Here is a 140967-nt window from a genome sequence, read left to right on the forward strand (position 1 = left end):
CAGAAATATTACTGGTTCTCTGAGGTTCCGTTGAATTATCTAAAAGTCCCAAATCTGCAAATTTTGTAAGTTATTGTGCACAGTTGTACTGCTTTCTCACACGCTGACTTGGAGGTGTTTCAGACAGGGCTGAAGAATCGCCCTTGAGGCCTTCATAGGATCATAACATCATTATGGTTGGAAAAGACCTTGGAGATCATCGAGCCCAACCGTAAACCCTTCAACACCATCCTGCTAAACCGTGTCCTTGGGCGCCTCCTCTACACATTTCTTGAGCACTGCCAGGGACGGTGACTCCACCACTTCCCCAGGCAGCCTGTTCCAATGCTTGACCGCTCTTTCTGTGTTGAAATTTTTCCTAATATCTAACCTGAACTTCCCCTGGTGCAACTTGAGGCCATTTCCTCTTGTCCTGTCAGTAGTTATTTTGGAGGAGAGATCCTGCCTCCTCCCTGCTGGGTGAGGGGCAGCAGACCACGCTGGTACTGTGGGTGCATAGACATGGTTCACAGCTACCGCCTCATCTTGAGGCCATCTCCCTCCCCAGCCCTTCCTTGTGCAGACAGCTGGGTGGTCACAAACATGGAGAAATTCCGCATCTCAAGAGCACGAGAGGATAGATTGGCAATAAGACACAGAAGACCAGATCCATTTGCTCTCTCTTAATTTTATTTTGGAGTAGGAAGAACATCCAGAAGAAGCTCTGAACACTTCCAAGCAGCAGCCCGTTGCTCTAGGCAAAGTGAGTGCTCTCCTAAGAAGACACTTAGCAAAGAGGGAGGGCTACACTGGTGGAAGCAGAAGTGAAGAGCAGTGCTGTGCTGGGGACCAGTGACCTGGCAGAGGTTGATGGCGCTGGAGGACCTAGCCAGGACAAAACCTCCGCTCGGGACACAAGGCCAAGGCACCCAAACGAGCGCACGGCGGCGTGAGGAGAGACGTGCAGAGGAGTGATGGAGCGGGAAGACCCATCCTGCAGGTGTCCCAGCTACGGCAGGTCTCAGCACAGCGCAGAGAGCAGCAGCACCGCGGCGCTCGCAGCCAGAACGGGCAGGAGCAGCGAGGTCTGGCTGAGGCGAAGGACACAGGGCTGCGCAGCTCAGTGTAAAACTGGTTCATCTCCTCCCGAGAAGGAGACGCCTGCCAGTGTTTGCTGCTCTTTCTGGAGATGGGGCTGAAAAGAACGACCACGAAACGGTTAAACGGGCACGGAGCACTCCTGCGTACGGCTGAATATGAGATCTGTTATGCAAGCTGTTTCTTCAGTTTTAATCTGATTTCCTCCCTCTGCTCTTAATAAATCTTATTTTTATTAGATCTTTTGAGTCCTAGGCAGCTTGGGAATCTCATATAGATTTTCCAGGAAAGAAAAACTTCTAAAATAAGGCAGGGAGATTAAAAAAAGAAAAAAGAAAAAAAAAAAGAATCAGGGTCCAGAGACTTTCAGGCAGCAAGTCTCAGCTGAAAGAGCAGTGGGGACAAGTCCCTTCTTTCAGCGCACCCTTGGCCAGGCAAAGGGCTGCTGGAAACACCTATAACACCTATTGGTGCCTCTGGCTGAGAACTTCACGGGATGAGAAGTAGCTGCTTTGCAGAAGAGCAGTGTTCGGGTTGGTAAAGAGGGGCGGCTGATGTGATGGGGGATTGCACCGGGTGGCTGAGCCCCGTGTGAGGCAGCAGGCTCGTTCCTGCTGCCCTAAGGAGCCCGCTTGGTCCCTCAGGAGCGATTCCCCTCGCATCGCCTTTGGGAGCGCTCATCCCTGCTCGTTTTGCTGCTCACCTCCCATCACCACTTCTTCCACCTCTTCTGAAGTCATCTGCAAATCTGATGGCAGCTGAATTAACACCGGCCGCTCAGCAAGGCTCTGTCTGAGCAGAGGCGGAAGGTTTTTCGCTCACACTTAGCAATTAGAGATTGCAGCCCATTGCTACCCGCGCGCTAAGAACGGCCAGGGCCCGGCTGATCCCAAGGCCGGCTCCGACAGCCGGGGGGCACGGCAGCTTCCAGCGCCTGCTAATTCCCAAAGGTATATTTGAATTCTGCTTTGGGAAAGAAAATCAGCCTGGCAGAGCACTTTGAAAAGGCTACTGAGCCCTAATCTACTTAATCTACTAGGATTATTCTTTCATTATTATCTTGGAAACTGCAGTTACTGCAAAACACTGGCTTCGGGGGGAGATTTTTTGGTTTTCTTTTTTTTTTCTTTTTTTTTTCCTAACCTGCTATGCTCCACTTCTAATTATTTCCTGAGGGCAAGTCTTTAACAGTGTGGAATTGCAATGTTTCAGACTCTCAGCAGGTATCAGTAGACTTGGCTAATGGATGTGGGCTTTCCTTATTTAAGACCAAAACACATCTATTCTTCAGTCTTGCATTGATGGGAAACGTTGGCATTACAAATCCCCATTTGTAGAAAAGGCCATAATCCCCCAAATCCATACTCTTAGGAGCGACGCAAGGAATGACATAAACGGCCACCAGGTTCACTGGGAGCTCCTCAGCCACCGCTGCTGGGTCAGGTCCAGCTCAAGGAGCTCTTCCTTAGCAGGGCTGTAACCGTAGAGTTCAGCAGAGACCTTCACAGAATCATCATGGTTGGAAAAGACCCTCAGGACCGTGCAGTCCAGCCGGGAGCCCCTCCACACCACCCTGCTCGGCCGTGTCCCCGAGCGCCTCCTCTGCTCGTTCCTCGAGCACCGCCGGGGACGGGGACTCCGCCACGTCTCCGCCACGTTCCAAGGCTTGGCTGCCCTTCCCGTGTAGAAGTTCTTCTTAATGTCTAGCCTGAACCTCCCCTGGTGCAGCTTGAGGCCATTTCCTCTTGTTCTGTCTGTAGGTGTCTTGGAGAGGGGATCGATCCCCGCCTCACTGCAGCCTCCTGTCAGGTCGCTGTGGAGAGCGATCAGGTCTCCCCGGAGCCTCCTCCTCTCCACACTGAATAACCCCGGCTCCCTCAGCCGCCCCTCCTAAGGTCTCTGCTCCAGCCCCTTCCCCAGCTTCGCTGCCCTTCTCTGGACACGCTCCAGCACCTCAATGTCCTTCTGTACTTAGGGGCCCAAACCTGAACACAGTGTTGGAGGGGTGGCCTCGGCAGCACCGAGCACAGGGGGACGGTCACTTCCCTCTCCTGCTGGCTGCACTATCTTCCCTTCAGCTTAGATGCCTTAGGGAGTCACTCAGCTTTCACCACAGTTTCGTTTGTGCTTTCATGTTGTCTTCATTCCTCTCATCCTCTATTTCTGTGTGCCTGTGCTGTTCACTTTGGATACGATTCCTCCTGTTGCACGGTGTATTTGGGTCCCAAAGCAGCAGCTATACTTGCACTTAAGTAACCTGGGATAAAACTGCACTGGAATTGCACTAAGCTCCGGCTTCCCACGTGGTATGTTACTAAACTACACACCAGTTGCCGTTCTGAAATGATCTGTAAAGGTTACCACAACAACAGCAGGATGCCATCGTGTTTATTTTGCACGTGGCTTTTCAAGTTCCCTATCTGGGAGCACATCAAGTCTCTGCGGAGCTCCAGCATCAATGCCACATTCTACCAAGCAAGGAAAATATAATATTTTTACAGTGGGTCTTTAAATCACTTTCTGACAACAAATCAATCTTACAAGAAGCCTTGTGGTGTTACAAGGAAGAGAAGGAGAGATTTTTGAGATTAAGGTATAATAGCTGCATGCAGCCGCCGTGAATTTGCCCTTTCCTGTACGAAACTGCCGTGTGCTGCTGCTGCGATCTAATTAAGCCCCCCCAATCAGATTTATGATGGTGCTAATAGGAAAAAGGATCGTATAACGCTGTTAATATGTGCTGCGTAATTAACATTAATGGGAGTCGCGTGGTTACACGAGCCCTAGCCTCACCCTGAAAACCTACCTCTCGATGCAGTGTTTATTTTATAACAGCGGAGAAGCAGCAACAAAGCAGTTGCCCCATTGTAGCAATTAGCAAAAAGGAGTTATCGGCTCCTCAGAAATCGCTCCGGCGCGGAACGATGACTGACCTCGGGCAGGACAGGACTGCGCTCCCGCAGCCCTCCATGGGCCAGGGCTATCCGGGTTTCTGTGCACGCTGGATGGAGGATTGCAGTGAGGAGGTACTGAAGGCTGCCTGGAAGCGCCGTGTGTCGCTTTCCACATCCCCAGTAGCACTCGGTGCTTCCAGGAGGGCTCAGCGGGGAGCCAGGGTCTGCGCTCTGCAAACCCAAGCCCTGGGTAACAAGACCCAAAGCCCCTACAGGCATTTTAAGCTGTGTTGCTCTGACATTTGTGTGTTTGCATCCTCTGAAAATCCCTAGATATTTTCTTCTCCAGGAGTAGCTGCAGTGGTTAAACCCAGACGGGAATATGACATTCCTTAAATCACCATTATCGTTTCCTAAGGAAGTGTTTCTCCGTCTTGAGGCCTGCGGATAACATTCTCCTTAATTAGAAAAGTGGTGTTTTACCTCCCTCTCTGCAGGGGTGCAATTTATTGCACAAGTGAGCGGCAGGGAAAGCCAGGCCTTAAATCTCAGCCCTGTCACCCAACACTCGGTTACCTCAACCTTCTCCTCCGGGAGCCCAACTGCCCTAAAACCAGCCCGCCAGGCATTCCCCTGGGAAGCTGTTGTGCATTTGCTACGTGATGTGCAGTTTATTTTTGTAGGTGTAAATCTAACTCGAGAACAAATCCGTGGAAGTTATAAAAACCAGAGATGCAAACAGGGACCGCGAGCTGACAGATGCCGAGCGACGAGAACTCAGAGTAAAACAGGATATTAATTGCAAGACATGTTAAGTCCTAATTTCTCCCCAGATCCCCAAATAGAAAGAGAGTGCAAATAAATGCTTCCAAGTAGGATATTCTTGGTGAATTAGTGTGAGCATTTTCATTTTATCTTCCTAACGATGATTTATGGTGACTTCGGCATGAGTTTAAGTGCTGTAACGATAGGAAAGCTTGGAAGGAAAATGGTTCAAAGGTCTCCACGGTGAAGTATCGAGCAGGATTTTCAGAATTAGGTTTTCTTATCGAGCAGGGTCCTCCGAAGCCCTCAGGCGACCACAGCCCCCAGCTCCTCGACCTAAACCCTTAAGAGAAAACGTTTCAGAGGCGCCCGTGGGTGCGATTGCCCTCTGCAGCCTGGGCAGCCCTCAGCCTCCTGCTCCCCTTCGTCCCTGCCCGTTTTCGGCCCTTTTCTCCGGACTCTGCATCCCCAGTTATCCCGGCAAGGGACATTGCAAGGGACATTTCCCTTGGAGCGGGACCAGCCCGGGGGGTTCCGGTGAGCAGGGGGCGGCTATGGGGGAAGCGGCTGGGGCCCGGCCAGCGGCCGCTCCGCTCCGCGCGGATCCGCTCCGGGTCGTCCCGCCGCCCCGGGCAGCGCCCGCTCCGCTCCGCGCGGATCCGCTCCGGGTCCTCCCGCCGCCCCGGGCCTGAGGGAGCCGGCGCGGGCCGCGGCGGCCCCGGAAGCGCTGCCCCGGAAGGCGTTTGGAGGTCACGGCGGGCAGCATGGCGGCGCCCGTGCGGTGAGGGCCCGCGGCCATGGGCGCCGCCCGTCCGTACGGCCCGCGGGCGCTGGCAGGTACCGGCGCGGCGGGGCCGGCGCTCGCGGGGCCCCCGGCGGGCCCGGCGCGGCCTCACGGCGCTTCTCTCCCCGCAGGTCTCCTCGCGTGGCCCCTGAGCGCGGCGGCGCTGCGGCGGCGCGGGCTGCCCCGCAGAGCGGTACGGAGCGCGGCGGGAGCCGGGCGGGACGGGAGCCCCACGGGAGCCCCAACGGCCCGGGAGCCCCAACGGCCCGGGAGCCCCAACGGCCGGGGGGCCCCAACGGCCGGGGAGCCCCAACGGCCGGGGAGCCCCAGCGGCCCGGGAGCCCCCACGGCCCGGGAGCCCCATGGGAGCCCCCACGGCCCGGGAGCCCCAGTGCGGCCACCCCGTTGCATCCAAAACCTGCCAATTTCAGTCCAAAGCGCCCAGCTCGCCGGGCACCTTCTGCGGCCTGGCCTGACCTTTTGGTCCTACACGACCTGTGTTGTCATTCACGCCCCGAGGAGCAGCAGGTCTCACCGAGCACCCGTGCGCGGGACGCGGCAGTGGCAGCGCAGATGCTCCGGGCTGCTCTGACCATCAGGGCCTCTTCCCTTCCAGGCCTCGTGTCTTGGGGTTGGGTAGGGAGGATGGAGGGGACCAAGTCTCACCGCTGACGCTCGCTTTGGTCACGGGGAGCGGGACATTTTGGTGATATTTCTCTGAGCACGGGATGGGTTTGAGCGAGGAGGTTGTGGGATCTTCTGCGTGGGGGTCACTGTGTCTCAAACCTTCATTTTGCTGCTTATTTGGGCTGTGCTTGCATCAGTCATTATGATCTGAAAGGCTTCAAATCCTTCTTCCTCCTTTTAGGAATTAATTTGTACACACCTCAAGTCATCATTAGGCAACAGCAGCAGTTCTTTACGTTTGTTTGTTGTGTGTTATATATATATGTGTGTGTATACGTACATATACGAACTATTTAGGGAAGAAAGATGAAAGATAGAAAAAGCTAACTGCTCTTTTTCTTCTTCCCTACTTTATTCTCTAAGAGATGCAAAAGAGCAGGAAAAAAAAAAGGCCTCATAACTTTCCATACAATATTTGCTTTTTGTAACCATTGCCCCCCCCCAAAAAAAGTCAAGTCTAGTAAACTAACGTGGAGTTTGGGGTAGGTGGTGACTCATGTGAGATGATTTTGCATCGTAGAAAGTGGATTCTATTTTCTGGCTGTTGTTTTTCTCCATGTGTTACAAGGGTACAAAAAACAGACTGTTCTGAAGCCTGAATCTTTATGGGTGTGGGAGTGAATGTGCAGTAATAGGTTGTAGACTAAATGGCATTACATGGTAGTTCTGAATATGAAAAACGTGGTGTTTGCACCTGAAGCTACAAGGGAAGGAATAATTGTTCTAGAAATATTTCTTCAGTTATGGTCATAACTGTGAAATAGAAAGCAGCCTTTGCTGTATCTCATGCCATTTCAGAAGCTTTTTTGGCAAAGGAGGTGTTTGAAATTCACATTAAATAAACATATCATCATAGAAAAAAGTCATTTTAGAATAATATAGCCATAATGTTTAGTGTTAATAATAATCAGAAATGTGCAGAAACAGCTTCTCACCTCTTTGTTTTCATATTTCTCCTCCTGTCTAGTATGTGACGCAGCACAACAAGGAGCTCAGCCAGCGGGTGAAACCGAAGGCAGATCCAGTGGCGCCTCCTCTCCAGGAGAGCCGACAACTGGGTCGGGACAAAACGGTTCCGCGCAGGATTCGCCCCGTTTGCCCCGTTCCTGCGCCCGTGGCTGACACCCTGGCCAGGAATGAGCCGGCAGGAGCTGCGGACACGGGAGGCTCGGCCTCCTCGCCAGCCGCGGGCTCCAAGGAGGAGCGGCAGTGGAAGGAGATGAAGCTGCAGCCGGGCGACTTGCCGGGAATTCTGGCACGTTTGTCCAAAATCAAGCTCACAGGTACTGCTGGTATTTTTTTTCATTTCTGGGCATCTTTTATTATTTCTGAGTGTTCTAACGTGTTAATAGTATTGTGTATGTTTTTATGTAGTAGTCCATGTCGCTAAAGTGGGAGTTATCTTGTTAATTTCAATCAAATGTGTTCAAGGAAAAAAAATAGGTTTATGAAAGTCTTTAATAGTTTGCTATTATCTATTTATTTATTTATTTTAAACAGTGAGGAGAACTTGCATCATAAAACCAAGCAGCTTTTGGGAATCATAGCAAGTGCTTTTACAAATCTGTGCTCAAAAAAAAGCAAAACTTGATGCTGCCTCTGTTAGTTGTCAATAGTGTTCTTATTGTTTCTGCTTATCAATAGAATAATTTCTCATTATTAATTAAAAATGGCTTGAGGGAAGACGAGGTTAGGAAGTAATTTTAAAATGTTGCATTAAGTATTTGAAATCTCTTTGCTTAAGCTTACCAGTCTTCTGCCTGATTTCCTTGCCTTTTATTTTGGTGGTGCTTCTTCTGAAATTCATATTAGAATAGAAAATACAACAGCAGGAAATAATGTGAATTTTTTTTGATTTGCAGAGAAAAAACTTGAGTGTGACTAATTCAATTTTCTGAAACAAGGTACTTCAGTAACGGAGCTGTCTCTTGAAACCAGTTACCTGTTAAATTTATATTTGTAATTTTTTTTTTAAATAACTTACTCCTTCACCATTAAACAGTGCTATATATACTTTAAGCCTCTAAAAGATGGAATATTAAGAAATTTGTAACACTTTCCCAAAGACTTGCCTCTGTCCTGTATCAGGGCAAGGACTAGAAAACTAGTTTCCAAAGTCCCAGGTCTGGTGCTCTCTTCAGTGGGCGAATGAGATTCATGATAATAAAACTGTTCTTTGCCATAACTATGTGTTATATTCATCAAATAAAAATCCTGAATTCTCTTTTCTTTTGGAAGCTTCTTGCAGCATTTATGTTGTCGTAGAAAAAAATTGTTTTGAACACATTCAGTGGGTGATGGTGCTTTTATTCTCTCTAAGAAAGCCCTATAGTTTTCGGTGCAGATGAGAAATCCCATGTTTCAGGTTTGGCAGAGCTGAGCTTGTCTAGATGTCCGAATATTCCTCCTTATTGTTTTAGAGAAGCTCAGATTTCACAGTATAAAACTTTTATTCCTGGCATTTTCAGCGGTGATCCGAGTTTTTGAACTCAAACTCCAAATTGACAACAATATTTTGTTTCTCTAGTGCCCATCGTGCATAAACTTAGCGCTATGTGAACAGTCCTGCTGGATTGTTCATCTCTGGCATCTTTTCAACGAGGTGATTTTATTTAAGTGGCTCTTTTATGTGAACTTGAAGCCTGTGATAGTTATTGAAGTAGAATTAAATTAAAAAACTCAATTGGTTCGGATATAAAAATGCCATGATTAAATGGCCTCTTAAAAAAAGCGAATGAACTGATGTTTAAAGAGCTTAAAACACATAGTCTTAAATGTTCTGCTATTACTTATGGGTAAAGTTGTTGTTAGTGTGTGGGAAGGGGGTTTCAAAACTGCACTAATGTGGAGAACACTTCTGTTTTTTGAGGGGAGGGGAAAAAAAGTGAAAATCTCTCTTCTAACTGTGTCCTGTAGATAGGTGGAGGGGAGAATGTTCTAAGGTGAGGAGACTTTCCTGGGATTATCAAGTATAAAGGAGTAAGTTGAGCCTTGCTTGAAGAGAGGTTTGCAGGATGGGAGCTCTGATAGGGGCATTTTTGGTCCCAGGAGCAGCAGAAACACTGGGGCACAGTGTGCAGAGCAAGGAAGTAGAAATAGCTTCTTTGCAAGGAGTGTAACTGTGTGCAAAAGATACATAAATCTGTTCTCTGAGGAATACGCTAGTGTGGCTGGTTTTTAAGCAGTTTCTCTCAAGTCAGTTTTTATAAATGGCACGCAGGCTCAATTCATGTCACCCGTGACGCTCTGATGGCTCTCATATCCTGTGTGGGTTTTTTGGCTGACACTTTATTTATACTTTTTTAGAGCATAGAATAACAGAAAAATAAACTGTGCATTATGCTAAAGCGGGGCGTCGTGCGCCCTGCTCCTTCCTGCTGCTGCAGCCAAGTGGATGTTTGTTTGTGTGCTGAACTGCACTTCACCTTGGGACGGAAATGAGTTCAGTCATTAGGGTACCCTCCTGCCTCGTGGAAACTGCAGCTCTTCTGCCACTGCCATTAGGAACTGCTTCACAACAGGAAAGGGGTTTTGTTTATATTCTCCTGCCATAAAAAATGATTAGGGAACCTTTAATTCCTTGCTGCCTAATCTACCTTTTCGGTTTTGATTTCCATCTTTGCCCTGTGCTGGTCTCTCTCGGCTGCTCTCGGACAGCTGCATCTTAACATCCCGACGCTTGGGAAGCTAATGCATCTGCCCGAGGAGTGTTCAGAATTATAAATGTCATCGTTTTCAGCCCTCTCCTAAAGATCATGCGTTGCTGGAAATGGGAAAAAGATGGGATGATCTGGCAGTAGGAGTACATCTAATAACTTACGATGCAAAAACATCATTGAGAGTCTCACTTTGTTCTTGAATTTAACTTTTGGTTTATGTTTAAGTAATGTCTCTGCTGATCACAGATGCAAACTGAGATGAGCTGTGTGCACGTAAACGCTGCAAAACTCACCTCAAGGTGGGCAGGCGGCGCGCAGTCTCCTCGGGTGTCTCCTCGGTGCGTGATCGTGGTCTCGCTCCCTGCCCAGGGCTGTCCTGCACGGTGCTCTTGGGTGAGGAAGAGCAGCCAAACGTGTATCCGAGGAGCGGGACCGTAAGCACCGCTCGGATGGGAACGTCATGAGGAAGTTCTGAAGCCCACGGTGTTTTTAATGCCCGTTGCGAGGTCGCTGAGGAGGAGGCTGTGTCTGTAGCACGTCTCCACCGTGGCTGTGAGAATCGAGGCCGACCCGGGTCCTGGCGCCCTGCGCTGTGATACAGATCTCACATTGCTCCATGAAAGGCACGCCAAAGCCCATACGCTTCAAACATTTATTTTTCCCTTATCTTGCATTTTAATACACCACAGTTAATGTTTCCATTTGTCTTCACAAACGTATTAATTTGTGCCTATAAAAGTACCTTTTTTAAACATCATTATTCATTATCCGATTGCTGTTTACACAGAGCCTGTATGTAAAATCATAGGCCTTTTCCCAAAGATTTTATGGCCTTTTTTTACAGCATCTTGTTGCAAAGCACTTTGATCTTCCTATTCTTCCCAAGCCACTTTAGAGTTTTATTTTATTTTTTTCCAAAACTCCTTGTAATAATGGATCCAGTTGAGCACAATTAGCCCTGCTGTAATTACTGAACACAGCAGCTTCCGCACGGAGGCACTTGGTGGGGATCGACGTGTGCCATAGCCCTGCAGTGACCGCAGCACCTGCGGGTGACGCTTCGGGTGGACACCGAGACCTTTCCTGTTGCCGAGCAGAGCCAGACCAAGCCTGGGCTTGTCCCTCCTAGCTGCTGATTTCCCACGTTGTCCCGTGGCTGTGCCTGAAGCCGTGCGAGCGTGGCAGGTCTCCGGGTTCCCCGGGCAGTCTGCTGCCGCGTCCCCGAGCCTCCTGCTGAAGGACTTCCCTGCAAGCCTGACCCAAACCCTCCTGGGCTGTGGCTTAGGCACCTGCTGCTTTCCCTGTGCATTATCTGGCCACGTCCTCGAAGGAGGCCCACCTCTCACTGTGTTTCTCTTGTTCAGGATGTGAGATGTTGTTTGGTTGTATCTATTTCTCAGCGTTCAACCCGGTATCCTGTGAGCTTCGTGTAATAAAAGCCGTTATCATGGTTTGCCATGGTCTGTACCTTAGGAGAGAGTTCGGGTAGGCAAACCTGAGATACGGCCCTCACCTCTGCAAGTCGGAAGTAGCTCATCATCCCTCATAGTCATCCCAGTTCTTGGTGGGCAGCACGGGATAAACCCCCGCGCTTGTTCTCGTCCGGGTGTTACGTGCGCACTGTGGGGCACGTCACAAGACTGTGTGCGACTGTATAAGGAATTGCAGTACTTTGAGGAGGTCTGTGGATTCATCTGATGTTTGCTTTTAAACAAGTCTCGTGTCCACTTGAGCAGGGCCGCTTGGATGCAGTCTGAGCAGTAGCAGCTTTGCCACTGGAAGGGAAGTTTGGATGTTCTCCAGAACCTACCAAGATTTTTCTTAAGAAGAGAATAGGAAGGAACCTACACTATGATTCTCAGATCTTTATTTTAAATATGTCTGTCTAGGCCAGCCCAGAGAAATGTGTTTCATGGGTTGAAACAGAGCTGATTCGGGCTTGATGTAAGGGGAAAGGTTTCGCTATGAGGACAGTCGCGCTCTTTGGAACACGTTGCCAGAGAGGTTATGAAGCCTTCATCCTTGGAGATGGCCAAACCTTGAGGAAAGCGGCCTCGGGTCAGCGCTGACCCCATGCAGAGCTGGAGGTTGGGTTAGGTGCCTGCCAGAGTCCCTCCAGCTCAAGGGTTCTATAGACCACGTGAGAGGAGCAAACCATCGTCCGTGCGTGTGTAAACCTGGTAAATTATGAATATTTTCAGGTTTGGAGACTAGAATTAGTGCATTTTTTGGTCCCGTTTTAGGGAAATAATCCTGTCTTCTTCATGAGCATGTGTTTGCAACCGGAGTTCATCGAGTGTGACATAAGAGTTTGTGTCTGTGCACTTGGGTCATGGTTGTGAGCATCCTGCTCCATCTCTGTGCTCATCCCTGGGACACAGGACCTGTTTGTAAAGTGAAGGTGATAACGATTAATATCGTTAATGTATCCAGGAACTTGAGCAAAGATTAATCCGTATTTATGGTTCAGGTTATTGCTAGGCCACATGTATTCTCTCTTATAAGTGTATTTTATATGCCTGTCAGAAAATAGTTCTCAATATGAAATTATTAAAATAGTAACTGTGTTCCTATCAAAGATATAAAGCCTAATAATGGTAGCCTTTGTGCAATTTCTTTTTCATGCTATTGGGAAAACAAATGAATTAAAAAAGTAAACTATTATTACAGTTTATTTCTTGCAAACATTTACATTTAAAATGTAATAGATGAAAACTAACAGATGGTCATGATCTGCTCTCTTCATACTTTTTCATTTTAAGTTTAAAATTCAACATATTTTAAAATATGTTTCCAAATTCCTGTTCCGAACTGAAGTTTTGCTTGGAGCGGTTCGGCCGCCTTCCGTGCTCAGGCTGCAACGTGCAGCCACCCCCGGCTGCTGCTGCCCCTCGGACTCCAGGGAGGGCAGCGGTCAGACCCGTGGAGCTGTGGTTTGGATCCCTGCACCCAGCTCTGCAGAAAGCCGAGGGTGCAAACTCAGAGGGAAAATCCCTCTAATGCATCTTTGCATAATGCAGCAAAGCTGCTTTGCTTTGAGGAGGGCGTAGACCTTTGCAGTAGACCAATGAACTTGAATCCAAAATTAAAGCAGAAAGCCTCTGCTTTTCTCCTGCCTCCTTATTTAAGGAGCTTGGTGATGGGGCTGCAGAGTATTTGATCTGAAACGTGAGTGTGTGTCTGTAACGTGGTCAGCAGCTCTGTTTGCTTTGGGTTTCCACCGTTTTATTTTGGCTTGACTACTTTTAATGGGAGGTAAACAGCCTAGCAATTTGAGTGCTATAAATATAGATGAAGTTTTACAATTGCCCTGGTGCTAGAAAGGAATGTAAAGAATGATAAGGACTGTAGAAGTTTTGAGCATGTTCTTACGTTGGAAGGTCTGTAATCCCCTCTTTTCTTCCCCTCCACCAGTCCATTAGTATTTTCATTTCATTTATACTGACATTGTAGACAAATGTCCTCTGTTTAATTTCTGTTAAAGGTAAATATCTCCTAAAGACATACAATTAGGCTTAGATGGGGATCATAAGTTTAAATCCTGACGTCTTTTTGAAGAGCGTCTATAATGTCAACTCTCTTTAACAAACCTTGACAGGATCCATCCACTCTGCAGTAAGGTGAAGTTAATTTTGTCCCTAAAGCACTAAACTAACAGGGTTTAAAAAACAAACAGAGTCAATGACCTCATTCCCTTGATGTCATCTCAATTAAATAGACTTCTTCTCCAAGAGGAAAACAGAAGAGTAAATAATTGCTTCCATAGTAAAAGAAAATAAACTTCCCAGTCCAAGGGGGAATTTCTCTTATTTACTCCCGCACATTGTGTGAAACTGGGGGGGATCCCTTGTGCTCAAACACGGCGCCAAAAATGGCCATTTCAGGTGCTTGCAAGATAGGATGTCCCGCAACCTTCTTTAATGAAATCCTGAGAAATCGCCCAGAAATGGCTGAAATTAATCTGGAGAAATCAATGGGAACTTTAATTAGGGCTCTAGTTCTACGGCATTAGAATTTCTTGGGAGGTCAGTGTTAGGCTGCCTGTGTGCCAGTCCGCTCCACCTTTCTCCTTCAGTAAATGAGTTGGTGTTTTCCCATCATAAATTAGTGTAAAGTGCTCTCTGAGATAAGTTTTAATTAAATTCTTGTCCAGAGATGAAGGTGTGATTTATGAGGTCAAAAAATGAATGCAATCACTCTTAGAAATGCAAGCGCCACTGCTTCACAATCATCTTTTGAGTCTCTCTGTGTGTATATATATTTTTTAACTCTATCAACTGAAAACCAGTGAATTTCGCAGGACTTCGTTTTCTCTTGTGTCCCTGACCAAGAAGGTCCAAAGACTTTTCTGACTCAGCTTTTGCCTCCTGAACAAATGTGGCTCAGCCTCAGTGCCTGCATCCCTGTTGTTTCCTGGAGGCCCCAGCACTGATTCGCCTCATTTTAAGATCTGCTGAAGGGGAGCCACGGTGTAAACCACGTGGATCCACAGCAAGGCAAAGTAATTAATATTTATTAAAATATTCCACTGACAAGGGTTTTTTAATACTTAGAGGAAAGTTTTGACAAGCGGCAAGTTTTGATTGCTGCCTCTTTAGGATTAAATCCTAAGGTTCTTAGTCAAGCCCAGCTTTTGAAATTAGTCCTTTGCATGTACATCCTTGCTGACAGGTCTCTGCCTTGACATTATAATTCTTCATCTTCAGTAACGTTGCTTACTAAGTAATCCAGATATCTTCAGGCAGCAATGGTTATTTATTTGTCGTTTCACTTCAGACAAATAAGAGCCTTTGGAGGAAGGAGGAAGATAAGAATATCTTGATTCTGAGGAAAAGATATAGCTTTACTGCATATTTTTCATTTGGGCTAGACAAAGTCTGGAGTGTAAAATTATGCATGGGAAGTATTGTTTAAATTTCTTTCTGATTAATAATTGGATTAATTTTTAGATTGCAATTTTTAGGCCACGAGTAAGATACTGTGTAAATGGGTTGATTTTCACAGTGGAAGAATGATTTCTTTCATAGTGTTCTTTTTGCCTAAAGTTAGATTCACAGGAGCTATCAACTGGGTAGTTAAAATACTTGGATTGTGGCACTGGAGTAACTTCCACTTTAGGGATATAATCTGCCACCCTTCGATAACATCACAGTCTTTGATGACAAAACTGAAATGGATTTTTGTTAACCCTCTCACATTTGGAAACCTTTAAAATGTGTGTGTTTTGTTGAGCCTGGAATAGCTATCTGTAAAGGGAAGAGGACGTTACTTGCTCTGCCTGGTGCAGTTTGCCTGTTTTTGTGCTCTTTTTGGCTTTCCTGACTGCTTCTCTCAGTTTCATTACGCTATGTTTTAATGACTAACTCGGGATTCAGGATTTTTATTATTGCTGCTTTTCTTCCATGCTACGGACTTCCCTCACTGGTATGAATTACTGGAGCAGGAGCACTCTGTGAGGCTGCACATTCACTGGGGCGGATCTGTAACACCGGGAACACAGAGACAACAGTTTAACTCTTATCTTTTCCACTGATGTGGGAAACTGATGCTTCTGGACTCCCCATTCCTCTCTGTCTGTCCCCCTTCCCATCCTCGTCTTCCGTGTAGAGCGTTGGCATTACCTGGGGCTGCTCTCGGTGCGGCGAGGAGCCGCTCGTCCGGGGACGTCCGTGGCTGCCCTGCGCTGTTCTCGTGGCGGCTTCGGGCGCGCGTCGCCCCGGGGTGCGCAGAGGAGGCGGTGACGGTGCCGCGGGGTGACCTGTGCCCGTCTTGTCTTGCAGCGCTCGTCGTGAGCACCACGTCCGCCGGCTTTGCCATGGCCCCCGTCCCCTTCGACGTGACCTGTTTCCTCCTGGCCTCCCTCGGCACCGGCCTGGCTTCCTGCGCTGCCAACTCCATCAACCAGGTGAGTGCAGCCGCGTGGCGTCCCCCGAGCCGGGGCCGTCCCCGTCCCCGTCCCCGAGACGCTGCCAGAGAGCGAGGGGCATTGGGAGCGCCGGGTCTCCCGTGGGAGCGTGTCCTGATCCGTTAGAGCTGGCGCCGCGCGAGGAATCGATGCCTCCGAGCGGCAGTCGCGTGCCTAGGCACAGTGTGGTTATTCCGAGCTGAGCTGGTGGAGTTTTAAGCCTCCCAATAATTACGTTTATCTTGAAAATACCAAGTGTGGGTCACTGGGAATGACACAGGCTGAACGCTGTGATTATATCCCGCGAGTAGCTAGCAGGGCTGCAGCGTAACGGGCTCGGTTCTGCGGCTGCCCTGCACTCTGAGCGGGTCCAACAGGTCCAAGAAAAGCCTCCGAGCGGCTCACGGAAGGTCTCTGCTGGGATCTAGGTGAGGATCGTGTCCTTGCACTTGAATTTGAGTAGAGAAATGTGAATCACGCATCAAGGATCGCACAACATCTCCAGAACATAGTGAAAACCTCCGTCCTGGCAGTCGCCTTGAGATGGGAGCCCTGGATCCTGGGTTCCTTTGGGCAAAAGGCATCGAGGTTCCCTGGAGGCTGCGTCCAGGGACCAGCCTGCTTGGGTCGGGCCCTTCGGTGCCTGGGCCTCAGCGCACGGGAGCTGCAGCTGGTGGGCTCGTCTGGACTGATGGCCTTGTCTGGGCTTCTCCCCCAAGCACGCGTCTTGCTCGCACTGAAGGAGGTGCCACATTTACTGTTTGTCCTCATGGAGCTAAAAATTGGGGTCTGCAGCTGAATTTTGTGTCTGTTTCCTCTGTAGGAAGGATGCGGCGTGGTTTGCTTGGAAATCTTTAGGTGAAAACACTTGGCCTTTAAAAATAATCTGAGTGAAGTCGTATGATTTTGGGAAGTGTAACTTTGGTTTTCATGTGCGTATTTATCACAACATAGGAACTCCTGTGCAGAAAAGCTACCATATCTAAGGAGAAACTTTCTTGTTTTTGTTATGCTTTTTCCCTGCTTTTTACCCTCATACTATGATACTATGGTAGGGTTTTTATGTGTGTGTGTTTTTTTTTTTTTTTAACATAAATCACTTGGAGAACCCACAATACTTGGAAATAATTTACTGTCATATTTAGTTTGCATTTCGAACTGGATACTCTAGGACCAAAAAGAATTATTTCTTGTTTAGTGACTCTGTGCAACTCTTCTTTCCTGAGCTTCTGATACAGCCTTCTAGAGATGATATTAATGCACAAGGAGCTGTTTTCCTTTGTTTCACTTGTATGTATTCTCCGTTGTTGTATTTTTGTCTCAAAAGTAACTACTTTACAAATATTTTAAAAACTCTAGGAGTGCTTAGGTGTGCCGGGAGCCTGTGGCGTAATTTGGAGTTTGACACTACCGAGGTTTGCTGGGATGGGAAGGTCAGGAGTGCAATGGGGAACTGTCCCGTTGAGGAAAGGGAAGCAGAGCTGGTGTCCAAGCAGAGGAGAGCAGCTGTAGTTCAGCAGCTCGTTTGTCAGTAGAGCATTTTAGTCGACGACTGTCCTTTACTGGTGTTGCTCATGGTTTGGCTTGCACCAGAGGTGGGAATTGGAGTCAAGATGGGAATTTGGCTGGAAATTTGAGGTTTGATAAATACCGAAAGCTCCAGCACGCAGCTCGGCCTCAGGAAAGCAGCCGGCCCGGCTTGGAACTTCCCTCCGTTGCCCCTCTGCTCCGTCCCTTGCTCCCAACTCACATCCCCTTCCCTGGCAGCTCATGACTCACGTTCCCCTTGTTGTTCCTCGCTGTCCCTTAAGGACCTTTTTATGTGATAACCATCTTTCCGCTTCCTCCGTTCCTATAAATCTGTGCATCTTCAAGGGCTGCGGGTCTTTCCCAGCCCTCGTTTCCCTGATAAATGTGTGCCACAGCTCGCAGTCCTCGCCGTGCCGTGGGAAGGCAAAGTGGCGAGGGTGCAAGATTCCTGCCCGTGATTTACAACAGGATGTGAAAAACTTGTGTTTTGTGAAAATTATATAGAGGCTGCCTAGTATTCATGGAGGTATTAATACCAACTTGTAACTATTTAGATACTGTGTTTTGAGTTTCCTTTTTTTCCTCCTCCTCATAATAACTGTCTGGTAGGAACTAAAGCCAGCTTGAGCCTGTCAAATTGAGTCAGAAAGAGCTAACTTGTTCAAAACTATTGGGGAGGGAGCCAGGAATATACTAAGTAACCCATGCAGAAGGGATATATTTTGTTTCCATAGAAAAACGGTTTAAAATAATCTCTTAATTATTACTTGCCCTGTTGATTCTAGACTGCCTTATGTCATACTTGAAATGTTTATTTTTTTCCTAAATGCAAGGGTTAGAAATGCTATGAAAATTTACCAACGGGGAGATTTTCACCCCACTCTCACTTAAGGGGAAAAAAAAGCAATAGTAAAAAGTGGTGGGACTTGGCGACACTGTGTTTTTCCATTGTTTATAGAAGGGCAATTTGGATATCAATTGACCAGTGTCATGTATCTTCCCCCTCACAACCCATAAATTCTAGTTGTATTTTCTAGTGCAAGAAGAAATAATATATTATTATGACAATTCAATGGAATTGGATAACAGTTTTATTAATAAGCTAGTAAGTTCTTTTTGAAGAAATGAAGAGGAAGACATCGAAGAAGTGGTGTGTGAAAATAAGCTGAAAAATACAGGCTAAGCTGCCCCAGTTCAGGATGGCTTTTGGGCAGCGGGCAGCGCAACGGAGTCATCCCAGAAACGTTTGGGTGGGAGGTGGCAGTGAAGTGTTTTGGAACAGCCTGTGTTAGGCAGGTGTGTGGTGGGTGCAGAATTGCGTGGACTTGTGGAAAGCGTTAGGAACTCCGTTCCTCCGGAGCAGCCGGGGGGTTTCTGTCACACACACGTGTGTCTCGCGCACCGCGCGCTGTGCTGGACACCAGGGAACAGCGGGAAGGTGCCGAAGGAAACGTGGTCGTTTGTTCCGTCCTGCCCCACAGCGCTGCCTCCTGTCGCTCCCCCTGTCACTGCAGAGCTGTCCCCGTCCCCCCGCGGCAGCGTTCCCATGGGACCTGCTCCCTTCCCGCCGCGGCGCCGCGTCCGCAGCCCGGCACCGTCACAACTGTCACCACGGCTCAGTCCCCCCTGCTGTCTCCCTTCCTCCTCCTCTGTGTTTTATTTCTTTTTTCTTTAAGAGCTCTTTCATTTTTCCAGCATTGAAATCACTTTCAAGTATTTTACACAGGTGTTTTCTGTGCCCGGTGTTTCTTTGTTTTTTTTTTTTTGCAAAATGATCCAAATTTTACAGTGTTTTTGCTTTTAAAAAAATCACTTTATGCGTTTGCTGAGGAATAGACTGAGCTATTTTGTTTTCACTGTGACACAACTAAGGCAGCCAGACACATTGGAAAACCTCAGTGTAAGATCAGTCTGACTAACTGCAGTTATGGTAAGAAAAAGGAAATAAGTTTTGGGGTTTGGCTTGTAAACACTGCATGTTAACCATGAGAAAAACAAGAATTATTCCTAGTCAAGCGCTTTCTTACAAGGTCTACTTCCCTGACTCTCTCAGTGCTCTGTGGCAGTATGAACACGAAATAAGGTATTTAGCCTCATTGTTATTCCCTAGAAATTACAGAAAAAAAAAACGAATAAGCAAAATATTGGTTTTCTGAAAGCCTCATGAAGACCTAATTTTCCTAATGTTTTTGCTCCCATACTATGCACATGCTCTCAGTAAAATGGAGTGTGAGAAAGATAGCTGGTAATGTTCTGCTATTTTACAGGTCTGGTTTATGATTATTTCTGAAAGATGACTCAAGTTTCAAGTGGTGGAGTCTTACATTTATATTACAGAGAAAACATGTCATTTTTGAGACTTCTGAGATATGGCCTCTGATTTATGGGGAAGAAGATAAAACATGAAGAAGTGTTTACACCACAATACACAGCATTAAGACGTTGAAAGAATCACATGCACGTTTTATATGTCAAGGACATTCTTCTGCAGCTGTAGAGCGGTTAACAAGTGGGAGAGGGCCATGAAGATGAAAGCAGGATGTTTAAAGTGGCTTGAATTTAGTAACTGGGAGATAAAATGATGTGGTTGGATTTAACTGATAGCCCCTTGGAAAGGAAGCGGGCAGGACTGAGTATCTTCACTCGAGTTAGCCTAGAGTAAGAGATATAGGAAATATGGTAACTGGGGCACAAGAACAGCCCCAGGCACGCTTAATATCCCTGTGGGTTTGATCTTACGGGTAGGAGCAGGAGGGCTGGCACCTCTAAAGGACTCGCTGAATTTTTCTCTTGACGTCAACTCTTAGAGCGATGGTCACTTCCAGTGTGGCTTTAGTGGGCAGGAGGGGCGGTCTGGGTGTTAAAACAGTGGAGAGAAGTTTGGGACCCAAGTCTTGTTGCCAGTGTGCTGTTCAGACCCATGTGTGGCTTTACAGGGTCAGGGCAAACTCAGGGAGTCATGCGGGTCCTATAGTGATGAGCACCAGGCCAAAAAGGAAGCACAACGGCCTCCCTTGCCTCCTCTAATCCACCTGCTGTAGCAGCACTGTCAGAAAGACATTTGGAGTCTTCACCTTTTACCATATTGTGACGTTCTAGAGTGACTAGATTGGCTGTTACTCTCAAAGCAGCTAAAAATCTAATAAACCTCCTTGGATAAACAAACACTTCCCTGCCTTCCAGAGGAAGAGACACTGGGGTTACAAATACGGCAGCGTTTAACACCCCCGAGGTGCCTGCAGCACCGGCGGGGGCTGCCGGGTCGCGTTGCAGGGACTCTCCGAGACGGGCGTTTTAGTGGTTGTGCCCGCGGGTGAAGTGTGGGTTATTTGGTGGTAAAACATGCACAGTGATGCACATCGGACAAACATTTGAAACCAGGACAACCAAAACCCAGCCTGATGAGCTGGAGTTTTCCTGCCAACGCACTTGTACTCCTGTATTCAATCATTGCAAATTAATGGCTGTTGTGTATTTGTAATTTTGGGGACTGCCTCATTTCTGAAATTTCTGAAAATTTCTTTTGCAGCTTCTGAGATGTTTAGTGTAAGGCTTTTGTCTTTAGGACACAAACCATTTTAAGTTGGACTATTAGTGAGTAAAGTGTGTGTTTTCCATGAGTATCTGACTATGACAGGTAAGTTGAAATAACACGACATTAGTTGTTGCTACCCTTTCAGAGCTGATGTGATTTCTGGACAAACCTGCAAAAAGAACTGTTACAAGGGTTGCAGCAATAGGAATCAAAAACTGAAATGAAAGTAATGTGCTGAAAAGGCTGATCAGTGTATGTTAAGTACCTCAAGGGAGGCTGTGAGGAGGATGGTGCTGGCCTCTTTTCAGTGGTGGACACCAGTAGGGCTAGAGGAAACGGCCACAAACTAAAGCATCGAAAGCTCCACAGGAACTTAAGGAAAAATTTCTTGACAGTGAGGGTGCCAGAGCACTGGAGCAGGCTGCCCAGAGAGGTTGTGGAGTCTCCTTCTCTGGAGATCTTCAAACCCGCTTGGACACAGTCCTGTGCCACGTGCTCCAGGTGACCCTGCGTGTGCAGGGGGGTTGGACTCCATGATCTCTAAAGGTCCCTTCCAACCTTGAGCATTCTGTGATTCCCGCACACGTTTTGGAGGAGGCCTCTTGCAGGGGCTTCCGTTGCCCCGCGCGAGGGGAGCGAGCCCATCAGGCCGCACTCCTCCGGGCGCTGGCCATGGTGCCCGATGTATCTCCGTCCCGCTCCGTTGTTTTGACTGAACCCATCACCCACAGCAGTGGCCGGGCCTTTCATGTGCCCCTCGCCGTGATCCAAAGCTCCTCGGGAGCGTTATTAAACCCCAGTGTTTCACTCCGGAGCGCGTTGCAGGCCGTCGTTCACGGCGCGCAGTCAATACGAGCGGAGGGCTGACAGGAGGAGCAAGTACAAGGAGGGGGTTGGTCTGTGGCGTGGCGGTGTCGTCGCCACGAGGCGCCTGGGTCAGCGGCCGGGAGCAGCGCGACTCGCGGCCCCCATGGGCGGCTCCCAAGCGCAGGGACAGGTCTGGTTAGCACGGGGCGACGCTCAGCGCCGAGCAGCGGCTCCTTCACCAGCTCGGGAGCCCTGGGAGCGCTAGCGACAACCGACCTCTACAGGGCCGGCAAACTTTCAACACAGAGATCGTCAAATTATGAGTGAAACTTGATAATGGAGCTTGGAAAAATGTTATAATTAGTGCATACCGTCGTTAGAAGAAATGATCTCTCCCCGTGCGAGTCTGGTGTGAGTCTGGGGCAGGAAGAGTCTTTGAAAGCTGTTGGAGGCCTTCCCATAGCCCCAGGTAGAGGGGCACTGACACCTCAGGCAGCAGAGCAGTGAAAGTAAGTGGGAGTTAAATAGATCGGCTTCACTTTCTCCCTGCTTTGCTTCCCTTAGTGGCATTCACGTATTAGCAGAAAACTTCAGATTATAGAGAGGTTGACATGCAAATGTTCCAAGTCTCTTTTTTTCTTTTTGTGTTGCATTTCATTTATATCAAAAACTCTCAAAAGAGCGTGCTCCAAGTTATTCTTAATGCTTTCTGTGCCGTTATTTTTAATGCTTTAATCCCTTTTGCCCGGATGAGTGTGCATCTTCATCTAATAACTTCTCTGTGGACACATGAAACGAGCGCACCCTGTGATTTGCTACCCGTGGTGGAAGCACCTTTCCCTCCGCCCGCCTTTCCTGGTGGCCAGGCCGTGTCCTGGGAATGTCAGCGCTGGGAGAAGTGGATCCTCGAGGCAGCCGGCGCTTCGGGACACAGGAAGTTTTGTCTCGTTAGCACCTTGCAGGATGGTTCGATGAAAATACCCGGGCATGGGAGGTAGGGGGAAAGCAACAGTTTAGCAAATGATTAATTGTCAGGGAAGCGGCCGTGGCGGGGCGTTCCCTTTAGATCCCATGCCAGATTTCCCCTGGAAACCCTGATCACAGCCGCAACAAAGGAATTTCAAAGACCTGAAATGATGGAATGCGGAGGGAGCACTAGACAAAAGGGAAAACACGGCACTTAATAAGATTTATCTGGCCTTTTGATCTGTAGGGGTATTACCTTTCTAAGCTTAGGAAAGGAAAAGCGAAAAGTAGTTAATATATTTTTTTGTCTGTGTTTAAATATGCATTGACATTTTCCAAATCGCTAAGAATTTTGTCGGCGATGCAAGTATTAAATTCTAGCGTTAACTGCTAATTAGTGAAACGTCATCTTCTTTTAGTAATTTAAAGGGTGGCATGTTTATCCTCTTTATGCCTTCAGTCAGACTTGCACCATTACAAAAAGGCAATGCGGTACCGTGGGTTGTATGAAAATAATGCACAATGTGCAGGGCCGGGCTGTACGCAAAGCCCCGGGCACGCGGTGAAGGACGATGCGTGAGGGCTAAGGAGAGCGTTTCCTGCTTCCCTGAAACCATCTCTTCGGGGAGTATTTCACGGAAAAACAAACCCAAAGCATTATAGCAGTCCCCTTCTACATTATTTTAAGGCTTTTCTCTCTCATTTATTGCTTTTATAAAATGTTTTGCAAATACAGGTGCTCCAAGGGAACCAGCTTTATCTGCTGTAGTTGAGAAAGAGGAAAGCCTGTAGATCAAGAAGAAAGAGATGAGGAGGATCTGGCTGTACCCTCTCGTGGCAAAGAGCAGAGGTGCAGTTGCTATGCATGTTCCCCACTGGAACATTCCCACCTCTCCCACACGGCTCCTGTGCCTGCTGCATCCGCAAGGTTGAAGAGATGCCATTTTATTGGCAGTGGAACTCCATTTTCTGCGACTTTTGCTGGAGATGTGGGGAATCTCACTATAGCTGTACCCCAGTTCACTGGGGTCTCGTGGAAACGTAGACGTAATCAGCGTGTTTGGTTGGTTGAATGTCCCTGCATGAAGCCAGTGCAGTAACTCGTTTTGGAAAGTCTGGTGGCAGTGTAGTCCAAAGCGTTTGGTGATTTTCCCTCTTCTTTCCTTGCTCACACGTAATCCTTTTTCCTTACATTTATAGCACGCTTCGCTGTCCCGGTAGTTTGCCTCAGACATTGCAGTGACATAATTCTTTTGATTTTTCCTTCAAACTCCATGAGCGGTTTGTTGGGAGAGGCTGGCGAGGGTTGTCAGGATGGCAGCTCGGGAAGGGCGGGCAGAGCTCTCTGACACAGGCGATGCCCCGGTAGCTGCAGTCACCTCCGCTCCGGAGAACTCCCCTCTCGTGGGACCCGCTCCGTCCCCGGGCCGGTTCCTTGGGCTGCTGCCGGCGCCGCAGCCGTTGGCGGAGGAGCCTGCGGGGGGCCCTGCGCTCGCTCTGCTTTTCCTACCCCTCCTACCTATTTGCCAACTTCTTGGTAGCAGCAAGGGATTTTTATTCTTTACTTTCCACATTTTGTTAAAAACTTGCAGTACTGTCTTGCTGTTCCAGGTTATGAAGGCATTAATGTGTGTCCTGCAGAGTGTGCAGTCTGGGAAGCTGTGGTTTATGGAATTCTACAGATCTGCCTTGAAAAAAATCCCCAAACTGAAACCGCTTCTCATCTGCTTTCGTGTTTCAGGGGAGCTTGAAAAGCAAGTAAATCATTCTCCAGGAATCAAAGAAGGTGGTTATTGTCTTATGGGTTGCATTCTTGAGTGGAATCAAGCCAAACTGAGAGCATAAAAACTCCAGGATCATCCATCTTCTCCCTGTGTGACTTAGCAGAACCTCGAAAGTGGTAGAGGAAGTATGAGGATTTATCAAAGCTTCTGTTAAGTGATTAGGCTACTTACAGCAGTAAGCCTTGAACTTGCTAGAAAACAGGACTTGTTACGTCCTAGAAGAAACAAGCAGGTTGTTGCGAGCTGATTCCTGCTGGTCAAAATCCTTAATTATGAAAAGATTTCCCATGCTTCAAATAGATGGGAGTTCAGATCCCCTCCTTGTGAGGGTATAGAACATACGTTGCTTCATGGTGCCTTGGGAAATGGCCATCCCTATTGCACCAAAAGTAAGCAAGAAGCCTGGCAGGATTATACTGCTCAGAGGAGTAGAAAGTTACAGCAAATTCTTTTTTTAAAAAAATTTATTTGTCGTATCGAATATCCATGTACCACTAAGTGACTTTTTAAGAGGATTCGAAGCATAAGCTGTTTAATGAATGTGTAAACCACAGGTCTGGGCAGTAATCCATTTCTGCTGCCTTGGTTTTTTTTTTTTTTTTTATGACATCTGTATGGAAACTGGAGTGCGAGGTTAGTTTTCAACACCAAAATCCTCAGATGCAGCAGGCAGGTTGAAAAGCACAGAGCATCCCGAAAGTACATGGAACTGGGACAAGAAATAAAATGTGCCCGGAAATATAAAGGTGGTACCAGCTTAACAACAAAAGCTTTGACTTTAAACCAAACACATGCAAATCTCCGAGGTTTGATATTCTCAAGTCACTCTGAAGTCCAACTCTATCTGTATACAAATTATGTAAATTTTGAAGTAAACCAGATCTCTGGCAGATGAAAATCTGTTTCTGTAATCCTCCTTTTAAGACTTGTTTCTTATTACAGTCAAGATTTATGTTGATGCTGCTAACAGAGACATGACAATCTGTTTTAACTTCAGAGGGTATCATAAAGGTGGTGGCATTTGGAAGTAAGCTGAAAGATTCTGCTTCAGACCGATTTTTATGTTCTGGAATTAGATGCTTTTTTAAATAATCATCTTTTACAAGGTGCATTAAGCCTTAAGAACAAGGCTGGTGTTTATTAAAAGGCAGTAAAACGCAGATACTGTCTTTGAAGAGCATCCTTCATAAAAATGTTTATGGGCAGCGGTCTGGGTCTCTCTGCGTTTGCGCCGCGTTTTCCGCAGCTTCCCGGCGGCAGCAGCAGCAGCAGCGTGTGGGGCGGGGGACGCCCGCCTAATCCCGCCTGTCTCCACTCGGTGACAGTTCAGTTTTTCTCACTCCGAGGAATGTCCGCGTTCGCTTGCGGATAAGTAGCAGAGCCGTGTCTGGAAGGGACAAATGCACAATCTCCTCTGGCAGGATTTCAGCCGTGAGAGGAGCGTCGGGAGCAGTGGCCTGTGTGTCGGATTCGCATTCTTCATCCTCAATTAAAGTGTTCAGGGTGAGGAGCGTTCCTGGTGGAAATCATCTGTGCCTCCTTTCCGGGACGACGATTGACTTTCGCTCCCTCCTCATGTGGACGGCTCTAGAGTTGCTTTTGAAGTGGGGCCAAGGGCTGAGGCAGATGCTTGTAAGAGGGGCAACTTTTGGAGGCAGGGCTCAAATATGTTATTTAGAAGTAGAGAGAGAACGGATAGCCTCTCAAACGCAGACTTTCTGGAGGGTGTCGTGCAAACGTGACGCACCTGAGCCCTGGTGGTACCTAGCAGCTCTTCACCTCTGACATCCAGAGCTGGTTTTATGCCAGGGTTGGGCAGGGATATGTCGGTGCCATTGATACAATGCCAGAATCTGTTTCTGAATATCATGAAGCAGGTGGCAACGAGGCAGAGTGTGATGAAGTAAAAGCACAGCTGGCCCTGAGAAGATGTCCAGGAAACAGTTTCTGTCTCTCACCATACAAGAAGGAGGGGTCTGAGCAAAAGGCAAATTTAAAAACTAGCAAAAGGAGCTTGTTTGCCACCCGATGTGCGATTAAACCATGGGCTTCCTTGCTGCACGAGCCTTGGGATGCTTAATCAATTGCTTTCTTATCCCAAAATCCTCCCTCGCATTTCGCTTGACCCCACAAAGTTGCTTTTGCTTCCACCTCTGCTAGTGCTGACTTTTTGGGCCTCGAGAGATGTGATCTTTCCTTTTAAGTCTGGGTTTCCCTGCAGGTGAAGGGCCCTTTTCTTGGGAGCATGGAACTTTTCTTACCTCTTATGCTGCAGATCGTGTGACCTCCATTTTTTTCTGTGGTTAACCAAACAAAGACAGGGAAGGCTGATTTTGAAGATTTGCCCCAAAGAGAGAAATAAAAGGAATGACAAAGTGTTTGACTGTTTTGGAATGAAAGAAATTTATCACAACTGGCTCTTTGCTCTGCCAGACTATGTGCAGAAGTAGCGCTCGGGGATGCTCTTGGAAGGTCTGCCCCTGTTTCAGGGGGATCTGGAGCAGAACTATGAGGATAAATGGTTGGTTGCATCTGAAAATAGCCTTTCTCCTCATTTTCTATTTAGTTCTCTGTTAGGGGTAAGAGTGTCGGATTTAAACTGTGCTTCAGGCAGTCACAGTGGAACTTTCCATCTCGTTTCTTCTCTACCATGTTTCTAAGAAGGTTCGTCTGTAGAGGTGAAAATCACAGAATTTTCTCTGGGTCGCTGTCTCCGAGGCTCCAGCTCTGTGTTTGCTGCAGGTATTTCCACAAGTGGTTGTGGCAACCAGAACCTTTCAAAGAAAACCTCCAAAAAGCCACCCCTGGGCTTAGTCCCTGCAGACTTTTTCCGTCTCCAAATGTGACAGTCCTGAAGCAGAAGATGTTTTCTGTGTCCCTAGAGCTGCTTTAGATGGTGCATATATGTGTGTGTGTGTGTATGTATATATATTTAATGCCTCCTCATTTTACACGAGTGCCCTTCTATATGTGACAGTCGTCGTATTTCAGAAAGTGCCTTTAATTGCGATAACGTGGCATGGAGCGCTTCTTTGTGAAATTCAAGGCTTTTTAACAGCATCTCCTTCAAAGACAATAAAAATTCCAGCCCACATTTATCTATTCCCATGCGAGGAGTTACTGCAGTGTATATTGTATCATTCCATGTGAAATTCTTCTGCTTAATAGTCTCATTTATACACAGTTGTCGGAGGTCAGTTTTCCATTTTGCAGTTGTCAAACAGCTGTCAAATTAAGAGACCAGATCCCCAAGTTCATTTACATTTTGTGCCATTCTTTGGGTGCCTGTTTCATATCTTAATATAACTAATGATTTATCTGTGTATCTTAGTCTTCTTTCGGCACTTGTTTTTCACAGACGTTCACATCCTCTTACTCTTCAAGAGCAGTCCTTAAAATAAAACTTCTGTAACTTGTGCTTTTTTTTCTGAAACTTTTCATTATGAAGCTGAAGAAAGACAGTGCCATATCAACCGTACGGGGAGCGTGCATGAAACTGGTTTAAAATCTGCCTCATGTTATATCGTAATTTGAATTCTGAACTGCAAAACAAAATAGGGAAGAATGTTGGGAAATGTGCTGCTAGAAATTACAGAAGAGCATCTCAATTTCATTCATTTATCATTGGGTTTGTTTAATAATTGGCCTCACTATTGGCTTCTCCCTTTAATGTTTCATCTTTTTGTTGTTGTTCTTCAGTGGAAAACCAAAATTAAAAAAAGGGCTTTGTTCACCAAACATCTTTGTAGTAAAAATGTATTCATTTTTCATCCTCCGCAATATCAAAGGATATCGTATTAGCAAGAACACAGGGAATAAATTGAATGCTATTTGTGGTTTTGTAGTATGATGATTCTTGCGTAGTTGAGTTCCAAGTGTAAATTTATATGGTGAAGATTTAGGGTTTATTTTTTTCTTCTTTTTTTTTTTTCCTCCAGTGGTGTAATGATCAAAGGAATATCTCTATACATGCCATTGATGTCTTACTACAAAGTACTTAAATAGCCCGAGGTAACTGTCTACTTTATAAAAATTCCTTAAAGACAGGTAGGACCCTTGGGTGTTGAATGTATACTTTTGAGTTGGGTATATTTTCAGGGGAGGAAGGCAGGGGAGATACGGTTACAGCCTCTGCAGTTCTCTGTAACGCGGAGCTTTAAAAGGCCCTTTAAAAAGTAGCCTTAAATTATGGTCACTGGGGGAAGTTTGTCTAGGGTACACCAGGCCAGAAAATGTTTCTGTGCCATTTCAATGTCATTCACTAACCAGTTCAAGAAGTGTAATTTAATTAACCCTTTCCAGGGTTTGGAGAGAAATCCTGGTTAAATACTACATATTCGGAGCCTCTTTTACATTCTGGAAAGAGGACGTTTATTGATGTTGTCTTTTGCGAGTCACTTGAATGCTCTTACGTTTTTGCTAATTAAAAGGAAACAATATCCTTGCTATTTACTGCATTTCCTAGGCATTTCTTAAGCAATTATTAGTGTTTTCAGTTGATGGGATCCGCATTGGGATTGTAATAAAACACGAGTCAATGTGAAATTGGATGCAGACTGGGAGAGCAGATAAAACCAAGTGAAAATTAATGACAGATGTAAAAGTTATTGGTAATAGCGTAGTCATCTTTTTACAGTATTTTCCTAAACTATATTTTTATTTCAGCAGATGTCATTTGAAATCCTCCGAGTAAATCATCTGTTTGATTTTGATTATGATCCTGAATGCTGAAAGTAGCTTAATTGTGATGGGTTTTGACTTATTTATGAATACACTGTGCTGGCTGAGGCCAGGCAGTCTTAGGCAGCGTATATGGATTCCAGACTGCTGAATTGTTCAAAATGGCTTGCGATAGCAGGGTGCAGAGAGCTCGGGTGTGTGTCCGTAAGTCTATTTTTATGACTTGAGATGTCACTAGCATTAACTCAGGGGCCCGCAGCGCATCCCTGCAGCCGAGGATGAGTCGTCTGCCCATGTGGGAAGTGGGATGCGGCGAGACTGACCCGCTCAACCTCCCTGAGGAAACTGGTGGGGAGCTCAAGGGCAACTTCTGAGTTCTTGTTTAAAATCGTAAACAAACGGCATTTTTACAAGAAACTGAAAACATCCTTTTCCACCTGCTTAGAATCACGGCTCGCTTGATTTTCTTAGGCTCCTGACATGGAAAAAGGGTCCACCTGGGTGAAGCCCAGGGGCCCTGTGCCAGGGATCCCTGCGCGGCAGCGGTCACCGCTGCCGCTCCCAGGGGGCCTCCTCGCTCCTCTCGCGGCCTGGGCGCAGCGTGAGGCAGCGGCCGCCTCACGGGGCAGGTCCCGCTCGCTGACACCTCCTTTCTCTCCCCGTCCCATCCATCCATGGGCAGAGCTCCCCGGGCAGCCCCGAGCTCCGGGGTTGCCTTCAGCAGCGCGCTCATGGAGGAGGCTGGGGTCAGTGCCGCCCACCAAGCCTTCCCCATCTTCTTGTTTTGATTTTCCTTTCTCCGTTTCATTGTCCCCTTGAGCATTCTCTGGGCCTGTCTCTCCTCACCAGCACTTTTTGGTGTGCAGGAGGAAAAAGGTGTTTTGCTTTGGTTGGTGAAAATCAATAGCAAAAAATAACTAGGGTTAAGGCCTGCACATGCGTGAAGGGGTAGGTCCACAAAACACTCTTTCAGCCTCTAGCAAGTTTTATTTCTGGGACTCCTCAAGTCAGACACAATATTTTTATATTTATCAAATGTTTCCTCCATGAATTTATCTTCCAATAACTGTTGAAACCATGAACATCTCTGAAAGCTACAGAATTCCGTGGCAAGGGCCTTTGTTTAAGCGTTGTAAGAGCAGCTCTTCCTTATATCTGTTCTGAACCTGATGTTTTCATAAAAACTTCCAGTTCGTGTTTCTTTGCAAAGTTTACTGTCCCCTCTTTGAGAAGAAGGGACCTCACTACATTCTGTGTTGAGGTATGGCCACAGCAGGAATTTATTTATATGGTGACACAGGATGTGTAGGTCCCGGTCCCTCCCTCAACACCCATGTGTCCGCACACAGAAAGGGAGCAGCACTGAGAACAGCAAATTTGATTAATCAAGCCTTAATGTAATTAAAATCAGACAGGAGCTCTGGGGACAGGAATCAATCACGGCAGTCCTTATCTCTGGTGCACTGCCTTGAGCTTTTGCGGTTTTCTCCCCAAATAATTTCTGAATTCAAACTGACTTGTTCAAAGAGCTGGCACTGCCCTGTGATAGCATCTCTGAGGGAAATAACCCTCATTGGTTTCTTTTCCAAGGGTAAGGCTTAACACATTTACCCATACGTGTTGACTTTCACCTGCCAGTTGATATCTAGTCACATATTTTTTTAGGGTACTTTTGCAAATCTTCAATCTTCTTCCACTCTTAATGCTTTGAGGGACCTCCCCATCTGACTGTGTCCTCTTGGGTGAAAACGCTTATTCGTCTTGCATGAAGTGAGACACGTTGAGAGAAAAGGGGCCATGGGGCCAGCAGGGAGTAGGAGGACACATAGTTCTGCTGTCCACAGGCTGGGGACCTGCCCGAGAGGGAGGGTTGTTTAGTCTGAAGCACCTCAACCATCTTGCAACCACTGAGACCCTTCAGACCCTGTGAGGAAAATGATCTCGGAAAAACCCCTTTCCTATTTATTAGTGTGCTTATGTGGGTCCCCGCTCGACAAGTCCCTTTTTTTCCCACCTATAGCAAGGAAATGAAAGATGATTATGCACGTTTAAGGGGTTTTGCAATAGGAAAAAGGTACTTTAAAGATAAAACAGCTTTACTAGAAGTTGCACTCTTATGTCCTGTGTGCAGAAACATCTGCAAAAGGCCTGATTTATGGCGAAGAAGGGCCTGCAGTTTGTGCCAGGCTCTTAGGAGTGAGCCTGGGTCTGCTGCAGGAGATGCAGAGGGCCCAGTGCAGCCAGAGCCTGGGGAGGGAGGCTGCCCAAATCAGACACTGTCCTGAGCCAGCCACTCCTTGTCATCGGTGCCCATTGAGGGATATTTATTTAATTATTTATTGAGGTGGAAAATGCATAGAAATGCATTTATACTTTAGCAGGGCTTCCTTTTGGCATCCCTTACATTTCTCATTAGGCTCAAAAGAGAAAGTGGCTCCTCCCCTGCCCCAGCGCAGCTTAACGGTGGCATCTGTTTCAGATCCAGAGGATCTCTGGTGTGCACAAAAGCTGCTATTTTTTTTCTTTTTTTTTTTCCCCTCCAAACTCTATCATTTGCTTCAATAAAATGTGTTTTGCCTCCCACCAAATCTTGTCTGGAAAACTTGAGGAACAGGAATGTAAGTACCCGGCTCCTGTGCTTAGATGTCCCCCATGCATCCTTAAACACATTTATGTTCACAACGCTCCTTTATTTCCCTGTTTTACAGAGGGAGAGCAGTCGTGGGCTGAGATTAAATGCTAGTGACGAGTTCTTTTGATAGGCTCCAAAGCTGGAGCTGAATCTCTCAGGTTTCAGGCAAGGTCCTGAACCAAAGGAACAGCCTTTTTCTCGGGAAAAAACACATACACATACACGGTGGAGAGCAGCTGAGGTCTGTCAAAGCAAAAATAATTAATGCATCAAAAAGTTTAGACATGCTAGATATACTGGCTTTGGCTGTTATGGTTAATTACTGAAATTACAGCGATTAACAGGGCACCAAGGTTTTCTCTCATGACTTGTACAGTCTGGCCCTGTGAAAGAGAGTACAAAATACATGAGACAAATTGGAGACCCATAAGTTATTTTTACACAGATCATAAAATAAATTGTATAGTTTATATTTTTAAAAGGTATAAATTAGAGTATTTAGCTGTTATTTTAAGGCATATTAGGTGGGGTTGTTTTAATGCAAATGGTTTATTTCAAGGAAACTGTGAAATCGGTAAATAAATGGACTCTGTTCCAGGGCTAAGCGTTTGAAATACAATCTTGTTGACTCCTGCATCCCCGGGCCGGCGTCCCTGGCTTCCCAAAAGCTGTAGGTGCTACTAATACGTGTGCAGCAGGTGCGCAATCTCCCCGTCCCGCTAGTCCAAACACCTTTAATCTGTCTCGTACTAAGTCGAACCATATGGGCGCGTGACTCCCCTCCCAGCGCGAGCCGGGCGCTCGGGCGGCCCCGGTGGTGCCGGGCAGCGGGACCGACCCGAGGTTGAAATTTCAGCCTTTGGGCTGCGCAGGAACAGCTGCAGGTAGCGGGGACGCGCGAGGGCCCGGCGCTTCGTCTTGGGGGCTGGAGCGTGGCCCGTGCGCCGGGAATCGCGCGGGGAATCGCCTGTTTTCCGGAGCGAAGCGCCTTTGCGGACACGGCAGCGCGTGTTAGAGAAGGAGCCCCAGCGGGACAGGGCGCTCGCCTGGGTCTAGCTTTCAGCTCTTAAGTCTTCTGTGATTTTTTAAAAACAGATGCAGCGCAAGCAAAGTAAAAATGCCAGGTCTGGATAGAAGGGCTTGTTGTGCCTTGCGTTGCTGCATGTGCTCGTGCAAAAATGTTTGGAAGCTTTTAGCAGCTAGAAAGCAACCTTTTACCTGAGGAACCGAAAATGTTTTATCCCTGTAACTTGCAAGTTCCTTTCTTGTTCTGGGATAATAATTTTCTCAAAGAGCGTATGAGCTGGTGCAAAAATAAACACTGGTTGGATGGACTGGAGCAGCAGAGGCATTGTGGGCTCGGACAGCGTCGCTGCGATGCTCTCCCATGCAGTAAGTACGTTTTTCCTCATTGTCTGTTAATACATGACTTTCTACAGCAAACTGTTGACAAGTGTTTCGATATTCAGCCTTCGTGTCCAGCTAATGTATCCCTGTAGCCGATGCTGCTGGAGGAGAGCTATTCCATGGGGCTGTCCTCCTGGGTGGTCCTTGGAAAGCTGCGGTCGCGCCGTGGAGCTCGGCAGCGCGGGGCTCTGCACGGAGCTGGGAGAGCGCTGGCCCTGTCAGCGAGGAGTTTTGCAAGGATCCTGCCTACAGTTAAGATCACTGTTTTTTGTGAGCATTTTCTTCCATAGTTTTAAAGCGATTCCGAGCTCTGTGTTTTCCCCGCCAGCTGTGGCTCTGACACACGTTTCTGCAGCTCGTAGCTTCCAGACCCAGAGGATGAGTTGGTCGTGGAGGGCTGGGTAGGATTCACCAGTGACGCTTAACGTGCAGCTTCATCCTCAGTGCCTTCTCAGCAATCCATTGCAAGCAAAACACACATGCATAAAAAGTGCTTTTGGCAGACTTTTATTGGCAAGTATACCATAGATCCCCCAAATACCCTCTGAATAATTTTCACGTCTAATTTTGTGTCTTTTTTTTCCACAAAGCAAATGTTTTCCAGCCATTCACTGAATAATCTTTTTTTTTTTCCTCCTGTTGCTGCATTGCAGCAATCAAACGTTGACTGCTCCTTAAGAACGTTTTAAGCGAAGTGAATTGGAAGCTAGAGAAGCACTGAGGTAGCCTGACACTCTCCTGGCCGTAAAACGCTTTGGAGCTGAGCGGGCAGCGTCTGCGGCGCGGAGCCGCGCGGGGAGCAGCGCGGCCGGCCTGGCCACAAATACCGACCCAGCGACCATGAGGAGAACACACCGAGGAAAGCAGGAATCCCTTGGGGTGATTCCGTGCTGCTGTTTTGTTTCTTCCCCTGCTCCTCATATTTCGTTCATCCCCACTTTTATTATTTTATATTATCCACTGTTTGTTATTTTAATCAACTTGGAAGCATTTTGCTGTTTCTTCTTCCTTTTTGAGCTTGTTGCAAAGTTTACTTCTGTGCCCATGCCGGCAGCTTGAGGAAACCCTGCATTTTTGCATTTAAGGGGATGCCGACTGGTTTGTGAATTCAGCCCTGCAAATTTTCCCCTCCAGATTTTCATATTGTAGGACTGCGGGTTAGAAAAGTGAGACAGACGCCGATAAACAACGCGAGTTCATATGGACAGATCGGATGCAATCAAAAGTGAATCCTGCCTTAAGCCTTTGTTGCCTCTTAACTTTTGTAGTGAATGAAACATATATCAGGGGCCGCATAGCCTGGCTTTTTGGTGTGTTTTTCTTTCTTTTTTTTTTTCCTGCATTCCTGGGAAAACACTGTTTCTCCAAGTCAGCCATGTGCTAACCTCAGACCCGTTAGTTTTATGGGTAGCGTTGCCCTCATAAAGCAAAACCAAGCGGCTCGTGCTTTAAAGAGGCCTGCGGAGGAAAAGGAGTTAGAAATAACATTCTGCTCTGCCTTTCTTGGCTAATTTAAACTACTGTTATGTGTTTGGCTCGGGGTTAATGTCCCTTCAGTTGGCCTTTTAGTCGCGCATCTGCGCTGGGTTGCTTGGGGCCCTGCCCAGCAGCGGGTTTTGCCAGGGATCTCGGGGGATTTTCCCTATTTTTTTGCAGTGTCCCCTGAGCTAATTCCCTCCGTGCCTTTAACAGCTCTGTTATATTTTAAAAACGGGGTTGATTTGCCTGAAGATGAGCAGCAGTGCTGGCCATTTGAGCAGCAGCTTCTGTGGCGCTTTCCAAAGCCCTTTGCCATGGAAAATGGAGGAAAACACAGGCCTGACTTTGATTAGCAAAATAGGATTTAAATAACAAAATTCGCTGTTGTATCTAATGGTATCAGGTAACAGAATTCTTAGAAAATGATTAATTTCTGGATGTTTAAGGATTAATTACGCCTAATGCAGTACCTTGCTGTCTTGCTTAGGACAACATTTCGATTCCTTGTTGCATTTTCTTTACCAAAATCTGTTTGGACTGAAATCAGTGGTAGTTTTTCTGCTGTCTTTAGCAGGGGCAGCATTTACCCTGCAGCACAGAAGCTACGGACATTGCTGTGTCCTGTTGGAAAACAGGGAGCGACCCTCAAGCAAAGACCCCGTAGATTGAAAGCGAATTTACCCCACCTGCTCATGGGCATCCCTGCTTACGTGGGAATGTCTTTCCTTTTATATTTGGAGTTATAAAAAGTGCTAGGAGCCAATCAGCTTAAATTGATTTTTAAAAAGATCTCTGAATAGGGCTGTGCTTGGTGGGTAGCCAGTTTTGGTTTCCCATCAAGAAACTCGTAGCTGTATTTTCCATTTGCCTGTGGTAGGAAAAGGGGAGACATTGGGAAAGGACGGGACCACGTTAGCGGGGAGTTGTGACAACGTTATAACTCTGAGCTAGAACTTGTAACTGCCTCAATGCTGTTTATCTGTTACAGCACAATAACCTCCCTGCAGCATAATAAATATGTGAATTAAATCACTTTCTGGCCATGCTAGAAAGCTGGTGAGAACTTCGATTCTCAGAGTTCAGTCTGCCGAGCACTGCTGGAGTGAGCAACGCTCCGGGAGGCTTCCTGCCCTTGAGCCGCTCGTGTCCTGGAGGTCACTTGGCGCCAAGTGGACCTCAGCCCCCCTGCAGCTCCACAGAGCATCTCAACAACTGCTCTAGCGTCCTTTCAGTTATATTTTTTTCAAGACGTTTCTTAAAAGAAAAGTGTTTTGACAAATTGCTTCTTGAAGTCGGCAGTTGCCCTTTTGCCACCATCCGCTTTTCTGGCCTTAGCTTTGAGGCCTGAACTACTGGACAGGGCCACTAACTTCATTCCTCCAGCCAGGAGGACTTAAAGGTGATTCCTGAGCAGAAGTCCTGAAACACATAGGACATAACAGCTCTTCAGAAAACTGGCTGCTATTAAATTAGCCCTTATTAGGAAGCTCATTTTAAGAGCCTCTTTCTTTTTCGTGTAGGCAGTAACTTGGCAAGGTGACTTTATTTTCAATATTGCAATGGTTGTGCCCCATTTGCACTTCTCAACAGGTGGGATTTTCCCTGGTTTCTCTGGTCATTACTGCTGACCCTGGTATCTTCCACACCTCTGTGTGTGCAGGCACATTTGTGGGTAGTTATATTTGGTGTCTGTTGGTGCCAGCTGCTCCTTTGGGTTAAGTGTCACCGTGTGGCACTCCCAACACTGTGTTTAGACCTTACAGGCAGGTTCTCCTTGGAGGCACGTTCGGAGAGTTGTTTTTATTTTGTTCTGATTTTAAGTGTTTGGAAGTGCCCATCTTCACATAAGGCAACATCTTCTCGTTCCCCTGAGCTTTGGCTGTTATCTCATACAAAGCTGCCTGTAGCTTTCATAAGAGCCAGCTATTCAGACTCTTGCTGTGTTACACTCCTGGATTTTTTTGCATGGGCAACTTTGCACGATCCCACAGGTACTTTTGAACGTGCTTGGAGGAACCATAGCCTCAAGGTCAGTGCTAACACTGCGGAACGAGGTGCGTAACTGCCCTTTTCCCTGAGGGACAGGGGCCTTTGGAGCTCACACAAACGCTGGAATCGCAGCTGATCGGCACTCGAGTTTCAATTCCTCTCCATTGAAGCTAGTGCTGTTGGTCTAGACGGACGCAGGTTTTCTTGTTTCCGTTCCCAATCCCAAACAGAGCATCGAGAGCCTAAAACGGAGCCATTCGGGTCCGCTGGCCGGTCAACACCGCCCGCGTTCTCCCGTTCCACACGGCGGCCTCGCGCCCAGGCCATGTGGGGAGCCGCGGCACCGCCGCGCCTGCGGGGCTGACAGGCCGTGGCTTTAGCACCAGGCCTTAAAACATTTGCCTTTTTGCTTTAAAGTGACCTGAATCTTTGCAAACACCTTAGGCACCTCAGAAGTTACCATTTGTTTTTTTTTTTAGGCAGCTTTCTCAGCAGGGATGTAGCTCCGGCAAAGAAGTAGTTCAACTTTCATCACAGGGAAGGGGGAATTAAAGAACGGCGGGAAATGGAGGGCGGCTGCCGTGATCCCGGCTCCCGCTCACGGGCTCGGCACCTTCCCAACGTCCGCCCGCCTCTGGCCGTTGTTTAAAAAGGTGACACACAAAAATCCGGGCTATAAATAAAAACGGCCTTTCCCCCAGTGTTTTAAAAGCTATTTAAAAGGCAAATATAAATAGAAAGCAAGCCGGTGTTTATTCAGCAACCTCGGCCTCCTCAGAGCACCAGGGTCTGTCCGGACAGCAGTGAGCCCGTGGCGGTGACATGGAGGTGACTCACCCCAAAATACCTGCCTGGGTGAGGATCTGGGTGCAGCGGGGAAAAGCAGGGTTTGGAGCAAGAGGATCCTCCATATGTGCTGCATTTGACGGCCCATAACATCTTTAATATATTTTGGGAATAAATGAGAATTAGCAGAAGGGAAAGCTTCCCTCTATTCTCCCTCTTCTTCGTTTGCCTTTTATTAGTCTCTCTGCAATGGCTGTTAGTGTCCTTTATATCCCCCTGCTTTCTTGACCTGGGAAATCACATAAGAGGGTGGCTCTAAGAACCAGTATTTGTAGCCCCGCGCGCTGCCCTTGATCCACTTATCGGGATAACTCAGCCTGATGATGTTTTTGCTACTTGGCTTTTCACAAATACCCAACCATGTTAGGAAAAGATGGAGTAGTCACTTTTAAGTTTTCTTCTTTTTGCAAGCTGCGAGAAGCGTTTTCTAGAGCTTAATTTTAGGAGAATTGAGTTAATAGGATGAAAGGGAAAATAAAGCAATAAAATGTTTGACGGCGCTAGCTGGTACCCGGAGAGGCAGCACGGACGTTTTGTGGAGCGGCTTGGTGCAAAGCATGGACATCGAGCGGCAGGATCCACGGCAGGGCAGCACTTCTGCCGTGGATCTTTGCATCTCAAACAGGGGAGATTTCCTGGCGTGAGTGAGTGCTGAAAAACCCGTGCGGTTCCGCTGAGCAAAAATTCCCAAACTGTGCGCAAAGTAATTCCAGTGCGGGAAAATCACAGCCGCTGTCTCCTTGAGAGAGTGATAGAAGGAAAATCTGGGAGCAAAGTTTCCTGGTAAGACCTGGGGGCCCACAGCACCTGAAGCCTCTGGAGATCAGGGTTGGAGGTTGTGTCCTGCGGTCGACTCGTCCGTCCCGCAGCTTTACCCGAGTTAAATCAATACCCTGAAATCCTGCATTACAGTGATTTTAATTAGACTTGTAAATAATTCCCTCTAAATTATGACTTATTTTCAGTGCATTGAAGCATATACAATTTATTTTTTCCTTTCTTTTTCTTATTTTGAAGTTACATGTAAAATGCTGGACACATTTTTAACCCAACCAAAGCCTTTCTGGTTAGCAGAAGCTCTGGGAATTCAATCAGACGAGAGGTTAAATTTGTTCTGCGTCTTCTCAGCCAGCAGCTTGCAGCATTTTTCAGAAAATAAGTGAAAAAATCCCCTGCTCCCGTTAACAGCTGCCGCTTAACATTTCATATGTTCTGTGATGTTAATAGATAGTTTATTATATCTGTATATTCTGATCTCACTCTGCCAGTTACAGGGAGCGGGATATATTAGTTTCTATGTAGAGCAGAGCTGGGTGGCATTTTTTTATTTTGTTTTTTTTTTCAGTAGTGTTGTAGTGCATGAAGCCAAAGTGAGTCTGTAGTGATCTTTTGATCAACTCCTATAGCTTTAAATCCCTCTATAAAAGAGCAAATATTATTTTTTGGATTTTTTTTATGTCATCCCATGGGCAGCCTGTAGCAGTTGCCTAGTTCACTAGGAGAAAGGTTCTCGCAGTGGAAGTTGCTGCTCTTTTTGGATGTATTTTTGTGGGTGTCAGGTTTTGCTTTGAGATAAACGAATTGCTTTTTGGTTTGAAAACCACGCTTTAAAATTAATCCGCACTGTATAAATGGAAAAACTTCATTCATCCTGTTCCCTCGGCTCTTAGAAATATTTAGGAAACCACAAAGTGACGTCCAAGAACTCCCCGATGATAAAATTCATTGCGAGATTAGCGAATTTATCCAAATCTACATGTTGATTTTATTTTTTTTAATTTTTTTAAGGCCTCAAAATTAAATCCATCTTTCTGTGTTTGCAGAGAGAAACCTTTTTGCCCCCTAAACCCGTCGCTGTAAATCAGCGTCCGCGCGGCGTCTGGCTGCCACCTGACTGCTCAGCCTGTCGCCGCTAAGATTTCAGCACCGCTCTTTATTATTTAATGATGGAAATGTGCTGTTTAAAAAAAAAAACTATTTTTTTAAACCTGCTCCTGAGGGCTGAAAGATTTATACCCCCGCTGGGGCCTGCGGTGCTGCAGTATTTCCTTTCCTGGTTGCTCTGATTGCAGAAGTTACTTGCAGGACAGCTAATGTTGCTTCCTCTTCTTCCTTCTCCTCCTCCTCCTCTGCATTCCTTTTCCCAAAGCCATCAGATAACTGGCAGTTCACATGTATCCCGTTCTGGGAAATACATGTTTTCTCCTCAAATCTTTATTTTCCAGGGACTTTCTCTTCTGTGAATGCACGTTGGAGAAGACTGGCCACTGGATCCTTAAAAACTTACTGTAATTAAAGAAAAAAAATGCTACGAAATGCATTAAGAAATCTCCTTTCAGAGGCATCTGTCCTGTGGTATCTCCAGCTGGAAGGAGACTTGCCCAGGAATTGGGAAACGGGAGTCTGAGCAGCACCCCAAACAGTTGCATTTTGTTATTGACTCCAATGCCACACGTGCAGAGCTCTGCTTTAGGGGAATCTTCAAGGTTTGAACCAAATAGTGGTGAGTTTTGGCGTAAACCTCACCCCTCGGTACTGCTCTAACTCCAGGTACTTTCAGCAGATAATGTGCAAGAAATGTTCATGGCAGTGGGATCATCCCCCGTTACTGAACTGCTGGACACGATCAGCAAATATTCCTGCAATCCCCTGCAGACTCCTGCTGCTTACAGCCACGGGCTCGTTGCGTTTTATAAAGTGTCTCAAAATGAGAAAGAGACAAAAGGAAAATGCAAAAAATAGGAAGCGAAGTAGCATAAACCTTGATGCTCAACTCTGCAGTTACCTCTGGGAATGGAGTGTCATCTCCAGGAAAACCTCACAAAATCAGTAAAATTAGGCAGTCTTGAACATCTTGGATGAAGCATTTTGGAAAAAGAAAAAAAAAAGTGCAGAAGAAACCTTGGAATCTATGAGACTGTCCTTAATATATCTTTAAATATAATTTAAATAGTTGAATACAAAAATACATTATTCTTGAAATTGAGCTCGCTTGTACTTGAGTGCAAGCATGACTATTTTAGAACCACATTTCAGAAGGTAAGATATTTTTCTTCTTTAATTAAAAAAATCAGCATCATTTGGCATGTGTTTTTGCAGAGGCGTAGTATTTCACAAAAAAGCAAATAGTAAATTCATTCAGGTCTTTCAGTTCCGTCATAAACTACCCAAACCGTCCTAGTGCACAATCCCACGCCGTTCAGCGCCTGCTGTTTCCTGTTCTTTCTGCTCAGTCCCAGACCCGGGCGCTGCAGCCCGTTAACCCCAGTTCCTCCTGTGTTTTTATTACACCAACATCTCACACCCTCGTCCCGTCTCCTGCTTCCTCGCGGCTCTCCCGCCTTCCCCGTCGCGACGCCGACCCCGGCAAAGGCTCCGTCCCACCGGCAAAGGCTCCGTCCCACCGCTCGCCGAGGGGCACCCAAAGCCATTACTGCTTTTGGTGCTTGCAGGAGATAAAAGGTGTAACTTATTAACGAGACTATTTGCTGTGTTACACTTGTCTAGGGAATTAAATGTGGATTTTTTTCCCCCTACTGTTTATAAATTTATTAAGCGTTGGTGTGTGATTGAGACTCCATTTCCTCAGTGCTTTTATGGATTTAATTACGTCGAGGCTTAATTTAGTTACAAAAATCCTGGTTTCCACAGTTGAGGAAACTGAAGAAAATCGATTTTTTGCAGTTTCTGCAGCGTTGTCCGAACCGCCGCGACGTGCGAAGAGACTGCTAAAAATCCTACCGAGGCTTTGTACCCTCTTCCTCATATCAGAGGGCATAGCTGCAAATTTGTATGTAAAAGCCTCATTTTGCAATTACATACAAGTGGAACTTGATGCTTTTTTTTGAAGCAACTTTGCCTGTAAAACCCGGTGCCCTAATTTTTCAGATCTTCATTTGCTGTAGTTTGTGCCTGGCAGAAAACACAGCCCGTCTGCAGCTTTTGCTTAAGGCTCTTGGGCTGTGCAAAACTGAGACGTAAACACAAGTGTTACCGCCCTGCGGAGCTGAGCTGAGGCCTTCCCTACCCTTCCCCATCCATTGTGCGGCTGGGAAAGTTTATTTCACCTTGCAGAATTCCTAAAATTTTGAAGGAAACAAAGAAGTTTGTGATTCGGGTGAAACCTGGTTGCTGTGAAAACCTCCTGTTTTTTTTTTGTAATCTCCTTTCGAGTATTGGCTTGGCAGGTTGTCCCAAGCTCCCGCGGTCCATGCGACTCGTCCTGCCAGGATGAAGATCTCCATCATCGTCTTCCTCCCAGAGGAGGAAGGCATTGGGGGCTCCTGGGGTTGCAGACGGAGCAGAGTTTCTTACAGGGGGGATTTTTGCCCCTTCCAGGGATGCCGTGAGCGGCGGACACGTCCCCGGGCCCCAGTGGGTAACGCGCCCCCACGTCGCTTTGCGGCCCCGTGTTGGCCGTTTCTTTGCGTTCTCCATCGCTTGATGATTTTTTTGGTGTGCGGCTGTTCCCTCCTGCTCCTGCCGCACATTTGGCCCTGCTGTGAGCAGCAGCCTCTGCACCTCGCTGCGTCAGCCCATTTTATTGCTCGACGTATGGTAGAGCCTTTTTATTTTGGTCTAGTACAGCATTCCCTGGCTCGGAAGTCCCGTCAGTGCACGCTTCCCTCTTCTTCCTCTCTGTGGTTTCTTGCTCCTCCCTGCACTCAGCCCCGTTTTTGGGGAGTGACAGGGGGCTGCGGAGCCTCTATCGTATGAGGAAAGATGGAGCAAGCAAGGCCGGTTTAGCCTGGAGAAGAGAAGACTGAGAGGAGATTTGATCAACATGTGAGGGGTGAATGTAGGGAGGATGGGGCCAAACTCTTCTCAGGGGTGGCCAGTGACAGGACAAGGGGTAACGGGTACAAGTTGAACCCCAGGCAGTTCCATCTCCACGTGAGGAAGAACTTCCTTGCTGTGAGGGTGCCAGAGCCCTGGCACAGGCTGCCCAGAGAGGTTGTGGAGGCTCCTGCTCTGGAGATCTTCAAACCTGCCTGGCTGCCACCCTGTGCCATGTGCTCTGGGTGTCCCTGCTGGAGCACAGGCTGGACTGGATGGTCTCTTCTAACCTCAACCATTCTGGGATTCTGTGACAAGGTGCCGAGGAGCCAACTGGAGCCAGAAGGGCCTTGTGGGGAGACTGGAGGTGTCAAGCAGAGCTCGCCTTGTGTAGCCCTGCTGAGCAGAAGGGCGAAAAGGAACTGTTCAAAACCGAGTAACAAAGGGTGGCAGGTCGAGACTAGCTCGGAGCGAAGCTAAGCTGGGAACCAGGGGAAGGTTTTGGACCTTTCTGCTGATTTTCTTCCTCGTGCCGCCTCGTCCGTAGCCGCTGCTGGTGCTCGGTGTTCTGCTCCGCTGGGTTCTCTGCTCACGCTGCAGCTGGACAGGCTGCTCCCGCCGCCACGGGAGGAGCTTCGGGACTTTACCCTCCTCCCTGCAGAAATCTGAGACTGTTTCCTAGGCATTTCCATGAATATTAAAGCACCTGCTGATACTTAAAATTGTAATTCTGAAAGGATGAGCTGGGAGGCACCAAGCGGGGCAGACGCATCCTGCGCATCCTGCCGGTGTCTCGGTGCCAGGCTCCGTGGTCCGGGTCCATCTAATCCAAGGTTCTCGAGCTGAAGGTTTCTCCTACATGAAACCAGGAGGTTTGTGTCCTCCTGCCGCCAATCAGCGCCTCTTTGGTTGGGTCCTGGGGAAGGTGCTGGCCCTGGAGGCAGCTTCAGCCCTCCTTTAATCCAGGTGAATCCAGCCCCTTAGTGCTGGGGTGTTCCTCCCGATCCGCCTCCTCCGGAGACCTCCAACAAGGAAAGAGGTGGAAAAACGGATCCATTTGCTTGAACATAGGTTTCCAGACAGGTTGCTTTCATATGTGCTTTGTCCCATTCACCTCCCCAAATAATATTTTCCATAAAAGATAACTATTTGGGAGGTTGGAGGCAGGAGAATATAGCAAAGTAAAATAACATTTTTTTAATCTGTCTGTATCATATTTTAGACAATTAAATGGGTTAAATATCCTGGAGATGCCGGGATCCTCCTTCCTGGAGATATATCTATAGTTGAATCCTTTAAGAGACCAGAGGTGTATTTAAGAGCAATGTCCTCTTTCTCCAAAGCAGCTCTCTGCTTTAAAAAATGACCAATGCTGGTTAGCAAAACAGTTGAATAAATCCATTTTTTTCCCTTGACTGAACCTGAGTCCTGTGGACTGCGATGGGAAACACCCAAGGGGAGATCTTGGGGCTTGCCCAGGTTTTCTTCTCTCTTTTCCGTGTTAGGGAGGCCACCGTGTCTCTTCTCTTTCAATTTATCAGGTCCCGGTGCCAGTCGGCGGCTCCGCCAGCTCTTGGAAGCCGCACGTGGTTGTCCACAGCTTCTCTGCTAACAGGTACGACTGTTCCCGGCGCGGCGGCGAGCGGAGCGGAGCGTCTGGAACGGGGACGCCGCAGGAAGCAGCGCCGGAGCCGGCGCAGGGGCCACCGGGCAGCTCTGGAGAATGAGCTGCCAAACTATAAATATTTATAGAGCAAATGCATGTGCTTGTGTGCAGATGAAGTGCGTGGAAGCCAGAGGAACCGTCCCCCAAAACCTGTTTTTCGTAGGGAAAACGCGGTGCGAGTGTTCTGCTAGAAACAGCCGAAGTGCAGCGAGGAGTTGGATGCCCACTGCGCTTTGGTGGAAACCAGGCACTTGCACTCAAAGAGTTGGCCGGATTGCAGTTGTTCTGGTCTGTCTTTTCTTCTTATTCTCTCTTTCTCTTTTCGTGCTGGGAACACAGTACTATTGCTCTTGTCATTTCTGCAGCCATGAACAGATAATTCCTATGTGCAAATGCACTTTTTCCCCTGCTTTCAAATAGTGAAACTGTGAGATCTGCCTGAACTTTCCACCCTGCTACTAGGCCTGTAAGGTGCTAGACTTGGGTGTATTCAACAGCACAATTCTGCAGTTATTTTCATGACGTGTTCAACGTGTAAATGGCTTGTAATTAGATTTCATTCTATTTTTAGTACTGCTACTGCATGCAGTTAAGTAGGTGGGCTGAGTGTTTGGCTTCCATAGAAGTTTGGATGAGAGTGCCTGCCTATTCATAATTTTCCATGGCTATTTTCATATCCATCCATTTTTACTTAGTACAACATGCAGACCTGGTAACCACTTGCTGTTTTTGTTTTATGTTGTGTTTCCTCAGTAAATCTCATTTCTTATGCAGTATTGCTAAACACCGCAATTAATTTCACCACTTCGTATTTAATGGTGATCATGTAAGTACAGCCTGGGCCTTGTCTACACAGGAACTGAAGCATATTTAGAAGGGTACATTTAAGGACTTGGCTAACTAGAGAAACTCGTTCGTATTTAATAGAATATGAGTTTTAAAGCCGAATTGACGTTTCTCAAGAATGTCTTGCATGTTTTTTTTTATTTTGAATGAGAGCTTTCTGTTGCAAACTCCCTTTTGGAACAGAGAAGTGTTTCTCAAATCCTGCTTCTTCTCAGAGTTTGGAATTTGCTACCAAAGTAGATATTGCAGGAGAATCCCTAGTGATGGAAACGCGGCAGTGTCCGTTTCAGCTGCAGCTTCATCTCAGGCTCTTGGTGGCCTCTGCAACTGAGGGTCTGTCCCGAGAGACCCAGTGCCCTCTGGCCGGCGGGTTAATGTTGTGTGCGTTCAGGGGTGGCTCGTTGGCATGGCCCTCGCTGCCGAGCTCCTCTAGCCACTGCGGAGGCCGTGGAGCTGCGCGGGGCTCGGGGGTGGTCGGCCCCGGAGCCAGGTGTCCTGCAGGAGCGGTGACAGCAGCAGCAGCGGTGGCGGCGGCAGCAGCGCGAAGCTCTGGCGCGTGGTGTGTGAGGAAAGAGGCAGCACTTCGGCCAACATCCCTGATTCTCTCGAGGAAGGACAACTCCTGTCAGCAAAGATGCCCTTTGCCGGTGCCGGTGCCGGTGCCGTGGTGGGAGCTGCAGGGCTGGCCGCAGCGCAGCCGCCCGCTGCCCCTCTGCGCACGGCAGCGACGGCGCCCGCGGCCTCCAGAGCCTCCGCAGTGTCTGCAGGGGCAGCCGCGGAGGCCGTGGAGCGTCAGGTCTCCTCAAGGGGACCCGGTGGCCTCTTATTTAGTGAGTTATTTAATGTCTGTTCTTAGATAAGGTGCAGTGAGGGGGTGAAATCGCTTTCTAACCTGGGCTCAGAGAGAAGCAGTTTAATTTATTGGATTTAACTCCCCGTTTCCACACTGAGGAACCAGCCTGTACAGCAGGAGCTCGGGGCTGGGCTCCGAGCCCTCCTCCTCCTCACACAGACATCCTGGCTTCCCCGGGCAAAGGCAGCCAGCCCTCGATCCAAGGTTAGGTACCGAGGGCAAGTCCGTTGTCGCCTAAAGACTTCCAGAGTTTCCGGTTTCGGTGTCACAGAAGATGAAAACGGTGCTGAAATTCCCACAAAGCAGCGTGGGGCTTGTCTGCTCGTGTACTGCCCTTCGGTCAGTTCTTCCACAGATTCCAGACCGTTTTGTCTTTTTCCTCCTCGCTGCCGTGGAATAAAAAGCTGGTCCCAGCGGTGCAGCCTGGCGGAGACCTTTAGCCTTCCTGGGCGTTGGGGAGCTGGATCTTGCATGTGGTTAAGTCAGAGCTGTCAGACGGCAGCACACACAGCAAAGCGTTTGAAATCAACTCCCCAAGAGGCTCAGATAGCACTAGGAGAAACTGGGGTGCAGAAATAGCCTTTTATCTTCCTTTTTTTTTTTTTTCCTTTCATAGATACTCAGGAAACTTCATATTGGACAAGCACTTAGCAAACACGTGTGACATTTGAGGCACCTGGAAGACAAAGCCGCCAAGAGTGGCATTTCCATGTCAATATTAAAAAGATCTCGCGAGTTCATTTCTGTTTTGAGATAATATCTGTGTGTGGCACGAGCTCCAGGAATCAGGGAAAAAAGGGGGAGTGGGAGGAAACGGCCTCAAGTTGCTCCAGGGGAGCTTCAGGTTGGATAGTAGGAAGAATTTCTACACAGGAAGGGTAGCCAAGGCTTGGGACAGGCTCCCAGGGACGTGGTGGGGTCCCCGTCCCCGGCGGCGCTCGAGGAACGAGCAGAGGAGGCGCCTGGGGACACGGCCGAGCAGGGTGGTGTGGAGGGGCTCCCGACCGCGCTCTACCTGCTCTGGGTGCCCTGTGCGCGTGGGGCTGCACGAGGTGGTCTCCAAAAATGATTCTGTGGCTCGGTGATCTCAAAGGTCTTCTCCAACCGTAACGATTCTGCCGTTCTGTGCGGAGAGAAGATCACAGAGAGGCTGAGGCTGGACGGGCATCTGGAGATGGCCGAGTCCAGCCTGCCCGAGCAGGGCCACGCTCTGCTCTGAGCCAGCACTGCAGATTGGGAATGGCATCAGATCCATGCAAGACAGTGTAATCTGGAAATACAAGCTGCCTGACTTAGATTGGGTCCATTCATGTTCTGCTTTTGAAGGCAAATTGCTCCTTGCTAGATTTTGAATGGAAAGTGGTAGTTTCTTCTTCATACTGGTGCTTACACCAAATTTTTTCATTATTATTGCCCTCTTTATTCCTTTTTTTTTTTTTTAAGACCGACCTAATGAAATAGGAAGAACTGTCTTCTTTAAATCTTTGACTGCCTTTTTGGTAAAAAAAAAAAAAAAAAAAAAAGAAAGAAAGAAAAAAGAATCCTGTTCTCAAAAAGCCAGGACCACAACTACCGTTGTTTAAAGTTCTAAAGCATTTGAAAGGATCGCTGCCATAAAATAAATAAATTTACACAGGTGGAGGTCATCACACCTTAAAAGCAGGGGGAGATATTGCCAAATTGGTGTCTTAATTGGTTTCCAAGCTAGGATTAATAGTGTGTGGAATCTCTCTTAGCAATACAGCTCCGAATTATTTATTTTTCAGCTCCTCTTTCAGCTCTAGCGAGATTGATGGGCACGTTATCGGGGTGCCGGGGACTCCTGGGGCACTCCTGGAATGACAAACATTGTCACCAGCGTTACGGATGCCGCGAGGCCCCTGCAGCGTGTTGGGGGGTTCATGCTTTTTACTGAGGCTCTGTGGGGCTGGTGCTTCGCTCGCAGCCTTGGCGAAGGGGCAGAAGAAGCTGCGAGCGCCCCGGAGGAGCGCGGCACCCGTGGGAGCGCGGGGTGGTCGGCCAGCCTCGGAGCAGAGGTGCTGAACCTCGGGTAATGTTCCGGGTTTGACACCAAGTTACCCATGAGTTGGGTAACCCACCAAGTTACCCACAGGTTACCAGCAACGTGCCCTCGTGGCCAGGAAGGCCGGTGGGTTCCTGGCTGCACCAGGAGCGTTGCCAGCAGGGCCGGGGAGGGGATCCTGCCCCTCTGATCAGCTCTGGGGAGGCACCTGGAGCATCGGGGGCAGCTCTGGGCTCCCCAGGACAAGAGAGACGTGGAGCTTCTAGAGAGGGGCCAGCGGAGAGCAACAAAGATGATGAAGGGACTGGAGCATCTGTCATATGAGGAAAGACTAAGCAAGCTGGGCCTGTTTAGTCTGGAGAAGAGAAGACTGAGAGGAGATTTGATCAATATGTACAAGTATCTGAGGGGTGAATGTAGGGAGGATGGGGCCAGGCTCTTCTTGGTGGTGGCCAGGGACAGGACAAGGGGTAACGGGTACAAGTTGGAACCCAGGCAGTTCCACCACCATGTGAGTGGGCAGCACTGACAGGGTGCTAAAGGGACCCACTAAGGGCCCCGGCCGCTTTCCCAGCACCCCGGCCCTGAAGAGCCTTCACCTCGGCTGCTCTGAACGGCCGCACGGAGACCCAGTTCTCCATGGGCCTTAGGTCTGCCCCTGTTTTCTGTTTGGCAGCAGAAATCCTTCCCCGAGAGATCCCAAGCAACAACTTTATTCCACCGCAGGAATTTGTCTACGGCATCTTCAGTATCGGGTTTTATCTGCAGTGCTGCTCCAAGCAGCTGTGCAGGATGCACAGAACCTGGCCCCGTGTATTTTAGGACATATAGTAACTTAAACCAGATACTGACCTTGGGCAATTCCTATCTGCAGCAAGGAGGCTGTTATTTGAAGTTTGGGGTGTTTTCCAGCTTACATGTTGTACTTCCTAAGGGCATGCTGGCCTCCTGGCAAATATGCTGTGATGCGAAACCATCTCTTTGAGAGAAAAACAGCTTTTCCTCAAGCCCTTCGGTGTGACGGCAGGGCAGGGAGCCGGGGCAGCTGCAGCAGGAGGGCTGCAGGTGGGACCCTCTACTTGGACACGTTATCTGCGTGCTGGGCACGAAGGGCTTGCTGGGCAATGGCCCGTGCTGTGAGGAGGCTTTGGCACGTGGCCAGAGTGGAGGTTTTTTCCCAGGAAGGTTCCTGCACGTCTCCGAGGTGCTTCCTGGCCGTGGGTGTCTGCCCCGAGCACGGGGCGGCCTCCCCGAGGCCGCAGAACCTGCTGCTCAGGCCGCTCCTGGTGCCACTCTCGAGACTTAGAAATCTAAAAAACTAGGGTCTGGTTTGCAGCTGTGATTTTTGTTACGACATCTTCTTAACACAGTGGATTTTCCACTTCCATGGGAAGAGCTGGTCTCCCCTGTGTTTCCCCAGCTCCGGAGGGCCTGTCTCCTGCAGGAGCTTCACGTCCTGGATGCCTTGTACTTTGAGAGCAACAAGATGGAAGAGGTTTCCTTCTTGGGAGCACTGGGGCTGACGATGTTGGTTCCAGGAGGAAAATGGTAAATTCTGCACCTAGAAATGCATCGTTCTGTGCAAACACCCCTTATTTCTTCTAGAGTTCTCCATGCAGCGAAAGATCAAACGTTACCCTTCGTTATCTTCTCCCACTCCTCTTGTGCCCTGCACCTCGCGCCGTGGCCGCGGCAGCCTGTCCTGCAAAAGCCTCTTGGATGGGGCCCCCCGAGTGCCTCGTACGGCCCCTTTGGAAGCACTTGCAGTGTCTGGGGCTTCGTTCCAGAGCCGCCTCTGCATGGACAGTAGCGCGAGTGGGGAGGGAAACCAGCCCCGGCGTGCGGGGCCTGGCGCCTTCCCAGCGTGGGCACACGCGGGACTGAAGCTATAGGAAAAGTGTGGCAGTGTGGGGCAGCGCGTGTGGCTGAGGAGCCCCGATGCCCCGTGCTCGCACGTGCCTGAGGAAAGAGCCAAAGGCCCCTCCTGAGCGGGGCCTGCGCTGCCCGGGCCCGGCTTACAGGCCAGGTAAAGGGTTAAGCGAAGCCCGGGAGTTTGTGCAATCTCCGTCCTGCAAATATCTGTCTGAAGTGACAGATCTCAGCGTTTTCTCAGCAATTGCCTCCTCCCCTCTTGGCTGCACGCACGGCAATGGGATTTAAACACTGGCTCGTACAAAGAATGTGGTTTTACTGGGAGCTTTTAAACAAAAACAAAGCCCCAGCACCCACGGCAGCTGCTTTACCTACGAGGTCTTTCTCTGCTTTCCTGGGACATGACAGTTTGGGGTTTAGCTGCCCTTTTCTATAGGTAAGTAACGTTGTTCAGGCTTGCATCAATCTCGTTTTTAATCGGAATCGTCTTTGAAATGGAAAATATTAAAGCAGATTCAGAGCTAGCCTGAGAACTGCAGAGCCAGAGGGTTTCCAGCTACTGCCTTTAAAAAAAAGAAAAGGAAAAAAAAGGCATTTCTAATCCTTAAAATATTTGCCTTGCTTTATTTTCATATCTTGAAGACAAACAGGTGCTGTGTGCCCTTTATGATTCTCAAATACACAATCTCCAAGGCAGCAATCTCTAAAGCCTCCCCTTGTTTGTACAATTAGGGTGGGATTTTCAGAATCACTCAGTATTGGTCTCTCATTGAAGTGAAACTGCCGTGGACTTCGGTGAGAATCGTGTTAGATCAGCCCGTGAGTGCTTTGGAAAATCCTACCCTTTTTTTTTTATTTAATCACATCTGCGTACAATTGAATAAAAAGGCCTTTGTAATGTACTTTAATTATTCTTTGTTGTTTTCATAGAAAAGCGATTGAAAGGAAACCAGAAGGAAAACGATCATAATAATCTTGACTTTGATCTTTATTTACCATAAATTATATGCCGTGTCTTTGCTTTCCGTTTATGCTTTTGCGTACAACTTCATCACAATAAGAGATAAATCGTTAAAGCACGAAGAGTAGAAATCAGGAGTTGGTGCAGAGGGGAGGAGGTCTTGCCAGGGAAGGAACAAGGAAAGGTCTTTGGAGCCCGTTGTGTCCCCAGTTTTCGTTAGAGCAAATTTCCTTTGAGTACGTGCAAAAATCGAGGAACTTTGTGAAGGGGCCAGGGCTTGGGTTTGGGCAGCTGTGCGGTCCCGTAGGCATCTCCAGGAAGGATATTCCGAGGGTGGGTGCAGGTTGTCAGTCCCGTATCCAGACTTGCTCTGTCCCCCATGGGAAACGTGTCTGATAGAATTTCGGATTCGCTCCTTGCTCTTGGCCAAGCCTGGCAGGACCGAGCGGGACCGGAGCACCCTGTAGCCCAGGGGAAGTGACCGGAGCCCCAACGCTTCCAAGGCTTGTCCCGTGTGTCCCAGGTTCACCCGCAGCCCCAGCGCTCTGCTGGAGGTGCCAGAGCTGGGGGTGGTTGTGGAGATACATGGCGCAAAACTGGTGGCTTGGGTCTGTAGCGGGAGATTTTCGGTGCAGAGAGACCCAGCCCCGTAGCTCGGCGCTCACCCAGCGCCCCAGCTCGTGTCCAGCTCCTGAGTCTGCCTGAGGGCTTGGAGAGGCAGGAATGTGTCCCCAAGGGCACAAGCGCCTCTGCTGGGCACCGCGGTGGCCGGTCTGCAGCGGAGCGGGGTGACTCTCAGCCACCTGCCTGCACGGAAACTTTCTGCTGCTTTTTAATTGCTGTTTCGCTGCAAGTGGATGCAGCGGAACCCCCCGAGATCAGGGGACCTGTAATTTGGACTCCAAAGGATCAGGTTCAACTTCTTTCCACCTTAAACGGCATCCAGGGAGGTTGGCCGTGGGGAGGCTGCTGGGCCGCGCGCGCCCGCGGGGGATGTTTTGCAAGGAGAAGAGCTCCGAGCGGCCCCAAATTAAATTGTCTTTTAATAGCAGGGGTGATGTTCTGCCTTTAGACTTAGGGGATTATCGGCCCTCATGTAAATATGTGTTTAGCCTTAGAGCAAAATGTTATGTCAATACGTGGCGGACCAGTTGCCTCTCGCAGCCTGCGGCTCTTCCCACCATGTGTCGCGGATCAGAGCTGGCCCTGGCCGGGCTCCAGCCGGGCATTCAGCGCCTCCCAAACCAGAGCGGGATGTGGGGGATCCCCGGGGGCGACGTCCCGTCCCTCCGCATGGGCCCTGCCGGGTTTCTGGGGGAGCAGGAAGCTCCATGGGGGAGTCCGTGTGCACCTGGGCACTGTTCCCCAGGATGAGAGGCTGCAGCCACACCAGCTCCCACACAAGTCCTGGTTTTCCACCGTCACACTCGCGCGTGGGCACCGGGACGTGTGGGCAGCCTTGGCTTGGGCTGTGTGATGCGATCAGCCCCTGCGTGTGCAGCTGAGCGATGAGCTGCCCGCTGCATTCGCTGCCTTCGCTGCATTCGCTGCATTCGCGGCATTCGTGGCATTCGCGGCAGTTTTGTTAAGGGGGGCATTGCTTCTCCCTCTCTCGGGCCCCACTTTTCTCCCACAGATTGGCATAGTAAAAAAAAAACTTAAGATTTCAGTCATACAGTGATCTTAATTTGTTAGCAGCAAAACACAGGCCGACACCGCTCGACGGTGGAACTGAGCGGAGGAGGTTCCTGTGCAAAAGCCACCTCGAACTCGGGGGTTAACAACGGTGCAGCAAAGAGATGCAAACATTTCATACCCTGGTTGTAGGATTGCCAGACTACACCAATAACTCGACGGCATGAGCTTCAGTTCTTTCGGAAGTGTCGTGTCCAACTGTTCTTCCTTTCAGTCATTTTGTATTTGAGCAGCCTTATTTTGATTTTATGCATCGCCCACTGGCTGCCGCTAGCCAGCGTTACGTATGGAAGCGGACGCTCTTGCACCCAGATCTCAAGCGAAAGCAGCCAGCTTTTTGCAAACGTAAATAGAGGCAAACGAAGAACATAGTAAATAAATCAGCAAGAACATAGCCGGAATATTTTCAGGAGGAGAGAAAGACTGCAGGTCTGCGGAGTTTCCTTCTGGATTGCTCTGCCGCTCTGATGTCAAATGACACTTTTTCTTCGTTTAACCTGGTTGTCCCCGAGCGCAGCAGTGGGACAAGCCGTTGGCAGCAGACGGGCTGAGGGCCGCGGCGGCTGCCCCCGCGCTGTGACGGTCCCAGCACGTTCGGAGGCTCCGGGGCTCCGCGCGCGGCTGCCGGGATGGGAGCGGGTCCAGCCTGGCCGCCCACGGAGCCACAGACCCTGTGGCGGCTTCCGGTGGCTCCTGGACGAGCTCCGGGCTCCGGCATGCGAGAAAAGAGCTGGGAATTCCCTGCAGGTTGGTCTTGAGCAGCCACCAGCGGGGGATGAGACTCCCCCTTTTCCAGAGTTTTGGCACCCGGGGCAGAGCGGGGGGACTCGGCCGGCACCGCGCGCTTCCCGCTGCTGCCGCCCCGGCGGCCGCTCTGCCCTTCTCCCGCGGCCGCCTGCCCGAGTCGTCTCCCTTTACCAGACTTGGGCAATTCCTGAGCATGGCACGGTGATTCCCACTGCCAAATTTGAGGCAATTTTTGAAGTGTTTTGTTAGCAGCTTTTGCTTAAATAGAAAAAACTCGGCGTGCGTGCTCAAGCAGATGCAGATGCATGCGCTTCCTCGCTTAAATGTGCAGGATTTTTGTACAACCTGATTCTTGGGAAAGGATAAAATTGTCAGGAATACGTGATCCAAGGTAGGCATCCGTGGTTAAAAATGTCTCCTGGACGGTGGGTGCTGGGGGCTGCCTCAGGCAGGGTGATGTGCACGGGCTCCTCCGCGCTGTGCTCCGACACTTGGGAGCAGCAGCAGGGGCTCCCAAATTGTTCTACACTAATTACACTAGTTACTGCACGGGAAGCGGGAGCAGAGGTGCTGGCCCCCGTGTGCCCACAGCAGAGCCTCCTTTCCACAGCTCTGCAGACCTTCGTGCTGGCACCGCTCACACAGCTGCCGACGGGCTCCCCGCTCCGCTCCGGACTGTTCCCTGTCTTCGGCCGTGGAAATCCGGCCCGTGTCCGCCCAGGTGTGGGCGGGTAGGATGTGCAGGGCCGGCTGCAGCAGGCGGCGGTGCCCGTGGAGCGGGACGTTAGTTGGTGCTGGTTAGGGAGCAGCTTCTGCCTTAGGGCAGGAGGAACCAGAGGGCCTGGCCGCGTGCAAACCCGGTGCTCCTGGTTTAGCCCTGCTGCCTTTTGGTGGCCTCCAGCTGCTCCTTCCTGCTCCGATGGGTTGCTCATGCCTTGCTCCCATATCCTGCTCACGCTTTTCGCTCTACACCCAAAACCGTTATCCAGGCAAAGCTATTTTGTCCCAAAAGCCTTTTGTGCTTTACCATATCCTGCTTCTGCTTCTCAGGTCCCTGTTTGTTGCCTTTTCATCTCCCTCTGCTCTGTGTTTGGAAAAGTCTCTGCTCATGTCCTCAAAGGACTTTTTGGATCCCTTCCCCAAGTTCATCTCTTCCCCTCCTCCTCTTTGCTGGATCCCACTTGATCCCTGTGCCCGCTGCCTGTTTGGCAGATCCTGTAGTCTAGTAGCATTGGAACTCAAATGGATTTTGTTCTTCTGCTGCTGCTTGTGCAGAAATGCCTGTGTTTCGCTTTACCGCAGTCCCATTATTTATTTGTGGCAATAATTTTTGTGCAGATGAAGAGATAAATATATGAAATGCTTGGCATTTGGCAATACATCAATTAGGCATAAAATCCCTGGATATTTGGGCTTTTGTGCAGATTCCAGTTCTCGTTTTCGCTTTGCGGGGGGCCGGCAGCCCCGTTGAGTAGCAAGGCCACTGAGGTGGCACGGTTTGAATTGGGGTGTTTGTCCCATGTGTCTTCTGATGTGCTAAAGGACACCTCAGCTTGCTGAAATCACGTAGGTTTTATCATATAGGTATCTTATAAATCTATGTGCCATTCAACAGTACTCAAGATATCATCATTCTGATCGTTTGGAATTAATGATTTGTTATGCTGCTTGTCCTACATATTTGCTATAATTTGGATCCTACCCCAAAACTTCCGACATAGCTTCAGTAGAAAATCCTCTTCCGTTAAATACATAAAACTCATTCTAGGTGCTTTTTATTATTTTTATTATTACTTTGCACATGTAAAGCTAGATGGTTTTACCGTTTTCTGCATTGGAAACTGCACTCAGCTTTTCCAGGAACCTTCCTTGAGAAGAACAACCATGTGCAAGCCTGGAGGAGCTCAGAGCAGGGCCATGGCTCTGCCTCGGCCTTCACATAGGTAGTGTTTAAAGTCACATTGGGTGGTGACATTAAATGACACCATCCGGCATGTTCCCTCCCTGCTGCTCAAGCTAGATGCGCAGAGCAGTTTCAGTCGCATTTTACAAGAGCTGGTTGATTTTGGAGGGCGGGTTGTGGGTTCTCAGAAGTTGGATGATGTTGAAAAAATGCCCAGCAGCCGCAGAGCCCCGCGAGGTCTGTGCGCGTTGACGTGGACTGGGGCAGAGCTGTCCCCACGCGTACGTGCACGTGTGGGAGCGCGGAGGGATGGAAGCTGCGTCAAACACCGGAATATGGAACCACGCTCCGCTTCACCTGCTCAACTCCGGGGCACTTGGACCAACTGTTTGAGTCCTGGGGGTGCGTTTCCTTTCTAAGGGGATGCCAGAAATATTAACGGAGACTCTGCAAGCTCAGTGAAAGGAGTTGGCCAGTTAGTTGTGTCTCTGAACCTTCAAAAATAGAGCAGAAAAGTCCCTGTGAACACGGGTACTACCTGGCACGCGTGGCTTGGTATCCAGCATCTTCTCATTTGGATTCTTCCTTTTTTTTTCTTGCAGTTCTTTGAGGTTCCCTTTGACTCCAATATGAACCGGACGAAAAACAGACCACTGGTGCGGGGACAGATCAGGTAAGGCCCTAATGCGTCTCCAGGCTTCCCTCTCCCTCTCCTTCTCCTCCACATGAGGGAGAAGAGGCCCTTGGAAGGCTCTGAAGGAGCAGCTCTCTGCTCTGATACGTCTTGATGCTTCGGGCCGTTCTGTGTGGAGTTTGTGTTATCCGTTGTCCTCTGAACTGCCAATTCCTCGGGAGAGCAGCAGCACTGCTCGTGTCGCCCTGCTGCAGGGGAGCAAAACCTGGCAGCGAGTAGTTACATTCCACTAAACTTCTGCATTAGTTTCTGCTGATAAAACTGCAAAATTTCACATCTTAAACAAATTCCAGATCATAGAGTGGATCTTTTTCCTATGCCCATTTGTCTGTTAGATCGCACATATTCATTTAATTCCCTGAAAAAACTATTTGGAACCCATTTCCTTTACAGTTTTATAAATTGTCCCACTGAGGTCCTGTTAATGATCACCTGAGCAGAGAAATGTTCTCCTTTGGCTGTTTTGTGTGGTACCATGTGGTCTTTTGTACGTATTTATTATAAAGCTGGAATGAAAACCGAACTTAACATCTTAGTAACAGAATTTTAGAATTCATCATAATTTAGCTTCTCACCATCCTGTATGTAAATGCAAGAAACCACCCAGTATTAACATAGGCTTCCCCTTAAAAAAAAAATCCTTCCGTCGCTCGGATTTCTGGATTAAATATCGGTTCAGTTTCTCAAAGGCTTGTTTCCAGCTAAGAAAACAAAACGAAAGGGAACAGCAACAAAAACTATAACTTATTTGCAAACTGAAACTGAAAGCCCAATTCATAAATGATTCAACAAACAATTTTAGTATTGCATTTCCATGATTTGAGCCAAGGATTATTTATAACAAAATTATGTTTTCCCTTAGGCTTCTGTGAACAGTTGGTCCTATTTATTTCTGTGTTTTATCCATCACCTTTGGAGGACTGAGAAAAAGAAATGAAAAAATAAAAATGTGATGGATGAAATTACAAGAAAATGGAGACAAAATAGCCAGGCGAGCCCTGGGGGTGAATTCAGCCTCCCTGTAAATACAGCACTTTGATAAAGTTGTTCCGATTTGTTCTGTGAGATGCTGCTGATTGCAGCTTCCTGCGTTGAGTGGCCTTTGAGTTTGACGTGTTCCGGGGCCGCTGCAGCGAGGGAGGCTGCTCTGCTGCGCCCTGCCTGGCTCCTCCAGCCCTGGAGGGAGGAACCCTGCGTTCCGCCATTCCAGCTCCTCAGGCATGGAGGAGATGGAGGGGATATGTTTTCTTTTATTCTTTTTATATTGTCTAGTCTAGAGGCCAAAATACAGTTCAGGAACTTTTGGACGACTCTGGATTCAGAGCAAACAATCTTTCTAAGAAGTTCCCAGCACCCTGAAATGAACTTCGCTGTCATCTGAATGCGTCGCGGGTTGGCCAAACCCTATTTAACCTATTTTTGTACTTTTTTCTTCCCCCTTTCATGTTGGCTTTCCCCACAAAATGGTGATATTGGGGACCTTGGATAGTCGCTCACCAGTCTCTCTACGTGCCTGTCAGCAGCAGCCCTTAAGTGACTGATGCTAAAAGCTAGTCCAGAACAGAGCAGTTGGAGAGGAGTCAGTGACACACCAGAGGCTGGTCCCTTAGCTTAGGGAAAGCATCCTGCCTGCTGAGCAACTGCCCTGTGACCAGCCCGTTTTCAAAGGAAAATGCATATTCGGGACAAGTTTTTGGTGCTTTGGACAACTGAACCTTTTGGATACCTTTCTGAGTCCTTGGAGAACCATGCGAGCCCCGAAGGTCTCCGTGTGTAGGAAAAACATTCACATGTCCCCTTCTCTGCTAGTGCCCGACCACTGTCCCCAGACGTGTGGCAAGTGGCACCTGATGTAGCTCATCAACCGCTTGCCTTGCAGCATCCTGTTTAATTTGTAGGGAGCTCAGGGATAAAGAACATTTTCCTTTGAGCAGTGAGACGTAACCGTCCGCCCACCCGCCCGTCCTCCCCGCTCCCGTCCTGCAGGTCTGCCCTGGGAAGCTCTCAGAACGCTCCTGGCGCTTGAGCAGCTGATGCTGCTGATTTGCCCGGGAGGGACTGGGGCTTTCACCGTCGCTGGCCGGCAAAATTTGGACGCTCTTGCGCCACATCCGACTTGGCCGAAGCGCTGTCGGCCTCCCCGAGTGCTCTGAGGCCTGTGCTTTAGCCCCTGCTTTTTATAGAAACAGATTGAATTCTCCCGCAGATTAATTTTAATAAACATCACGCCGTAGCGGCGGCAGCTGAGGGGGCTGAGCCTGTCGGGTGCCGAGTGTCCGATCCGTGACGCTGGTGGCAGCGACGGCGGTGGTACCCTGGCGCGCAGAGAGAGGCCCTTTCCGTGAGCCTGCGGTGCCGCTGGGTTTGCTCTGCTGAGCGCTCACAAAAACGTCGTAGTTGCACAAGAATGGCTTTTTGTCCAAAAAAAAAAAGGTGGTGCGGAGGTGGCTTTCCATCTTAGTCATCCAACAGTGTTTTCTAATGACGGACCCATGTGACCATGGTCCAGGTTGTGGTTCCACAGGGTTTATGCAGAATACACCTGCATTCTCCTTGTGCAGAATGTTTGCACTCTCAAGCTGGCTCTTCCTAGTGCATTTGAAGAAGTTTAAGTCTCTCAAGTTGGAATAAGAAGCTGCAACACTGCATATGCCTCGGAGGTTTGCAAAGAAAGAAACCTGGAAGTTGTTTCGAAAATCTTTTCCCTGGAATCCTATAAATCTCCTCACTTAACAAAGCTCATGGAGTGCATGTGCAGGAAACACCAGCTTCCTGCATGCCTTGGCCACTGCAGGGTGTTATTGCAATTAGTGAAACTTGTGTCTTGCTTTTCCTACTCGTGGGCACACATGAGCAAGGGTTGGCATTGGGCAGGCTAAACTCTAAGCCAAACTCTTGAAGAATCAAACCCAAAAAGAGTTTCAAAGCTCTGTCTCGCTGATGGGCTCATAGTTATGAGCAATTGCAAATCCGCAGCTTGGAGGGTACTGGACTGGTAGAGGAGCACCCGGTCCTGGGCCCTCCGTCCTTACCGGGGCTGTGTAGCTACCGTTGCCCTTCCCAGCCGGCAGCTGCTGCGAAGCCCTGAAACTTGGCCCTGCTGCAGAAAACATCCTGCCCTCTCATCGCTGCTGGCAAGTCAGGGCAATTAATTAGCTTAATTTGTTGCCCGCTGACGCTCGTGTAACCCGGGAAAGCAGGTTAGGAGGTCGCAGGGTCCGTGCTGAGCACTGGGCCAGGCTCACGGCAGGGGTTGACGCTCTCCCTACGGGGCTGGGGTGCAGCTTCGGTTCCCGTTTAAAGATTGGCCTCTGCTTAGCTGCCTGCCCGGGTCCCCTGGGTGGTCATTTCTCACAGGTTCCATCGTATTTCAGTTGAGGCAGATGTGACAGAAACGCCATAAATCTACGTCCTTTTCCAAATAATAATTTGTAAGATTTCGGATGCTCGTTCCCCGCAGGGAAACGGTCCAGTATTTTGTTTAGAAAATACCTCATTTTAAAGGGACTGCCTTGAGATCTTCAGCATGATAAAGATGTTTCTTTTTGCAGCGGGAGGCTTTCCTCTTGTTTCAACAGGGCACGATTCAAAGCAGACCCCACCGCAGCAGCCTTTCCAGGCAACTTTCATCCTGCTTGTTTGCAACCTTCATCATCTCAAAACAAGAAAGTGCCTTTTGCATCTCCCCCTGCCTCCCGCACCCTTTGGGCTTCCTGTTTTAGCCCCCAGGTTCCCCAGAAGCAGCAATTACCTGAATTTGCTCGACAAGATGTTAAAAAAGCAGCTTCTGATCTTTGACTTGTCCATGGACTTGCAGAGCTGTCGTCCTCGCCGTTTTGGGCGGCGGGGGCGTTTTTGTTCTTTCTCTCTTTCTGGCGTGGGCCACTCGGGGAGAGGCGGTGGGAGGAAACCTGAGGGCTAAAACCCAGCTTAATGAGAGCAAAACCCACATCAAAGGGTGGCCTAATGGCAAGATAAGGTGCTGACTGTGTCGCTTTCCCAGAGGGGATAGGGATGGCAGTGCTTAGATTTCAATTATCTCTTCGCTGTCTGCATGAGGTGTTGATTAAATGGGTCTAAGGTATTAGAGCCTGTTTGTAGGAGCCACGGGAAAATGGAGATACTGCCCATTAGCCCCGATCAAGATGCGCATGAGCAGGACATTGCAGAGCTCTAACTGAGCTCGCTTGTTCTGGAGGCGGCCGTGGGGTTGTTGTAGGGGTTGTTCAGCGCCGCGTTCGGGTTGTTTTGGCCGCGAGCAGAGCGGCTCCCCGCGCGCCGACCAGCCCTCGAGCCCCGGCGGCGGCGCGAGGGAGACGTGTCTTGGGCAGCAACTATTTTATTTACAAATGCATTGAGGAGGACGCAGGATTGCATGGAATATTATGTTATAGATCACACCATAAAGGAGCGGGAGCCTCCACGGAAAATTGCTGCCCTTGAGTAGCAATAATATGTCCATGCCCTTTGTATAGAGGAGAGTTTTTTAAAACTTTTTCCCCTGCAAGTTTGTAAAATACAGATCTGGAAGGAATCATTTTAGATGAAAAATCCAAATAATATTGAAGACCCAAAATACAACTGTTCTCCCCCTCCCAAGCTTGGCCTTGGTGCAGCATCCTGGGACACAGCGGCCCTGGTCTAGATACTCTTGTCTTTTAGAGGGGAGATGTGATTTTACCTTGTTTTCCCAAAAGTGTTTATTTTTTTTCCCCGAAGTGTTCAGTTTTGCAGTATGGAAGAGGAGCCCTAAATTCCAGTGTCCATTCAGAGATGGAGCCTCTGAGGGGTCTGTCCGCAGAGCTCCGGGCCGGGGTCACATCCTCCTACTCCTCCCATCCCTGAGCCTGGGGTACCCAGCGGTGCTGGTGGGCGGGAGGGCACAGTGCTGGGCTCGTCCCCATGGACACGGCAGCCCCAGGTCGTCTCATGCAGCGGGTTGCGTTGAGGTGCCGGCCCGAGGGCAGAAAGCAGCAGCTGAAGAGCATCCTGCAGGGTCCTGGAGCGGTCCGTGGGGATCCCACGCAGGGAAAGCGCTGCCAAGGGAGCTGCAGGTGGCAGGGACCATCTCCTCCCATTGCCGGGTGGCAGGCTCATTCGCTCTGTTGCTCTTCCACCAAACAATGTCCAAATCCCGTACATCCCTCTGCTGCAGAGTGTTGCTTCTTGTCCTGCTCTCTCTGGATGAAGGGAATGGCTAATTTCCCTCATTTTCATTGCTTCCAGGAAAGTGTGTACAGTTTGTGGTCCTGTCCTTCACAGTCTAGAGTGGCTGGGTGATCCCTTTTTGTGAGAAGAGGTTGACAAATACTCCAGAACTTGAGTTTCCTCCATGTAATGAGGCAGGGAGCCAGCCTGAGGCGTCTTCGCCCACTGCTTTGCACACGTTGGCTAAGGTTGAGCAGAAGCACATGTTGGAGCCTATTCTATAATCGCCCTAAATCACAGAAAAAACATGTCTAGAGAGAAGGTATTACTCGTTCTGTTTGTCAGCTGGTCACGGGCTCTAAAAATGACTAGAGAATCGAGTTTTTAAGAGAAAATGAATGGATCGCTTAACTGCCATGCTGTAAGGTTATGTTTGTTAGGTTAAAGAGGAGGATTTAATTTAAATATTATGGGGGCCATTTTTCAAATTTACTGTAGGTTGGTCTTGTAAGCACTTTAACAAAATATTTACATTTTCCTGGCTGCGGGGAAGCTGTGAATATTGTTATTCCAACCCGTTCTCCTGGCTAGCAGGGCCGTGCGGCGCGGAGGGCACTTGGGGCACCTTGTTGTGATTAACGTTCTGGCCAGTTTAACAAATGTAATAGGAGCGTAAACATTTTAAAAGTCCAGGTCCTTTTCATTTTTAACTTCTTCCTCCAAGTGGAGTTTCTGCTTAATACCAAAGGGTAGTATGTATATATATATATATATGTGTGTGTGTGTGTATGTGTATGTTTGCTTTGGTCCCAAGCTTGTGAACCTGTGCACAAGGAAAGCCCAGATCCTGAGCGCTCTGCACAGAGCTGCCCCGGTGGAAAGGAGAGCAGGACAAGGTTAGGAGACACACCATGATGCAGGTGTCTTTTGCCCTCAAACTCCAGTTTTTCCTTCCCCTCTTGGGTTCAAAACCTTCTTGCTTTGACTTAGCGGAATCAGAGCATCTTTGTGGACAACTGCAGCCAAATGAGTTGAGTCCATTTTGATGCCTGCAAGCGTAACAGAGAGACACATCCCTTTTAAGATGAAGTGATTCTTTTAAAGCAGCTTGCTTGTTTATGGTCCTTTTAAGGTCCCTGGCTCTGGGAAGGACTCAGAACATCTGCAGCTCAGATTGGTTCGAAGCTCAGGAAACTAATTGCCTCCAATTTGGTTAAAATGCAGTGCCAATTACGCTTTTCAATCCTCACTATAGGTAGCCGTGATGGGAAGGGTTGGAGCTCTATGCATGGGTTATTTCTTCTTCGGGAGAGCAGTGGTTTGACACAGAGATGGGATATTTTATCCTCATCCATGCGCTTTTGGAGCGGGACAGGAGGGAGTGAAGCCGGAGCTTGGCTTGCAGGGGAGCAGCTCCGTGGGGATTTCCAGCCCGTTCTGGAGGTTCATCCCTCACGGAGCTTTGTTGCCTTCCTTGCTGGGACCCAGGTTCCTCTTCCCTGAATCCGCGGGTCTCATCGCCCAGCTGAGTCACTCAAAGCCACTTCCAGTGGGTGCCCCTGCGTTTACCCTCCAGACAACAGATAGGCATTAGTGACTCAAAAAGGGGCAATTCATTGCAAAGGGCTTTGCATTTTAAAGAGGTTTATTTGAAGCAGTCAGGGCTGTAAACCCTTTATGGAGAGGCACAACACTCTAATGGCAGCCTAAACCCCTTATTTAAGTGTGCTTAAATGCTACCCATTAACCCTGCTCTTTAGGCTGTTGAGGAGCAGCATTCCAGTTTCAGACCTCTCTTTTTTTCTGAAGGTAGTTCCTCCTCAGTTCAGATGTTGTATTACAGGTTGTTTTTTGAACTTTCCCGTAAGGGTTTTTCTGTGTTTGTATTGTGCTTGTTCGTTTTTTATTACACTTGGGAAGAGATGCTGAATATCTCTGACCTCGTGATGACTGAAAACTCACTTACAAAACCCCATTTAGAAACATGAGGGGGCAGAAGCTACACCAGTGGCCTCTGGCCATGGTAAGGATGGCTACAGGGTTAACTCCAGGTAAAACCCTAATTCCCGTGGCATCTCCCGCTGCAGGGCGCCTTTGGGGATGAGACCCCACAGGAAGATCTGCGCAGGCCTCGGGCTTGGAGTCACAGGGCAGAGGCTGAAATAAAGACAGGAAGATGAAACTGCGTCTTTACCTGGACAAAGTTAAATAATTCATTAAAAACAAAACAAAACAACAACAACAAAGCCTTCTTAAAGCACTGTATTGTTTGTATTCGTTCCTCTTGTTGCAGGATTGCACTCAGCCTGTTTTTATAAATGATGGTCAAGCAAAATTCTGCTGTTTTGAGTTGCTGGGAAGGATTTGAATTCCCAATTCAAAGTGTTATTTCACTTTACGTTTTAGTTTTACACTAAGCCACCCTCCAGCCCTGGTCACAAGTCATGAACTTGCTTGCATGACTGAGAGCGCATAAACGAGCGCCTAGTCAGAAAGTTTTCTGTGTTTTTTTTTTCTGTCCTTGAAATAGTGCCGTTTGTGCTCATTGATAGAAACCGTTCAGCTGACTGAGGTTCTGGTGCTTTAGCAAGATTCAGCCTGTGGCAGCAAGGTTTTGGGGCCCTTCGTAGCCTTCCGTCTCCACGTGGCTGTGGGGACGGCGCAGGTTGCTCGTGATTCCCGGCGCTCGCGGCTGGTCGGAGCCGGCTCCGCGCCGCAGGCAGAAGCGCTTCCAGCAACCAACCCATCCTGCCGCTGCCCTCCTTGGAGAGACTCCTCTCCGTGGAGACTAATCACATCTGGAATCGGATGTTGTAGCTGAAGATAAAAATGTCTTGTTGGTCGTTCTTCATAAAATGAGGTGTGCTGGGAGGAACTCCTAGGTGGGTACCATAGCAGGTCATCACGTAGCCCCACGGAGTTCAGATCTCAAGCCTGATCTGGGATGGTTTTTCTATCAGGAACCATCCCCTGTCTCACTGTAGGACTCCTGCAGAGCTGAATCTGATGTTTTCTGCAAAAAAAACAGTGTCGTTTCAGAGGAATCGTCACTGACGAAGCTGCTCATCCAGACAGTGTTGTTCCAGTTCCGTTGCTGTCGTTGTTTTTACTGTATAACTTTTACAGCTGACAAAGGCCACGAATGTGGCTTTTATTACTGAAGATATAAATATGCAGCCTGGAAGGATTTGTGTGGAAAGTTAAAATTTAATTTCACTGCTGGTAGATTGCCATAATTTAGTTGTCGGCCGTGACTGCTGATTGGTTTTGAAAGCTTTTTTGCCTTATTTTAAATTTGGAAGTTATGAGAATGGGGTTTTGCTTTCTAGCCTTCTATCAAAAGTCTTTTCAGAGAAGCTGCTGTTGCTATTTGAGTCAAAATGTGCCTTTTACAGCCTCGTGGCTCCTTCGTTTTTGTGGAATCAGCTGCCTTTATGGTACTGGTGCCAGAAGACAACTCCCTTGCTGGTTCCAAACGTCTCTGTGCCTGGGGAAACAGAGCTAGAAGTTACCCAAGCTCAGTGCAGCGCGGCAGCACCCTCAGCTCCTTGTTTCTTTTCCATCTCCAGGGCTCGTGGGATGTGACTGTACACGGTGACCTCCGGGGTTGACAGAGTTGTCTTGGTTGATCTCCAAAACCTTCTTGGGTGCTGATCTTAAAGTGGAAAGAAAAGGAAGTCCCTGGCTGATGCCGAGGAAGGTGACCAAGTTGTGACTCGGGATCCTGATAGTCGTGATGACCTGGGGCTGGTTGGTGGCAATTCCTGGCTGCAGGAATTAAAATGATGCCAGGAGATGAGCAAAACTTGGGTGAATCAGCAGCTGCAGAGCATGAGGATTTGCTGAGCTGGGTCAGGTGTGTTTGTCCCACAGGTTGCTATGTGGGTTCCTTCATGTGGACTTTGATGCCCATAAAAACTGTCCAAAGGAAGCCGTGTGTGTGTCCGCTGCTGCAGCCTTTCTTTGTTGCTTTAAAATGTAAGAAACTCAGACTGATGCTTTTTTCTGCATTGGTAAATGGATTCGGAAACCTGGAAGAAGTTTGAGGAAGAGTGTGCTGGTGACTAGTCTGGAGGTGGTTTTAGTACCTAGAGATTCCAGAAATAATAAGCAACATGTGATGCTTACTCCTGATATCTGATCTGAATTATATTTTTGGAGCAGTATTAATGCACTCGACTCGTATCTCAGACGGTGATGGTAAAACAAGCTCTCAGAGATGAGAATCACACCTGTGTGCTTTGTGTGCCAAGTAACTTCTGGGGAGCTTCCACCGTTTTCGGTTATCATTCGAGACTGTTTTAGACTGATCCTCCTCGTATTGTGACAAATCGTTTTGACAGTAGATGCAGGTGAAATTCTCATCCAAAGTAACAGTGCTGAGATTCATCTTGAGTCATCAGTCTCACCTTTCTTGTCTCGGCATCCTTGACACATCCCCGCAGATCATTAGGACGTCGATGATAATTCAGTGCTGTTTCTGTGGCTGGGAGCGTCGGGACGATAGATCTGAGGGAAGGACACGTGGAGGAGTTGGTGGATCTGTGTTTCGAAAGAAAATTCTTCTGATAGTTTTCTGTCCAAAAGCTATTTTTGACTCATGAAAGATGTAAGTAATGTTGCAGTTTAATTAAGGGAGGATTTGCCATCTTCACAATCCCATGTGAAGGAAAGGACGGGTGGCTTCTCCTGAAGGTGGAAACAACTCTTAGTGTGTCCAGTCTCACCTTGTGTTCCCCCATTTTGTGGCTTTTTTTGTGTAAAACACACAAAGAGTGACTAAAGGAGGTCCCCAAAATACAGTTCCTTCTCGGGTGCAGCTGCCGGTGTCGCGCGGAGCCCTGATGAGCAGACGGGCTCGCGGTGTCTCCATGCTCCGCGCTGTGGCGCGGGGCTGGGCGGCTGCTCGCGACCCTTCCACCTCACGCACGGTCCGGCCTCCCGCTCCGCCCCGGCCTGCCCAGGGCAGGCTGCCCTCCACGGACGGTGTCCCCAGCCTGCCGGCTCCAGGGACGCTTGTCCATAAGGTCTAACACAAAAGGCCAAGCACGATTTTTAACCTTTGAATCCATTAAGGTAGCCTGGGTGTTGTTGCAGCAAAACAACACATCTATTTTACCCACCTTTAGTTTGCTGTTTAGAAGTGGATGATGTTTCTATAGGAAGTTTCTGACAGACTGGGAGAGGAGAGAATTTGTTTTACTACCTTTTATACCAGGCTTTGAATCTGATTTTTAAATATAAAACACTTAGTTTTCACCTGAAAAAATCCACAGGCAGCTTTCAATGGACACTTACATCCAGGGTTACGCTTTTATGTAAATGTACTTGGTGAGCCCAGGTTCCCATTCAGACAAGGTCACAACTTCTAGTTCTTACACATTTATGTAACATCCAAACACAATCTGTGTGCAAGTGCTGGTCACCTGAGTGCCCCTATCCACCGTTCCCGGAGGCTTCGCATCCGCGTTGGAGTGGACAGGGCGGCGCAGCCGCAGAGCTACATAGAAGCCGTGGAGGCCGACAATGGAATTTTCCCAGTTTCTGAGTATCGATAGGTTTTCAGGAGGGAGTTCTTCTAGTTTCTTTTTTTTTTTTTCTTCCTGAGCACAATTTTCTTTCCTTCTTTTCTTTTTTCCTACCTTTTCTAATGCTGCATTTTGTTCTATAAGGCTTTGGCAGCCATCTTCACAAAATGTTTTGCCAAAGATAGTGTAGGAAAGCATGTATATTGGTGAGAATATTGATCTTTAAAGACATTAAGCTTCCTAATGCTGCTGTGGAATAGGTAAGATAGTACATTAATTTTATAGATGGGCAAATGGGTTCATTTGTTTCCCCTCTCAGTTTTTCCATGTAATGCTGTGAGTCAATAAGTACTATTAGCCATGACTCCGGAGCCTATTAAATAAATATCCTTCATGCACGTGTGCGTAAGATCATTGCAGAAGTGTAACCAGCCCCTCTGGAAGGGGTAGACGCAGGGATGTACGATACTGCCTGTGGATTAAAGGAGCCTGCTGTGTTGCCCAAAGCCACTACAGCTGATACGATGGGAGAGGGTCTGTGCGAATGCCGGCGGTTGCACAGGCAGACGGAATTTCACCTGGGTGGGATTCCTCCTGCTCGCACCCCCTTCCCGCCCCACCGGCGCCGGGCTGCCCTTGAGCAGCTCTTCCCAGACGGATGAGCAGCATCTGGAAACCCTCTGCGCCAGCTCCGAGCTAACTGGGTGGAAACACCGGCCTTTCTTCCTCCTCCTCCTCATCATCTTCTTGGACCCTTTTGGTTGAGTGTGACTGGCGAGGCTCCATCTTGGGTGAACTCGGTGGGAAAAAAAAAGTCAAGCAATTTTCTTCAGGTCAAGAAGGAGTTGGGGTTTTTTGAGCTAAGCCCTCTCATAAACTTTTAGTTGAATTTGAGTGTCCTTTGGGGATATTAGTGGCCATATGTCGGCATATACATTCTCAATAAAGGAGTGAAGGGGCATGAGGCGGAGCTGTCCCATTTTGGTTTTCCTTTAGGAAGTGTACCACATGGTCACATACTGTGTATTTTTGAGCTAAAATTTGGAGAGAACTCAATTGGCACTTGTGGTATTATTTTCCAGAGTCTGACTTTAATCAGCCAAATAAGTGAAACCAGCTCCTCCCAAGAATCCATCATAAAACCCAGTTTCTTACTCAGTCTGCTTGCTTTGTGAGCTAGCTCTTTGGCCAGTTTTCCAATGGATTTTTTATTCCCATGGGAGCAATTCCCTTAGCATAAGTGAACGCCCAAGTGAGCTGAGGCTTATGCAGCAGTTGCTGTCATCAGCCAGGCCTAACTGTGTGGGATGGTCTAAGGGTGAAGGAGAGAGCAGAGATCACACAGCTGCTTTGGACCATGACTTGTCGTGACCACCACAAATGACCACCAGAGTGACCACCACGTCCAAGCACGGAGATATCCCATGCTCATGGTCTCCTGGTGTTTGGACTGCACATCGGGCTGCATCGTGGCATGAGTTTGTAGGGGATATCGGGATGACATTGCGATGGGGCAAATCCTGCTCCAGAGCCGCATCGCAGCCCTTCTCCTGATCCTGCAGGAGATCGTGGCTCTTCTGTGCTGCCGATGCAAGATGCAGATGCCCTCATGATGGGGCATGCGTTGAATCAGGGAACCTCACCCAGTGCCTGGGAATTTGGAGAGATCTGCTGTAAGGATGGAGATGTGGTGGGTCTTAGAAAACATTCACATAATGGGCCCTAAAAAGACCACAAAATATTAGAACTCAGTGCACCGCTTAAGCTGCTGTGATTTAAGCTCAAGGATAGTCTTGTCTTCAGTGACTTCTGGGATTTTAAGAGGCACGAAAACTGCACCAGTCATTGAAATCTCTCTCCCTTTTTCTCCAAGTATTCTCTCTCTCCCAATGGAGAGTCACTCATACTTCTATTAGACCTTGCAAAGATGATGTATTAGTGTGAAAGTGAGTAAAATTCTCCACATGGATCCCCAAGAAAGCAAGGTCCTGGTTTTGCACTGCAGTGTCTTTGTAATTTTGGAGCATTTTATGGGGTAGAAATAACAAATCTGAGCCATTAGATCACAGTTTGAGTTTCTGATCTCTGCTGGAGCTTTGTTGCAGGCACTTACAAGTCAGACCATTATTTTTCTAGGAGAATTTTACATTTCCTTGATTTATACGGAAATGCTAGTTAATTAGAGAGAAACAGAAAGTGCAATGATTTCTAGATATATAAAAGTAGTATGGTTCAGCTGCTTTTGAGGAACAGCTATCATGAATGATTGATGCCCTCCTCTGAGGTTGTTAGGAGTATCACAACCAATAATCTAACCCTCCTCAGCAACTTCCCTCTGAGAAAAGCAAAAATGAAGAGACTGAGAGAGGAAAATGTGCCCACAAAGACCCATCTTTGGAGCTCTGAGTCACGTGCCTTCACCTGTCCGTATTGATCAAGGCGTGTTATTTAAAGATGCTTCGGGGAGATGCCTGGTGTCGCGCTGTCCGTTTGTGCCGTTGCTGCTGCAGGTGGGGAGCGTGGGAGACGTGTGGCACAGCCGGCAGCTCCCTGCCCGCAGCCTTTTCCTCTCCCTTTCTGCACGGAGAAGAAGGAGGGGCTGGCAGCGGGTTTTTCCCTGAACGACCCAGGACATGAAGCATCGAAGTGGAGAGATGGGGAAGAGCCTTCACTCTTGACTAGCGAGGTCAAACAATTGACTCATTGCGCGAGGTCAAACCATGTCCTCATTTATGTCCCTGCGCCCCGCAGGAGCACATGTAGGGAGCATAGTCCCATAGGGTCAAGCTGTTTTTTTGCCTCCTCAAGAGGATTGGAATTATGTAAATCTGGGGTTAGTGCCCTGTGACCGTATGTTTTTGTTCAGGATTCAACCAAGATGGATTTATCTAACCAAACCCAGGCAGACTTCGGCTGCGGAGGGGCAAAATCTCAGCAGTTCAGCACTTGTAGTTGGCGTTGAGACACTTGGCTGTGCTGCTATAAAAGAGCACATTGAACTGTAAAACCCAAGGGCACGATGCTGTGCGCTCCCGTTGCCCATAGGGCTCAGGAAAGCAGTCTCCAGTTTTATGCATCTCGCTGCCGATGGATGGCAACACGTACCCCAGCTATATTTGTAATATATTAGTAACACTCCGTAACGCTGAAGCAAAGCGTAAATATGCTCAGTGCACGCTCTCTTACTGAAAATCCATTGATGGATTTGAAAGCTGGATAAAATGCTGTGTTTTGTTGACACAGTCAATCCAATGCAAGTAGGAGAGGGGTCTTTAGCACATAATTTGCTCATTTTGGCTCTTGGGGTAATTTGTCCACCCAGTCTAGGTCTGGCAAAGGTTGCAGAACTCAAAATTCCAACACCAAGATTCTTTGCTGAAAAGAAAGCAACTGGTATGTTAGAGTTAAAGACTTGGCCGTGATCGTAACATACAAAGGCTGCATAGTTTTACAGCAGACAAGATGTGTAAAGTTGAGGGTCATGCAGAGAAATGGGCTGCAAGCACGTGAATTTGCCACCTTGTATGGACGACTAAAAGTGTGTGTTTAGCTGTAGGGGTTATTAAAAGCAATTCAGTTAATGGTGTTTTCCTCCCCCACCGCCGGTCTCGTGTTATTGCTCTCAGTCCCATTTAATACTCTTGTCGGGTTGCAGCCGTTGCTCTCGTGCAGAGATACCTGTGCCAGCAGCCAACGTGTTTACGGGATGCAGGGGAGCACGAACGCACGTTCCTTCGAGCTGCATCAGGTCGCGACGGTGACGTCTGGTTTTGCCAGCGAAACAAAAAAATCCTTGTTCATCGCAGTGGGACGTTTATCGCACAGCTAATTAGCAAAGGTTTGCAAATGGCCTCGGCTGCTTTACACTGAGCTGAGCGGGAACATCCAGCCCCTGAGCTTTGCTTGCGTGCGGTAGAAATCAGCAGAAATTATTCATGTCCTTGTTGCTTGCTGCTTGCAGCCAAGCCTAAATATCTGCAGCTTATTGCAGTTTTGCCCAGAAGGTGATGAGTTTTAGCTTGGGTTTTGTCCCCATGGCAGTTTCAGCGTGCTACCCTTGCTTAGCCCAGTGCAACAGGTAAATGGGAGTGCAGAAAAACTCAGGCATTTCTCAGTAAATTTCAATGAAATACATATATTCCTACTGAGGTAATTTCAAAATGATTGAATATATGCGTCTCCTCTTCAGTGCTTCCTCATTTTGTGTCTCATTCTGCTGTATTTTAGTCAAAGGACTCACTGCAAAATTGCAATCAGTTACAGGCGGGATGAGCTGTGACCCTTCTCATCTGCTCCGAACCCGGATGCTTTTTCCAGTGTTCAGAACTCCCGGAGATGAAAACCAAAGTGAATGAGAAGAGTCTGCTGGAAACGCCCCCTCCCCGAGAAGCTTGTTTACCCAAAGAGCTGAAATTCATTTAGTTAATGCTGTGGTGGCAAGAAAGAGTCAGCAATTGCAATTCTGCAGCCGCGCTGCCTTTAGCTTTTTTAAAAGTTTTACATTAGTGCGGAAGTCAAATAGGAACATTTGGGCTGGACAGGGACTTTTTGGTTAAAAAAAGAAGTAATAATAATTAAAAAAAGCAGAATTGCAGCCTGTGCTGCCGTCTGTGCAGCTCCAACCCACGCCCGTGTCACGTCTCTCTCCGCAGCCCGCTGCTCGCCGTGGGCTTCGCCGCCGCCTGCGCCGTGCCGGGGATCGCGCTGCTGACGCTGGCCGTGAACCCGCTCACGGGCGCGCTGGGCGCCTTCAACATCTTCCTCTACACGTGCTGCTACACGCCGCTGAAGCGGGTGAGCGTCGCCAACACGTGGGTGGGAGCCGTCGTCGGCGCCATCCCCCCCGTCATGGGCTGGACGGCGGCCACGGGCAGCCTGGATGCGGGTGAGTAACCGCGCGGGCGAGAGCGGCGGTCGGCGCGGCCGGGGGTGTCTCCAGTCACCTTCCCAAAACGCCTCCTCCATAAACCCATGGGTTATCTCAAATCGAAGTTTGTAGGACCCAGTGTTGCTCCAAAACCCAGCGCGTTCCCCCGTTTGCAGCGCCGAACTCACCGCTGCAGCACCCATAGGAGCTGCATAAGGCGCTGCATAGGAGCAAGCACAACATTGTAGGGACAAAAACATCAGCTGATTAAAAAAAATGTGTCCCTATCAAATATGTGCTTAGGTCACCTTAAGAAAGACTAAAAGGGAAGCACTATGTTAGGAAAAGGGATTCCCATGAAAGAAAACAGTGAGCGATTTATGGCTTAAGAACATAGTAAGTTAGATGCAACTTTGAGTCAGGAGCTTTCAGCAGGAAAATGCCCAGATGTGTTTACTCCTGTCTTTCCTCATGGCAGAAAATACCCTCCAATGAATTTATTGGGGTGTTTCTTAATCGCGTGCTTTTAAACTCTGAGCTATAAATGCTGCTTTCCCCCCACCCCGCTCCTTGAAAAGCAGACGACGATTTCTATTTTAGTAACTGCAAACTGGTTTTACATCCCTCATAAAACTCTGATCTCTTCAACAGCTAAACGCTGACACAATTAGAGCTTGTTTCTCCTGCCAGCTAGAAACTGAAGAATCAAAGTAACTCTGCAAAGTTTTGTTCCAGAGAAACTCATGAAGTTGGGTTAACAGGTCTGTTAAGGATTTTTTTTTGTTAGCACACACTCATCCCACAGTGTGGCATATTTAAGACTTGAATACCGCTTCCAGCAACAAGCCTGTTTGTTAGACAGATGCCGTAAGAATCTGTGCAGACGCCCCAGCCCAGCGCTGTGCGCGTCGCTGCGCCCCTCCTGAGAAGGTTGGGCTGAGCTGGCCACGTACAAACGTTCTGATACACATCTAAACCAGGGCTTTTTTTTCCCTTTCTGTTTTAAATTGGGTGCACTACTCCTTTACAACCTGTATATTTTATTTATGTCTTTGGAAGTTCATTTTATATTTAGACATACGTGGTGTGTAGGTATGTGCGCAGTGCCTCGTGTGAAGGAGCGCGCATCAGGCCGCATTGGGAGCTCTCTAAAGAGAAGAGAGTGACTTAAAGGCACAAAATAAGTGCTTTGAAAATATTATATATGTAAATGATATAAACATATAACAATATTAAAATATTAAAATATATGTTTTAAGAACTGTATCACTGCTATCAGATTTTACACCTTACAGTGTTCAAGCATTTTTGTGTTGGCTTCAGCACCTCCTTGCCTGGTTGATGCTGGCAGATTGCCTCTCACGGGCCCTTGCTCCACCTGCAGCATGAAGGGGGAGAGCTCCAGTCCCCAAAAGCAGCTGCTGGAGTAGCTGCCCCCATTGGTGTTCCCGTGGCCTCTCCCTGCTCAGGACACCTGAGCTGCTGCAGTAAAGCCCATCACTAGGGTCATCAGCTGCCCCTGTAGACCTGCTGCTGAGTTTGCACATGGGCCTTGGTGCCAGCTCTGCTGCCCGGGGATGATCCCGGGAATGGTGCAGGCGGTGGAGGATGGTGCAGCACCTGTGGGAGCATCTGCTCACCTGAGCCCAGGATCTCAGTGCGTTGCAGTATTAAAAAGAACATTAAAAAAGAAACAAATAGAAGGAAACCACCGCATTATCAACCAAAATTTGTCATGCCAAACGTTCTGTTACTGTGAAGGAAAAGGGTCCAGCACCTTGCAGAATCACACCCAGTGTGAGTGTGAGTGTGTGCACACGTAGCCCATGCACAGCAGCACAGAGCCTGACCCCTTCTCTTACCTGTTGCCTACAGTTGCTTAGCTCATTAATAACGTGTAATGAGCTTGGAGACTTGAGTTTTTTTAGATAGAGGTGTGAAACTACATTTGCACCTCGTTTAAAAAAAGACTGATTATTCCACCCCGTAACAAAGAGGAGGGGGAAGGAAGGCGGTCAGAGAGCTACTGTTCTCATTAGGCTCTCAAAGGTTCTCACAGCTCAAATGGTGGCTTTGCAGCTCACGGTTTATTGTGGATTTTGTCTCCTTGTAATTGTACAGCACTCGCATTGTTTTGCATGTTGCTGCTTTTAGGGAAAATAATCTTTCAGTGGAGACCCTTAATTACCTTTGCAGGGGATAACCAAGTGTGCGCCCTGGTGTTTGCCCTCGGGTGGCCCTTGCTGCAGTCACCGTGTAGCAGAGGCTCGATAATATCCCATGGCCTGGTCCATGAACGGCGTCCTGAGATGCTCTTGGACATTTGGTAGAGTCCAAGCTGATTCCCGTTTTTCTCATCGGGATGTTTCCGTTCAGATGGGAGCTGCCTCGGATTTGTTTGTCTTTGGCATGTTCATAACTTTGTTGTTTCAGGAGTTAATGTCCTAACATCTTCCCGCATGAGATGCAAGCATTGCATGTTCTGGGTTAAACACCCAGGGCTCTTTCTAGTGAAGCTTGTATTTGCCTGTATTTATTATATGATACATCTCTTGCAAATTTGACAGCGGTTCCCAGTGACGATTGCTTCCATTCCTGGCCCTAATAGCTCTTTATTTCCACACTCTGAAGCCTGATTGAGCATCCTACCACCAACCCGGGATTTTGTGCCAATGTAATTCAGGGAAAACACATTTCAGAGGAGGAAGATAAGGTTATCTCCGGGAAGAGGTGGAATTCTTTGTTGTGGGTTTGGGGGGTTCTTTGTGTGTCCTGTGTGTGTTTTTAATGGCAGCTGTTTGGAGCTGATGAAGGATGTGGAATGCTAACATTGCCTCGCCTGGGGAGCCCCGCGCAGGTGAGATGGTCAGAGGTGTGTGATAAATGCAGTTTATCACATGGCTATCGCCCCCCTCTCTGGGCTATCTGTGCAGGGTTGGCTTCCTTGGAAGTGGGTTTCGTGGTTCCTTTCTGGCACTGTTTATTTCCAAAGCCTTTTGTTTTTGTTGGAGTGAAGCTGGGTGCTCAGATCGTTCCTTCTGATTTTATGAAAGAAATGCACTTAAAGTCTAAGGTGATAGTTTAAAGACAGAAGAAAGAGGGAAAACTCGGCGGAGTGTCCAGGTTTGTGTGAGATTTTCCTTCTGATGGGAGCCACGTGTGTCAGCAGTCGTGTCCATGACCCAGTGCAAGCGAACCCGTGCGTATCCTGCAGCACACGCATCTTTAGGAAGCAGCCGAGCGGTTTGTTTTGGCCTTCAAGAGCACATCTGTACCCAGGCCTTAAGTCACACTTGTGCTCCTGGCCTTCCTCCTTAGCCTGGAGCTTCTCAGAAACGTTTGCTGTCCACTCGAACCCCTCGTTTTGGGTGCTCGAGTCCATGGTAGGTGCTTCCGAGCGCACTGCCCCGCGTGCATCCTGCTCTCCTCCCTTCACCTGCCTGGGCTGGGGCTTCATCGTGGCCGGCAGCAGAGCCGCGGAGCCATGGAGCACGGAGCAATGATGGAATGATGAGGGAGCGATGGAAGGATGGAGCGAAGGAGCAATGATGGAGTGAGGAGCAATGATGGAGCGATGGAATGATGGAGTGATGGAGCGATGATGGAGCGAGGAGCGATGATGGAGCGAGGAGCAATGATGGAGCGATGGAAGGATGGAGCAAAGGAGCGATGATGGAGCGATGGAAGGATGGAGTGATGGAGCGATGATGGAGTGAGGAGCAATGATGGAGCGATGGAAGGATGGAGCGAAGGAGCGATGATGGAGCAATGGAAGTATGGAGTGATGGAGCGATGACGGAGCGAGGAGCGATGACGGAGCGTTGGTGGAGTGAAGGAGCGATGATGGAGCAAGGAGCGATGATGGAGCGATGGTGGAGCGTGCCGTGATGATGGAGGGATGGAAGGATGAAGCGATGGAGCGATGATGGAGCACAGGAGCGATGCTGGAGTGAAGGAGCGATGATGGAGTGTGTCGGCGCTCGCCCAAACCGCCCGGCTAGGTGGAAGCAACAGGCCGGGGTCCTCAGCGTAACGCGCTTATCAGCTGAGGGGTTTCTTCTGCATAGGTGGCGGAGCAGATAAGAGCCAGGCCGGCACGGGAAGCGCCGCGGTGGCCCCGAGCCACGGGTCTTACTGCACCAAAGCACCTTTATCTCCGATGCTCTGCTCTCCGGTCTCGCTTTCCTGAAAGACATCTTGGACTGATTTTCATCCGTTCTCCCAAATTTAAATAATTCCTGGGGCTACAGGAATTTATAGGCTACGGATCCATTGTAATCAGGGGCAGGCTGATTTCTCAATTGCCGTCGCTTTGTAATTCAAATTGGGTTGCGGGCAGACATTAATTATGGCAGCCAGCATCTATTTACAAGTGGGGATTTAGAAATGGGCAGTTCTTATCGGCTGCTGACATTTGGCAGATGGATGGGCTTAGTAACAACAACAGAGAAAGAGGCAGGACGGGGAGAAGTGGGGGGTCTGCAGCCCAACGTGGCGCTTGCCGGCGGCTCTCAGACCTTCCCCGATGCTGCTCTCGTCTGCCAGGAAGCAACAGCTTAATTGCAGGCAAAAGGGGCTCAGATTGAAAAAAAAACCCTAAAAGCTGAGACAGAGGGACAGTATGGCTATGCAGCCGTCCTAAATTTAGCTTAAAAGTCAGCAAATGATTTTTAGGGTGTTTTTTTTTTTGCTTGTTTTCCGTCTTCACAGGAGAAAAAGAAGCGGTGGTTGCACCGTTGGGGCACCTAAGAGCTCTTTGAACGTAGGAAGGTCTGGGAATTCCACCTTGCCTGACAGGCTGGCCTTATTCCTGGCGTGCAGCACGGGATCGCTCAGGTGGATGGTGCAGGTGGTTTTTAATCCCCCCGGCCTTGGTGGGTCCCTGCAGGGAGCAGGGCTGTTCCTCTCCCTCCACCGCGTGCACGGAGCAGGCCGCGCCGCCTGCGCCTCCGCTGCCCGTCTGCAACACCAGGCGAGTCTGACAAGAGAAAAACAGACTTGTGTTTCCACCGAGAGCCTTTTGGAGGTAGTAACCCGCCGTGATGTGCGGGCACCTGGGTACCTGGCTGCACAGCACTCGTTTTCTCACAGCCCGGCTCCCCACTTCGCAAGGCAGCGCCCAGGAACATCTCTCTGCCCATTTCCCTGCTGTCCCTTCCTCTCCTTCACCACCCTCCGCTCCTCAGCCCGTCCGCCTGCAAGAGAAACAACTGTTGAAACCTGTGACCATGGAGCTCCCTAGGCTGTTCTTTCCCTTTTTCCGCAGCGTTTTCCTCCCTTCCCTCTGTCCAGACAACCGGCTGGCCCTGATGGCGCCAGTTCTCGCTGGGGCTGTGGGTGCCGGCGCTGGCGGCAGCCCCGTCGTCTGCGCAGGAGCGGCCTCGCCGAAAGCCTTGGGGAAGGGGCCGTCTCCCTCGTTCTGCTCCTCTCGAGGCTGCCCCAGCCGCCCGCGGCTCCACCGGCGCCATCGGCCGCGGCCTGCGGCAGCCACACGCAGTCCTGCAGGTTCCCTGGTACCTGAGGATGATCCCTGGTGGAGAGTGAGACGTGAAGTGGGGAGAGACCATCCCCGTGCGACTCCCAAATACAACTGTAAAAATTAAACAGGTTTTCCCTCGGGAGAAGTTTCTATTCCGGCAGTATCCTGAACGCAGGAAAGCTGAGGCCGATGGATTGACCCTAGTAGTTATTTTCCCTCCCTGAAACTAGGTGAAGGAGGGATGTTAATTATGGCTTGTCCCAAAAAAAGAAAATTCTATTGCCACGCAGGTCAAGCAGTATTTGTATTTGGGGTCAGAGCAACCATGGTTTGGACGGGCTCTGCAAAAGAAGCTTTTGGGTGTTTAGCACCAAATCTGCCACAGGTCCCAGTGTGATACTGCTAGAGACTTAAAAAATCATTCTTTGCATCCAGAATTGCTGCACATTGAGAAATTGCCAGAGGAAGAAGCTGCATTAAAGCAAGCACAAAAGCAAAGGTAGGAAAGAAAAGGCTTGGGGGCTGCATCGAGGCAATCCTGGCTAGTGCCACATGCTGCAAAAATCGCTCGGGACCTCAGGGAAGGACGTGCTGCTCCGTCTGCGCTGGTGTCCTGGAGAAAAGGAAGGGGGGAAGAAACACGAAGCCTCGAGACTCGGTCGCCCACAAGCAGGTGGCTGCAGCTGCCCCAGCGCTCTGATCTACCTTGTCTGGGTTAAGGAGGGGGAATTTGTTGGACATCTTTTATCTGCGAGGAGCCGGCTGGGCGCCGTCGAGCGCAGCCGTGTGCGGTCGCTGCCGACCCGCGGCGGCGGCGGGAGCCAGGCTCATCCCTCGCCTAGAGACAACGCGACGGCGCGGTCCTCTAATAAGGCAGCGAGCTACCAAGGTCTGGAAATAATTTTAAAATTCCTGCGCGTTATTCAAGGCAGAAGAATTACTAAAATTGTGCTTTAAGCAAAACGGCGTTCGTAGGTTGCCAAGGCAGTAAACACCAGCTTCGGGAAATGCAATAAGATTTCAACATCTGTTTTGGAGCTGATATTTTAACCATTCTGTGTTTATTTTAATGCCTGCTTGGCCCCTTCCCAGGCAGACAGATGCAGGACCAAAGGAAAGACAGGAGGAGGAGAGTGAGCCTGCCCTCAAATGAATGCCACGGATCAGCTTCTCCCCTCCACTTTATTATTATCATTATTATTAGTAGTAGTAGTATTTATTAAATGAAGAGGTGTTTTCCCCATTAAATGAAGAGGTGTTTTCCCCATCTAGAGCTTGCAAGTGGCCCGGAAGTCTCTGCATTCCGTAGGCTGCGCGTGCTCCAAAGAGCCGCGGGGCCGATGCCGGGAGCCCCACGCTCCTCATCCCGGGATCGCGGGGCCGATGCCGGGAGCCCCTCGCCGTGCGGGGCCGGGCCGTGCGGACGGGTCCCCTGCACCTGCGCGAGCGGCTTCTCTGCGGCGACTCTCAGCCCAGCGCCTGCTGCGGCCGGGGCCGTTCCAGGGGGATCCCGGGTGGCTCCAGGGTTTCTGAGCTCACATTGCTTCATGTGAACGAAGCGCTTTGCTCAGCACCGTGCCCGGGCAGATTCCCGATGGATGCTGGCTTAGCGGCCCGGTATTCCCACCGTGCCAGGGTGGGCAGGAGTCACTCAGGGCGCTCGCGGTGGCCAACGGAGCTCCTCGGCTCTGGCTGGCTGAGCCGTCTGCCTGGGTGGAGAGGGCCAGAAGCGGAGGCCACCCGGCCACGGTGCGCTGGGTGGCCAGTGGAATGGCCAGCATTCCTGTCACAGAATCCCAGAACAGCTGAGGCGGGAAGGGACCTCTAGGGATCATCCAGTCCAACCCCTGCTCCAGCAGGGACACCCAGAGCACGGGGCCATCTGTGCCCATGTCATGAAAACCCCCTTCCGATGGTTTCCGTGGCCAGGAGGCCAAGGATGGAAGGGGACAGGCCTCAGCGTTGCTCAGCAGGCGGAGATCTGGGCCATCCAGCACACAAGGTTACCATGTTGTTTATCATGGACCATTCTGCCATCTAGAATGAACCTCTGACGCATACATGGCTTTAAAAGGAATTTTTTAATCAAAGTTTAGAGGCAGCGTGGCCTTCCTGACGCCCTGAAGGACCCAGCTTTGCAGGCGGCCCCTGTTACTCAGGCAAGCAGCCTGCTAAACTCTTCCACATTGCAAGCCCAGTGTCACTGGTGCCCTTTGGATGTCTTGTCCCACAAGGGTTGTCAAGGCTTGGCCGGTTTTGTTGAAGCTTAAAACATCTTGCTAAGCAGTTTCTGGGTGATGGCAGAATTTAGTGTCTTGCTTGCTTTAGGAAACATGAAATTTACAGGACTTCAGTCTTTTACTAGGTAAAAATCTATTTGAAAAGAGGAATAATCAAGATTTTCTGCCTTTTTCTCTCCAGTTGACATTTTGGCTTCATCCGAGATATTAAAAAAAAAATCTTAGCTTGTTCTGCCTTATGACAAAAGATGTATTACTGCTATTTAAATATTTTTAAATTAATCCAAGGAAAATAATAGTAGCTTAACCTTAAAATTCACGATGAACAGTAAAATCTGTCGTTTAACACGGAAGCTGTAGGTTCTCCACTGGTTTGGAACTTCTGAGATGATTTCAGGCAATATAGGGCAAAGATTAAACACCAGGATCTCAATGCGAAACCACTTTATAACAGAGAACTGCGCCAGAGGATGTGCCAGCTCCTAAATTACCTGCTCTGAATTAGGACTCTGCAGAGAGAAAGGAGATTTGCTTTGCTCAGCCTGAGTTCCCAAACGGGTGGGAGCCACACGGGAGAAGTGGGTCAGGCTCTGTAGTCTTTGAACCATGTAATTCCCCGGAGCTGGTCTCTGTATAACATGGCTTAAAAACACTGCTGACCTGATCGTGACGTGGTTAACATCCATCGGGCAACTAAAGACTATTGCAGCGTCTGCTCCGGCCTCGACAAGGGCCCTCGTTTGGGCTCTTTTGCTGCTGAATGGCACTAGAGCACGTGCCGCGCTCTGCAGGTCAGCGGTCCCAACACGACACTTCAAAACCTGCGGCAGGCCGACCGCCTCGGCCAGCGCAAAGGAAAACACGGGCTGTCCCGGGCACGTGGGAAGCTCTCAGAAAGATCGGGTCAGGTCCAGTCCTCCTAATGGTCTATTAAAGTGTTTTAACTTCTCTGTAAAAATATCAGTTATCTCAATGGTTGCAACGTAAGTGGAGCTATTAAACTGCAGAGGCTGGCGTGTGAAAACCAGCGCTTTGCAAAAGGGAAGCCAGACTCGAGTGGTTTAGCCTGTCTGGTTACATTCAAAAGTTTCACCAGATGACTCCTCATTATTATTATTACTATTTTTAATGGCGTTGCACTTAGCTGTTAAAGGGCTTGGTGTGTTTGAGGCTTGGGGTGTGTGCCGAGCTGGCCCGCGCCCGGCGCTGGAGCGAGGGCAGCCCACGCTGCGGCCGGCGTGGGCTGCGCACGGACACGTTGGCCCCAGCTGCAGCCCTTCCTTTGCCCCTGCTGATGGAGAGGTGCAGCTCGCCTTCCCTCAGGATAGCAAAAGTGCCAAGGTGGTGCCTGTCAAGCGTGTCGCCTGCAGAATATTCCCATCGTAGGGTTATCGAACTCGGTATCTTGCCTCTGGTGATACGTTCCACAGGTAGAGGGAAGCGCTAGGGGATGACGGATTGCTAGAGCGTCTTGCCTGGCATTTGTCCTCGTGGCAGGCACGCTGATCCCTGATTAAGTTTTATTTCAGTTCTTCCCCCCGTGGGTTTCAGCAGAGCTGAATCAAGTCCCGTTTTGCTAGGGTCAAATTTTGCTGGCCCTGGCCACGATTTCATGAAATGATTAGTGATGCACTAAGCATCCATCCCCTGAAAGTCGGACTTTAAGATGGTTCAAACTGCAAGATTTGCAAACATCTTGGGCCATACGAAAATCACCGCTGATTCTGTAGCAGGCAGCATGGTTCTGAAAGCTGCTTCCCCTCTACAACGGCATCTCCTTATCTCCGTAATCAACTTCCAGAGCAAGGTACTCCCCTTTAAAAAGTGATGAGACAGGGTTTTATCCTCGTAATTTATCTTATAGGCAACTGGAGACTTCATGTTTGTTCAAGTTGGATGGGCCATTCCTTCCCTGGTTGATAAGGGAGGGCAAAAAAAAAATGTCTTTTGCACGCATAGGTGATGATTGTTTGTGTCGCTGTAGCATTGCATGGTGCTGCCTAAGACGAGAATGAGACACGCCCAGCCCTAAGGAACATTCAGCTGAAACAGATGTAGATGACAGGAACCACAGGGGAGTTCAAAGAAGGGAGTGACTTGGCTTTCACTGCAGTTACAGTCTGAGCAGTCACCAGGCAAGAAGTGAGACTCTCGGGAAGAACTGAAAGACATTAACCCATGTGGAGATGCACATTGCCATTGCTGTTTCCATGAGGTGATGAAGAAAATGGTAGATTCTCAGCTGCATAAGTAAGTTCCCAGAAAGAATGAACTCATGGAGGAAGGAAGCTGCAAAGAAAGTGTTAAGGCTGGAGCAGAGTGTTTGGGAGCTAGAGAAACAAAAGGAAAATCCAGGAATGCTCATAATGTGGAACAGCCTTGGGGGATTTTTGTGTCTTCAGACAAAATTAGCGAGCGCAGTTTAGTCTGGGGGCCTTCCTGAAGCTTGCTGAAGTCAGCGTAACCTCCCCCTGCCTTGATGAACCTTGTGCCTCCTCCTGAGGCTACCTGGAAACCTGAAAAATGTGGTGCTCTGAGAGCTCCTCTTAAAATTTACAAGTAGCTTGCCCGTGTGAATGGAGTTATGTGATCAAATTATTTTGAAGTGGCTGGAATTGCTTTGAAGAAATGAGGCATTCTGGATCTTCTGGCACCTCATTTGTCACTCCTGATGGTTCTGCTGCCTCCCGGCAGCCTGGGCTCTGAGCGCTCCAGCGCCGCGAGCGCTTCCCTGTCTCCACACAGGGAGCAGGCAGCAGTGCTGGCCACGCTCCGCACTATCAGGGTACTGCCATTTTCCCAGTACTCCAGAGGATGCCAACTTACCCTCCTTGACTTTCCATGTTTCGCTGAGCAGAACCCCCTATTTCTGGTTAATGCCATCTGTGTGACATTCAGCTCCATCCACTGGCTTTTTTCTTCTCGGGATGCACCAGCTTGGGCACCTGGGAATGCAATCTAGAGACTCCTGGGAAAACAGCGTCTTGCCCAAATTCTGCCTTGATCCCTTTGACCTTCTCTCAGGCGGAGACTGCGTTAGTGCAGAGAGTGTTGGCATGGGCTCAGCCACTGAGGCTGAGCGCTAGGGAGAGGTAACACTGTGAAATGCTTTCCAAATTAAACCAATTCTCAGAAAGAAGAACCATGCACCCCCCGTGTGAGTTAGAGCCTCCCGGAGCCCCTGCGCAGGTCCCTGGCTCTGGCCTTGCTCGGTGCGCGCAGCGTCCTCGCCGTGGCCCCGCTGGGCACCCTAACGCCTCTCCCCTTCTCTCGTTTCCGCTGCAGGTGCGATGCTGCTGGGAGGAATCCTCTACTCGTGGCAGTTCCCTCACTTCAACGCGCTGAGCTGGGGGCTGCGGGAGGACTACTCGCGCGGCGGCTACTGCATGATGTCCGTGACGCACCCGGCGCTGTGCCGCCGCGTGGCCCTGCGCCACTGCCTCGCCTTGCTCGGACTCTCCGCGGCGGCTCCGGTGCTCCACGTCACCACGTGGACTTTCCCCGTCGTTTCACTCCCCATCAACCTGTACATCTCCTACCTCGGCTTCCGCTTCTACAGGGACGCGGACCGCAGCAGCTCAAGGAGGCTTTTCTTCTGCAGTCTGTGGCATTTGCCCTTGTTGCTGCTCGTCATGTTCACATGCAAGAAACCTCTCCTGGAGAAGGAAGAGAAAGGCGATCTCCTCGGTGGAAATCATGGCAGGGCTGTGGAAGTTAGATTGCCTTAAATGTCAACTACTTGTCATCAGCGTGACACATCAGGTAGCAGTGTATTCTAGTGATTACGGGAGGGGGAGCCTGTGGTGATCTGTTTGAAGACAAATCGTTCGTGCCTAGTGACCACTTCATGTGATAATTTTCTGTGTTCCTCTGAAAGGGAAGGGACGTGAGAGCTTAGAGTGCTCGTGGGCCATAGGCGCCTTTCGCTCATCACAGGTTAAATTCCAGCCTCTGTCAGAAGCACATCCCTTTCTGATGGCCTTTCCAAAGTCTATGGCTCTCAATCTCACGTCTCGTGGGTAGGATTTTTGGTTAATATGTCATATACGCACACTTACCAAGTGCCATCACTGGCAGCCTTGGCAGAGAAGTCAGGAAGCGACAAGTGAATGGTTTGTCACCCCGGCAGGGGAGCATCCCTTCTGCAGGAAGCCTTGGGTGCAGCGGCTCTGTGTTGTCTCAGTCCGTGCCGTCCCTGCTCTGTTGTTACACAGAGACCTCCAGTTTCTGAGACGTTTCCCAAGGCTCCCATTCACGTCACTAGGTTGCAGGGTTTCATGTAGCCTTCACAACGCTAAAGAAATAAAACTATCTTACAGCACACGACACATCAGCATTTAAACAGCCTGCAGATAAACAGATACTCCATTACGTGGACTTTGGAAGCCCCTTAGCCCTTTTACTGCATAACCATCACAGTGAATTTCTGGTTTTGTGTCAGCAGGATTTGAATCTGGTGTGCCAGATCTTCAGCTGGTGAAAACTGATGTTATTATTTATTCCAGTGAAATTTGAAAAGGTGTGCCAGGGAGGAATTGGATCCTGGAGTCCAATAGTCTTAAGGCTTTTGCGTGCTAATGTGTCCCGTGCCAGCCCATTCACTCTAAACGCCCATCTACCAAAGGCTTAATCCTTCTATGGGATGAGATCTGGGCTTGCATCAGGGATTTGAACTGTATTTAGTATCACACCATGGGGGTTCGGAAATATACTTCATGGGGAAAAAATGGGATTTTGTGGGAACATTTTTATCAAATATTATAATGTTCAAACTTCTGATGCAGCCAGGGTCTTTCAAAAAATTTGTTGTGGACGATCCTATTAGGAAACTGCATCACTTCTGTTACCTGATAGGACATAATACATTTCTGGCCACAGTCTGATACACTTACAATGCTGTTGTGGGGCTGTGGCCAGCCCTGAACATACGTGAGTTTGACTGTGACCAGCTGGGATACTTCCAAACGCAACAGCATCTACTGTAGACAAGGGTTATGTTATAGTTTGTTGTGGTAGTTAATGCCTGTTACGACTTGTCGCGTTTTCATGCCAAGATTTCTTTCCCATGTGGAAAGGGCCTGGGCAGCACCATAGTGCATCACATCCAAAGACGTCTGCTGACAGTAATACCTGAAATGGGAGACAGTTTCTCTAATCTGACCCCAAATAAAGCCCTTCAAGAAACTTCACAAATCTGCCACCATGTGCTTATCACGCTGACGTAAAATCTTCACCGGGTGCTTTCATGATCCAAGCCCGACTTCTGGTCTTGGTTACGCTGGTGTAAATCAGGAGTGACACCGTTAACCTCCGCTCTGCTGGCCGAGGTGCTTCATAGGAACAGAGCCACCTGTTTTACATGGCTCTTAAATAGCCAGTTGCAAGATTTCCTGCCTCCCTCAAGTGATTGCAGATGACAGGATTGAGTTCCCTGGTACTGTTTATCTGACGGGCTCCATTGTACTCAAGTTACTTTGGGGAACACTTCATAGAAATATCTGGAAACCATACAACTGTGCACCTCCTTAATCTGTTTTGAAAGTGCATTCAGGCTTTTCTGCAATAAAGTGCGTATTGTACAAAAAAAAAAAAAAAAAAAAGGGATTGCACAAGTGCTGCCTGTGTGAGAGGGTTCGGCTAATCGTGGAGGTATTGGATGCTAGCCTTGTGCTCGGGAGCACGGTGCTCTTCTTGGGCTCTGCGAGGGCAAGGGCAGCTTGCAGAGAGAGCGGCCGGCAGAGCCGGGCGCGGGGCCGGCCCACGGACACGGCGCGACGTCCGGGCCAGCACGGCTCTCGTTAGTCCCGAGGATGCACCTGTGCTTCACGGCTGTGATGAGCAGCTCTCTTCATTTCTGGGGCCAAAATTTGTCATATTCCCAGATGTTAAGGCCAGACTGAGCTTTATAGTCACCACGGAGTGTCTGCAAAATGCCAGTCACCACATTGCCCTGCCGTCCCCTTCAGTGTGTCTGGCGTGTAGCGTGAGCACAGGAACAGGTCTGGATTTTAAAGATAAGAAATGCCTTGGTTTTAGAAAAAGCTTTTGCCAGGTAGCTAGAGCCGTGCCCCAAGATGGTCCTATATCAGGTACGGATGAACTGAGCTATTGTAGTTTAACTGTTTTAGGACTTGACTGTGAGTTGATGGTCACCTCAGTATCCTGGTCTTTGGGTCGGTTCTGCTGGCTTGGTCCACCTGGAGCCAAACTGGCGCATTCCTGCTAGTGACGTGGCCGGGAAGAGGTGCCATTTCCTGAGGCGCTCCCACGTCCCTGGGATGGTGCCGCAGCGCACGGCCAGGGGGCTGTGTGAGGCTCACAGAGCAGCCTGGGCTGGTGGCTCCAAAGGCTGAGCCCATTTTAGCCCCTTTGGGTTTTAAACCCTGTGTGCGACCGGAGAAGTGTGTTTTTGTGGCTAAAACGGTAGCCATAAGGCTCAGGAGTTCCTAATTCTTTCCAGATCTCCGAATGAGAAACACGATCTCTCTGTAAAATAGGTCGATGATGTTTTGTCTCGTTGGGCCTGTAAACAGCACCGTGGCTCAAGCGCTGAGAGGCCCTGAGCTCCTGACCTTCCCCTGCTGCTCCAGTACATCGGTATCAAAGCACTGATACAAAAACATCCAACTTTCTGGACTTCGGCTGCGCTATCTGAGGAGGAGCGTGCTGTGTGTAAACCCCACAATCTCTGCTCCTGACGGCCTTGGGAGGCAGCGCTCGGTCACGGTGCGAGCAGCGGCACGGCAGGCCGGGGCTTGCCGTCCCCCCGGTGCTGTTTGCTCTGCTCGTGAGCAAATCACTTGATCTCCGTACAGCGCTCGCCTCGACGGGCACTCCGGGGCCTCGGCTGCGTTCCCTTTCCCCACGTTCCTTTCTCACTTCCTGTAGCAATTCCAATGCAATCTGCCTCAGCAGGGCAGTGCGGTCGCGCTGTCACGGCTCGCGCAGCGCTCGGCCAGGCCGGCGTCTTACAGCTCGCACAGAGCACGCGCGACTGCTCAGTTCTTGTGGAAGCAGAGCAATACAGTGCGAAATTGGTCCTGCCACAGCTAGAGCAGTGGTTATCTGGGTTGCTCTCCAGAGACGAGTAGATATTCACCTTTCCTTGGCTATCCACAGAATGCTCTGCTTCTAAAACGAAGCAAAGTCGTCACTGCCTCCTGCCTCACGGCTCTGCTGCCGGGGGTTGTGCTGGAAGCTCTCCTTGCAGGTGGTCCCTGACGGCATCTCTGCTCGTGGGATTTCTGAACTGTGCCAGGAGTTGGCCCCGACGTGGCCTCGCTGGGTCCAGCTCCTGCCGCCCCTGCTGACAGCAAGGCCTTGGCCCGGCGCTTTCCCTCTTGGTGCTGTCACTTCTTCAGTCATGATTGCTCCCTTGCTAGGTGCAGCCACGCGCCGAGGCCTGCTGGGACGAGTCCGTTTTGCCGCACACGAAGCAGAGGCTGGTTCCGATCTTCATCATCGCTCAACCTGCACGTTGTTAATTTGGAGTCAAAGCTGACAACTCAGCAGTAAGGCCAAAAGTGTTGTCAGTGAGCACCCTTCCCGTGGGAGGCTCTCAGACTGTGGCGTGCTGTGCAGTTCCCGTGGAGTTCTTGGTCCTCCCTGGGATAACAGGGACCGCAGGAGTTGGACACGAAGCTTAGCGAGCTCTGGCGCTGCCTTCCAGACCCTTCCCTTTTGCCAGCTGCACTGCTCGGGGAAGCCTTCTCGGACGTAAGGTGGGTACTGTACTAGGCTGGAGCATGGCTTTGTCCGAGCTGCCGTCTTGCAGGGATCCCCGTGCTTGTGAAGGGCCCAGGGCAGGGGACCTGTCCCCCACTCGAAGAAATGGGGATATTTTGAGTGCAGCGCATGTGCAGGGCTCCAAGGCTGTTGAATTTGCCATCAGAAATATATGTGTTTACTAGAGCTGGCAGGAGCAGCTCTCCTCAGCTGTGCCCTTATGCACTTTCTGTCACCTCTAGTTTTCTGCTTCCAGACTTTAACTGTTTGTGCTGAAGATTTTCCAGACTGGTCAGTGCCTCAGGCTGGAGTTTAGTTTCCAGTGTTTCAAAACACGCAGTTCAGCTGCTTCACAGAAGACGGTTGGCAAAATGAGCTGTTTTCCCACAATGTGGAGATGTTTTTCCTACCGCTCTTAACCAGCCCTGGCACCTCCAGGGTCTGGAACAAGAACTGAAGATCTGCCACAGGGCTGTCATGGGTTCAGGCTGCTGCATTTAACCATTCTGAGAAGATACGTCGTGTTTTGCCGCATTCTGAGTCTCTGAAAGATTCCTGCTTGCAAATGCTTGTTTGAAAGCTGCTGCTGGAAGAGAACATCTGCTCTGAGCGGTGCTGGGCGCTGCTGGCCGAGCTCCTGCCATGGGCCGTGTGGCTCAGGGAAGCGTGAGGACTGAGGAGAGGTGCGGGACACACTTAGCTCTTCCACTAACGTTGGAGATGTTGTCCTAAATGTAATGTCCCCCGTCACCGTTCCCCTTTCTAGGAGCCCTGTTGGGTCCTGCTCGTGCAGGGGGGCAGATGCTTTCCTGTGTCTCAGATCTGCACTTCCCGAGACCAGGGACGTGTGGCAGTTAAGGTCTTTCCCCCCAATTTTGTTGTCCTCTGCTGGTGATGCTGTCCAAGACACATGGCAAGACGCATTCTGGCCTCCGCTTGCTTTTATTAACACCTTGTTTTCTAGCTATAGCTTTCCTTTGACGTGTGTTTTTTGGTGGGGGGGAAACATATGCTACAAAACTCACTGCTTGCACCAGTGTAAACTGCAGCTGCAGCTGGACTGTCTTTAGCAGAAACAAGGACACTTCGATGGGAACTGTCCTGCAAAATGTTGAGGGATTGAGAACAGAAGGTCTTTTCTCCCAGGCTGTCTGAGATATCTGTAAGGAGGACCCTACTGTACGTCCTGCCTAAAAACCATGCAGGAGAAGGAGAGGGAAGCAGAGTGCACATTCCCACCTGCATCGGACAGCGTGGGGAGTCGTGAGACCGGACCACGATGCTGGAGAGGCCGGTGAGCTGGGCAGAGCAGGCCCTGCCGTGGATCCCCCTGCTCTGCCGCACGGGAAGCGGCGGCCGGGGCGAAGGCTGACACACAGCTCGTTCCCAAGGAAATGCCCGGCACGAGGGCGCTCCGTTTTTCCTGCGGGAAGTTCGAAGGATGGAGCCGGGTGCTGCGGGCAGAGGCTGGTAGAGGGCGGGAGGGCCCTTTCTGGCTGGGACAGGAGACGTTGTGTGAAGTTAACCTTGCAGCAGGGACGGGTGATGAGGGCGATTCCGCCTGGCTCCCAGCGGAGCTGCTGGGCTGTGTCCGGCGGGCGGGCAGGACCACCCGGAGGTTGTGGGGTCAACGGGGCAGCCGGTGGTGCCGAGCGGCCCGAGGGCCTCGTGGGGCTGTGGCCGCAGCGATGGGTGCCCCGTCCTGCGGTGCCGAATCCTGAGACGTGCTGGGACGCAGCGAGGAGCCCGCGGCCACGTAGCCCGTCTGTGGCAGAGAGAAAATGACCATTTGGGCTCTGCACTCTTGTCTGGAGCTTCTGGACTGCTGCTTAGGGCAACCGTCTGCTTTTAGGTGCCCTTGTTCTTTGCTTGAAGCAAGGAGGAACAGCAGGAGCTGGCAGTCCATCATGAACAACCGATTAACCATCTTGTCCTTAGAAAAGGAGTAGTGGGAAGAGAGGAACAGAAGTGTTTGCAGGAAGCAGTTTTCAGGAGCTCCTCTGGGCTCCTCACTCGCAGCACCTCGTGGCTTGGAAGTCCCTGTCCTGGTGCTGGGGCCGGCCAGCCCCCAGGACACCGTGTCCGGATCGGAGCCGGGAGGGGACACGCTCTGCCCGGGGTCGGTCACAGCGCTCAGTCCGGCGCTCTTCCCTGCGGACGCGCGGGACGAGCGGGGATCCGGGAGCGCGGCCGGGAGGCGCAGGCTGCCTCCCGCGTGGCCTCCCGTGGAATGAACTCCCTCTGTTGACTTCTGCTGAGGTTGCACCCTGCGTGCGGGAGCACCCGGTGCCGCCGTGACCAGCGTCAGCCCTCGCCGCGCTGCCGCCTGCCCCGGCTCCTGCTGCTCTCGCAGCCCTCGCAGATCTGCTCCTATTTACACGCGCGCCCCGCTGGCCTGTTACTAATGATTTTCCCTGCTGCTTCCCATGTGGGCTAGTGCTACAAAGCCACATTTTAGTAGTAGCTGCAGTTGCTTTTAATCACTTGCAATTTGGATGATATATTAGCAGCAGCATCTTGATGAGGTTTGGAAATATTTTTTTAAAAACCACTTATGACAAAAGCAAAGTGTTCTCCTCAAACACGCATTTTGGTCGACTCTGTTCAGCAACTCCAGCACTCCGCAGCGCTCCTCCCGTGGCATCCCATCCTTTCTGTGCCCAAAAACTGCTGGCAAACACCCGGTTAAAGGGTGCTCAAAACTCAAATAGGGATAGAGGTGCTGCAAGGGGCCAGCATCGCTGGAGAGAAGCAAATCTGTGACTGCAGAAACCTGTAGGAATCAGAGCCTTCCCAGACCTTGCAGATGCTCATGTACACCTTGCAATTCTTTTAAAAAATCACAAATACCCATTCTGCCCAACTTTGCAGAGGGAATGGCAAGGCGGCTGGGAGGCTGATGCAGTTGGGGTGAGAAGCCACTGGCGAGAGCAGAAATGAAGCCCCAAATTGCCTGGTTTCTGCTTGAACCACGGGGAATGCTGTGTTCCCAAAGAGGGTGCCAGGACTACTCCCAAGCCCCGGCCTGGGGCAGGACGCGTAGCCGGGATGGCCCTCGGGGAGCGCGCGGGACACAGGTGGTTACGCGGCTACTGCAAACGCCAAGTCCCGACGGGTCCTTTATTCCCACCAAGAGGTACCTGGCACGGGCACTCGCTGGAAGGCACCGCATTCAGTGCGTGTGTGGGTGGGCAGCAGGGTCCAAGGGGGTGCTCTTTATTTTAGCCATTTATAGTGGAGGAAAAAAAAAAAAAAAAGCTGAAAACCTCCTCTTTGCTGCAAGTGGCTCCAATGAAGCGCTTCAGCGGAGGCGGCCGCTGCCTCAATTCCGTCCGGGAGGCGGTTCGGAGTGGCCTCCTCAAGGCCGCGTGTCCGCCACGGCGCGGGGCATTCACGGCCACGGCAGGAGATGCGGAAACATCTGCTCGCTCCCGGGGCGCCTTTCAGTGCAGAGCCCCCCCTGGCTCCGGATTGTCCCTGTCCTGTCATCTAGAAAGGGACTTGGTGGCTCTCCCAGGTATTCTGATGCTAATTTGTTTAGTTAAAAGGGAGAAGAGGCTAAACAGATGTGAGCCATTTGGGGAGGTTGTAGTTCATTTGTTAGGAAGTGCAAAGGATTCTTGGCAGGATATTAAATATTACCTTGGCTGCTCACAAACACTTCATATTTCAAGAGAGGAAGGGAGGTAGGGACTGCACTCCATAAATCAGCCTTTTCAAAGAGACAGAAAAAGGCAAACATTTGATAAATCTGTGTCATTATACTTGGAGATCAAAGGTGGGGTTCATATGTATTTATGCAACTGGCAACCTAAGAGACAATAATAACAAACATAGATCTCTGACAGCTTTACAAAAATAAAAATTAGCCGGTTCTAATCTGTAATTATCCGGGAAGCGTGCGAGGCGGGAGGCTGCTCGCAGCAAAGCCCCAGGTTGCTGGTGCGGAGCCGAGGAGAGGCGGCTCCGGCGTCACTGCCGGCGCGGGGACGTGGGACGTGGGACGTGCCGTGGCGGCCGCGCGCGCAGGGACGGTGGGACGTTGTCCCCTCCGAGCGCTCTGCGAACAGGCAGGCGGTAGCGCCCCGAAGTGAAAGTCACTCGGGGAAGAAGCTTTTTCCTGATTACCTCTGTGAGCTGCCAGCAGATCTACCAGGGAGCTGCCTGCAGGAGCCTCCAGGGCAGGAAGATCCTCATCCTTCCTCTCCCATCCCCGTGACAGCAAGACGCGAATTTGTGTCTTACAGCTCCTGTAGCTTGGAGCGCCTCTGAATGAGCCCTGTCCTCATCCCCCAGTGGGGCTGGCTAATTCTGCAACCTGCGTCAACACAGGGATGCACTTGAGGGCCCTGGCAGGTCAGCAAAGCAGCCTGCAAAGCCCCTGCAGAGGTTTGCAAGTAGCAGGACAGACCTCAGGACTAGCCGGGCTGCAGCGGCTACCGGCCCATAATCCAGGGCAGAATTTAGTGGAGGAATTGAAAGGGATCCAGAAGAAACAAGGGCCATTGCATGGATCAGAAATCAAGGAGAAATCCAGTTGAAAATGCTTCCATGGACAGAGCCACGGAAACCAGAGATGGAGAAGTAGCATTATGTCATCTCCCCTTTCCTTTTGGCCAGTCACTGGGCCGATTTCCTATTCTCTTGTGCTGTTTTAAAATGACTTCAGCAACTTGGTTTCTGCGTGTTCCCCTGGGAAACTTCCACAGTCTATAGATTTCCCTGGTAGGAAACTCTTCTTGACAGTCAGCCTATATTTTCCTTTACTCAATTCCATCACATCACTCCTACTTATGCCTCCTTGGAGCACCCTAAACGCTCTTCCCCATTGAAGTCGGCGCAGTTATGCTAGCAGTAAATTTGGCCCGTGGCACTTGGAGAAATAGATATTAAAACTCCAGGGACAAATTAGCGGGGCAGGGGGAGGGAGGGCGAGCGGGGGAGAGGAAATGGTTTCAGGTTGAGAGAAACAAGATCTCCTTTTACATGTGTAGAGCGGTGCTGCCCCGGCGAGACGCGTTGGGCCCCCGCCGTGGAAAGAGCGGGAGAGGTGATGGGACCCGCGGGCGACGCGGAGCCCCGAGCACGAGGGACGCCCGGGGGACGCTCCGCTGCGGCGCGCGGGGACGCCGGCCATGGCCGAGCCGGGACGCGCAGCGGGGGCTCCTGGCGCTGGTGTCATGGGCTCTGGAGATGGGAAGCGAGCGCTTGGCAGGACGGAGTCCCCAGTGGGCCGGGGCCGCAGCGTGTGGGGCTCACGGGAGCCCACGGGACCAGGTCTAATGACAAAATAGTGAGTTTAATTGCGAGACTGAAGAGAAGGGTTCAGGGGTCTGTTTGTTCTACAGACACAAAAAGGAGCCGTAAGACAAGACAAAACCTGCCTGGCTGCCACCCTGTGCCCTGTGCTCTGGGTGTCCCTGCTGGAGAGGGGGTTGGACCAGATGGTCTCTAGAGGTCCCTTCCAACCTCAACTGTTCTGGGATTCTGGGTGCACAAGATGAGTGCGGCTGCCTGGGTGCAGCAGGAGAGGAGGCTGTGGATGAGGTCTGCACGGCTCCAACGCGCTGGTCCAGGCCACCAACCCACACATGACACGAGAAAGGGCGCGTGTGGCCAGGAGGACAAGAGGGGACAAAACTGTGGGCTCCTGGGGGCTGGAGAAGTTGAACAAAGCCTTGCTCTCTTCCCTTGCAAGGGGAAATGGCTGAGGAACATCTCAGAAAACTTCAAAAGGCCATCAAGGATAGAAGAGCAACATGGAGAGATACAGAATCCCAGAATCATAGAACAGTTGAGCTTGGAAGGGGTCTCTCAAGATCATCCAGTCCAACCCCCTGCTCCAGCAGGGACACCCAGAGCACGTGGCACAGGGTGACAACCAGGCAGGTTTGAAGATCTCCAGAGAAGGAGCCTCCACAGCCTCTCTGGGCAGCCTGTGCCAGGGCTCTGGCACCCTCACTGGAAAGAAATTATTCCTCACATGGAGATGGAACTGCCTGCGTTTCAACTTGTACCCGTTACCCCTTGTCCTGTCACTGGCCACCACCAAGAAGAGTTTGGGCCCATCCTCTTCACATCCTCCTCCTCATATGCATGCTTGTTGCACTAGGAGGAGATGGTGTTGGCTGCTCATGTCTCCAGCCAGGTCATTGCACACAATGGTTCTCCAGAGTTAACCAGGATGTCTTTGTTTTTTCTTGTGGACATGCACCCCATTAGCATCACTAAAAGGTAAATGATTCTTCTGCAGACTGGGCAGCAAAGTTCTCCAGAGCACATCAAGAAGGTGTCATCTTTTCTAGGTGAGGATCAAGAGCACCTTGGCTTGATTTCAGTTATCTTTGCCTCTTCATCTCCATGAGCAGGACCAGTTGCCTCTGCAGACCTTTAAAAGCCACGTGCCCCATCACAGATCTGAAAATCTTCATATTTCAGAAAAACAATCAAACAAAGAAAGAAGCACTTAGCATTTTGGAGTGGGGTTATTCAGTGGCCGGACATAACTTCTGCCCCAAAGCACGTGCAGATTCTCTACCTGGGGAAGGTCCCCTGTCAAGCGGCGAAGTGCGACGCAGCGCTGGGCTGGGCGGGATGGGGGCTGCGTCCCGGGGGACGGGCCCTGCACGGCCCCGGCACCGGCACCGGCGCCGTGGGGATGAGCGCGCAGGCCCGTCCCACTGTCCCCGCTGTTGGCAGCACCGCCACCGCCTCGGCTCACGCCTCTGCCGCCTTCCCTGGGTGACAAATGGAGGGGGGGATCCAGCCACGCGGCTCAGGTGCTTGTGGACGGGTCAGCGAGCAGGGCACTGTGCCGCTGGCACGAGCCAAGCGCTCAGGAGCAGAGGCGGCAGCAGCAGCGCGGCACAAGCCCCGTCCCGCGTTTCTCTGTGCCCCAACGCTGGTTTCTTCACGGTTTAGCCCCTGATCCTCCGCGGCGTTGTTGCTCACGCTGCACACACGTGTATCGCACCTCAGGAGCCCGCGCGCTCGAGGGGCCGCCAGCGAGGAGAGGGCTGATGCCCGGGGCTGCCTTCGAAGCAGCAGCAGGTCGGCGCGGTGACCTGCCCTATGCTCAGCCCTGCCCCTCCGGAGCTCTGCGTCCAGAGCTGGGCTCCCCAGGACAAGGGGGCCGTGGAGCTCCTGGAGAGAGCCCAGTGCAGGGCTGCCGGGATGATGGAGGACCTGGAGCATCCGCCTGTGAGGAGAGGCTGAGAGAGCTGGGCCCCATCAGCCTGGAGGAGATCCACCCAAATATGGGGAAAACGTGTGCTGTGAGGCTGACAGAGCATTGGAGCAGGTATCTGAGGTGGGTTGTGGAGTCTCCTTCCTTGGAGATGTTCAGGAGACGTCTGGATCCTGTGCAATGTGCTCCGTGTGACCCTGCCCGAGCAGGGAGGCTGGCCTAGGAGATCTCCAGAGATGCCATCCTCAACCTTCCTGCGATTCCATGAGCTGGAGGCAGCTGGGCCAGCCTGGAGCTCCCAACCGCCTGTCAAAACTTGTCTCCTGCCCGTTCTTGCCTGGCTTTGGTGATGGCGCAGACGGAGCCATCTCGGCCCTCATCCTGGTCTACCTTTGCTAGGAAGCTGTTCCTGATAACTGACGAGTTTGTCATTCCTGAGAAAAAATACAGGAGTCCAACTGCTGAGGATACAATTACAGCAAAACCTATCTCGGGGCTATTTTTCTTAAAAAGCCAATCCAAATTTTACAAGCTCCAGCTGACACACATTAAGGGCTTAAAGCAAACTTTCTGTGACATTTTGTTGATGTTACCCTGGCTGGCACGGGTTGACATGAGGAACAGCAAGAATTCTTCCCTCTGCAGGCCTTCCCCGTGCCTCGCAGGCCAGCAGCGAGCGCCGGAGCATCCTGTACGTTGGGATTGCACAAACCGGACCGTGAAGAGGGCAGGAAAGGTGCTCCAGCCCGTGCGGCTCTGGAGCTGCCGCCGCAGCTGTGACTCGTGCATTCCCTACAAGTCTGCTCTCTAATTGTGCTCACAAGCACCAGCCCCTGCCTGCTGGCAGGTCCTTACCAACGTGCAGAGGGAAACTAGGAAGTGATTCCTCCTGCAACTGGATTTAATAACTACCATGTGCGTTAAATCATTTGTGCCACATCCAGGGCCTAACAGCACCATCCCTTCTATTGCACAGCAGAGAAACGCTTTGAAAAGTTTTGCAATTCAACTCCGTAGCTGAAGCACCTAAGAGCTGCTTGCGTGATCCCAGTATTTGTGTTGCAAATACCTGCTCCTGAGAAGGCTGTGACACTGATATGAGGCGACCCAAGATTATCCTAGATCTGCTGTTACTCTGCAGGGTACCTCTGGAGAAGTCATGCCCTTCCCTAGGTCTTGTTTCCCTCTTCTCTGTCAGGTCTGTTTCATTTCTAAAGTGTTTATGGTGGGGATAATTTTGCAAGATGATCGCACAACACTCAGGGTGATCAAAACGATTAGCTTTTACCCAGCACCTCCCATTAATTGCGGTAAAGCTGGTATACGGAGGAGTCAGCATCATACTGTCTGTTCCGACATCCAAGAAAATCAAGGCATTTGGGAAAAGGTTTGCTCTTTGTCCTGCAGCAGTTGGATTGCAGCCATTTCAGCTAGAAAATAGGTGTCCCAGCAAACCCTGGCCTGCTAGCAGCAGCACATGGAAGAGAAATCAGGCCGGTTTAGTGCAATATTTTCTCCATCGAATCGCACTAGTAACGCGGCAGCAGAGCTGCCCCCGTGCATGGAGACCGCCAGCATGGGCTGCTCCTCAGAAGGAGGCTCCCGCAGCTCGTAGTCTCCCCACGCCAGTTGTTTCCCAGTCAAATGCCCTAACGTAAGGAGGAGGAATGACCGGGGTATTCCCAGTGCCGTCATGTCCCAGTGCCCGGTGCCCCAGCGTGAGCGCAGGCAGCGCTCGCAGGGCCAGGCCGAGCGCCGTGCAGAGCTGCTGCCTTCATCCAACCCCAGCGCTAAAAGAACGGAGCAAAATGTGGGTTCGCAGGTGTAACCTGGAGCCGCAGATCCCAGAACGGCTGAGGTTGGAAGGGACCTCTAGAGACCATCTGGTCCAACCCCCTCTCCAGCAGGGACACCCAGAGCACAGGGCACAGGGTGGCAGCCAGGCGGGTTTTGTCTTGTCTTATGGCTCCTTTTTTTTGTGTGTGTAAAACAAACAGACCTCTGAACCCTCCTCTTTAGTCTCGCAATTAAACTCACTATTTTGTCATTAGACCTGGTTTAGGGATAAAGCCGGGTCCGATTAACATTCCTGAGTGGAAGCCCCCAACGTGCAGGATGGAGCCGGGGGTCACTCCCCATGTAAACCTGGGGCTGGGCTGCAGGCCACGCACCCGGGTTAATGGAGAGGAGTCTCCAGCAGTGAGTCTAGGACATTATAACTGGAGTCCCCAAGGCTCCAATTTTAATGTCCTGGGATGCCAGCCACTGAAAATCCGCTCAAATTTCCCTTTTTTTCAGTGACTCTGAAGGTTTAGATGATGCTGGACACACCAGCGCTGAGACCCAACCAGGAGACTGTTGAGGGAGCAAATCCCGTTTGGCAGAATTTATGATTGAGAGAAGTCTGTTTAAATATAATGTCTTGTCCCTTGCTGATGTTCCACTGTCACTTTGGATAGATCTGCTGGTGGGGCCAAGACTCCTAGGAATGATAGAAGCACTAGCACCGCTGCCGCACATCTAGACAGCACCTTTCATCCCAAAGCACTTTCCAAATCATTTATAGAGATCGCATCACCCATCCCTGAAATAGAGCCACTGAGATGGAAATGGAGCAGCGAGCGCATCTCACAGGGCTTCATAGTTTCACCAGGAAATCAGAAGTTTAGGCGTCTTATTTTGACAAGTGCACCAGGTAGAATAATCTGCAAGGATTTTGCAGTCTCTGAAAGTAACGGATGAATTTGCCAAACTGAGCAATTTTGCAGGAAGACGGAGCCGTCCTTGGGGTTGTATTAGATCCATGCTGCCTTATCAGGGGGTAGCAGACAGCCCACACCTGGATGGGCTCATGGGCTGAAGCCACCACTAAAACTGAGGTTGGGAAGTGGCAGAGCTCTAAACATCCCGGCACGCTTGGTCAGTGAGTGGCAGAGCAGGTCGACCTCATGCGGTGCAGTAGGAGAAGGCGGCCACCGCTCTTGGACCAAGCGTCCTAGTGGGAATACAAGCTGGGAATTGTATTTTGGGGAAGATGTTTCAAATAGCACCTGACTCCAAAACGTAGGACAAAGACTCAGAGCTGCAGAGCTGAAACTGTCTGAATTTAGCTAGAAATAAAGCGTGAATTTGGCTGGGAATGAGGCACGAGGAGACATGAAGCCCGTCCGCGAGGGCCGCGATGGGTTTGGCAGCGCAGGAGGCCTCGCGGGCCGCGCGGCGCTCCCGGGAGGTCAGGCCGGGATGTTCCGCTCAGCCTCGGGGCCCACGAACGTTGCGGTGCTGCCCGTGGGATCCCCGCGCCTCCCCACCGCGGCCGCCTGCGCCCGCACGGCCGCCCCGACGGCGGGCGGCGCTGGGGGCTGCGCCGAGCCGGGCCGGGCAGTACCGGGCCGGGCCGCGCTGTGCGGAGCTGGGCCGGGCAGTACCGAGCCGGGCCGCGCTGTAGCGATCCGGGCGCCGCCGTCCCGGGCCCCGAGAAGGTCCCGTCGCGGCTCCCCGGCCGGAGCCGCCCGCGGGACACGGGGACCCTCGTGCCGGTGCCTCCTGTCCCCTCGGGCAGGGAACGTGTCCCCGCCGTCCCCGCGGGTGCTGCAGCCCGGGCAGCGGGGCCCGGCCAGGGAAGGGAGGGGCGGCGCCGCGACAGAAATGCAGCTCGGGGGCCGCCCCCCGCGCAGGGCCGGGCCGAGCCGGGCCGAGCCGAGCCAAGCCGAGCCGAGCCCTGCTGGGCTGGGTTAGGCTGAGCTGGGCTGGGGGAACCGGCGGCCCCGATGGTGCCGGGGCGGCCGCGCCGCGCTGCGGGGAGAAGGGAGAGGAGCGGCGCGGACGGCCCCGCGCCCGCCGCCCAATGAGCGCCGCGCCCCGCGCCCGCCGCCCCGCCCCGCGGCCCCTCAGCGCCGCCCCGTTGGCTGCGGCGCCGGCGGCGCGCGCGGTCATTGGCTGCTGCCCCGCGCCGGCCCCGCCCCCGCCGCTGCCTCGGCCGCGCAGCCCGCGGCGGCGGGAGAAGCGGCGCGGGCGGCGCCGAGGGGGCGGGCGGCAGCGGCCCCGCCGAGCGGCCCCCGGAGCGGCCCCCATGCAGCTGCCCCGCGCCCAGCCGCGCCGCGCCGCGCGGGCGGCCTCGGCCATGCAGCGCGCCGCGCCCGCGGGCACATGGGGCAGCGCCTGAACCGCTGCCTCGATGTGCCCGGCGCGCTGCCAACGCCGCCGCTGCTGCCGCTGAGGCGGAGGCTCCTGCTGCTCTTCATCATGCTCTTCCTCTGGCTCTACATGTTCTACTCGTGCGCCGGCTCCTGCGCCGCCCTGCCCGGCCTGGCGGCCCGCGGCCCCGCCGCGACGCCGCGCGCCGAGCCCGAGCCGGAGCCCGAGGAGAGCAGCGTGGAGGAGCCGCGCGCGGCGCCCGACGGCCCCATCTCCAGCTTCCTCAACGGCGCGGGCAGCAAGCGGCTGCCGCAGGCCATCATCATCGGCGTCAAGAAGGGCGGTACGCGGGCGCTGCTCGAGTTCCTGCGCGTGCACCCCGACGTGCGCGCCGTGGGCGCCGAGCCGCACTTCTTCGACCGCAACTACGAGCGCGGACTCGCCTGGTACAGGTAGGGCACGGGAGGGACGGCGGCGCCGTCGGGTCCCCCGCACGGCCGCGGCCGCTTCGCTTTTTCTGGGGGGCAAGCGCCGGTGCTCGCGGGGATGCGGCGGCTCCGCGCCCGAGGCGGGATTGGAGCGGGGTCGCGTGAAGCCCCGCGCCGCAACGCGCCGCGGTGCCGCGAGCGGAGCGGCCGCGTCGAGCGCGCGCGGCACAAACGGCGGTCGGTCCCGGCCGCCTCGGCAGTGGGCGCCGCGCGCCCCGCTCCCGCGGTGCCGGTTTGGAGCGCGGAGTTTCCTTCGTCGGGCGGTGTCAGACTTGTCCCTGCAGGGCTCCGTGCCGGCCCCGACGTGCGGCGGGGCTGGCTACACCGAGGACTCGGTCCCGCGGCAGCCGCTGCTCCCGCCCGCTCCGCCGCTGCAGTGAGTTTTGCGGTGCTCAGTGCTCAGGCGCCTCGTTTCCAGCCTGGAAAAACCGTGGTCTTTCTGCATGACGGACCCTTTCGAAGCGGGACAATTTTCGGGGTGGTGGGAGAAATGCCCGAGCTCATCACTAATAGATGCTGAGCAGAAGTGCGTGAGGTTTAATATCTCCCCCCAAAACACGATGCGCTGCCCTCCTGCGAGTGCCGGGATGGAGGGGGCTCCCGGTGTCGGCAGTAATTTTTAATACCTCTTTTGTGCCGCAGGTTAGCAGGAATCTGAGCGGAGCCCAAAAGCTGCAGCTCGGGACCGAGGTGGTGGCTGCGACGCTCCGGATTTTGGGGCTCTGCAGTCTGAGAAACTCCCACCGCCGAGTGCCCTTAGGTTTATGCCCTTTTTATTTGATTTATTTGTTTTTAATGCTGCTATCCCTCTGCAGCTAGCAAAAAGGCAAGGCAGGATAAGATCTGGCTTGAAGGAAGCCTCTTTGAGAGCACTTTCGTTTTATACAATTCTGGGATTTGGGCGACGTGTCCGGCGCGTTGTCCCAGGGCGCCCGTCACAAAATCTTTACACGATTTTTTTTTAATACGAATCTTGCATTTTGCAAGGAGAACTTGCACATTGCGAAGCAGGAGACCTGTCAAGATTTATTAGCAAAATGGTGTTGTACGTGTTGAACTCTGTTTTTAATTAGGTACCTAAATTAGACCATAAAATGGTTGATTAATCTTTTACAAGCAAGGGGTGGAAGGGGAGAAGGAGAGAAGAGCGGTTATGATTACAGTAATCTGTTATCCCAGATGCAGTTGGAGGGAAGTCGATATTTAGAGGAAACATTATTTTTAATTTCGGAGAAATTGGCACCCGAGTTGTGCATAAAACAAATAGTTTCTCCTTGGTGCTTAATTTTAAGGAGCACGGGCCCTATCCTCGTCGCGCAGACTTCCGTGTTAAGAAGTATCTAGGCAAGTGGATTTTTTTAAACTTCAATGTGACTCATGTTCATTGGCGAAGCTGCCGAGCATCTCATTTACGTGATGCAAAAAGTCTTGAGCTCTCCCGGGCACGAGTTGTCCTGTCGTTCGGTGCGAGCTGATCCGCCCGCGGGATCGGGACCTGCATCGATTCTGGGGAGGGGAGAGCGAAGAGGGAGGAAGAATAAATAATGCAGAGCCCATTATGCAGCGCGCAAAGCACTTGCTGAGGGCAGCAGCAAAGTTGGTGGGTAATTTTGCAGCATTTTTAACTTGGGCTTGAATTAGATGCTGATGTTTGTCCCTCTAAATTTCGGTGTTGGGAACCAGATACTCTGCGGCTGAAAGCGCCCGCTGCCCTCAGTGCATCTCGGCTCCACAGCACGTCTCAGCCCGTGCCCGTTTCCACCCGCCCCAACGAGCCTTTATTTATTATCCTAATGTCAATAAGGATAAGCGTTTGTGTTTTCTTGTTAATGGCCCAATAAAATCAGATTAAAAATGCTGTAAAATATCCACCGTGCCTGTAGCGGCACATTTAGCCGGGCAGTCCCCATTTTTGGGTGGTTTTTTTTTTTTTTTTTCCAGGCATTTTTGCACAAATCGGCCCGTTGAGCTTTGGAGTGGGGGCAGCTAACTCGCGCCCTCGGCGCCCCGGCACTTCGCTTCAAATCCAGTCATCTGCTCTTTTTGAAAGGGCACCGTGCAAGTTTTGATCCTTGCCTCGTGTAAGGCACATTTTATTCGTCTGCCTGCAGAGCAAATCCATTCACTGCTAAAAAGTATTTATTTGCTGTTATTTTTCTTTAAGCTGTCCCTGCTATGCGATGGCATTTTCCAATTCAACATTATTGCAGGTCCCTGAGGTGCAGGTCAGGAGTTTGCCTTTTTAGCTGGACGAAAGCGCCTGTTCCAAAGTGCTCATAATTAATTGTATTTATATAACGACCGACCCGTGCCCGAAGTTTTAACGTAGGATTAAAAAAACGAAACCCAAAACTTTTGCGGGAGGCATTGCAAACTTGTCTTCTTGCTTCGTTTTCTGTTCCGTGGCAGAGTTGGAGTGCAGCAAGAGGCACTTTTCTTCCACCAGGCCAGCAAAGCAGTATCGAGCGGCGCTGCCCCTCCTTTTCTCAAATAGCGATGTGGAAAGAGGAAAAACCAAATGGATTTTTTGATAGCGAGATAGCTAGAGATTGAATGACAATTGCTCCGGTAAGCACGTTGTGGATTTTTTTTTTCCACCTCCCGGTAAAGAATAGGACATGGTAGCTGCTTTGAGTGAAAATATTTACCATGACAGAAGAGAAATGAGAACCCGCTGCTGCTGCAAACTCGTGTAAGCAGCGCGTGGGATTTGGGGCTAACAAACGAGTCGCCTCCTTGCAGCGGGCGGGCGGCAGAGCGCCGGCGTCGCGGTGCCCGTGCGCCTCCGCGCAGCCCCGCCGCCGTCCTCGCGCTCCGCGGGCCGTGCAGGCTTCCCCAATACGAGATGGGCTTGGGGGGCAGGAAATGACTTTTTGCAAGCCCGGCGGAGCGGGTGCTTTGCATATTGCTGCTTATTTCTTGCAGAAATGACTCGTTTTTAACTATAGCTGGGAACGGGGGAGCCTTTTGTCCCACGATGAATGTGAGGCGAGAAGAAAGGAAGCGATTGCAGTGACTGCAGGGAGGGTGTTGGTTTTTCTCCCCCCCAGCCCGTGTTTCAGGGACCTCCTGCTGCGGCTGCACCACCCTGTCCCGTCCTGCCACACATCGCAGATTCGCACTGCCCGCCCTCCATCGGGAAACCACGCACCATGGCGAGCTGTAATCCCCGTAGCAGAGCTCTCCCCAGCTTCTCCACCTACACAAGCTCAGGCCCGAGAGCTCTTTCCCCTTTTGATTATTTTTGGGGGGAGAAAGATGCTTCAAGGGTGCGCGATGAACCCGCCCCAGTGGACGTCCCCACGGCTCTTGCGTGCCTGACATCGAGGTTCGGACCTGTGTGTGCAGAGCGCGGCTTCGCGCTTATTCCCGCATCGGGAGAAACTTCCTCAGCTGCCGCCTTGCTGGTTGTTGTTTTTCTTTTCATTATTAATATTTTCCTGGAAACCTCTTTTCCTCCCTGCCTGAGAGGGGAACAGGGGCCACTCAAGCAGGGGACGGTTTTGGCTATGGCTGTTCCAAACGCGAGTGTGGATGTGCCAGTGTCCAATGGGGCTTGGCCCTGTGGTTGGCCGTTCTCTATGATCCCAACCCAGCAGTGGGTTATTGGGGCTAAATAATCATCTCTTTACCTATATATACTGATATGTTGCATGTGCGTCATCAGGGCGGCGGGGAGCCCTCCCTCTGCGAAGCCCAGCAGGCTGCCCTGCTCCGGGCTTGGCCTAGGCTTCATCCCTCTCCTCACGCAACCCAGTGCCCTCGGCAGCTCCTCGGGGGCGTTGGGCTGAGGGGAGCCCATCCCGAAGTGCGTTGCCGTCTCGGGGTCGACGTGTTCACGCGGCTGCCGGAGTTACCACAGCACGGCCCCCGCGCGGAGGGCTGCGCGCGGGCGCTGGCGCGGGCCCGTGCCCTCGCCTCCGAGGAGCCTTGAGCTGTTCAAACAGATGGCGGAGATTCCTCGCGTGGCTGGGGCCTGGCGCGGCGCGCGGGACGCCCCTGCCCCGCGCGCCGCGCGGGCGCCGCCGCCGCTCGGGTTTCATGGCCTCACCTGTCGAGCTGCCCAGCGCCCCCGAGGCGGCCGTGCGCGAGGGGGGAGCTCTCCCCTGCCTCCCACCATGGATTAGGGCCAGGCAGCGGGCACTGCTTGGCCTAAAGCCCATGGGAGTCCATCAGGCCGGGTTTGGGGAAGTTTTCCCCTTTTTTTGCTCTTTTAAAGCGGGCAAGCGCTCCATGGCCTGTTGCACTTTGGGCAGCATGAGGTGCCCTCAGGATCGCTTCATTTCCGAGCAGTTCCAACAAGGCCCAGTACGGCCACTGCTACAGTTCCCCCAAACGGATGTGTTTCTGAGCTGCCCTTCTCATCCCACCCATGCTGATTTGGTTGTGCCTTTAGACCTTGCTGGTTCCCACACCCAGAGCTGTTGATCCATCCACGCAGGGAGGAGGCCAGCGATCCTTGAGCGCACGCACGGACCTCTCCTGATGGTGCAGATCCAGCTGCTCCAGGGGTTGAGAGCAGGGTTACGGTTACCATATGGGCTCAAAGCACCACGTCATTCCGGCGTCTTAAATAGGGACTGGGAGGCCATCAGCTGCTCCCTGTTGTTGCCACGTGGCAAGTGAGGAGGGACAGCAGGAGAGGTCCTGGTTCGCTGGGGAATGACTCAGTGCCGTGCTTGGTCCTAACTTGCTGCTCCCGTCTGCATGGGCGCTCGCCCACGCCGTGGCAATTCCAGGTCTTGCAGCAGCTGCCAACGTGTTTTTCATCCCTAGCTTGCTGAAAGCATCACAGCTCAGCTTGTTGGACCTTGCCGATGGCAGCTGAAAGGCCACAGAGTAAATGGACCTCCTCTTGACCTTGCTAATGAGGGGTCTGGTGACGAAACTCATCAGTTATCAGCTTGCTCCAAACAAACGTGAGGTTAAGTTGGTCTGGAGGTCATTGTGAGATGCCTAGAGATGAGTCTTGAAGGACGTGGACTGAGGTCTGGGCGAGTGGAGGCGAGGAAGGTCGTTAGCAGAGTAATGAGTGTGGCGAACCCACTGCTCTCCTGGAGCTGCAGGGGCATCTTTGTGGCCTGCTCATACGCGGTGATACACAGTCAGTCACAGTTTGTTCATAGGTGTGTGTAGATGTTAAGGAAAGCAAATCATCCCTTCTGAGGCCATGCTGGGCTCCAAACACTCTTTGTGGTGGTTTTGCTCTTAGTTGTAGCTCTGAAAGCAGAGGAGAAAAATGGCCTTGGTGGTAACCATTCTGTATGTGGCACTGTGTCGTGCTGGAGGGAAACGGGAGATGTCTGGGGTCAGGGATAGGCCGTGTGGAGACACTGCGGGCGGCCTTCTTGAGCGTGGCCTAGTGAAATGTAGCCTCCCGGTTCTGCGAGCAGGTGTGCTCCTACCTGAGGAGTCCTGCTGGGGCCACTCGGTGAGGAGGCCAAACCTGCTAGCCCATACTCGGAGGAATAGTCCCTCACTGCTATCAGCAGCCCTGGTGCCTTCTTGCAAGCCTTGCACTGCTAAAATTCGTAAGATCAGAGCTGCAATCTGGCCGGCCAGGTCAGCTCGTACTACCATGCACCTCTGCCAATCCACCCAAGTGCCAAGTTAATTAGAAAAATGATTAGTTGTAGCCTCTCCTTTGAACTGGCAAGGTCTGTCCCCTCCCGTGTGAATGCTGGCAGCTTAGTCAGGCCAGAAGCAAGTAAAAGTTGTGTGAGCATATGTGTATTTTTATATGCACACTCATTGTAGGTGGATGTATATATTTTATACATCCCTGGCTGAATGTGAGTGTGAGACCGAATCCTGCATCGCTGCAGCAGCGAGACCAAGCACAGCTGGAGTTAAAGCACCGATTCTCTCACAAAATGTACTTGTCATGCGTGAAGCTGGCTCTGGGGAAGAGACGTGTCTTCAATAGCGCGCTGGTGGCCTGGGCACTAAGCTGCTGTTTTCCAGTAACCATGTCAGTGCCTGAGCTTCTCGCTGTGTTTCATGCAGTCCTAAACCCTGCCCAAGCGAGGGCGGCGGGATCAGGCCCTCCTGCATGACCGACTTCAGGAAACGTTCCCCCAGCAGCATGCACATCATCAAAATCCATCGCAGCAATGAAGTTTAACAAAGTGGCTGGACGAAATAGCTTTATTTTGCACCCCTTAGCTTGCGGCAGGCAGCCTGTCTCAAGTATTTGACTTAGAAACTTGCCTTAAAATACGAAAGTCTACCAAGTACAGAGGCGCAGCAGTGGGTGACGGCTTAGGAAATCTTTTGGAAACTGCTGAGCTGGTGAAAGCACACAGGAACCGAGCGGACTGGCGTTGTGCTGACGTGCAATTGCATTAATATTTTTGGTTTTATTGTCGTCTCGCACTAGGGTCTGTGCGGTTGCCGTTCGCGGCGGGGGCCTGGGAAGGCGTGGGTGACTCGCTGCAGCGATTTTCCGGTCACTAGGGGGAGGACGAAACCCCGGAGTTTTTATTAATAAAGGGATTTGCCGCTTCATTTCACTATTAAACATTTGTTTAAAAGCTGGCAAGGCCCACAGCTTTTGCTTGATTCATTTATTTGTTTTTACAGATGGATTTGACTTAGCGTGAAGCTAAGAGGTGCCGGAGGAAATCCTACCTTGTGGCCAAGCAGACCAGTGGTGGGTCCTGTTTGAGGACTTGGGCCAGGGCAATAGGCAAAGTCCATCTCCTTCCATCTGCCCCTAAGCTTCACACAAAGCTTGTGGCTTTGTTTTTTCTTTTTTTTTTTTCTCCCTTAATTTTTCACTGTAGCTAATGCACCTCGGGCTCCTTCTGGTGGCATCTGCAAAAACCAAGAGTTAGCAGGGGGCATGGAGCAGCATGCGAAGCCTCAGGAGGCCGGGGTGGAATCGCAGGTTGGGTTTCGGGCTGGGTTTTGCTGCGGGCAGGCGGCTCTCGAGCCCCGGGATCGCCGGTTGGCGCTGCCCGCGCGCGCTTGGCGCCGGCGTCGCTCGCGGGGGCGTCGCGGGGCTGCCGCGCGTCCCGGCTCCTTGCCAAGCTGCCCGTCCTGCGTCGGGGCTGTTGGCTCCCCACAGAGATGATTTCAAGGTCAGGCTGCTAAATGTAGCCTAATAATTAATTAAGCTATATATAACAGCAAGCTCAGGCGGACCTAAAGCAGATTAAGAGCCTGTGAGTTTTCTCCCTCTCCCCGGGCTCCCTTCCTTCCTGCAGTCGCCTGCAGGTCGGCTCTGCAGGTGCTGCGCGCTCGGCTGTCCCAGGCGTTATCAGGGGAGCCCATCTTCCTCCTGCTGCATGGAGGAAGGGCCAGGTGCAGCATTCCAGCCTGGGAATCCCTTCCCCTGGGATCCAGTGCCTAAATAATGGGAATAGCTACCGGGGATTCACCTTTCGTAGCAAGAGTTTTGCGGTGCCCAGTGGCGTCTCAGTGCAGCAGGACCCGAGCTGCTTAGTGCTTGTTTGCTGCTGAGCTGGTGGGGAAACTTCAGCATGGAGCAAAAGACACAAAAGCCATGGGGTGCATGAAGGGTAGGACAGAGGAGGAGTGGGGCTTCCTGGAAGATCTACAGCAGACTTTGAGTTTGTAATAAGGCACAAAAGGGCAAACGCACTTGCCATGTGACTCCTTTGCAGAGTTGTCACGTTTGCACAGTATCAAAAGCAATTCAGCAAAAGCAATGATTTATTTTAACTAATTTTGAGATTTACCCCAAACTGGTTAAAGCTCACTTTTTGCAAAACCCAAAAGTAAGAATTTGGGGTTCAAGTTATTTCTAACACGGCTACAGTCTCAACACTCTCTGAGCAAGTGGAGGTGAGAGGAGCAGTCAGAGGTTGAGGCTGTTGCCGATGAGCAGAGCGACTTCCAGCACATCTGTGTCAATCCAGGCTTTGCAGAGTGACTTCAGTCTCCTCATGCACTACAGCAAAGTCTGATCCTTGGTTATGTACAGGGAGACCCTTGGAAAAATCTTAACCATCGCTGCCTCCGGAGGAGCAGTGGGGGAGCACATGTCCTTGCTGCACGGACTTGCTCTGCGGTGGCTGTGTTGGGCCTCCATGGGCATCTCCAAAGGGAGCTGGGGTGCAGCAGGCCGTGCAGCAGAGGCTGAGGATGGTGCAGGCCAATGGAGGTTGTGTCCTGGGCACGCAGGGCTCCCAGGGGAGAAGTTGCATGGGGTCACTCGAGTTTTTCTGCTCCATCACCCTCTCCAGGGCGGAGCTGGCTTGTCTCCGTTGCTGAGTGCCGGGATATGTCTACATCCAGGAGCTGGAAGCAGGGAGAATAGGCTTTGTGAGGGCTCACAAAGGAGGCCCCAGTCAGTTCAGCACCGGCTAAGGAGGCCTCCGCTGTCTCTTTGGGAACCCAAGGGTGTAGAGATCAAAGGTGTGGGTGAGTCAATTACAATTCACATTTGGTTCATCCATATGTTTGGGTATTTGAAAAGCTTCAATGGTAGCCCGTTTTATATCTCTTATGCCCATTGATTTGTTAATCTGACACTCGGTTTCATCTGAATAACAATAGCTCTCATTCAGGCTCCTGGTGTTCAGGGAAAAGTCATTTCACTTGGGTTGTGCTCCAAGGCCTCAGCACACAGCCCTCCTTGCTCTTTATGCAGAGGGCCTTGAGGGATGACGGGATATTTCATCCCCGTAGTAGCCTTTGGAAGGAATATCGACTCTCAGCAAGGGGGACCACGTTGGGTTTTGCACCCATTTTGCAGCATGGCAAGTGGACCTGGCTGGTAGCGTGGACCTGCTCCTCATGGGAACCTTGCAGCAGGCTGGATGCTGAAGGTACCTGTCAAGGGTTGTCCTGCTCCACAGAGTTCTTGCTGGTTGTCACTGTGGCCCCAGAGCTGCTTGTCCCAGCTGCCAGGATGGGCTGCAGCCCCAAGGAGAAGTGGGCAAGGTTAGAAGAAAGATGACCCACGTAGTCGGAAAGAAAAGGCGAGCGTGAAGAGCCCTCTTAAATACAGCCTGAGCGAGTGTGCTGGGCTGGATCCAATCATCGGTATGGCCATGTAAAGTCTCTAATTACGTGAATACCTTCTTAATTAGAAGCAGTGCTTTGCATCTGTTGTACCTACAGCAGCGCATCTTCCCTCGCTGAGTCTGCTCTTTAAAGAGCTCCTGACTGCATTTAGTTGACTGTTTATGACCAAGTCATGATCCCACGTAATGACTGGGGGAGAAGGGGAGTCTGTAGACAGACCTGCTCCTTCTTGTTTCCCTAATTGGTGCTTGTCTCCCTCCCTTGCTGGGAATCTCGCTCCTTCCCAAGGCTGCTCTTTGTTTCTTCCTGCTCCCTTTTTAATTCGGGCACCTCGTGGGGCTGGGTGACAATGCTGGGGTGTCGCAGCACAGCTGGCCTGTAGCTTTCTTGCATCAATGGGCAGCAGCTCTGCTACACTATTCCTTTCGTCTAGAAGGCAATTTTATTTTCTGTTTTTGATGTTTGATATGAGAGCATGGGTGAAAAGGATGAGGAGAGACTAAGGAGAACCATACTGATCTGACTGATAGCACCACTTTGCAGGTGGAAAATCCTAATCTGAGCAAACGTGTTCTCATTCATTAACCTGATCTGTTTACAGTGGAGCTCCCTTAATTTCCGATGCACTGGCCACTCCTTTATGACTGTAAATCCGTTAATGAATGAGTCGAGACAGCAATCCCCTTTGTATTAAAATGCATTTAGGGATCAGTCCTGAGAGGATCAGCGGTGTATTAATTTGCCAGACCTTTTGTTCCAGGGAGTGGCAAATATAGTTCATCCTCAGGTGGTACCTGCTGGCCAGGCCATTGCCCTGGGTTTGGGCTGCCCCTTCCCTGCAGCCGCAGGAGGCTCCAGCCTCCTTCAGCAAGGAACATCTGCTACTGCTGGGAAGGAGACAGGAGACTGCGTAAATGAATTAGATAGATCAGCCTGGAATAAGATCTAAACCAATTTTAAATTCTTGAATCACCTTGTGGACTGGTCAGGGTAATGAGAAGCCAGCTGGCAAGTGACCAGGACCAAATTCTCCTTAGCATCTTGGCACTGGGGCAGAAATTCGGGTTTGTGGCAGACCTAAGCCTTTCCTGAGACGTTAATTCTTGCCGTGCCACAAGAAGCAGGTGAGCCCAGGAGCTGGGCCATGCAAGGGCAGGGTGCACTCGGCAGGTCGGACCCTTCCCACTCCCAGGTCTTCTTCTGGCAGCCTGTTCTTCACATCATTACTCAAGTAAATTGTGCTCTATCAGTTAGAGCATCCCGTTATCTTAAAAACCGGAGGAATCCTGGTGCGAAAAGGTTGGACGTTTGTTTGGGATGTTCCTCAAGAGCCTGTTGGAGTAATGCAGCTGGGATTGGGCAGACACTGGCCAGCATCATTAGGCCTGTGCTAGGAACATGCATACAGATAGATACAGGCATATATAGCTTGGAGCAAACGGGACAGAAAAAAAGTTGTTATTTTGGGGGGGGATGATGCTGAAAATGGGAAGGTAGCCACGTTCAGAAGTGTCGTTAGAGGGCTCTGCTCTTCAGACTCTGCGTTAGGAGGTGGCGTTTGCTCCCCTTTGGCCAGTGGCATCCTTAGTGGGGCAGAAGACGAGTTCCTGGGGATCCCGCTTGGCTTTTAAAGCCGTTTTTGGACTTCCATCTCTCACAGAAATGTCCATCTGTGTCTTGCCTTGTCCTGCGCAGGGCTGAGCCGGCTGCCCGGACAGGCTCTGCTTGGCAGAAGGCTGCAGGTGCCCCCAGGGCTCCCGTGCCAGCGGGAGAGCACCCCGGCATAAAAGAGGAGGTTTGGCAGATGGAAACCTCAGTCCATGGTGTATCCTGCAAGGAGGAGATGCGCTCCCCTCCCGCCTTCGCTGCCTTGCAGTGAGGAAGAGGAGCAGGAGCAGGGTGCCCGTGTGGGCGCCCCAGCACCAGATCCCTATGGGGCTCCTAACCGTGAGTGGTTTAATACCCCTGGCCGGGGAAAAAGGAGGGCCTTCACTGGGAATTACAGAGCCTGACCAGGAGAGGAAGAGGAGGGAGAAGGGAGGAAGGGCTCGGCCCGCGAAGTGTGGCCTGGCCTTGACTGAACGCAGCCCCTGATGCTTGAAAAAGCCATGGCCGGTCGCCGGCGCGGGGGGCACCTTTGTGGCCAGCGCTCATCAGGGAGCCCTTGTCTACGCGCAGGGAGCTTGGGCTCGGCGAGGAGGAATGCGGGGTGGCGAGGAAGACCCTCCTTGTGCAAACGGCGGCCGCTGGCGCGGGGGCCTAACAAAAGGCCGCCTTATCTGGGTGACTTGTTACCTGTCCGCACAGGCACACCGATTAGGGCGTTAATTTATGTGCTTGGCGGGGAAAACACAAAAGGCCTCTCAGCGGGGCCATGATTTATGGACGGGGCAACTGAGGAGCCAGGGTCCTGCCCACGTCTTGCTGGCTCCGCTTTGTTCCTTGGCTGTTGACTTGGGCAACATCTAGGCAAGGGTTGACTCCTCGGTGGGTGGGATTTTTTGTGTTTTGCTTCTTTCCTCCCCCTCATAGCTGAATTAGTGCAGGGGAAGCGCAGTGCGGCGGGTGCCCGAGACTCATCTGTGTGACCCCCGCAGGCTGCCACCTGGGCCCGGCCCTGGCCAGGGCTGCTTCGCTCAGCACAAACTGCTCTTTTCTGGGAAACTTCTGGCTCGTGCAGCGTTGACTGTGAAAATGCTGCCCTGGTGCCTCGTTGTGGCATGGGCATGGGTGGATGCAGAAGCCAGGTCTCTCCTCTGTGTTACATGCAGAAGACATTGGGTCCAAAATGAGCACCGCTCTTCCCACAGGGCACTGGGCCACGAGCAAAACACACGAAAATGCTGACTTATCTCCGGGGTCTTTTAAAGGGCCTTGGGCAGCAGGGACTTGAGGGATGAGGCTGTTGGGATAAAGTCCCCGCGGTTCCTGGGCTGGGGCTGTCTACGAGCGTGCGAGGCGCCGGGCTGGCCGGGTCTGTCCGTTCTGCTGGGGAGGCCGCGGCCCAGCCGCACAGGGGCAGAGCTGCAGCCGCTGCGCTCTCGCGGGGCCGGCGTTAGTGCCCTGGAGCTTGGTTCAAGCTGTTTGCTGCTGCTTGATGTTGCTGCTGCTTCGGGGCCGAAGGACGAGCACGGCCAGCGCCCGCCGCAGCCCTGCCTGCTGCTGGCTCCCACGTTGCCCCGTGAGGAGACGTAGCCTTTCCCACCCGCAGCCTCCATCACCCGAGATGTCTGGGATGGCTCAGACCGTCGCCTGACAACCGTGACTCACGCTGCCAGCTCCAAGGCAGAGCAGAGGAGCTGTGAGTACATGTGAAGGCTGCTGCTTTTGGAGCAGAGAGTTCGGAGCTCAGTCCATGGTGAAGGAGAAGGGAATGGGCAAGAGGGAAGAGTCTTCGGGAGAGGTGGGTGTTGCTTGTGCCCGTCCAAGACACTGGTACCACTTGTATGCGGCCGGCTGGATGCAGACATCTGCAGCAGGGCCTCCTGCTGCCCTGGGGCTGCAAGGACCCCAGCACATCCCTGCCGAGGGGTGGCTGAGCCCAAGCAGCAGCAGAACTCACCTATAAACTCCTCCATGGTGGCCACTTCCATTGCCTTCCTATGCCCACGCTGGGCTTTGGATTTCCCACCAGCTCTGATTTGCTGATCTGTTTTTAAACCTCTTCCAGATTGGGTTTCCTTTGCTTAGGCCGAGCTAGCAAAAGCCTGCAATAGCCCCGCTTTGGTTTTTGACTTTTTTTCCCTGTGCAGTTTAGTTGATAACTCAAGGTATTGAGTCTCTTCCTCTGCCTTTTTTTAGGATGGGATTGTGTCGGTGCTGCAGTAGTATTACATTGAGGATTTAACATCCCTGGTGCCACGGGGATGTTGTCTTTGCACTAGACTACAGGAGCAGAGCTCCTTGTTTCTATGAATGCAGAGGTAGATCTACCAAGTCTTTGCTTAACAGAAGCTTAGAAACATAACATTAACTCAAGGCTATAAATTGTGAAGGAAGGCAAATGGCTGGTCCTTCTGGTTATGATAGCGTAAGGGCCAGGAGCCAGGCAGAGGGAGTCCTGAGAATTTATTTTTCTGCCATGAGTGATCTAAAGGCTCTCAATCTGTGCAGATGCCTAAAATTCTCCCCCCTTCTCCCCCTTTAGGCTGTTTTCCATTTAATTTACAGAGGAATAGTTCCTACTGCTTTGCAGTAACTCTTGGGCACTGTGGCAATGATCTCGTCTTGTCCTAGACCTGCACCAGGGCAGCCCCAAAGTCTGGAGTCACCCGTGGACTTCCATCCTTAGAGGAACTGAGCAATCTGTGCTCTGCGTTGGAGAACTTTTTGGTGGAGGCAGCCAGGGCTGGCTTGGTTGTCCTTGAGGTGCTGTGAGAGAGGGAAGGAGATTGCACTGGTGCAGCCAGGACACGGGCACAGGATGAATCAGAAAACAGTTCTATAGGCTGTACTAAGAGGTGGCACCAGGCAGGAGCAAGACCTGTAGCTCAGCTGAGACAAGACAAGATCATTGCCACAGTGTCTGAGAGGGACCTGTGGGGTAAAAAGCCTTTGGTGCTAGTTTGCTAGTTAGCTTGTCATATTTCCTGATGGAATTAAGTGGGTTGTTTGTTTGTTTGTTTTTTCCCAAATCATGAGTTTTAGAGAATTAACCCCTCCCCACTCCACTTTGAAACAAAAGCAGTCTTGATTTATTTTTTTTTGATTATTTTGGGGGTGGGTGGGGTGGAACGGAGGCTGCTGGGAGCCGCCTCGGGTGAGGAGGCCTCGCGGAGCTGCAGGGAGCGCGCCCGGAACAGCCACAAGGCCCTCAGGGACGGGCGCGGCGGCCGGCGAGGGGGATCTCGCGGGCGTGAGGGGAAACGGGGGTGGCCAGCAGGAAGAAGATGCTCCTTTGGGCTCCACTTCCTCAGTGCCCTCCGAAGAGCCGGAGCGCCATTGGAGCGGTGCCACAATAGAGACCTCCCTTCTCGGGGAAGGGAGGTTCTGGCTGTTGCCTCTTTTGTTGCTTGTGCTTCTTTGCTTGCTTGTGTTCCCCCCACCACCAAAAAATCATCGCTGGGTGACAATGCGATCACTTTCTTGGGACTTCGCTAACAGGATTATAATTACGGCTGGCGACGCACCCAAGTGAATGGAATATTTACCACTTCATCTGAAATTATTGTAAATCCCTCCAAAGCCGCCCTTTGATATGCAAAGTGCTGCCCCCTCCCCTGCTCCCCCCATCCCGAGCGGAGATCATTATTTAGTGGAAGTTCAGAGCTCTTAAGTAGGACGGGGGACAGAAAGAGGCTGCAGTGTTGACATAAAGGGGAGGATCTATATAATGAACTGGCGGAGCTGATGAACCTCCCAGCCTGCTCACTGGGCACTTCCAGCCTCTCCGATTCTTCTTGGGGGAAGAGGGGAGGAAATAATGGGGAACTTCCCCTTCCCGAGCCAGAGGAAAGCCCCACGTCTCCGCAGCGCCCACTGGGTCAGTGCCACCTGATGGTGGTGGCATCATGGTAGCTTTGCGCCCTGGGGGCTGCAGCAGCTTCTGGTGTCCTGAGCCTGGCGAGGGCCAGACACGCAGCGCGCTGGGCTCTGCCCGAGCCGGCGCCAAGGGCTGCCTCCTGGAGAGCTCTGCCGAGGTCACCAGGGACACGGGGTGCGTCGGGGCCACCAAAGTGCCCGAGCTGAATTCTGCTGAAGGCCAGGGGAGCGGGGCGGGAAGGTGCTTGTCTGCGTCTTGCTCTGCCCTGCTCTTCTCCTGGCTGGGGTCCTTGTGGATCTGCGCTAGAGGAAGGCTCAGCCTGACCCACCTCTGGCCTCTGCCCCGCTTCAAGCACCTGTTGTGGAGGGCGATTGTGAACGGGGACCCCAGGCAACAAAAGGCTTTTTCTGTGTGTTTATTTTTTTAAGCTTACATGTATTTCCTGCTGCGCGATGTCTGCAAAACAGTTCTAATCTCACCGGTCCGCTGGCCACCAAGCGTGAGGGGAGGGTTGCTGCCTGCAGCTGCCTTCTTAGGAGGAGATGTTTCCTCAGCCTTTCGGGCTGGTCCCCAGCCCCTTGAGACCTTCCTCCCAAGGTTCCCAGCAAAACTTCCCACATCTCCACCGAGAAGGTGGACCGCCCCTGCTCAGGTGCTTCCGGACCTCAAAGAACAACGTGGTGACTTGGCTCCTACCACGTCCCCGGAGCCGCAGCCGCCTGCGTCGCCTGCTGGCCGCGGGGGAGACTCCGTGAGGTCGTTTCTGCTTTCAAGTGTTTCAAGTGTTTCTGCTGCTCTAAGTTGCTGCCTGCCCTATAGGCTGTGATTGCACAATGCACTGTATAAGGCACCCAGCTGTACGGGGCTGCAGCCCTGCGAGGGATAACCTGTCATTATCTTGGTTACGAGTCTGCGCTTCTACCAGCGCCGCTGGCAGCCGCGAGGCAGGGAGGTGTTTGGGAGGGAGGTGGGTGGGTTTTGGCCTGTGTTCGGGTCAGCCCTGAGCAATGTGGCTCAGTGCCGCGGCACGCAGGAGCCTGCGGGAAACGCCACGACGGAGACCGGTCGGTTCCTCACAAAAATCCCAGCAGCGGTGCTAAGGCAGGACCATCTGCCAGGAGGAGGCTGCTGGTGGCACTGCCTCTAGGGCCCTGAGCTTCCCTCCGTGCTGTCCCCTGCCAGCCTGGGGGCAGGCAGCGTTTCCAGCTCTTGCCACTTCTCCACTGTTTCTCTGGGGCTATGGGAAGCCCTTTTTTCCAGTGTCGCCCCCTTCACTCCCATCTCCTCTGTCCAGCACTGATGTCCCCTTGGTGGCGGGAAGTGTTGGACAGATTGCCCCGCAGAAAGGGGAAGGTGGATGTGTAGCCTTGGCCTCCTTAGATACCAGCCTTTGGTCAGCCTGGTTTTCCTGGGAAGTCCTGCCTTTCGCCTCTTGCTGGGGTGATTCCCGCCCTTGTGACTGGAGCGATGGATTTCAGTCCGGTTGGTTGGAGCTGAGGAGTTGCTGGGCAGCGCTTTGCTGGATGTAGGAGAGGCGCGCGCTGTGGGGGCCATGGCCCTCACGGGCACGTGGCCCAGCCCCTGCAGCCTGTGGTCGGGCGCTCCGAGCGCAACCAGCGCTGCGGGGCGGGTGGCCCTGCATGGCCGCAGGGGCGCGTGGGGCTGGTGGAGCGTGAACCCAAGGTACCGGCTGGGCATTCCCAGCTCTGTCACTATGCCGTTCCCTTCCCATTGCCTCCCTTCGCAGGGAGGCCAAGGACCATCTGCCAGCTCCTCGGCTCTCCGCTCGCTCCCCAGCCTTTGATGGGATTTTTTCGTCCACTTCAAAGGGATCCAGATCAGACCCTGCGGCCTGTCCCCAGCTGAGGAGTGAGCCCTGTTCCCGGCGCAGGGCCACACTTGGGTGCTGGCTCTGCAGCTGCATCAAAGCTTCGTGATGAGGAGCCTTCACATGCCATTACCCTCCTCTCCCTCCATCCTCCTGCTAATCCCCAAGCTCCCAGCAAGTGAAGGGGAGCAGAGAGAGACCTACAGGAGAGAGGGGCAGATGGGAAGAAGGTGACCTGCAGGCCCAAGTGTTTTCCCCCTTTCCCCCTCCTCCTGCTGATCTCCCCCTTCCCCAGCCCTGAAGTTCATTAATTCCCATCATCTGTTTTGTGTCAATGTCACGGCGAGGGGGTGACGCCGCTGGATACAGTTACACCCATTTCAAAAAGGCCGAGGCGACTTCACAGACGTCCCCTTGAAAAGTTGTCAGCCCAGAGGAGGGGGTCCTGCTCCAGAGCAAGACCCACATGTTGCCCTCAGCCCCAGCTAGGAAAGCGAGGAGAAGCCATGGTGCCACCATACGGGTCCTCGTGCAGCGAGGGTGCCAGATTTGGGGGGCAAAAGACAAACCCATGAGTGCTCCCGCGCCAAAGCAGCAATCCCACGTTGCTGACTCTCCATTCTTCCTCCTCCTTCATCTTTCTCCTGCCCCCACACGGACCTGCAGCCACAAGAAAGCAGCATCAGAGCCAAGTGGTGATTTCAAAGCCCGTTGACCTTGGTGCTGATGACAGGCTCCGGGATGCAATTAAAACGCTTTATTACATTAACGCGCTTTCCCTGGGCTTGTCAGAGACTTGCTTTAAAAGAGTATTTCTGGGATTTGATCGTTTTATGGCCAAGCTGGAAAGAAGAGGCACCATTAAAGCATTGCGCGGCCTTTCTAGGGGTGGCCCCCTTGTGCCGGGGGCAATGGGGAGGCTGGGACTCTTTTTGGTGATGTCCAAGACTTCTGCAAAATGTGCCATGCACCTGGAAGGCCTTTGGAGTAACTGAGCTTGTTTGGGCATCTTGTAGCAAAGGTGAAGGCTCTTTGCTCACTGGCGATGGGGAAGAGAGCAGGGCCTAATTTAATCTCTTAAAGCCAGCGGGAAGCTGCTGGCAAATTCCCGTGACGTGGTCCAGGTCTGGTAACATCTTGCGGGAAGGAGACAGGGGTGGAAGCACTTCAAAATCCCAGGAAAAGCTGGGAATAGGCTCGTTCTCCAGGTGTTGAGCACAGCGCAACTGGTGCCATGGGCACGGGGACAGTGCAGGTCGAGGGCTGCGACTTCTGCTTTTCCACCCGGAGCCGCTGCCTTGGACACAGGCCGGTGTCCAGGAGCGCTGCCAGCTCCCAAGGGAGCGAGTGGGACGCAGGGGATGCTCCTCGTGAGGGACCTGGCGCAGACCCACCGTGCAGGAAAGAAAACAGGGCTCTGGCGCAGTGTTTCTGTGACAAAAACTGCTATAAGGCCATGGAGCTGGGTGGATGAGCTGCTCAGTGCCGCGATGGAGACATCAACGCCCTGAACCTGCCCTTCCCTTGGTGTCTCCAGCTCTTTTCCAAGACTCCTAGAATTAGCTAGCTTGCTCTAAATTTGTTTGTTTAGTTTTTCTATTTCATTTCTGTTCCCCTTTGCTCCGTAAACTCTGAATCGAACCTGTGTGGTTTGCTAGACTGCCTGTGGTGGGGATTTGGGGGGTGTTTTCCCCAGGAGCTGCCGGCTTTCCAAATATTGGTTCTATGGAAAGAGAGCACTTCGTCTCTTCCTAAAACAGCGCTCAGGAGTTTGGGCAGAGGTTGGCCTAAAATCGGTCAGCTTTCCAAAATATCCCATATGCAACTGCCTCATCCTTGTTCCCCCACGTGCCACATGGCACATGCCGCCGCAGGAGGAGCCAGCATCGTCCCCTGTGGGATCAATCCCGCCGGTGACAGGCTCTCGGAACACCGGGAAGCCCTGGGATGGGACACACATCCTCGTGCTCCGTGTCCTCCTGTCAGCTGCCCCGTGCTCCACACGCGCGGCTGCTTTTCCGGCTGCCCCGTGGCTCTCCTACCTGCGGCCCCACTGCAGCCAGCACCTTCCCTGGCGCAGGCGGCCCAGGCGCCGCGTCCCGCACCGCTCCGTGCTCCCGCCCGGCTCAGCCGCCAGCCCCTCTGCGCAGACAAAAGCTGCCACAAAGGGCATTAGGCTGCGGGATTGGATTACGGCGCGGCCACCTGTCACCCCCACTTTGGAAATTCATCTCGCCACGGGGCTGTTTTTCACATTAGAGAAGTTTGTGATTTAAAAAAAAAATCCCCTCCCTCGTTGTGCCGCGCTCCTTCCCAAAAAGCGCAGCCTGGTGGGGTTGGTTCATGCATCCCTTCTTATTCCAGCGTGGGGCCGGGGATTAGGGCTGTGTGAATGACGGGAGCCTTTATTACATTAGTCTAAGTGGTTAATAGGTAAAGTAGGCCAATCCATCTTTAGGCTAAGCCCAGCGCTTCGCCTACGAAGGAGGCAGCCTTTGCTGGGGAAATATTCATTAAAGAAAAATCTCCTCTTCCGTCTCCCTTGACATGTTAATAGCTCAGAGTTAGGGGTGCTGCTTGTCACCCATGGAACATTCCTATCTGTGCTCCCGCAGCAGCTGCCTCATCCCGACGGATGAGACGTGTCCCTGGACCCTCCTGGGGCAGGTCCCCAGCGGGGGCTGCGGCTGCCCAGGATCGGTGAGGGATGCCCGGCTGTGCTGCTGCCCTTCATCCTCCCGGCTCCTCCTCTTCGGAGCTCCGAAAGCAGTGGCCCAGCCCTCCCCCAAGCAAGGGCAGCGGGAGAGGGGGTCACAGGACGGGGAAAGGCAGCACATCCAGGCTGTGACGCTGCTCTGGGGTGTTCTCCAGGCCAGGAGTATTCACAGGCTTCAAAAATGAGACACTTCATAGTCAATATTAAATAGGCTGATTTGGATGCAACTGCTGGCTCCAGAGGTCTTTGAACGCTAGGTTGCCAGGGGCAGAAGGATAACGAGAGGATGGATTGCTTGCCAAGACATTCCAACTACCTTAATTTTCCACCTCAGTATCCCCTGCAACCCTCTCATTTCACCATCAAGCCCCTGTCCTGACCAGTGGGCTGCCTTCGTGGCAAGGCTCAGCTGAATTCCCTCTTCCCCACAGGCTAATTCCCCTTCTCCTCTCCCTTGGTTCTCCTGCACTGCCAACAGCACTGGATGCGCCTCTGTGGTCCTTACCTTGCACCAAACAGAGGGCAGGAGCTGCCCAGGCCTCCAAAGTGTCCATGAAGTCACCATGGAAATAAAGGACACCGTAAGTGCGAGGAGATGGCCCGGTGCACCGGGTCTGTGGAGTGTGTTTAGGGGATCCATCCGATTCATGTGGGCTCCCCAGTGACCCTAAGGGGTCACCTCCTGCCAGCACAGCATGACTGTGTCTGCTCCGGCCGTTACAGCTCCCTTCTCCCCTGCTCTGCAGTGTCTGGGGTTCAGTGCAGCTTCTGCTGCCTTGGAGCCTTCGGGCCAGCTGCTTCCAGTGCAGAGGCTGGTCCTGCTTCCGTCGACACTTAGCTCTGGGGTGTTGCATTGGAGTTGTAGTGCTGTGTGTGGATCAGTTTTCCCTTTTCCACTTGTGGTTTGGATGGGAATAGACTGTTCTTGGTGGCATCTTCACCTGTGTGAGTTCAGACCAGCAAACTTACCAGTTACTCCTGTCCCTGAGGCTCTGTTGTCTCCAGATGCCAGCATGACGGATGAAGCCTCCGTGGGAGATTATGGAAACTATGGGAAAGAACCTGGCTGTACACAGGCCTGTGCAGTGAAACTTTGCTTTCCTGGGTGTGATATTGCCTGGGATTCAAGCCACATCCATGGACTGCAAAATTTGGCTGCATGTGCTGTTGTCTGGCTTGTATGCAGCCACTTTCTAAGCAAGGAGTCCGCAAAGATCTTGAGGGTCGTAGTGTTGGGCTGTGCAACATGCACCTGTCTAGGTGCAGTGAAAGGAGAGCTAGGAGCAAGGGTCCTAGAAGGAGAGCGTTGGAGCGAAGGTCTGGAGGGAAGGTTTGGGTTGGTTCAGTGCTTGTTCTTGGGTTGGAGACCCCATTTCTATCCCTGCTCATTTTCGTCTCTGCTGACCAAGGCAGATGGTGGTCAATGCGCTTGCCCTTCATCATCGGAGAAGTTCCTAATCACAGAAAACAGTGTGTGAAATGCCAAGGATGGTGCAAGAGGAAGTGTGGCATGGAGAACCCACTGGGCTCCTCTGCAAAAATGCCAGATTGGGTACCCAAACCTGCACAGACCTGAGTGCTGTGTATGAGAGCAACTCATATTGGAAGTGAGACAGGTTGGATGTGGTCAGCAACAAGCCAGGAGCGTAGGTTCAGGTGTTGGCTGGGCCATGAGGACACTGAGGTGAGGCTGGTGGATCTTCATTCCAAGCGCTGGACACAGAGTCGCTCCCTGTTGTTTTCCCTTCTGCGGAGCGGCCTGGAGCACTCACCTGTGTTTGTTGCTGATTAAGAACCACTGTTTCCCAAACCAGACCGGCTGCCTCAGCACCTCCACCCCAGCAATTTCCTCCTGCGCTTCTTCGTGCGGCTCAGTGGCCCAGCCCTGCCCAACGTCTCTCTTGTGCAAGGAGGAAAAACAAACCAGTCTTGCATCATTCCCTGGAGACTTTACAAGTACTGGCCTTGGTAGCGCTGGAGAAGTCCATCTGCCGTGGAGGGCTCCAGAATGACAGTCCAGCGGCACTGCCATGCCGAGCACAGCTTGGAAATTGGTCTGCTCCCTAGGCAGGTCCCAAGCCATTAACAACTTCATGGGTCAAAACCAGCCTCTTAAATCAAGCCTGTCGGTGGCCAGCGCAGGATGTAGAACTTAGATTTAATGTGCCCATAAAAAGAGACACCACTTAATGAGCAGTCTGTCAAAATCCGCATCAGCTCACGGTAGATTTAAGAGTCGCTCTCTGGGTGTTATTGACTGGCTCCGTTCTGTGCTGCCATTAGGGGTTTGCAGAGGTACACAGAGCGGCAAGAGATTAATCAGAGTTTTATTCTGGTTGCTGGTTTTTGGCACAAGCTGCCTTCTTCCTTCCAGGAGGTCACTGTCCCTGGTGGCCCGCGGGCCGTTTTAATCTGACGCTGTGCATAGGGCATGGAACCCGGCATGCCCAGCCTTGGAGCAGTGTCCGTGGAGGTTTCCACAAGCTGATACCCCATCACCACAGACTCACTGTGTCTTTTGATTCCATCAGGCCGTTCATTCCCATTTTTTTCTGTTATTTGGCCTCAGATTGGATGGGTCATTTTTTCCCTTCAGCTTCTTCAGTGGGACAACCCCTGGATTTTAGACAAGCCATTGGTGGCTTGTGGGGTTGCAAAGGGCTCAGAGCGAGCGGTGCAACACAAAACCAGCAAGGGAAGAGAAGGGCCTTTGGGAGGGAATAACCACTCCGCACGCCCGAGGTTGCTGCTGGGCAAGGCTTGCAGATCACACACCAGTTGGTCATTTCTCTGTGCTGCTTTGAAAACTTAATCAAGTTTTATAGCTTTAATTTTGCGGCAGACTCCCCTCTCGTCCCTTTTTAGCCATCTCACAGCCCAGCGCAAACGAGTCCCGTTGGATTATAAAGGGCAAGGATTGGAAAATGGTCTGAAATATTTAGGCCTGCTTAGGGAAGGCAAGGAAAAAGAAAACCGTTCTTTCTCCCTCAAGCCACTTCCCGCGTTTCTGTGATCTCTTTGGTTTTCACCCATGAGTCGTAGGGTGCAACCGCTCCGTGATTCAGGTCTCAAGGGTGTATTTTTAAGGACAAGCCCCGCTCTCGAGCCGACGCGTTGCACGTGGTGACAGGTCCTCCTCGCCGGGTGCCGGGTCCCGCTGGGACATACGCGGTGGCCTGGGAGCGGAACGCGGCTCCGGGCTCATCCCGAGCCTGCGGGGCCGGTGCGGGCCGCCCGTGCTACAGGTGCCGGGCACAGCCCGGCTAATCCACTCGCGGATAACCGGCGGATTACTGAGCTGGGTTTCTAATGCAGTGGCCTTTAATAATAATCCCCCCCTAATCCCTAAATCATTGGAAAATGGATTTATCTTTATGGGCTAAATGGCCTGTGCAGGCATTTTAGGGAGGAAAATTCTTGTGCATCTGTGTCTGGGTGTATATGTTTATGTAAACATGCATTTTTCCTTCCTCGCTCCCTGCCTTCCTAACCAGTGTGTGTTTTCCCTGACAGGGAGCTCATGCCCAGGACCCTCGAGGGGCAGATCACCATGGAGAAGACCCCCAGCTACTTTGTCACCAAGGAGGCTCCGGCCCGCATCTCCTCCATGTCCAAGGGCACAAAGCTCATAGTGGTCGTGCGGGACCCCGTCACCAGAGCCATATCGGACTACACGCAGACGCTCTCCAAGAAGCCCGATATCCCCACCTTTGAGAGCCTGACCTTCAAAAACAGGACTACGGGCCTCATCGACACGTCGTGGAGCGCTATCCAGATTGGCATCTACGCCAAGCACCTGGAGAACTGGCTGCTCTACTTCCCCATCGGGCAGATCCTCTTTGTCAGCGGGGAGAGGCTGATCAGCGACCCCGCGGGCGAGCTGGGCAGAGTCCAGGACTTTCTGGGCCTCAAGAGGATCATCACGGACAAACACTTCTACTTCAACAAAACCAAGGGCTTCCCGTGCCTGAAGAAGGCGGAAGGCAGCAGCAAACCCCACTGCCTGGGGAAGACGAAAGGCAGGACCCACCCCGACATCGACCAGGAGGTGGTGCAGAGACTGCGGGACTTCTACCGGCCTTTCAACATGAAGTTCTACCAGATGACGGGGCAGGACTTCGGCTGGGACTGAGCCTGCCGTGGGAAAGTCCTCTGTAACTACTTGCCCAGCACAGTTTGCGTATATAAAGAGATATATATGTATGTAAAATGTACAGAAATCTATTTTATAATAATTTATTTTTAATTCCTAAGCAATTAATTCACTAAGCTGCCTAACCGCACTGGCTAGAACGGTAGCCCATAACCTGTTTAACATTCCACAGTGTTTAATTCTAATGTCTCTCCTTGTTTTCTTTTGTTTTTGTTTTCATTTTTCCCCGTTTTCTCCTCTTTTTGTTTTGCTTTGTAACAGATGGTGCTTCCATTTTTTCCTAAACAAAAATTTGTATTTAAAAACAAACAAACAAAAAAAGAAAAAAAAAAAAAAAGGTAAGGGTGGGGCGGGAGGGAAAGCACAAATTTATTTTTGTTACGGGTACCTGGCCTTTATAAACACTTGCTTTCCCTGTCCCGGTGTCCCGGTCTCTGCTCGGGCGGTCGCTCCCGGCCTCGCTGGCGGATCCGCAGCCCCGGGATGCTGGCGGGCTCCGGAGGAGGGAGGTTTTGAGTCTCCATCGAACCCGCTGCCTCGGCTGGGCAGCCGCTCGTTCTGCCAGCGGGTAGGAAGCGCAGGGACCCCCAAGCCATAGCGCTCCCGCTGCCCTTGGCATGGGACGTATCCCGAGCTTCTGCTGTGCGGAAAATGTGCCCCTGCTCTGGAGGAGAAGGCACAGGGAGGCTGAGAGACTCCTGCACGTGGAGAGCTGTCTCCCCAGCCTGTTTCCTCCTTGCCTTTTGCCAAGGGGGCTCTTTCCAAATATCCCTCTATGCATTTTAAGTCTTTGCTGCAGGACAAATGTGAAAGAAAACAATCTCTGTACATTTATACATGTACTGCATTTTCAGTGCTGGTCTGAATGACTCCTAATCATCAGCCCTATGAGCGCTCACACACGCAGGGCCCTGGGAAAGGCAGAACTGTCCCTGCAGGGAGAGGAGCCTGTTTGCACGCACCAAGGAGCCACCAGAGCCACCAAAATGTTTGAAAAAGTCAGGGTGGCTGCACGGGGCTGTCCCCATCGACAGAGGCCACCTCAGCTGCATCCCCAGCCCCTTGGGAGCCAAAGCAGATGGAAGGAGATTGGGGGGACCTGAGCCATGTCTCTGGTAGAGGTCTTGGCTCCAGTCACCTGTGGGTTGGACACCTTGTCCGTGGTGTCCCCAGGACGCACTGGGTTAAGATTTCCCTACGTCCCAGGCCCCAGTTGGGATTTTGACCTGCCTGGGGGAAGGCTCTTTTGTAGCAGTGCCACCCTGCGGAGGTGCAGCCAATGGCTGCTGGTGCTCCAGCCTCATACATGGATACATCAGCGCCCTGCACCTCTCCCTGCAGTAACCTATGGAAAAAGCCTTCGAACGGCACATTGCAGAGCTGTGCCAGCATCTCTCGTGTGTAGTCACTGGTGCTTCCCAGCCGTTTCATTTACTTTAACAGCCCCCCTGCTCTTGCCTGCCCCTCACAGCTGTTTCCTGTGGCCCTTTGGAGCCATTTCAGCCGATCGAGGATGCGTGGTGCCCGGCTGAGCCCTGGAGCAGAGCTGGCAGGGCAGGATGCAAAGTTGCACCTTGCTCGGGTGAACATCCCCAGCTCCGCTGGGCCCAGGCACCTTGGGGCTCTCTGAGTTTAGCTTAAGCCGGGACCTGTGCTCTGTTCCTCACTGCCAAGACTAGGTGAGGAGACCATAGCCTCATGGAAAGGAGTGATCTGGGGGTCTCTGATCCTCTGTCTTCCTGTGTGCTGGCTGATGCAGCGGGTGGAACGAAGCTCAGCTCCGGCGCGAGCTCCCAGACGCGACCGTGCTGCTTCCCCAGCCGGCGGCCAGAGCCGCTGTGATTTATTGCTTCGTTTCCACCGGGTTTCCTTCGGCGTGCACGTGTCTGCCTCTTTTATCGATGACGGAAGATTTAGCACCCCGTATCTTTTCCCCTCCTGCTTTCTTGGAAACAACGCTGCAATGTCCCGATGTCATCCCAGGACACAGAGCGCGCGGGCCAGGGACTTGGGCCTGGATGTAACGTCCCTGGCGAAGCAGACGGTGTCGCAGAGCAGAAACACTGCGAGTCACTAGGAGCTCTTCTAACCTTAAGCAAATCGTTAGCCCTGGCTCAATATCCTCTGTAATGAAGTCTGACCAGGGCTCCTAGGCTTCCTTTAACGGAAAGGCCTCACCTAACCAGTGTGAGCATAAGGGTGGATGCCCCGGGGTCCATCCCGCTCGCTGATGCTGGAGTCAATGTTATCATCATCATTTTAAAAAATGAACTTATACCTTTTTTAAAAACGCTAAGTTTGGGGGTGCTAGTAGAAGTTGTTCTTTGTTTCTTTTTTTCTCTTTTTTTTCTTATTGTTTTTCACATTGTAACATTAATTTATGGCTGAGTTTCATTCAGTCCTGTAATCCGCAGCGCAGTACAGATGTCAGTGATGTGTTGTCTGTGAAATGGTGCTAGGGAATAGCCGATTTGTAAAAAAGAGAAAACAAAAAGAGCCCTCCAAAACAAAATAAAATTAGCAAAAAAAAAAAAAAATTCCACCCCCAAATCTGAAAAGAGAAAAATGTAAATCAAGTATTTTGTGGTATGTACAACACAAATTAATTTTACACGGAGAAAGATGTTTCTAGGAAAATGCAATTCTGCTAATTCATACTATTTGTATGAGCAAATAAAAATATATTTTACCAAGTGGTGGTCATGGTTGTGTTCCTTGACGGCCGCAGCGGCCTCGGCAGCGCTCGGGGCCACCAGCCACGGCCTGGGCATCCCCTCAATGTCCGGGTGACGCGTCCAGCCTCACAGCTGAGCTTGGAGCACTGGGGACCGTTGGGAAGAGCGGGGGGTCTCGGGGGTGGCAAAAGGGCTCCATGTCTGGGGTGGGGGCGTTGCAGGACAAAGCTGGTCCCTCCTGGCTCCTACCAGGAACGTTCCTCGTGCCGGGAACGTTCCTCGTGCCGTGTTTCTTCCTTAAAAGCATTGCACTTAACTGCTGGGGATGCTGGACCAACCCCCCTGGGGCCACTAGTTGCTATTGCTCCCTACGTGCTCAGCACTTGAAGGTATAAAAATACATTATCATTAAATCCAGAAGAGTCCCAGGCCAGTGCTATGCAAAGCAGCCTCGGAAGAGCATTGTGGGTTTACACAATGCAGCAACTGCCACTTAACTAAACTGAATTAAAATAATTGGATTTTTCTGAGTGAGTTTTGTGGTTGCTGATGGGAGGAATTAGGGGCTAAGTGAAGGCGCTGTCTTTGTGAGTACCTCCTTGTTGCACCTGCAGAGCACGGAGACTCTCTGGGGCAATAAAAGGTGGGTGGAGAAGTGTCAGGTGGCTTGACCACACCAGAGACCAGGCTGAGCAGAACCTGGGAGGGCAGGAAGGGCTGGTGGGGTGTGAATGGTTGAGTCTGCTCTAACAGGTGTTGAAATGGTGGGATTTGTAGGTGGTTCTGGGCTTACCTGGTAGTGGATCAAAATGATGTGCCTAAAGCAACCCAGAACCCTGCGGAAGCTTCCACCTGAGCCTGCTTGGCTTCAGGTGAAAGTTCTGTTTTCCCGAATGCTCTTGCCAGGAACCCAGGTATAGCGTATCTCTTTATATAGATATGTATATGTGTGTGTGTGAGTGAGGGACTGACTGACTATGAGGTTTGTGCTGCTATTTGCCTTAACTCTGTTCTTTATCCATAGTCTCCTGCCATGGGAGAAGCTCTGTCTCTTCCAGAATTGTGTTATTTTTCCATTAGAAAAATCTTACTTAGCCACCAGATTTGTCCATTAATAGCTTATTTAAAGCCAAACTTTATTATCCTCCAATTTCTCCCTGTGGTTAAGAGGTATGGTGTTAACTCTTCCTAATTCATATATCCAGAAAGGTATTAATACTGACTACTTTGTTATAAATCATTCAAACATCTCTATGCAAGTTAAGTGTTCAGCACCTTGTTTAACAGCCTCTTTATTAGGGAGAAGGAATTCTGTGTCAAATGTTTGTGTTGATGCCTTCAGTTCAGATGAAATCTTGTGGCCAATGTGAGTCTGTAGGAGCCTCCTGTCAATCAGAATTCTCCTTGTTTGCAGTTGGGGATTAATATTGTCAAAACACTTATTTGGGATCATTGCAGGGCCCTCGTGCTAATTCATGGTGAGTGGTGCAAAAGACACAATGGCTGGGTTGATCTCCCAGCTTCCAACTGCTTTGCACTTAACTACTTGCTTGCTTTACTGCTGCTTTCCCTGGTTTTTTTTCCAACCATGATTCAGGTTGGAAGGTTTCTTCTGCAGGTTCCTTAGAGTCCTAGTGTCTGCAGTCCCCTCTTCCTTCTGAGCAAGGGCTTACAAACCAAATGGCCAAGTTGGCTGCTGTGGCTATAACTATGCAGTTAAAACTTGCAAGCATCCTTGAGGAATATCACTTGCAACCATCTATGCAGGCAGTTGTAATTGTGAGGCTTAATTCATGCTCGTTAGGTCATCTGAGTTGCTCAAGAACAGCAGCAAAGTGCTACCAGTTATCAAAACTGCTCGTAGTGATGAAGATGCCACCATTTGTCTTCTGCTTGATTCCTCTCTGTCCCTCTAGGATCTGCCCCGGAGGGCACCAGTTCGCATCAGGAACAAAACTGGAGCTGCGTGTTGGGATCCCCCTGGAGATTACATGCCATGCAAGGAGAACCCTGAGCAACTGAATTGGGGTTTAAAACAATATGATCAAGCTCCAGCTTGGCAGAGGAGCTATGGCTGGCTGCTCTGACATGTAGGTTATTTAACAGGGAGTTTATGGGTCAAAAGCTTAAAAGCTTCACTGAGGCAAATCTAAGAAAGCACCACATTTCCAACTAATTAAGGAATGTCAGGAAAATATAACTTATTTCTCACCATCGCTCATGTCTACAGCAGAATTATCTCATTTTTTGATTTCTAATGACTTTCTCTCTCACATTAATCTGACCATGAATTATTTTTATATAACTTCTTGGCAGTGAAGCAAAGATTTTTCCTTTTTTTTTTTTTTTTTTCTCCCCCCCAAGTTGCAGCATCCTTGGGTAATTCTGCCTCACGCTTGAAGGGAGGCACAGAGCCCAGCTCAGGTTTCGTGAGCTGCCTCTGCTGTGGTGTGGAGCTGCCTTCCCCAGCAGACTTTGCCCCTGTGTCTTTCTTAGGACCTCAACTTGTCACTGTTCCCTGAGGCTTCCCATGTCCCTTCTGTCACAGTGTTGGTTAAACAGGGTCTGCTTAAAGAAAACAACAACAGCAATCCCTTCTCCCCAAGCATTTTCCTGCCCTTTTCAGGGAAAGTCACCAGGTGCCTTTCACGGTTCTTCAGCAGAACATCTCTGGTTCTTCTGCTCCTCATAGCATCTCCAAGCAGGCTGCTGCAGAGGCTACAGCTGTTTTCACCTATACCTGGCTTGGTAGCTCCATCTAACACACTTGGGTCTCTTTCAAGCCTGTGTGGCCTGGTTACTGGAAGTCTCACATTTTCTGTTACTGATATGGTTCACAGCTTGGCTTTTGCTAAATACTTGTTACCTGAAGCTCAACTTGTTTCCAAGTCCCTGGAGCAACCTCCTAGGAAGATGCATTGCCTTCAAAGAGTGAGCTGGGGAGGAAACTGAGGAAGAAAGCAGATGGCTGAAAGGTGATGCAGAAAATGGGTAAGAGGACCTTAAGAGATGCTTCAAATACTTTCTTCCTGTGCCATTTGTATAGACTGGAGTTGCTTAGAGGGACCTTGTAATATTTCTGAAATCTACTGGATCTTGCCTTTTGAGACAAAAAATACACAATTTGAGATGAGTATGGCTGACTAGCAGGAGGACATGAAGATCCCATCAAGAGTGAAATTGCACTTCTGGGGCTTCAGCCTGTAAAGTTGGAGGACTCTGGTCTGTGAATGACATGTCACCACTAAGGACCATGAAAACTTGCCCAAATCAAATATTGTACATCATAGTGGGCTGAGGAAAGACCAAGTTATGAACAACCTGCTGTAGGAGATGTGGTGCTATTCTGGAGTGCATCTTACCCTTCTGCTCTTCTGATGCCAAAGTAAAACTTAAAAATGAGTCCAGTAAGACTCCCTTAAAACCAGAGGACTTTTCTGAAATGCTTCCCCACCCCAGGTTTTCATTACTTCTATGGAAAGTTTGCTGCTCTTGTGGAAAGCTGCTTTGCAGAAATTTCCATGTAATTAAAAACTAAGAAAACAACTTTCTGTAAAATGAGGTGGCACTGACACTTCAGCTAACTGTAATTCTGACTCACCATGAGGCAGCCAGATGGGACAATGGATGCCACAGCAAGTACCTATGAAGATGGATGTGTCTTGACAGCAAGAAGGGAGACAAAAGCGCAATGTCCCTGTTATTGCCTGTGACAGACTTGCTGTCTTCATCTGCCTGGCTGATATGTTGTAGATATTGCAGAATGGTTGAGGTTGGAAGGGACCTCTCCAGACTATCTAGTCCAACCCCTGCTCCAGGAGGGATACTCAGAGCACGGGGCACGGGGTTGCATCCAGGTGGGTTTGGAGATTTCCAGAGAAGGAGCCTCCACAGCCTCTCTGGGCAGCCTGTGCTGGGACTCCGGCACCCTCACAGGAAGGAAGTTCTTCCTCACATAGAGATAGAACTTCCTATGTTTCAATTTGTACCCATTACCCCTTGTCCTATTGTTGTCACTACGGAGAAGAGTTTGGTCCCATCTTCTTTACATTCTCCCCTCAGATATTTATACATATTAAGAGGAGATTTGATCAGCCTCCTCTTCTCCAGACTAAACAGGCCCAGCTTGTTTAGTTTTTCCTTGTAAGAGAGTTGCTCCAGTCCGTTAATCATCTTTGTCACTCTAAACTGGACCTTCTCTAGAAGCTCAATATCCTTCTTGTACTGGGAAGCCCAGAACTGCCCCCAATACTCCAGGCATGGCCTCCCCAGAGGCCCTGCTAGCAATGCTCCTCCTGATGCAGGCCAGGATCCCATTGGCCTTCTTGGTTATGAGGGCACATTGCTGTCAACTTGTCAACCAGGACTCCCAAATCCCTCTCTGTGGAGCTGCTTTCCTGCAGGTCATTCCCTAATCTGTACTGGTGTTTGGGTTTATTCCTCTCCAGGTGCAGGACCCTGCACTTGTCCTTGTTGAACCTCATGAGGTTCCTTTGTGCCCAACTCTCCATCCTGTCTAGGTACCTCTGAATGGCAGCACAGCCCTCTGGAGTGTCGGCTGCTCCCCCCAGTTAGGTATCGTCCACAAACTTGCTGAGGGTGCACTCTGCCCTTGTTCAAGTCATTGATGAACAAATTGAAGAGCACTGGGCCCATTGCTGATCTCTGAGGACACCAATGTCCACAGGCCTCCAACCAGACTAGGCCCCATTTATCACCGCCCTCTGGGCTCTGCCATCCAGGCAGTCCTCAGTCCACCTCACTGTCCGCTCATCTAACCCACACTTTCTGAGCTTCCCCGTGAGGATGTTATGGGAGTAAAACATCTACAGAGTAACACGTCTCTGGATTGTATATATCAGGGATCTTGGTACATGGCTTCTGTGTGCATTTGCTTTATACTTCTTTGGTTGAGAGACTTCTTGGAAGCTCAATTGTTCAAGGATTGTGCTGGAAATCATATGGTATTTATATTTCAAGAGAGAACAACAGTCTCCAGATGCAATTGGGGGATGCAATTCAACTGGTACAGAGGGGTGGAAAATGCAGGGTGAGGGATTTGGCAGGGAACCTCTCAGTGCATGGGCTTGATGCATAAAGTCTTGACTAGATGTGGAAGGAGGGCACACAGACCGTTGGCCAAATGCATTGCCATGTGTGGTGCAGTCCCACAGATAGCTACCAGCTAAAGGGATTAACCCCTGGTTCAAGTATAGCTCTATAAAGATGGAGACAGCAGTCCCCATCTGGATCTGCGCAGATGACCCAACCAAGAGGTCACTGCAGATGGAAAAGGTCCCATTTGGAAGTCATGACTGTTTCAGGGGTTCAACTTCCTTTCACCCTTTTCAAAGAAGGGTGGCTTTTGGGGGAGATCTTGATCATCTAGGTGTTTCTTGGAATTTTAGGGGCACTCTAAAAAGGTTCATAAGGAGGCTTTTCTCTAATTGTGTACAATTCCATCTTCAAAAGCAACTTGGGTACCTTGCACTTATGTTCTGAGGAAAATTAATGGGAACTAAGTTCCTAAAGCCTCTTCTTTCAAATTATAGAAGCTATTTGTTCCCTCTGGAAGTGCTGGAGTTAGGCACCTAACTGGGACATGGGCCCTAGGGCAAATCCCTTCTGAAACTGTTATCTGCAGTATCTCACTTCCAAGTGCTTGGGTAGTTTCCCTGTTTCTCCATGGAACTACAATCTTGTTGGAGGTCTTGTAAAGAGAGGAAATAAGGCTGCTTTTAAGAGGGCTTTTGTGCTTATTTCTGGATTGTTTGGGTGGTTTTCTGGGAGTGTTACTTGCCTGTATGCCTGTTTGTTTGTTTTGTTTTGTCATCCTGGAAGTGGAGCTTCTAGTACTACCTTAGCTTACCCTGATGGAGCTGTTAATTCTGGCACTGCCTTTGGGTATTACAGATGAACCTGTGTGTATGTCTCATTTGCTGTTCACCATTTCACTCTCCTATTTAAAAGCATAAATAATTATGTGTCTTGAGAATAAACAATATTCAGGAAAAGCTTCTAGGTTTCAAAAATATTGAGTAATTTTTGGCAAGCAGGAGTTGGCATAGCCATGTTGACTTCAAGGGACCTGCATTGATTAATGCTAACAACGTGGCTGATCCTGTTTCTCCAGATGTTCTGGTAAATGTTTGCAGATAATGAATCCTGTCTGGAAATCAGGACAAGTTTATGAATATTTGTGGGATAAAGATGTTAGGAATGGCCTTATATGGGTTCCTGGGGCTGCCTAATCCTGGAAAACAAGTGTTTAGCTCCAGCTGGTGCTACACTGTATGCTGCGAGGGAGACCCTAATGGTCTAAGTCACTGTAGCTGCTGCTGAAGCTGAATTTATCAGGTGAGTGATCGTAGCTTGCTGCTTCTCGCAGTGTGTGACATAAACATCCATTATCTTCATTTGTAAAACTTCTCTGCAGCTCACCTCAGGGCAGATACTTCTGAGGGCTCAATTACAGGCAGTTAGTTGCTTGACAACACTTTTGGCAGATGCTAGCAGAGCACCGGCCCTGCATCCCTGCAGTCAGCACAGCTCCCTGCTTGGTAATGTGCCACCATCATGGGGTGCCTGCAGTAACGCGGGGAGCCGAGGGGTTTCGCAAGGGGACAGGAAGGATGGAGAGGGATGCGGCCTCCACCTGAGGTTCTTGTGGTTGTTATAGGAGGCCCCTGAGAGGCCCCCAGCCCTATCAAACCCTATTGAGAAGGAAAGGCAGCATCCCAAGGTAACAGTCATTCTTTATCCCTCAAAACTTTGCAATTCAGACAAAAGAAACTTTATCTCTGTTCCACAAGTGCAAAGATGTGATACAATTAACCCAAGAGAATGCAGAAAGCATGTGGCAGTGCCTGAAAACATGGGAAAGCTCCTAATCCCTCAGGCCCACCATTGATGCTTGCAGTATTAAACTGCACACAAGTCCTCTTTGAGGACTAGACCTCTGCTATCCTGATGATCAGAGAGCAGAAAGTCTGTCCCTACGCTGGAGCCACAGGCCAAAACAGTCCCACAAGTGTCTAAGGGAGACAGTCCCCACTGTCCTCCTCAGACTGGTGGATGAATATGGGAAGAGAGGGTCTCAGTGGGGTTGCAGCACCAAAAGGATGCCTTCCAAGGCAACTATCTGAAGACCTCCTGCTTTGCTGACCTATGCAGTCAGTGCAGAGAGGAGGTAAGCATCTCCTGATAGTGATCTGGGATCTTTTCAACTTGTATTTATTTAAAGAGACTTTGGTTCACCTTTTAAAAGGCAGTGGAAGGGCTTCACGTGGCCAAATGGCAGCTCTAGTGATCAATCAGTTCCTCCTAACGACCAGCATCCTGCAGCGGTGAAGGGCCACGATCAATCATTACCTATTACTATTACATGATGAAATCCTAATTACGGGAGGGAAACACTGCATTACACTTCCACATTTATCATCCCCATGCTGCATCCTGAGGTGCCACCTTTCAATCAAGCTGAGCAAAGTACTTAACAAATGTCCATTTTTTTCTCTTTCCTCTCTGTCTCCTGGTTCAGCAAAGGCTGGAACTGAGGCAGAGACAATGCAGGAAAAAGTGTGCAAAAGAGAGGTTATTGCACCAGGTGCTTCCAAGCATCCCTCAGGTGTCCTTACAGACAGACCTGTGTATTGTGTCACAGTGTATAACCTAACCAACTTTGCTCCTAAAAGGATGTTCCTTGTATCTGTGCAAATAAGATTTCTTTTCCTCTTTGCTGGCAATTTTAAACAAAATTTTTAAATGGAAATAGATTGATGTTATTGGCAGATCCCAAAGCTTTAAGACAAAACAAAACAAGCACAAATCCTATAGTTTTGGTTGCTCTATGATGAATTATGTTGTTGGAAACTATGCGGAAGTTCAGAAGTACTTCTTTAGATAAGCACACTAAAATAAGTTTGATCCTGTTTTGAAAATAAGTGCCTTAAAGGCCTTTTCTATACCTGTTAAGATCTAGACAAAATAACAAAGCATTTTGTGGCCAGGAAGGGAAATTTTTTTTCTTTAAAATATTGGTCAGAAGATTCCCACTTATTTCAAAGGGCTCAAATATGTCATGAATGAGCGTTCTGTGGGGCAGCTGGATGGATTTAAATGACCTCAAGGTCCCTTCTAGACTATCTTCTGTGACCCTATGCCATTAATCTGTGTTCTAATGGTCTCATCATCAATTATTGCTGGATAAAGGAAAATGTCATTTGATAATTCCTCCCTGGTCGCTTCAGCGCAGACTGTCCGCTCACCCCTGCAGCACAGTGTAGGTAATGGATTTGGGGTGTCCTTCTACTGCAACCGATCTTGGTTTCTAGCGACCAGTGTTGGGGAGCTGCTGTGAACCCCGTCAGGGCTGGAGAGGCTCTTGAACAGCCCTGGAGCACAAGGAGGATAAGAGGAGCATCCTCTCCCTGTGCCTGATTTCAACAAGCTGTGCTGGAGAGTGCCTGGCTCTGTCCCCTGCCTCTGGAGGGGGCCCAAGTCAGCTCTGTTCCTCCAGGACCATAGTCAAGCTGGGCCTAAATAGCCATAAGGCTGATCTCTCTGGCCAGGGTAGATCCGACAGACCGTACCCGGGAGGCCTTCCCCACCACAGAGCAGCAGCAGAGCCTCTCCAGAGACGCAGCTGCTCTGGCTGCGCACGCAGGAGGGTTTCTCTCAGCACCACAGCCCATTAGGCAGATTTAGGCAAGTTTGGTCTCCAGCTCTCCCCATGGAGAGAGCTCACAGCAATGCCAGCGGTGCTCTCTGGTCCCATAGGGTGGTATTTGCTCTTGCTGGGCACAGTTGCTCTTTTGTCCACATGCCTTATCTTTGAGCAGTCCCATTCGGTACTTCTGTGATCTTAAAAGAGTACAATAATTATTTCTGCCATTTTTCTTGATTGTTTCCTCCACTCTCCCCATTCTACCGCTTTCTTCTGATTGTGCTCAGAAGGAAATGCTTTTTTTCTCTTTCTTTATGCAGTACATCAGCATAAAGATGGCAAGACTAGGTTAGAAACAGTTGTCTGCTGCAAAACATGGGAAGTATCCTATGCCTGACTCCATTTGTGGTGACTATGTGATGTACTGGGAAAGCTGACACTTGGGTACGTATCATCATCTTCTCTTCCTGAAGACCAAACTCTCAGGATTTCTAATGAGCTGCTGGAGAGCTTTGTCTTGGTGACGATGCCATCAGACAGGAGAAGGCCTTGAGCTGCAGGTCCAGGAGATTCCTCCAAAGTGTTTCTTCTCGCCTGAGGATATCCTCAAGATTTCATACTGGCACAGGTTTCTTGAGAGCAGGCAATGAAGTGACTGCTAGTGCTCCTTGTTTTATGGTGGGGAAAGTGAGGCAAAAGAGTCCGTGGTGGAGGTGCTCAGCTGCAGAAATGAATGGAAGGTTGGTCATGAATCTGGTGGTACCAAACATCATTGTTATTTCCATGGATATTTAGTCATTCTCAGGGACTTCTGTTCTGAAGCAAACAGAAGGCAAACTATAGTTTGTGCTTGGAGGAGAGGCCAGTACTTGTAACTATCAAAACAAGTTGCCATCCTGCTTTTGGAAGATAGAACAAAAACTCACCTAGACAGTCCTCGAGCTGCACTGAATGGGAGTTATCTTGTCTCCTGGCAAGGATGTTTCTCCATTCCTTGAGTGGTTATTCTTAGACAGACCTTGTTTACAAAAATGTTAGGAAAGTGTTCACAATAACATAACCTTAATCGTCCTGGAGTGTGTATTAGATAAATAATAAATGGGAATAAAGTATCAATAGCAGACATCTGTTTTCCTACTGGCCTGCAGCCATACCTCTCAGCCAAGCGAGGTCAGGCAGGTTTGGCTCTTGGGTGGATATAAGTACGCAGACAGAAATGCTAACAGGAGCCATGGGCTGGCGTGGGAAGCATGTGGACTTGCTGTCCACAGGTACCTGCCCTCTCCTGAATGCAGGGGGAGCGATAGGCAGGTCATGAACTTCCTGAAGGTTAATCTTGGTGAAATCCTAGAACCCACTGACAAAAATTTGTGTGTCTGCAGATGCATGTGTGCTCAGGCACATGGAGTAGAAAGAGCTTCTGTGGAGAGATTGCTCTTGGAAGTCATGGCATATTCCAATTTTTTTATGGGGTGCTGAATGGCAGAAAGGCACCAGAGCTGCCTCTTTGCAGGCTGAGAGCAGGAACACCCAAACAAATACAGATCTGTGCTATTCCCAGGAAAGAGGCAAAGGTGCAGATTTTGGAAGAGTTTTAATAAAAAGGAAGGCAGGAGAGCGTGTTGACACTGATAAAGCAACTCTACATGTGGCTGACTGGCCATAGCGGGACCTGCCTCTGTCAGAGAGTGAGAGAAGAATCAGCCAAATGTGGACTCTGAATCCACCACATCCACAGCAGGAGAATTATTGGTTTGGATGAGTAGATTTGCTTACCTAGGGTACAGAGATGAAGAGATACAAAGGTATTTTCTGAGGCAAAGCAGCAGTGCTTCAGTTATAATCTCATAATTAAGTGTAGACTTAATTATGCCTTTAGAGCCCTTGGTATGGTCTGACTGCCCATTGTAAGAGGCCATATCCATCAGTCTAGAATCCCTGTTCCGTGCATGCCAAAGCAAAATCATCTTGCAATGAAAAAATGGTATCTTCATGAGATGCATTTGAGGTGAGAAAATACTATGCTATACCAAGCAAAATATCTTCTTCATGCTAGAATTTCCCTTGCTGGGTGGAGACCTCAGTGACTCACCTGCCATCACAGGTGGAACGATGCTACCAATGCTGGGAAGCTTCTCAGCTGGATCAATGAGACAGAAGTTGGTCTGAGGATGGAGCATTTTCAGGGCTCTCGGTGGCTGCTCGGCAACTGATACTTGGCCTGGAGCTTTCCTGGGGCTCAGCTGGACAATTTGTTTTATTTAGCTCCTGCTCAAAGTGCCTCTCTTTTCTGTGTCCGTTGTTTGCAATGGATAAAACACATGGTGTAATCACGGTCATCGAGTATTCTTGGAGGAATGTTTTGGTCAATGTAAGTTGCTTGTCTTACCAGCCAAGTTTGGTCTCTTAGGCTGTCACAACACGCAGAGGGATGTGGAAGATGGCACAAGGTCCATTTGTACCTTTGGGATTTTGGAGCTTCTTTCAGTGGAATTAGCTGCAGCCAGAGCCTTGCTGCTGATGAATCACTTGAGCTGAGTAGTATCATTAAGTGATTATGAATCCAGCTTTGCTATTGTGAGTGAGGACAGGATGGCAGAGGGTGAGGGTTTGATTTGAATTAACTTCTGCTTTTGAGGCATCAATTACACTCAGGTTGTGATTTCTACTTTTTTTTCTTGTAAGCATTAATGCTAGAAATTGAGTTAAATTAGATATTTGGAGAGTTACAGGTATAAACATGTGACTCCATGTGCTAGAGATTTAAGAGAAATGCCAAATATAATGGATTTCATGATATCATGATAAAGACTTTAAAAAAAAAAAAAAAAACCCTGGTAGTCATGTATGCTGACAGCTCCTGGAGTGGAGCAGAAGTTGTGCTGATGTTATCATCTACTTAATTAGATGTTTTGAACTCAAAAGATTTCACACTGGGAATGTCATTGGCTGAGTGTATTTATAAGTGAGGGTTCATAAGTAGTATTTGGCCTCTGAAAGAGGCCAGTTAGTCTAAATGACACTTTAGCCAAAATGACAGAACACGAGCAATTGCCTAGAAGATGAGTTGCTAAAGGGCGACTTCCAGTTCCTGTCTGTCTGCCTAAAAGCTTTCAGAAATCTTATTTGGAGACAGGCAATTCCTTGTTTACATCTCACCAGTGTATTGAGGGAAAATAGCCATTCCTATCTGGTAGTGTGAAAAGATGCATGTACCTGCCCGGAGGGGAATGGTAATGGAGAGGGAGCCCTTCACCTGCAGGTCAATAATGGTTCAAAACAAGCTCAGAGGGACTAAGCAGGGAAATACCCGATTCTTCTGTTCACTCAGGGCCCTGCGGTCCAGGTGGTTCCAGCTTCCCAGCCCCTGAAGACTTCAGGAACTGTCACCCTGGGCTCTTGCTGGGCACCCTGCAATCAGTAGCACCCAGTTCCCCACTCAGGTGTTGAATTCTGACTAGTTTCTCCCTAGAAGAGGTCAAAGTGAGACACTTTCATGAATGGAGTGACCTGGGTTGGAGTCCTTCCACACATAGGATGGGAAGCTTTCTGGAGAGCTGGTTGCTCTGAAAGCTAAAGTCTTTCAGATGTGTATCTGGGGATAATGCAGATCTGGTTCCTTCATATACTGTGTTTTGCATATACTATACCTAGCAGTGTGAGTTTATGCTGGGGAGGCACACCCATGCTAAATTTAGTTAGATGAAAATTCACCGGTCCATGAGGGATATGAATGCTCTTTTAGGATGTTCAACCACACCACAGTCACTGTTCTTGCAGGGTTCTTGCTGTGCTCAGAACTGTAACACGCTGTGCCTCCTTGGTGGAAAACAGCACCATGAACCCTATGACAAGGGCTGTGCTCTGAGTGCTGCAGAGCAAACCATGTTGACGTGGAAAGAATAATACTAATAGAAAACTAAAGGCTGATAACCTAGCAGCAAGCAATAGCACAAAAGATGGAGAGTGGAAACAGAGATGACATTCTTCCAAGTGGCAAAGAGCAAATATAGGTCAGTACATTCAGTGCGCTTGTTAAGAATAGTATAGGTTTAACTTAAGGGGAGAATAGGATAAGATTTCAGATGTATTTAAACTATCTACTGTGTATTGTGCTTAACAATTAACACTGAGAAATTTAAATGAACAGAAAGGCTGTTTAAGGGCCCAGAGTTCATTACTGAATTTAAAGTACAGTATTACTGATTTAGATTAGGAGATTGTATTGCATTATGTATCTAAGTGCTGTTCACGTGCTTGTGCATATGAAAATGCACAGAACATCTGCATGAACCTTATCAGTCTTGGCCCTGTGTGTTGCTTCTCTACAACCTACAGCAGTGATTTCTGGATGGAGCATGACTTCTTGTCGTTCTGATCTCATAGCATTTTCTTATCTGCTTGTGTTTGTTCAGGTAGCTGTACAATCTGCAGAACAACCCTGAGCCAGGGCTGCATATGAACCACAAGGTAGATCCTTGCACAAACATCATGGCCAGGCTGGCAGCCCTGGGAAAGGTCGCCCCGGTTCTGCCACAGCCCTTGGCCATTTCAGTGCTTCGCATTTTAGAGTCTGCAAAACAGAAATCATTTTTCCAGACTGTGACAGAGATTGAAGGCTCTGGCTGTTTATTAGTGAAAAAGAGCTCCAGCATGAGCGTGGACAATTCAACCAAAGAGAAATTGTCCTGCCAAAATATTAAGGATTGAGCCAGAATTAATTCTGTGCAAGTGTGGGGTCCTAAAGCCATGTGTAGGCTTCCTCTGTAGTCAGTGGAAACCTGGAGATGCTTCCAGAAAGTGGCTGAATTTAGCCATCTGTGGATGTGTGAGTCCCAAGTATTAGGTAGAGCGCATGTAGGCCAAAGTTAATCATCTTGAAAAGAATAATTCTTTGGAGTGCAAGTAAAATACTGCCTGGCTTGCATTTACATGTTCTCTGAAATAATTTGTCACCAATCTTTTATAATTAGATCTTGATTTAAGCTAATCGTTATATGCTTTGTTAACTCAAAGTGTGCATTTAAATCCTCGTTGGATGTAATGGGACACAAGTATGTTTTGAAGATATACGAAATACTTTTAATGGCTTCAGAAAAAGGTAGTATATTGAAACATGCTGTTTCTAACATCAACTATTCTTTCCACTTGCAGTGGGCTGGGGGGAAAAGCCCATTAATCAAGTATTGGGAGCTTTCTTGAATTATTTTGCCAGCCTGGGAAATTACAGAAAATATTGTTCTGGAAGTGTGAAAGCGAAGTACACCAGTACATAAAAGTGTTTTAAAGCCACTGCTGAAAAGGCGGTGACATGGTGGCTTGGTTCCAATTTTTTATCTGTGCTTTTTGCCACTACAGAAATTTCGGTACTGAGTCATTTTGCAAAAGTCGCTTAGATTCTGCCAGGGCTGAATTTGCAGCCTTGCTAATGTAATTAATGTCTATTAAGCAAGTGTGCGCCCTGAGCAGCTTAATAGGGAAATCTAATAATGTTTCCTATTGGAATGCTCCCCGTTAAATCGCCAAAGTGCTTGAGTGCATGTTTTCTGTAGGCAGCGTTGTTTAATGGAAATGTTACACAAATTAGTATTAGGCCTTTGGTGAAGTGGGATCTTTAATTTAATTTGATTTTACAGCCAGGACACAGAACGGTTGCTGCTTTGGCCTCGCCAGCGTGCAGCCAGGCGGGATTAGGTTGTTGCTGTGATCACCTCCGTAATGGCTCTTCCCAGCTCCTGCCCGCGGAGAGGCAGAGGGGCTCCGTTATTAGGCGGGCTGTAAATGGCATTAACAACGTCCTCGCGGAGCAATAGCATGGCAGGATGGCCGCCGTAAAAAATGGAGTCCTGGGGCTGACCAGTGTTTCGTTTTTATTTTTGGAGGTGGGTAATAAAAGAAGAAAATGGAAAGCTTGTGCCTTTATTTTTGTTCGGCCGAAGGGGGGATGTGAGCGAAGGTGCAGATGTTGGCACAAAGCACTGCTTGTTCCGCGCGCCGCCAGCCCCACGCGCCGTTTTCTGGAGCCCCCGTTGAGTCGGCTCGGTGTTTCTGCTGTGCATTTAATGGAGCAGGACCATGGTCCCGCAGCCAGAACCACGTCTCGGACCTTGCCTGCGTCCTGAGGAGCAACACACGGGAGAGTCATGAATACCAGCTGTTAATGCACCAACCTCATAACATCGATACAGCGTCCGCTTTACCTGCAGGGGAGACGAGCTACAAGAACAACATTCCCATCACCTCAATCCGCTGCAAAGAAATGAATTTGCAATTATTTAATCAAATGATGAAGATTCCTTGGTCAGAGACTCTGCTGGCCTGCTGTGTTAGCAACTCCTCAAATTTAACCTCATTCCCAAAAAACCCAAGCAGCAAATGCCCACATTGTGTCCACGTCTGCAAGAGATGCTGCAACTAGGTTGGGCTGAGGTGGTGCAGCTCCATGAATTCAGTCCCAGAAAATGTTCACTGAAAAGGCAGATTGTTTCCTCTCTTAATTGCTCCTCTTCTGGAAAGAGGAAGGGACGAATGTCCAGCAGGATTTGTGGAGGGTAACAAGGGGGATTTGTCTCACACGTTCACTGAGATGCTGCAGGAAACCTGCTGTTTATGTGTAGAGGGAAAGTCTGCCTCTGTCTTCAAGCTGCTGTTTAACTCTCCCCAGGAGAAAACAGCTAGGCCAGGCATTCTTGAATTTTTCATTGTGTGGGAAAAGCTCTTTCCTTCCCTAGTAAGGCTAGTTTCTTCTTCAGAGCAGATAGATTAATCCTCTCCCATGCATCACCTTGCACTTTGGGTCTCAGAGCATGGTTTCTGGAGTCCCTTTTGCAGTGTAGGGTGCTTCACTGATATGTCAAGATCCCTTCCAGGGTGGTCTCCTGGTGTAAACCAGGGCAGTCTTGCTATGGGACTAACAAATTACTGAACACTTTGCTCAGCAGCCACCTTCAGCTCTGGTTCTCTTGAAGCACCAAAGAACCTGCAAGCAGCTTAGTGATCTGCATCATCCAGCCCACTCTCAAGCCAACCTTGGACCAAGAACAGCCAAGTCTGATGTGGATTGGACTGCAATTTCCCCCAGACCAGAGGTCTAGCAGCCCACTTTCAATAATGTTAAAAAAAAAAAAATCCGAAGCAGTGACGCTAGTATGTGAGGGCAGGAAAAGGGGAAGGGGAGTAGAGAAGAACTTAAGCAGAGTGTGCTTTGACCAAAAGTCACTGAGTGGAGAAATTAAGAGGTTTCTGGTATTTCAAAGGGAATAAAATTAGCTGTTGGTACCTGAAAGATACCTGTAAGACCTTTGCTTTTGTTTTACTCAGGGATAGTAAAGAAGTTTGCAGAAGCTGGCTGAGCTCCCTTCCATTTTAAAACTAGAGAAAATGAGGCACGAAGATAGCAAACACCTTGCTCTAGGCTGCAAAATGAATGAATGACAAAGCTTGGGAGCAGAACTCAAATTTTTCTTGCTTCACGTCTGGGGCTGTGTGGGATGTGGAGACGCTGATCGTTTCCCTGCTAGGGAAGTGCAGACTCCAGCCCCTTCCTCTTCCACGTGAATGAAGCGCTCCTACAGCAGCAAGCCCGCACCTCCCATATGGTTTAACTCAGTGGCCTATATGCCTGCTGGAAGGTTGTGCACTGAGACTTATCTCTCAATAGCAGTGCTTGAGTCTAATCCTTCCGTTTGCGTGATTTGGTAATTGATGTTAATGGTTTAATGACTAAATAGGGTAAGTTTTGATACCATCAGCACATGGAAACAATCGATGAGATGTTGGGTCCTTGGCAGGAGTAGGGACAAGAGAAGATGTTGCATTTCTCGTGGGTTATTTTGTTCTTATTTGATTCCTGCAAATGCAAGCAATTAGGCAGGGACTTTGCTGGTCATGTAACTTGTCACTCTGTGAGCAGCACGCAGAGCTTGCAAGACCAATAATCCCTGACTTTCTTATGCTTGCTGATTATTCTGTAACCAGCAAAATCCTAGCTTGTGTGTATGTGTGCTGTTTGAATTCCTCAGAGATGCCTCCTCTTAAAGACCTTCTTCTGCAGGGGCAGTATGTGGTGATGCTGATATAAGCAGGAGTTTTGGATTTGTGATGGGCTATCTGGTTTAAATCAAACAGAGACCCACTCTGAATCGCTGCTCAAAACACAAATGAAGCCTACAGCATGTTAACAAGATGAGAAAGT

General features: G+C 50.4%; 2 protein-coding genes across 2 annotated transcripts; both read left to right on the forward strand.

Moving 5' to 3' along the window:
- Window positions 1–5533: 5533 nt before the first annotated feature.
- COX10 (cytochrome c oxidase assembly factor heme A:farnesyltransferase COX10) lies at window positions 5534–82487 on the forward strand. Its single transcript, XM_088523464.1, has 7 exons — window positions 5534–5573; window positions 5652–5713; window positions 7175–7490; window positions 15647–15771; window positions 55371–55441; window positions 70791–71023; window positions 82010–82487. The coding sequence occupies exons 1-7, from the start codon at window positions 5534–5536 to the stop codon at window positions 82450–82452; spliced, it is 1290 nt and encodes a 429-aa protein (XP_088379590.1). The 3' UTR covers window positions 82453–82487.
- Window positions 82488–97784: 15297 nt separating this feature from the next.
- On the forward strand, window positions 97785–121849 carry LOC104579827 (heparan sulfate glucosamine 3-O-sulfotransferase 3B1). The gene is made up of 2 exons (XM_088523439.1): window positions 97785–98224; window positions 120794–121849. Exons 1-2 carry the CDS (start codon window positions 97785–97787, stop codon window positions 121410–121412), a joined length of 1059 nt encoding a protein of 352 aa, XP_088379565.1. The 3' UTR covers window positions 121413–121849.
- The last annotated feature ends 19118 nt before the right edge of the window (window positions 121850–140967 follow it).

Source organism: Tinamus guttatus, unplaced genomic scaffold (assembly GCF_059628265.1).
Source record: "Tinamus guttatus ecotype Peru unplaced genomic scaffold, ASM5962826v1 Tinamus_guttatus_pri_ptg000188l, whole genome shotgun sequence".
Taxonomy (NCBI): domain Eukaryota; kingdom Metazoa; phylum Chordata; class Aves; order Tinamiformes; family Tinamidae; genus Tinamus; species Tinamus guttatus.

Bases quoted from the DNA above. Each gene is read 5' to 3' on its own strand.
- LOC104579827 (XM_088523439.1), top strand. From the start codon at position 97,785: ATGGGGCAGCGCCTGAACCGCTGCCTCGATGTGCCCGGCGCGCTGCCA. The intron at 98,225-120,793 runs GTAGGGCACGGG...TTTCCCTGACAG, and splicing joins CGCGGACTCGCCTGGTACAG to GGAGCTCATGCCCAGGACCC.
- COX10 (XM_088523464.1), top strand. From the start codon at position 5,534: ATGGGCGCCGCCCGTCCGTACGGCCCGCGGGCGCTGGCAG. The intron at 5,714-7,174 runs GTACGGAGCGCG...CCTCCTGTCTAG, and splicing joins GCGGGCTGCCCCGCAGAGCG to TATGTGACGCAGCACAACAA. The intron at 71,024-82,009 runs GTGAGTAACCGC...TTTCCGCTGCAG, and splicing joins CACGGGCAGCCTGGATGCGG to GTGCGATGCTGCTGGGAGGA.